We start from the raw sequence: 144,179 nt of genomic DNA, 5'->3' as shown, positions 1-144,179 counted from the left end.
AACAGCTTCATTGGATTATGATATTTTACCCAGAATTTCCATTGTATGGAACTCAAGGACAAAGACATTTTCTGCTTTCTATATATTGCTAAAAAAAAAAGAAGGAAGTGCGAGGTTTCTACCCGCTTTCTTCTGGAGAGTACAAGAACAGTATGAGGGCTGTCTTCTCCTGGCCTCAGCCCCGAGAACGGCCCTGCTAACCTCAGTGCAGCTGAGGAGGACACTACCTGCTGGCAACCAGCTGTGAGGAGGGCTTACTGGAAGGAGAAGGGACAAGTTTGAAGATGCTCTTGCCTATTAACTCTTCATGCTGGAAGACAGGGAACAGAGTTCCTGCTTGTTCGCTGTCAGGGACCATTACACTAATCACACACGTAGATGGTTGCTGGGTCCTTTCCTCCCCTGGCAAAATCCTTTAATTTCGCACCAGACCAGTGTGGAGGAAAGCCTTTGCACAGGTGCCAAGTTAAGTCTCTCCTTGTTCTCAAATATGCTGCCTGATGCAGCCGGCTGGCTTTCAGAGGGTACATCAAAACCATTTCAGGGATGCCTGCCAGATCTCCGGGCAAATTGGTACAAACCAGCTCATGTCCCTGCTGCCACTCCAGGGGGTGAGGACCTTGGAAGGAACTGTCTTCTCCTGCATGCTTTGGATGCTCCTTGGAGGAAATGGTTTGGTTTGTGCCAGCACTGAGCCCCGCAGCAAGCTACCAGCTATGCGTTGGCCCTGGAGACGCACAGGGTAGGTATAAAGCTGATGGAGCTGTCACTCCAGCTTTGCACTATACCAACTGCTTGAACCCGGCCCCTGTTACTGCTTCACAACCCCTGACAGAAGGGTTAGGCAGAGCTGTTTTTACTGGCAAGGATGAGATATGGTTGTAAGGGAACATTACTGATGTGCAAGGAAGAATAAGGATGGGCGGTTGCGCTAAAAATACAGCAGTCACCACACAACTGCTAATAACCTCGGTGAATACGATCATGTTTCCCTCAGACAGCCGGCCCCCAAGCACTCATCTCTTCCCCCTGGTGCTAGCGGCACATATCCTTGGGGATCAGCATGCCCCCTCTGAGCAGCCAGGAATATTTGCTTCAAAAACATTAGTTCGCTACCAGAGTAAATGATTTGTCAGGGTACTTGATCCCAGATCAAACTCACATCAGTTGGATGTGTTGGGCTGTCTTTGACCTGTGGCTCTGACTGTGGTGTCCCTTCAGCTCTCCAGGAAAGGCACAAGGAGAGGTAAACAGATGCCCTCCTTCTCCGCCTTGGGCTCCTCTGTGTGGCTGATGTTCCCACATCATTTCTAGTATTGAGTTCCCACATCTTTTTTAGTGCTGAGTTTTGGATCAAGGCCCCTAGTCTTCCTGCAGCTGTAACAACAGCAGCAATTTAGTGGTAACTTCTGTCAGAAGGATTATGAAATTCATTGACAAATGTTCCTGTGTAGTGTGTCAGATTTGAAGCATAACTGAATGGGAAAAGAGTCCTATTCCAAAAAGAGCTTTTAAAAAATGTGAAGTATGTTGCACAACTATTTGCTTTTTTTGTTGTTGCTCAAGGAATCAGTCTTGGTTATATTCACATTTCTTTTGTCATTGGTTTCTTGGTCTGGGTCTGGTGGTGGCTGATGGATCTATTTTTATGACATTGCCAAGAGAGTCCAGAGGTGTGAGGTAGGAGTTCTGGCACTGCAGTCTAATGAAAAGGGAGGAAAATGCATTCAAAAAAAATTAATGTAGAAGGACTAATAAGGTTTTGAGAGATGCAATGGGGGTACTTTCTTTTTTTTAACCCCTAACTCCCATTTATCATGGCCTTTGGGATGGCAAGCAGCCCTGGCCATGTGATTATATTGTTTCATTATCAAGACTGTGGTGTTTTGCTGTATTTGTGACCAGCAACACATATTAAAAAACACATATTAAAAAAAAAAAAGTCACTCTTTAATACATGGAATCTGGCTGTGCTTGCCATTAAAGTGGAGAGAAGGGATATAGGATATTTCTTTGTGCATAGGAAATACAGAAGCTTTCACAGTGTGCTGCCAAAGTGGAAGGACCTACAGAAACTATCAAGTTCCACAGCACATTCAAGAAACTATTTATTTTTGCCTATCCATTTTAAGGTTCAGAAAATTTTAGTGTGCTCAGATTTGGCCTAACTCTGATCCCACTGACTTCAAAAAGAACAGAAATAATCCACTGCTGAGTTCTTCTGGAAGCCTCATGCTTAATTCTCATGCAAGAAGGAAAAATGCAGCCTAGGAGAGCGATGGGTTGTGTAAAGGAGTTGAAACGGAGGATCTCAATGCTCCTAGTTTTTCATTTAGAAAGGACTCAGATGCAACAGGCCTTATAGCAGCAGAACCTGGTATTATGTATGTATTATAGATGCCAGCTAATTCTCTTCCAAGGCAAACTGGGAATAGCTAAGATTTCTTATTTGGGAAGGAGAGATCAAGGACTCAGGAGCAGGTCGTATTTCACAGAATGGAAGTACGCACTTCTGGGAGCTGGCTACCTTTTTGTTACTGCAGGCAGCCAAACAACAAAGCTAATATATATATATAGAAACAGGAGTGGCCAGCCTATGACTCCTGAAGCTCGTGTAGCTCACAAGCAGCTGAAAGACAGAGTGGAAGACTTAATAGCTAAGACAGACTGGAAGACTTAAACCCTGCAGTTATACGTTCTCCAATGCTTAGAAGAGAGGTCTGCTACAGTAGGACACTTCAACTGCTCTTCAACTGCAAGATAGACAGAGAAACTTGTGGAAGTGCTTGGAAGAAGCAATGTACACATTAGATATTTCAACCTTATTTTGACCATGTCTTACTGCCTCCCATCTCTGGTTCCTTACCTCTCAAACAAGTGTGGTCCAGATGAATAAAATTTGGAATAGATATTTGGACAAATAGGAAATGGCAGAGTCAAGCAGACTGTCTCAATTCTTGATATGCTGGAATATATTTTGCATCTATAATTATCTTAGTATGGTGTTACCAAACCATGCATTTTTTGGAAATAAACAACAAAGTGAACTACATAGGAATGTATGAAGAAAAGAACTGAAATCTATCTCCTTCAGAAAGGCATTCTTTTAGTAGTATGTTATCTTGTCATTGTGAACTGTCATTGAAATCAATAGGGCTTTTGTTGGAAGGAAGAGATGCTCATAGACCCTGAATGGAAGCCAATCCAATACATCAACACAGAGAACAGAATTTCATCTGGTCCTCAGTGTACCTGCTATATCTGGGGGCATTTCTTGGGATGTCCCCTGGCTCAGCTCCTTCTAAGTTTATTGCTTCCACACAGAAGGTGCATCAGAAATGGTAAAAGATTCCAAGTCACTTATTCATGAGACCTTTGGACCAAACTCCTGCTACTGTATGCTTCCTGCTTTACTTGTGAAGACCCCAAAAGAGAAATCAGAAGCACTTTGTCACCACCCCCAGGAGGAATATTCCCACCCCATCCCAGTCAGCTGCTGCTGACTCCAGCACCTACCCCCATGTACAATGGGTGCTTTTTATGAATGTTGTCCAAGTCATCTTTTGATACCTACAGCATTGCTTTGCCTACTGCAAATGCTTAAGTAAATATATTAACCTCAGATCTGTAACTTCACAAAGCCTCATTATAGTTTGTATGCTTCACTGAAACCTTACCCTGTAGTACTAAACATCTGTGATTCAGGGTGTCAAAGTGTTAATCGGCTGGCATGATCAAGATTAAACAAGTAGATTATTTTGATATTCTTCAGTAATATATTAAAAGTGAAACATGATCTGTTGGCCCTTGAGGTTCAGCCTCAGCACATGCAATTATACAAGGAGTTCCCTGTAAAAGTGATCTGGAGAGCTGAAAAAAGAGTCCTTCCCAGATGTGGTCTTAGCAGTGGTCCATAATACATGACTTCAATGAGTTAAACTAAGGAAACTAGCGAAGGCCAACATCTCGGTTTTAAGTTTCAGATGAGGTTTTTGCTTATGCCCACCTCAGGAAATGAATATTGCATTCATAAATTGTTTTTCTTATCCAGGAGATGAACCTTAACATTTTCATTCAGCCCCAGAGTATTAGATTTCTTTAACACTTTGCCACATTAGAATATGTTTTCCATCTGAATGTGATGATGCAATATCTGAAGAAAAAGTTGGCTGAGTGGCATTCCATAACAAGCAATAAAAGTTTATGATGCACACAGTATGATAATTGGCACAATATGAATTGAATGCTTCCTTATGGATAATATTTGATAAGATATAGCATGTGTAGCTATCATAACATTTCAATCAACCCACGATTGCTACTTTAAACTGTATTTATTTTATTGTCTCCATAATGGATTTTACAGTGCCAAAAATTGGTCTGACTTCACTAGAAAGATGAAAAATCAGTGTGTTGTTTTCCCTGGTGCATTTATTTCCCACTGAAATCCTTCTCTCTTATTTTCTTTCTTCTCCTTTTTTTCAACCCACCTCCTTTCCATGAGCTGTTGACATACGATTTGTTGAAAGTCGAAGCTAGTGGACACCGATGTTTTATTTTTTCCCCCCATCATGGCATTATTTTTGCATAGGGGCTTTTACAAGGTTAATTAAATCATAATGGGGAAATCATTCACGGACAATGTCCTTTCCCAGTTTCCAGATTTTATAAACCTCACACCTGTTTTTCTTAGGTTTTTGTGCTGCATCAGCTTATAAATCCTCCTGTATTTCCCAGTGTAGTTTCTTATGAAATAAAACTTTTTTCCCTCCATTTGCTCAACTGTTTTCAATACTTGCAGTCAAGTCTGAAGTTGTCAATCAAGGAACAGCTTATCAGTCTGAGCTTTTCCTTTTCAAGCTTATAGTCAGTGACTTTTGAAACCTGTCAACACCCAGTTGATTTTAGCCTTAACAATAAAGTCACACTCTATCTCCCACCTAGTAGCTTTAGATTAAATTCTGATGTCATATACGTCATATTTACATAGTTAAAACTCATAACAAAGCAACCCACAGGCAATAGGATGTAATAACCATGCAACAGAGCCATTTCCTGTCCCCTTTTTTCTCTCACACTATGTTTCGTGTAGTTTATTGGATGTGAATGTTTTGAAAATGAAAATCGTCTGGGAGAAAACTGCTAGCCAGGCGTGAGGTTTAGAAGAATTCAACTAAAAGAATATATAGAGTTGTAAATGCTTGGCCACCTCTGGTATTGTAAAATAGAAACTCTTTCAATATTTCTTTCATTTCCACAAGAAGAATAGATGGGAGGCCACAATTATGTGCTCCAACAGTCGATTTTTAATATCTTTAATTCTGCTCATATTAAAGGAAAACAATTAACTTGGAGTCAGAAAGCCTTAAACACCAAAAGTTTTACAGTTTTCATTTTAAAGCACAAAGGACCTACTTCAAATACAATGCAACGGGAACTTTAACCACGGGCTATGTTTAAAAGACAAATCCACCATGGTACTTTAAACAATCAATTAAGGCAAGTTTAACAATTTTTTTTTCAGCCTCACAAAATAGCCCCGTTAAACGAAAGAAAATAAAACCCGCTGTGTGCTTCTCTCTCCCACACACTCACACACGCACGCACACACAGAGTACCCTTTAACCATAGTCATATCAAGAGATTGTTTTATCTAAAAACAGCTGTGAGAAGAGTAAGCCTTAACCAGTGACCTTTATGTAAAGCAGTGCAGTACCTTCTGCAAACTGGTTTTGCAAATTGAGGACGACCAAAATCTTCTCATTGATTTAGCTATTACTAAGATTCTGAGTGAAAAGTAAAAAAATAAAAATTAAAAAAAAAAAAAATTGCCTCAAATTATTTATCAAGGTTTTTTGTTTGTTTGTTTGTTTGTTTTTTCACTAGTATTGGTTTAGTTTAAAATTTGAACCTAATGCCCAACTAAGAGAATATGAAGAGTGAGGGGAAAAGTCGTCAGTGTCTGCTGGAAGGCCAAAGTGCACCTTTCTGGTGGGCAGACCCTGCCTGCAACATTTCCCTTCTACCCTCACCATGCCTGTCTCCAGGATGTTCCAGCATGGAAATAAATGGTCCTTTAATGCTGAAGGGGCACTCCAGGGGATCCTCCAATTGCTAAAAGCTTACGAGTAGGCTGGGTTTAAACGCACATGTCTGTCTGCATTGAGCAGGGCTTGCATCATGGGCTGAGTGCAATGGGCTTGCCCAGATGTATGGCCAGCATCCAGTTCCTGCAAACCTCGCTGCTTCTGTTTTCCTTGCTGCCGTGGCTGCTACTATTGTTCCAGCAGCTTTCTTTTCTATGACGGCTGGGCCAGCAAAGGTTAAATCAAACTGGCCTTGGGGCCAGATGGCTCTCCATGGACTTGGGAGAACAGTTTTATTTGTACTGAGTTCTCCATTTCTTTGCTCAGTAAATAATGGTCCGTTTCAAAATGAACCATGTGTCAAAGCACTGGCTTTCTAGTTTGTCCTGAGAGTGCTTTATTCTTCAACAACCAGCAGTCTAAATTCCTCATGAGGAATTCCTCGTTACACAGCGGGACCATGGAAAAAGGGCCTGTGGGTGACCCTGGTTAAATGTCAGATGGGAGCTACCGGTGTTGCATGGGGAGCTGCAGGAAAGGTGAATGCTGGGGGTATAAACAGGAGTGATGTTCATGAGATATCCTATGACTTGCTTGGAGGTCCTCTGCTGAAGTACTGAGTCTGGTCTTGGATGCTGCACTGAAGAGAACTGCTGTGAAGGGAGGGACTCTCAGGGTCATACAGAAAGACAATGAGAATAAACAGAGATCGAGGAAACAAAGAAAGAAAAGAAGTCTTGTACGGTTTAGTCTAGAGAAAAAGATGGAGATAAGAAATGGTAATAGACTTCGAATTCTTTGAATGATATGTGCTGAAGGGGAAGGACCTCTTCTCATTCTTTTCACCTCCCTGTAGATGTGACAAGCAGTAATATGCTTGAGTCGGAGCATGGAAGAATAAAGTCAGCATTAGGAAAACACTCCAGCCATAAAGATAACTAAACACCATAAGGTGTTTTGAGGGAGGCTTTGCAATTTCTAGTACTGGCAGCCTTTGTAAGAAGAAATGCATCTGTCAGAAACAGTTTCAGCACAACAGGTCCTGTCCTGAGACAGGGGGATGGGTAATGACCTCCCATTGCTCCTCCTCGCACCCCTGTTGTCTCTAAGCCTGTGTTTGGCCTTCAGCTCTCTTCCTGACTGCCTCCACACTGACACCTGTCCCACCTCCTAAGCCATCCGACTCAACCCCATAGCCTCTCCTCAGGTGAAGTTAATCGTCAGGAGCCCATAGGACTCACTGGAAGCAGCTACCTCTACTCCCCCAGCACCTGGCAGTGTTTCCTGGCAAGGGCCTATAACTGCAGGAGGGGCAGGGAATGGATGCCACAGAGAAGCAAAGCCACCCAAGGTCAAGCTACCAGCGAGGGGCTCAGCAGTCTTCCTGGGCCTCCTCCCACAGCTTTGTGAATCCGGTGGACCACGCTACGTCTGTCAGTCAACCGGCCTTTAGTACCAGGGTTTGGCTATCTCTGCAAAAGGAAAAAATATATGGGTATAGTTAACATGTGTAACTCTAATGCATAACACATGTAGCCATGTATGTAGCCAGAAGGTGTTCATTGTGCTTGCTGGAGTGATGATTGCCTCAGCTTGCACCACATTTTTTGTGCCACTGCTGCATTTCCCCCATCAATTGCCTGCTTGGCCACAGAGCATGAGTGTTTTTTTCCTCCAGCATACTGAAACAACCAATCTCATGCCAGCCTCAAACCCACTGTGGACCTCCCTGTACCACAGGAGACTTCAGGACGTCACGCAGCCAGTCTGACATTCAGAGCTGCTGAGCTCTTGCTGAGCTCTTGCACCGTGTGCTGAAGTCAGCAAGAACAGCAGATGTTCAGCAACTTTGGAAATCAAGCCAAGAGCCTTTGCTGGGATTGGTGTGATGGCAGAAGGACCCTATTCTGTGTATGTGATATAAAACCCAAGCTGTGGGCTCCCTTCTCCTCAAATGAACGTGTCATGTACGGTGTAAAATTGTACTCTAAGTCTTCTGTCTACTTCATTCCATGGCAAGTTTATACGAAGCCCTCAGATAGCCTGCATAGTAAAAGTCTTGTTTGAGTGGACATAGACCGCTTAAGCCTGCAGCAGGCAAATTTTTAAGGGAGATGTGGCAGACTTGTTTTTTCTTTCCTAAATTAGAGATTATGTGTACCAGCAGAAGCAACATGAGAAGCCATGCATTAGAGAAGCAGGGTGCTGCTGAGTAGCATGTCTTTGGACTCCTTCTCTGGAGCAATGAAGGCAGGAGCCAGGAGCTGGTGCTCCCCATGGACACCCCTTTTACGATATTGTGGTTCCTGTCTTGCCTTGCTGCTTGTCAGTCACAACATGCTGGGTGCCAGCCTGGAGGTTACTGGCTCAGAGCTAACAGTGTCCCAGGTCTGCAAGGGCTGGTGTCCAGCAGCTGGGATGCTGGCCACATCTCTGTAGCCCAGGCTCTCAGCTCTCACAGGCCTTTCATACTGTCTTCTCTGTTTACTAGCAAAGCTTTGTCACGACTGTCCAGAGAAAGTATATGCTCCTTTTTCACCTTCCTTACCTTTTTGTTTATTTAATCAGAACATTTCCTGGTCTCATTTACCAAAGTTTTAATTTGTCTAGGATAGTGGTGCTTTCTTTTAACATCACTCACCCAGGCAGTGTCTGAGACAATGTGTCTCTGAACCACTACTATTCTCTAAATAATAATAGTTATGGTGATGATAAGAATAATAAATACTTAAGGCTTTCTAGCTCAGGGAAACATGAATTGGGAGCCACATGCTTGCAGGAAATGGTGGGAGAAGGAAGCTAGAGGTGGCTTGCTCAGTAAATGTATTCATACCTTTTCTTCTGCAGGTGTTGCATGATACATTAGGCTTTGTGATTCCTTGGTGAATGAAGCACGGTGTGTATAATATAGAAAGATGACATTGCACATGAGAGGTTTATGATGATTACAAAGGCAGAAGGCAGGGTGCAGTGTGAGTTTCCTTCGACTAGTCTTCTACCAGACAGTCTAACAGGGAGGAAATATTGGGGCAATAACGGGAGTCAGAGAAGTAACTGGATTTGTTGGAGGAATGAAGCAGGCTGACACTCAGGATAAACACTTTCAGCTTGCCCAGCTTGTCACTGTTAGCTGCGCAAGTGATAAAATAATCAGACCAACAGAATGGCCTCAGATACTGTGAACTGTTACACAAGTCAACTCTGTGTGTCACATTAATGAATATTTATGAAAATTAATATGAAACAATGGAAAAGTTCAGTCATTAAAATATGACCTGCCAACTGCTTCTACCATTGTTTTTGCTGCACCCCATGAAACAAAGAACATTTGGAGTCCAGGCCTCTGCTTCATTTTCAGCTTGTCCCAGGCTTGTGATTTGTAGTTGCAATTTTGTCAAGATGCAAGAAAACAGTGGCCGGTCCCACCACTAGCATCTTCCAGCGGCCTCTACAAGGATTTCACTACGCGGCAACTGCCACATTGAAATGAACTGTCTCTTCTCAAACTCCGCGTTGCGTTTTGTTTGTGGAGCTAAAGGCATTCTTCTGTCCCTAGTTATGCAGGGCAAATCCTGTTTTTTCCACTGGGAGCTGGGCCACAGGGCTGGGGCAGGCGCCCGTGTGATGAAATGGCAGAGCAGATGGTTGCAAGCCATTTCTGAATCACAGCTCAGGCACCACCTCTCTGCTGAAGCCCATCTGATCCAAGGACCTCACTTGGTATCATCGGTGTATCATCATAGATCTAGAATTAACACACAGGGATATCTGAAATTAACGTGGTTTTTCCTTACACTTTGGCTAGAAGATGTCTATAGTCGCAGTGAGGTAATGACTGGCAGACACTGATTTTCCAGTGACCTGTGAGGATGCTTGCTCTTGATCTCAATTCAGCACTCCTGATGGTATGTTTTCTTACCCTTTTTTAACTTACAGTCTTGGACTGACTCCCACACATTGAGTCTTTAACTCTCTCAAACTACACATAACAAATACAAGACCCTTTTTTCTAAATTACTTTCTATTCTTCTACATGCTTTATTCCACTTTTTGTCCACTTCCTTTCTTCCCTCCACAAATTATCTCCCCCCCCGCCCCCAAACTGGTGGGTCTCAACGCTCCATCCATCCTCCACCTCTGCCTTGGGCTTTCCACACTCGCCGTTGTCTGCCACCCTTGCCTTTAGCTCTGAGGCTCCTCTTGCCTTCGCCACATCTCAGCCAGCGCTCACACACTTGTGAGCCATGCGAGGAAATCTCCGAGCAGAGCCGACTGCTCCACACTGTCTATTTTGTCCTCTCACATCCTCACCCTTCCCCTTTTCAGAGCAAAGGATTGAAAAACAAAGTAAGAAATCATTTTCTTGACTGAGGGTTTATACACTGATCCTCTTTAGTTCTGGCACCTTCGATTCTCCTTTAATCTTATCTGGAGCTCCTCTGTATGCCATTTCAGAATCATATAAAATATGCAGCATATAATTTATCTTTCCCTTGCTTCCTGCTTTCACCAGCTTCCTTACTGTCAGAATCTGAAGTGGCAGAGATCTCTTTTCATGTCTGAATCTCGGTTTTCCAAGTTCCATTTTTGGCTTCACAATTTGTGAGTGTGCTGTCTCCTCTGTGTCTCAGTGCTGTGTCTTACAGATGCTGCCCACACCTCCAAGGATAAACCACCACCCAAAGTACAAATAAGAAACAAACAGCTGAGATAAACGAATACCTGGGCAACCATGATCAAGTGAGAAAATTGCTCATTTGAGAAAAACTATACCATACACTTTTAAAAACATTGGAAAAAAACAAACTGCTTTGCATTTTACATCCCTCTTCCTTCCAAAGACAGCTGCAAAAGACAGCTGCAAAGAGAGGGGAGTTTTTTGTTTGTTTCCCTGGCTCAAACTGTAGATTCATGAGGTAGCTTAAAAAAAAAAAAAAAAAGGATCATTTTGACTTTAGATACATTCAGTCTTTTCATACTGTTTTATCCAGTAACACAAGCACAGGTCTGAACACAGGTGGAGTTTGAACTTAAACCATACTGTGCCCAACAGCCCCAACAACATCTATCCCCCATCCTGAGGTCCCATTGGCATCCCCAGCACAGACAACGAATGGGCTTTAAACAAAACCAGGAGGGTTGGAGCCAGCCCTGGATATTTGAAGTACCTGCTCATATTGCCTTGTCCGAGCTCATTGTCTTTCATAATTGCCATCATATGTTACTACGTGCAATGTGACTGAAAGATAGTTTTATTTCCGCTTTGCTGTTTGCTTATTCTGCTCCACGGCATATACAGCAGGAGTCTCCCACAGTTGTACAAAAGTTGGGATCAAAGTGTCCATAAACGAGCACAATCAGTAGCCTGGACTCATTTTCACTAGGTAGAGGATATTTTAGTTATGCGTTCTTGTGATGGAAAGTAGCTAAAATCTGCTCTATTTCTAGTGATATTAAACACAGTTTTTTCCGTGCTGTAATTACACCTCTTTCTTTAACTGTAGCTTGGTTAAAGCAAAAGCTTTTTCTCAAAGATAGAAAGAATATTAATTTAATCTGGCAGAAAAATAACATTTTTTAATTCTTAAAAAGTTTAACATGAAATTCAGTCTATGTACATAATTTGTCTCAGATTGTTTCACAATTGGCTGCCAATACCACTTCGCCATTTTCACGTTTGTTCATTTTGTTTTTAACAATCCTTAATCCCAAAATTGCCATGAGGAAAATTTCACAGTTCTATGTACTCAAGGAAATTTGACAATGTTAATTCACCAAAGACATTTCTATTCGGAGGCTGAAATGGAGCAATTGTGAATGGATGCCAGGACTAAGTTATAAAATGAAAGACTGTTGCAAACTTCAAGGCACCATTGTAAATCGACATTTTTCAGTCTCTGAGTCATGTGATCACCATGTTTCCCTATTTCTAACAAATTAAGAATATTCATCAAACTAGAAATCCTTCCATTGATAGTGAGGATTGCCTACAGGCTGAGTAAATGTGTATCCAGAAATACAATAATATCAAAAAGATCCTGTGCATTAACAGAGATTAAAAGTATCCTACATAGTTTCATAATTTTACACAGCACCACGGAAGACTTACATAGCATAACTCACAGAAGAACAGTTCATTTAGCTGGGAGATTTAGAATTTCAGGTGCCACCAAAACGTTCACAGTGTCTGTGACCACACGCATGGTTAATTATCACTAGAGCACTCTGTTACGTAGAGATTTTCTCAGGTTAAACAATTCTGGTGGACTGGATCTGGGGGACTGGAGAAACGCATCCATGCAAATCTGCATCTGCCTCTCCTGGTCACCACCTTCTAGATTTCAGCAGAATTGTGTTTTCTTTCTGCATCAAACCATCAAAGGAGGCCAAACACAGAAAGGGAATCCATGAGAAACCTCAAACTTTGGTCCAACCTGCTAAATATTTATTGAATTTGGAAAAAATGTGAGACAAATTTAGACTGACCTTGGGCTGATTTATTGTGATTGGCGAAACATGCTTGTTTCGTATGATTATGACTGTCAAACCAGACAAAGCTAAGTGGTTTCATTTGAATGAAACCAAAGCTTAAATCAAAGTTGGAGAGGCATTACTGGAACAAAAGTTGTTGGGGTTTTTGTCTTTTTTTTTTTTTCCTCAGGAACAAAAGTTGTTTTGGTTTGGTTCTTTTTTCATCTCGAGCCAAACTCCATAAAATATTTTATCTGTGCCTTCAGTCTGCCTGCACATATACAAATAGAAAATCATGTTGATTTTCGGTACAATGTTCTTCCTGATCTTTATCTACCTATGTTTGCCAGAATGTAAGAAGTCTTCATAGTTTTCTAAAGTGGGTTTCTCCACATCAAGTAGATTCTTCCAGAATAAAGAACTCTTTTTGCCTAAAATATGCAGAGACTGAACCAGAAAGAAAGAGAAACTCTCATGATTTCATTGGAGAGGTTAGAACAAATTACTATTCCAAATGTTAAATTACAGGCAATAGGCAAGTGAAAGCAACAATAAAATATCAACATAAAAAAATGCAAGTCTAATTTTGCTATTCTGGCATTCCTGAGCATTGCAAAATTTATGGCACTTCCTTATATCATCATAATCATTGTTATTACTTGGAATCATCAAGTGGAGTGGTATTTTTTCTAGCCAGAAGAATTTTGGAGAATGTAAGTTGTAAACAGTTTCCTCATCATTTCATTGATATTTTTAAGTAGACTTATTTTTTACCTGTTGAAATAATCTATTTGAAAATATAATATTAATATATATCCTTATCTTGAAGCTAATGCAGATATATAGCCAACTTCTTTAAAAAAAAAAAAAAAAGCAAACATTAAATAGCAAGTTGAAAGAACTTGAAGAACTTGGGTAGGTAGTACTACATTTTTTTCTTATATGGTTATAAAAAAACCATTTCCTTTCAGGTTTGAATTATACAATTCACCAAAGCAACCAAAATTTTTGCTTTGAATTGCAGATGTCTTCCTTGACAGAACAATGTATTTAATTGAATTTGCAATGCAGTCAATACAGAAATAAACATAGTAACAGTTGTACTGCAATTTGTCTTAAAACAGAATTAAAATACATGCAATAGTTTCATTCCTGGAGGCTAAAGGAGAACATTTTGGTATCATTGTGGTCATGTAAAGGAGAATATGATGCAGCTATAAGTTCAGTTACACAGATAATCTGGCAACTGAAAGTAGAATCAGGGCCCGTACTTTTGGGTGTCATTCAAGGAACTCTGAAGAAGGCATTCAAACCTCAACAAAATGCAAAATGAGGGCACAGAATACATTAGCACAGGATATGAGTTAAGATAAGAAAGTAAGGTTTAACAATAAATCTTTTTTTTTTTTTTATATATATATATATAGATAGATAAGATTACTGAGAAGTGCAAAGGGTAACTCTTAGGAAAGATGTGGTAAGAAGCATGTACCTGGGAGCTTCATGTTGGGATGGTTTATCCTTCCAATGCTCAGTAAACAGAGCTCAGACCCTTGTAGGGCCATGCAAAAGCCAACAAAAAGAAAAACTCTGCAGCATTTCAGTGCAGCAGAAGTGAGCCACATTTCACAGCCTGGCCTTTTGGAGGGTTGCCCCCAATTCAGTGTTTGCAGAAAATTCACCAGAAAGGTAAAGCGAAATTGTTTATGTTCTTCCACAAGCACATCTAAAATAATACCCATTCCCACTGTGGCAGGAGGAAGAATCTAGCTTTCATTGAGCTGCTGAAGTATAGCAATTTCTTTCATTAAAAACAATTCTTTGCTTTAGCATGCAACACAAAACACCCACAGACCACAGGAAATCTCTGGACTAATTCTCCTGCCCTTTCACCTCTCACACATTCGAGCTTTCTGCTTTCTTCCTCCTGTCCATCTGCTTTAATCATTAGCAAAAGCCTTGTGCAACAGCTCTCACAAGTGAAGTCAGCTGTCATCGGAGCATATTTAAACTCTGACTGTTAGTTTCCACTAAATCAGCCCTATGCCCACAGGCCTCATTAAACACGGGGAAGAGCAGTGATGCAGGTCCCAGAGAGCTCGAGGGGGAGCCAGCCTTTCCCACATGAAATTGTGGTCAGAACAGTCCTCAGAGCAGGTTTATCCTTTCCTGAGTTTTCAGGTAGCTTTGAAATGGAAATGCGATAGGCACAGAAAGCTGTCACCGTGTGACCTGAGCACTGGGGGTGGATCTGAGAATGGAGGTTCTGCACCGTAGGCATTTGAGTGCCAAAATACACTACCACTGGGAGGGAAAAATAAGTGCAGCTCTTGACAGTGGTCTACATGGTGAGTGCGGAGAGGACTGCAGTGCAAGACCTGGAGAGGGTTTGATTTTGCTTAGGAAATGAGCTCCCCTTTCAAAACATACTTGCCTTCCCACAGAGCGATGGCTGGAGGAGGAGAATGAAGGCAATGTTGGGGGAAGTTCTTGATGGCCAGCCAGGAGAGGCTCATGGGCAAAGAGGCCTTGCAAAGTCACAGTCTTTGCCCCTGAAAGCAGCAAGGGCATTCACAACAGAGCAAACAAAGTGCAGATCCAGTCCTGAGTTGCAAAAAGCTTTACACTTGGATTACCTCTGCTGGAGAACAGCATATGAAATTCAGAGATGCAACTGAAACTAACAAGTTAAGCCAAAAAACAATTGGTAGCGGGTTACTCAGCTGTGCTCTTAAGTGTCTTTCATCGTTGTTGCCTTCATTGTTCATATACTATCTGCTTTGTATGTATGCTATCCACCAGAGTATTAAATCAATCATTAGGTAGGCCTAGAGACCAACACATCAGTGGAATAAAGTCAAGTGAAAAAATGAGGCTTTGGTCCCGCGTATTCATTTAAAATATACGGTTAAGTACACATATTTGGATGAGATCCCCAACTGCTGTGAATTTGTGTGCTAGAATTACAGAAAATACAGACTACCAGGACAATCATACATACACACAGCACCTCCCATTCACGAGGAAATTATTTAGGTTAAGTGTCCTCAGCTTGGAAAAGCAGCGGCATAATTGACAGTCCAGAACAATCAACAGTATTGTAAGTGGCATGGCAAAGATGAATAGGAAATCATTATTTACTGTTTGGGGGTGGATGCACTGTCTTTAGACCTGTGCCTGGTGTTGTCCACCCCATGAAATACAAGGATGCTTAAAATACCTGTATGAAAGAACATTTTCACACAGCATGCAGCTAGGTTTTGCAAGCCAAAGAGAATCAGACAGATTTATGGAAGGTAGCTCTATTTCAGGATATTAATCATGGCAGACGTCAGTGTAGGGCATCACTAAACCACCAATTTCTAGAGGCTGGGAAGATGAACAAAGCTCTACATGCCTTGCTCTAGTACTCTGTCACTACGTGTCTGCTATCAACCACTGTTAGCAACAAGCCACATGGTGTGAGTGATCTCCAGCTTTCCAAAATCACAACATGTTTATATTCTCCAGAGTGTAACAACTCACTGGACATCTTGCCAGGTATTTGGTTCAAATGTTAAAGTCACAGACTGAAACACTGCAAAGCAAACAAATCCATAAGCAGGGAAGACTCTTGTTTGCAACACAGCATTTCCAAATTATCACCTGGTATCTTGAACAGTGCTTTTAATCTGCATCGTACTTTACTTATTAGCTGGTGGAAAGGTGGCAAGCCTACAGAGGAAATGGCCCTGATCTTCAGAAAATAAGGTATGTTTCCCTTAGGGTAGCAACAGATTCAGGTTACCCTGAGTGTACAGTCTATGGATGGGTGTATATAATGAAGTAAGTTTGAATGTTTCAACAAAGCTGAATCACTCATGTTAATGCAAGCGCAATTAAAGTTATATCAGCACCTCTGCTTTGAAATTGCATCTCAGCAGGTCACTTTCAAAAGTGTATTTTGGACACAAGTTTCAGCAAGTGAAAAAATCTGTGCCAAGGATGGTACTAGCAAGGTATCTGCAGAGGCTGCAGCTACGCTCAGAGCACCTGATCCTGGGCTCCAGGCCCCTGCTCGCCCCCTCCCTCCAGAAGAGCCTGGAGCCCTTGGTGGTTAGAGAACAAGGGAGTGCCTTGGGCCAGCCCCCGAGCCAAGGCACCCTTCCACGTCTGCTGAAATGAATCTGGCTGTTTTCCACCTTCTTACACCTCTCTAAATGGCCACATTTTAAAATACACGCACACACAGCACACACGAGAACATTTCACATTTGGTTTTTGCAATGTAATGGTTTTGCTTGCTTTGTTATGGTTTCTTGCACCAGATGTAGGAATGCTGAGACATATGGAAGAGAAAATCAGCTAGCAAGAATGTGCTACCAGTCGCTATTGCAGGTTCCTCCTAGATAGGTGAATAATATTAAAGGTAACATCAACCAACTGCCAGAATGGCTTAGAGAACCACTGATGTTTCCACCTTCCTTATCAACACTCCCAGCCCAAAACAGTGTAATGCTGGGCCATGCTTGCTCCATTCTTCAAAGGATGCCATTCCAGAAAAATCCTATGATTATAGTAATTAAATATCCCATTGTGAATGCTGCAAGATGATAGCAATTAAAAAAGAAATTTAAGCTTCTCCACAACCTAGTTTGGGCCTGTTCACCAAACAATTATATTAAAATGGGGGCTCCTGGGAGCACTCCAGCCTTAGAGATGTTACACAGGACAAACATTACAGGAGAAAGATTTAGAATGTCTCCATACTAAGTGAAATCTTGGACATAGGACAGGCAGGCTGGTGAGGATCTGCTTACTCCTGGTTTACAACCCAGCACAGTCTCCTCCACTCTTCCCCAGCCTTGCTATGTGTCATCTGTTCCTCACCCTGCCTGTCTGCGAGTTTCAGTGGAGACAATGTGGACACACTTGAACTAGCTTAAATCTCACCAGCCTGCAGACCCACAGCTAGAGACCCACATGGGCAAAGTAATGCTTGGAGACAACCGTGTACAGTGCAGAAAATGCAGAGAGCAAGGTGTGCTGACTGCCTGCACCTGTAGCCAGCCTTTCTGCTGGGTCTCGCTGGCCTCCTCCCAGTACCTCAACCACCTTGTTTAAAACCTGTGCGTGTCTGCACCACACCATCCCGACTGCACCGCAGGCAATCCTGGGTCCAGAGACAACTCCTTGCCTGGGTGGCTGTGCACAGCAAAACCTGCTTTGCAAAAGCAACGCTTCAAACCGGCTTTGGGATCGCTTGCAGAAGCATACAGCATACTTTGTTTGAGTGCTCAATGGCCTGTTTGTGTGTTTACCAACCAGAGGGGGGGTTGTAGCACGCAATTTTGCCAAGGCAAAAAAGGTGTTCCAAGAAGAGCAGCAGCAGCTGTAAGCAAGCTCTGGGAATTAAATAATGGCATCTTATAAAACTTCACAAATTGAGCCAATAAGTATGCAGTAAGTCAGTTTTGAAATTACTGTCTTATATCAAGTTTCTCTAATAAAAGTCAAATTTGTGCTTAGAAAAGCTTAAAGTCCATATGTAGGAAAACTTTATAACTCTAATGGGAGCCATGATAGAGCAGCATGTTAGTAAATACATGTGTAAGCAGCACAGTACAAAGAGAAAAGTAGCAATATGTTAATTATCTCCCTTCTGTATTATTTTTGGTTGTCACTGTGGATGCAGTTGCAGTGAAACACATGCATGTTCCTGACAGCTGTTCTGCTCCACGAGGAATAAAACGGCAGGAAGACTGGCAATAGGAAAGAGAGAAAACAGAGGCTTTTCTTTTATAAAAACAAATTATATGTCCATCCAAAGATAGAAATAACATTTTTATGCTCTCAGTTACTGATTCAGAGGCAACTTTTCTAAAAGAGAGATATGGGTTGGAAAATAAAGTTGTCTGATGCTGGAGAGCTGTCTGTAGGGAAAGGCTCCTTATTAAGGTTTTCACTTACCTTGGAAGCATTGCAAACGACCATGCCAGCATTGACAGAGAGGTAGTTTCTCACATCCAGAAAGCCCGTATGGCCTCTGGCAGTTGCACCAAGCAAGCGTGAAGGCAGTCTGGAATCCAGTTCTCCACCAGACGAAAGGTGAGCAAGGCTGCTGCCACTCTGCAGGTGTGAGAGTTGGACACTGTGCAGAAGACACATCCCATCGCTGGAGAGCTTCCATGGGAGAGTGCCCACGGCATTGCAGTGTGCTGTGCATAGCACCACCGAGTAATGGCAAATCAACCAACAGCTAACAGCCTGATTTGTTGCATACGCCAACAGGGTTAACTTTCCATTACCCAAGACAAAAACGGACAAACCCTTTTTGCTTTCATTTGCCCTTAGCTGCAGTACAGAGCAGCACCATTCTATCCTGTCCAGATGAGGTAACCACTGCTCTGTTCTTTGAGGTATTAGTAATAAAGGCTCAGCTGAAATGAGCCAGATAAGATCTTCAAGGACATTGGTCATCTCATTAGAGTACTTTTTGTAAAGAAAAGCCTAGTAGAGCACCATAAATGAAGGCCACCACAGGCCTTTTTCCATTCTAAGAGCATACTTTTAAATAGAGTATGCTTAAATAAGAGTAAACATGATGGGTTTTTCCTTCAGGGACCACGGTTAATAAGCATGCATAAAGAACAAGCATGACTTAATAGCAATTACTTCTGAGGCAACTTATTGGATCAGCGATGGGAGCCAATCTCAGCTCTGTCACAAGAAGGGCAGTCAAATCTTCTCAGGCAGAGGAGAAAACTCAGCTGGAGATGTTGCATAAAAAGGGTGAAACAGTACCTAATTCCACAAGGGCATTCAAGACTTCAAGTCTCAATGTCCTCAAAATCCAGCATCAGTAATCTAAGTCACATGGTAGTGTGGGTCTCTAAAATATACTTGTCTCTTCACCATTTCTTTCAGCTTAGCTTATATGACTCCAGTTCAGCCCATTGGATTTTGTGGGTTTTATTCTCAGGCATTCAATACATGCACTGCACTGTACAAGCACCAACCCTAATATCTTTACTAGATAATGTCTAAAACTTGGGCATTACAATGCCTACTTCTTTTAATGGAGCTGCACTTGGGCTTAATGTAGTAAACCAGGTCACCTGTTTCAGGGGGAGAGGGGTTATTTTTTATTTTTTTATCATTTTGAGTTATTAGACAAAGTCACATCAAACAGTTTCCTTTGCCTTTGAGAAAAAAAATGTAGCTGCTATAACCTTTCCTTATCACCAAGTCTCCCTGAGACCTACTGTTCCTTAGATTGATGCATGCTGCGCTGTTAGAAATAGACAAATTATATCCTCTTCCTGTGATATGGTGACTAAAACTGTATAAACAAGTGTTTCAGATAGTGATGTGTAAACAATGAGCCAGGTCATCCCTGTGTGCAAGTATGACAGGAACACAAACGTTCCCGGACTACAGTGAGAGTGTGAGGAAGGTAACTCCCCAAATACGCTGTGGCTCTGGACTTAGAGGCTAGAAAATTTGTTTTACCTATTGTACTCCACATCATTTTGATCATCACAAGAGTATGCAAGTATGTAAGCCTCTTTTCTTAGCATGGTATCTTCTATATATGGCTGGTTGTCTGAACAAGTCATGCATGTTGCAGTGGTTTGCTTTGCTTGGATTTTTCCTTTTCTGTTTTGCTTTTTGGGTTAGCAGAGAGGGCATGTGTGTTGTAGAGGATGGGTCGTGGATGCATGTAATGCCCGTCTGAGAGTTGTGGATGGTCACAGACGATCCCTGTCTCTATCAGGGCCTTCATGGTGAAGCCAGGCAGCAATTAGTGGTCTTTACTTCCCGGATCTCTTAGCCAGTGCTTTAGAAAGCCTGAGCTCTGGCCATGGCTTGTCTTGAAAACAAGACTCAAGACCTTAATCTTGATTCATAATTCAGGGGAAATCCAGTTTTCTATCTGTAAGATTGAAGGGCTGCCTAGAACATCCTGGTCCATACTTCAGATAGCCCAATTCCACTCAAATCCCTGTGCTTAGGGTGTCCTGTGACTGGCTTGAGGCCTTCAGACATGCCTAGGGAATACAAAACACTAAACAAAGGGGTTTGGAGGGAAGTGAGGATGACTGAGCCTAGGCCCATAAGTTTTCACTTCTAGAGGTTCTGTTTTTTTTCCCACATTTTATTCTGCAGCATGCCCAAGATTGGCAGGAATTGTCCCAGTTATGAGAAACTACATGACAACCTACTGCAAACAGCCTGAACTAATGTCCCTGACTTTCAATAGGGCTTTAAGCTCCAGCACTCTGAATCCAGTTTCCAGTCTTCAATTCTGAGAGGAGAATGCAGATATACTTTTGTCAGATGTTCTAAGAAGGGCTAAGGTAACTAAACAGAAGCCACAAATCCAGTATATAAAATAGCAGATCTCAACTGCACATTCACAGAATTTTACCTCTGATATTGCAGAATATCATTCATCTTCTTGCTTTGTTGTGTATGTGCATGTATACTGCAAAAGGGGGAAAGTTCTGGAGCAAATAGTACAATACAGTTTCATATAATTATTCGGACAAATCCATAATGCTGTAGTAGAATTTAAGTAACATTCTGTTAGTATAATAAATACAGTGTTTTCAAAAATATTTGTGTTTTTCCATTAAAAGATTGCAATCTGTCCCTAGCTTATGAAGCTCTTTTGCTTTTGAGATAAGACTCTGCAAATGTATAACCAAAAGGTTTAGCCATTGTTTTTTCCCAGAATGTCACAACATGCTCTGCTCTTAAATTGGAAAATATTGCTGTCTCCATATTTCATGATATTCTGGGGAATACAAAGTGAGCTCTTTTATGGACTAGGACAGAGGGGCATTGGAACAGCATGTGCAGGAAGTCACAGTGCAACCACTGGGGATACAGAGAGATGCAAAAAAAAAATCACATTTCTACTTACAGTCCTATCTGGGAAGCAATTTCCCAATAATATAAGAAGATATATGGATAGTCTGACCTATTTTTCTTAGAGACTCACTGCAGCTGAGTATTTCCTGTACTGACCTGGATCCAATATCATAGAACCTAATAAATCAGTTAATATTTCAGGTAACTAAAATATTAAAAGATGCCTTAAAGATTTAAAATTTTTCCACACATCATACTCCAGTTTAACAAACAAAGGTAATGTGAAACATGTAAAAATTCTCCTCCTTTATTAATTTTTCATTCTCTTTTTTTTCTTTTTCCTTGAAAGCTATCCAGCTAAGAGAGGGGAAGCCATGACCTTAGAAAGCGCTTTTCTCTTTACCAGAGTGTTTGGAGACAATGTGTGTGGCACATTTAAGTGATACATAATCCCCAGTTCTTCCCCTCAGTCTCTGAGGAATACAGACAGAATCTCTTGTTGTGGGAAGAGCTATTCCCCAGAATGCAGACTTGATCTATTCGGTGCATCTAATGCTGTTCATTTATTCAGTAATTCTGTTGTGTTCTGATTTGTCCTCAAATATAGGATTTTCTTCTGTAATTTGACACAAGAATCCAAATCTTCATTTGTGTCACATAGGCCCCATGGCAATCACTCAGTTCTTTGACAAATGGAGATTCTGTATCACTATGCCAGCAATCATTATACTCAGAATAGACCCAACGCCTTTCATTTTGTTGGGCTCTGTTGACAGTGATGTAACTGCACAGGCACAATCTGCTTAGTCCAGGAGAATCTTCCTATAAAAAAAAAATGAAAGAAAGAAAAAAGAAGAAAGAAAAAAGAAAAAAGAAAAAAGAAAGAAAAAAGAAAAAAGAAAAAAGAAAGAAAAAAGAAAAAAGAAAAAAGAAAAAAGGGAAAGGGAAAGACGAAAGGGAAAGGGGAAGACGAAAGGGGAAGACGAAAGGGGAAGGGGAAGACGAAAGGGGAAGACGAAAGGGGAAGACGAAAGGGGAGGACGAAGGGGAAGGGGAAGACGAAAGGGGAAGACGAAAGGGGAAGACGAAAGAGAAGGGGAAGGGGAAGGGGAAGGGGAAGGGGAAGGGGAAGGGGAAGGGGAAGGGGAAGGGGAAGGGGAAGGGGAAGGGGAAGGGGAAGGGGAAGGGGAAGGGGAAGGGGAAGGGGAAGGGGAAGGGGAAGGGAAGGGCAGGGGGAGTGGGAGGGGGAGTGGGAGTGGGAGTGGGAGTGGGAGGGGAGGGGAGGGGAGGGGAGGGGAGGGGAGGGGAGGGGAGGGGAGGGGAGGGGAGGGGAGGGGAGGGGAGGGGAGGGAGGGGAGGGGAGGGGAGGGGAGGGGAGGGGAGGGGAGGGGAGGGGAGGGAAGGGAAGGGAAGGGAAGGGAAGGGAAGGGAAGGGAAGGGAAGGGAAGGGAAGGGAAGGGAAGGGAAGGGAAGGGAAGGGAAGGGAAGGGAAGGGAAGGGAAGGGAAGGGAAGGGAAGGGAGGGAAGGGAAGGGAAGGGAAGGGAAGGGAAGGGAGGGAAGGGAAGGAAGGGAAGGGAAGGGAAGGGAAGGGAAGGGAAGGGAAGGGAAGGGAAGGGAAGGGAAGGGAAGGGAAGGGAAGGGAAGGGAAGGGAAGGGAAGGGAAGGGAAGGGAAGGGAAGGGAAGGGAAGGGAAGGGAAGGGAAGGGAAGGGAAGGGAAGGGAAGGGAAGGGAAGGGAAGGGAAGGGAAGGGAAGGGAAGGGAAGGGAAGGGAAGGGAAGGGAAGGGAAGGGAAGGGAAAGGGAAGGGAAGGGAAGGAAAGGAAAGGAAAGGAAAGGAAAGGAAAGAAAGGAAAGGAAAGGAAAGGAAAGGAAAGGAAAGGAAAGGAAAGGAAAGGAAAGGAAAGGAAAGGAAAGGAAAGGAAAGGAAAGGAAAGGAAAGGAAAGGAAAGGAGAAAACTTAGTGTTTCTATTGTTTTCCTAAAACAAAAGGATTCCAGTTTCATAAAACCAAGGCTTTTATATTCATCAGAGAGTCTGTTGGTCTTTGCCAGCCACTACATTTCTTTGAAGCTTAAGGAGCTGAAACAGTTAATTTACCATGATCTCTTAGAGAGACTCTAGTAGCAGAAAAGGGTTTGCTGAAGGCATTTTCCTGTACTCAGGGTTTTAGTTAATTTTATACACAACAACTAGGATGACACGCTATTATGGAAAAGGTCATAATTCATTCCAGTCCATTTGCAAGCCAGGAATTCTAGGATTTGTATAAGTCTTTTGTAAAATGGCCAATTTCATGTAGAGGCATGCAAACACTCAGAATTGCAACTGTCAGGAGACAAAATTCACTAACAGCCGAGTGGAATTGAACTGAAAAATATTTGGGTTACTGTCTTCTATACTAGATAAACAGTAAATTTTACCAAAAAAGAAACGGTTGTGACACTGAAATAATATTTTGCCATCTATCCATAGGTATTAATTCAACCTAAAATGCATAAAACTCAAGGTTTTGCATTTTTCATGAATGTCTGATGCAGGCTTCTATGGTTTCCTAGCTATCCTGACTCTCCCAGGCCTATAGTGGAACACATGCACTGAAGGTCCTTGGCATACCCATAGTTAACAGCCTACATACTGATTTCAGTTGTTTTTCCTATTTGCATATATCCCATGAACAGTGTGTGATTTGACCTCTTATTTCTTGAATTTGATGTAGTTTCATAGCTGTGCTATGTAATTTCATAAAGTGCTTCAACTTACAGGCTGGACACACAGGATTCATTGAACGTATCCAGCAAAATCCATCTAAGATTTGGGCTAAAATTTCAGATTGTCAGTGATAAAGTAGTAGACAAAGACATATCTTTGTGTTTACATACTTAAATTTAACTACATAATGTCATTATGTTTATGTATATGGCTAATGCTAGAAGTTAAGTATATAGATAAGTTTGCTGCTGGATCAGGGACTTATTTCAGGAAGAACATTAAAGCTCTCTGTAGCATTTTTTTAAATTTAGAATAAAGAATAAAAGGGTTGATTTGCTTTTCTTCATTTGCTTGTTTGATTCTTTTTTTTAAGTGTAATTGTGGACCTGTAAACATCAACATAGTTTATGAATACATTTTGCTTTTAAGAAATTGATTATAGCTCGGAAAACATTAAAAAAAAAAGTTCACAGAAACATTTTATAATGAGTATTTTTTATTTTCCCTGTTAAAATAGGATTTTCACCCCAAATATCCTTCCTTTTGTTTAAAAAAAATGTAAAAGAAGTCCTCAGACCCATAGATGTCCCTAAACTTTTAGGATTTTAACTCTGCTATCCACCAGAAAAAAAAAGACTGTTTTATGCTTGGGTTACTTGATTTTTTTCCCCTTGGACTGCAAGTAAATCATCCACCCCAGAAGAGCTTAACAGAAAGACAAAACAGTCACAAACTTCAGCCTGGGAGCAGTGGCAAGACAAAGCAGTTTCATGCGTATTTGGTGAAAGTGGCCCTTAAGCAGCTCCCCTGAGCATGGGAAAGCAGGAGCTCAGTCCCTTTCATCTCTTTTTACATTGGTCTGGCAATGGCTAAGGCACAGATTGAAATTAGGTAGCAGAAGCCAAGTGCCAGCAAGCCATCCTGTCCCAACACCTCTCCTGCAACCAAAGCACCTATTCCACACCATCGTTGAAGTTTGACCATTGGTAACCCAGCCCAAAGCTCAGCGTGGACTGGGGCAGAAGCTGCCCACATGCCGGTGGTGGCTCCATCCCATAGGGAGGCAGCCCCATCGGCCGGCCAGAGCACACGGCTGCTGGCAGGAACCATCTCAGCCATCCGATATTAATCCTCTGCTGCATGTGAGCCAGAGCCCGAAGAGTCCCCGGGGCAGAATTGCCATTTAATAGCAACCTTTCTCAGTATGCTCTAAATTTGGCCAAGTCAAGCAGCTGCAGTCCTATGTTAGTCATTTGGCAGGCGGTTTGATCCTGCAATTTGTTGAGCACACATAGTAGTCCTTTAATGTAGTCCATTAAACAAGCCTCGGTGCATGCGAGTAGCCCTTGTGTTCAGTGGGAATACTTCAGCAACCGAGCGGTTTTGGTTTCAGGAGTCCCATCCTGTTGAGTACATGGGAATTTTGCCATTGAATTCCACAGGTGGGGGGTTCTCCGGGATCAGGAGGACTCTGTAGCAAAGTGGGGGAAAAAAACGCTTTTAGGCATCATGTGTGGTTAGCCTGGCATTGCTGTTCTGCTAAGGAAAAATTTTCCATGTGCAAAATCTGCATTTTCACTTTGCAGTGTTGCAACTACAGTCTTTCTAAGTGTCTGCTTCTTGACGGATGCAGACTGATATTGAAGGTACGAACGGCCCAGTGCTGTTTTGGCAGTGTAGCGATGAATAAGCAGTTCTTCCCCATCACTCTGTGACAAACCTGTGGGCACATGAGCTGCCATATGCCTTCACTGCCCTGACAATACTTTCAGAGCAAACCTAAAGTTGCTGTACATTAGGATCTGCTATGAAAGTGGCTCAATGGGGTAAAATGGGAGTGACTCGAGTTAAATGTGTTGCGTGCTTCCAAAGGCTTAAAATGCCTTTTTCTCCTAAGTCCACCCAAGACACATCCTCCTGGTTAATCCCGGGAAGCCGGGGAACAAAAAGCCACTTCACACAGTGTGGTTCATTTGGATAACAAAATATCCAGAGGAATTAGGTATGGGGAAATGCTCTGACTTGCAGTTGTTTGAAGGCCAGACAAGTTAATAGTGTCACTGCTGAAGATAATCCAAGGAATTTCAGAGATAAACAGAGGCCGAAATGTTCCCTGTTTAATGGATATCTGATGTTACACCTTGTTATTTCTTTTGAGAAGTCTGCACTTATAAAGACTGTCAACAGCAATGAATACGGTGGGCTTGAGGATCCTCATGTCCACCAGACAACTCCGTTTTTACCAAACTTCCACATATTCTTTGACTTGCAGCTACTTCTCCATCCACGCCACCACATGTCAGTGCTGACCTACCCCAGCCTGGGTGCACGTGGCTATTGCCGCTCACACGGCACCGATAGTGGGCTGGAGGCTGTGCAGCCGAGCAGAAGGAAAGGTCACCACAGAAATAGCTTTCAAGGGAGAAGTGCTGTCTGCAGCGGCAGATGCATGTTCTCACACACACTCCTGCATCCCCCCCCACCGAAGTCAGGGGGCTGCAGCAGGAGCAGACAGGTCTACCTGCAGGGAGCAGCAGAAAAAAGGTGCAGAAACACCCTGGATAGGAGAGGGGGTAGAGGGAAGAGGAAATAAAAGTGCAGCAGAATGAGCTTTGCTTATTATAAGGGTTTGGAAGATGGTTCAGAAGCCTTTTTTTTCCTCTGACCTGTAAATGCCTCTTTGAAAAGACATATAAGCCATTTAGGATAAGCGTATTTTAAGGATGTGGTTAAAAGAGAAGAATATGAAGGCAGAGGAGGCTGTATTTATCACAGTTGTTTTAATAGCAGAAAAGACATAACTATGTTGGTCAAGTAATTTCTTCCTGCTGAAGAAGGCAAAAATATTAATTGAACAACTTACTTGACAAAAAGCTTTGGCTATTATTTAGTCAGCTGTACTTACAGACGAATTTATGTCTGTTTCCCTCCTCATTGTTATGAGAGTATCCCTTGGGAGCTAACAGTGTGAGGTAGTATAAAAATGCTTTTATTTTACTTTATTTTATTACCTACACCCAAATGCTCGATAATGGTACCAGGTTTTCTCTACACAACAAGAGGAGGACATGCTGAGTGAGAACTGTAATAGCAAAAATTATTTAAGAAACAAAAACCTTGTTTTCCTCAACTCCCAACCTCGTGCACACCAGCATATAACTGAAGTTACCCAGAAAGAGGTATTTGTGATCCAGCCAGCACATGAACTGGCTTTAATGAGATGACAAAGAACCTAGTATTCAGCTTTCTAACACAAATCTTAAGGCCATTAAGGTGGGGTTACTTCCAAGCAATCAAACTTGTCTCGTACACACATGGCGGGCTCTAGGATCCACACTGCGGAGCATCCGTACAGCCCCCTCTTCACATGCACACGCCAGGCACACGCTCCGTTTTCACAATGACGGGAAAAACAATCTCAGTGTGAAACAAAAAATGCAGCAAAGCCAGCAGGTGTTTGGGGACACAGCGGCATTTCCTCCCTTTACTCTTTTGCTTTTTCCCTCTTCTTTCATCCTCCCTCTCCTCCCAGTGCTCCTACATTCATGGCTGCTCTTGGCCATGTCACCATCCGATCACAGCCCTCCTCCCACCCCTGCACACACTGGCAGTGCCAGCAAAGATTCATGGGCTGGTCGTGGCCTGCCCACCCAAAAGGAGAGTGAGTGACTGAAATATTCCCTCCAGGATTTGCAAACACCAGCTCTAAGAGCCCGGACTCTATGCTGTAGCCCAAACACAACTTAGTGTAATCCCTTGCTGCCTCCTGTGCTTATACAGTACAGATCTTCTTGAGTTACAAGACACTTTGAAGATCTCACCTTCTCCCATTACTCGTCTTTTACATAAAATGTCCACAGATGTGAGTCTGCTGGTGTGTCGGAGGACTGCGGTTAATAATTTATAAACCAATACTTCCTATTGGGCATATTGTGTAACGCACTGGGGTAAGGGAGTGGGCTGCCTTGCTGCAGGAGCACCCTCTGCTGACAGGCGGCAGCCCCGAGTTGGGGTGATGGCCACTCTGGAGGCTTGCAGGGGACCAGTCCCTGGCCACAGGGACACTGTGTCACAGCTTCTTCGGGGTGGTGGCTGGGTCATGACTATTAAACCCCTCGCTCGGCAGCAAACAGCTTCATGACCCCAGCAAAGCACAAATGAATGGGACTCTGGTGGAAATACCCCATGTGGGGTTCCTGGGAACCCCACGCAACGCAGCCCTGATTCGTGAAACATGGCTCTCAGGAAGCCCAGCGTTTCTGTGTGCATGCTCCAGCAATCACACTGAAAAGGCTCCTCTTGAGCCAAAGCCACAAGGAAATGGTCTAGACAGCTACACCTGAAAATAGGTCGTTGTGTGTGATGGCGTTTGCCCCATACTCCTAATTCAGCCCAGGTCTGAGTGGAGCACGGGAGAGGATGTGGGCAGATAGATTTGCAGTGCGGAAGATAATTCCCTGCAGGTGGGACTGATGCTCTGGATCAGCAGTGCCGGCCTGAGAAGAAGGGTCCTCCCTAGGGGCAAGCACTGGATGGATCTTCTTCAACTCCCTTCCCGTCTGTGACAGCTCTGGATCTTGAAATTCCAGTAACAATGGTGAGAACAGTCCTACAGCATTGTCCTGCAGGGATGCATGTACTGTGTCATCATAAATAAACAATTTGGCATAGCTAGCAATGGCTGCTCCATAAAGAACCATTGTGTAGCTCTAGAGCACTGACGGCAAGTGCTTGTTCTTCCTTCTCTTAGCACATCTGTCTTTATGAGCGCTACGTCTATTTACTTTTTCACTTTTTTTTTTGAATATTTTTAATGTTTATGAACACTTTTTAACCATTTAATTTATATATTTAAATACACTAAGCTCACCACTAATTGGTGACCTAACAGTTCTTCACATAATCAGAGATCCTCGAGAGATTTTAAATCAATTATTAATTTCAGATTCCCAAAATGCAGTAGGCAGTATAAAAGTTACAGAAAAGCTTTCCAGGGCACTGTGCAATTTCAGCTTGTTTTGAATTTTACTTATGCCTTTGGCCATTTTTCTTACCGGAAAAGTGATTACAAAACCAAAATGTTCATGGCTCTCTAGGCATACCTTTACTGACCTGAGGAAGAGTTTGTGTGCAGAAAGCTTGTCTGCTTTTTCAGACTGGTGTAATAAAAGATATTGCCTTCCCTAACAAACCTTGCCTCGTTGACTGATCAAAATGCTGCAAATGTTATTTCCAGCAGTGCTTTATTATTCTGATCAGAAGGGCAAGTTTAAAAACCTGTGGTAGAGGGATGTCCTCATATAGCTGGAAACCAAAGTGACACTCTTTTCCTTGAAGCTTTTGGCTGCTTATGTCCAGTCTGTGGCCGGTGAGTCCATTTTTGCACCAGCTGGAAACACGGACAGCTCTGCTCTAGACACCCTTCACGGCAGGATGGAAGCAGCTCCACATCCTTCCTCCTGCCCCAGCCGAGGCTCCAGCCATCCTCTTACCACATGTCAGTGGTGCTCGCTCCTCACTGTCACCCAAGCCCACGTTGATGCTTGTGAGCCCCAGACTGCCCTTTTCCTGCTTTCCTCACGAGGGTGGCTGCTGGTTGATGAATAGTAGGGGGCATCACTGGGCAGCCTGGACAAATGGTGGGATGCTGGAAGCTGCTGTGCTGAGAGTCGTGCATAGGAAGGGCCGTCAAGAGTCCTGCACATGCACAGCACATGTCCTTGCCTGAGCTAAGGACCACTCGTCCTCACAGGCTGCTCAGGAATGCCTCCAAGGACTGCCATTACTAAGTGTTATTATACTCTTCTTTCTCATCATACAACACAGAAACTATCTTGCAAATCTGCTGTTAACAGGGCAGGAATAAAAGCTGAGGTGATGTGTAACATGGCATAAGCTGACTGAGTTTTCGTTCACTCACCCAGGGGCAACAACCACCTCCACAGAGGGCAGACATGAACCACCGTGAGGACAGATGGCAAACCAAGACCAACTGCCATCAGAAATACCGCACATGTTATACTGTCTTGGAGAAGCAATTTGGTGATCCCTGTTTCTGTGAATCAAGCCATTTCATATTTTTAAAGGAGGTCAAAAAATACAGATAGCCTCCTTCTGCCAAAATGAACCTGTTAAGAGGCCTTGTGCTGTACTTAACTGGAACAATATCCTGATTGAACTGGCTTTTGGCTTGTACTTCCAGTACAGTAATATCAGTAATATGTGCACCATCTCTCTTCAACAGCCATGTAAGCATGTCAGTTTCCTCTCAGTGATCTCCTTTTGTCTCTTCTCCTTTTCATACCTGTATTTTCCTCTTCTTTTCAATAGGGAGGAGGAGTTTTCTCCAGGTAGTCATTCATAATGGAGTAAAGCTTGACTCTGCAAAGTGCCAGCATTAAGCTGGTGGCTCTAATGTCACAGGACGAAACACATTCCTATGAAACCACTGAGAGTTTGGGGATCTAGTCAAACCCTTGCTTCCATGTGACAACAGCAGAAAAAAAAAAGACCATCAGTAGCGATCCTGGGCATTTTGAATATTGCCCAGTTGCATGTGTCTGCACAAAGGGATTTCCAGTTCTTGGCTGCTTTCAACACCGACATGGGCCAAGGCAATCCTTGAAAAAATCACTAGAAAACAAGTGTTTCTTCCCGGGAAATGCCATGTGCTTCAACCACATATTGGGTTCAGTTTTGTCTTCTAGGTGTCTCCCATCTTAGGGGGTCATCTTCCATATTTTTACCAAATTTTAGATCAGCAACAACTTCTTGTTTTGTGTGTGCTTGATATTCACTGTCATTGTGGATAGTCAGTCATCAGGTATGGATAAAGTGCAGTTTTAATCACCTATTCATTTCCTAGTGCTTGTTACAAAGAAGCATTTAACAAACTCCTCAGCTCAGTGGGTCAAGCATCCACAGAGAATAAGGTGCGTGCTGCCAGATAGAGCAACCCTTACAACAAGAGTAAGAGGATATGTTCTTGAAGGTCTTTTATTTAGGAAGAGGAGCAAAATGTTAAGAAGTGCCAAGATTTTTCTTTTGTGTATAAATCCACTCACTTTTATTTCTGGGGTCATGCACCGCTGAGGTATGTGGTAAGGAAATAGCATCTTGAACTTGCCTTATATTGAAAAATGAAACAGATCTTCAATATTCCATTGAGAAGAGGGTGTGCATCGTTTCTTGAGAATAAGCCCTTTGTGTCTCTATTATTTTTACAATGCACTTTAATGACCTGAAAGCATGTGTGTGCCTTCTTAAATCATCACATACAAAACTACATTTTGACTGTAAAATATATTAAGAATCTTATAGAGGAAGTTATGCCATGTGTGTGTGTGTGTGTTTTTTTTTTATTTCTCTGCTTTCAAAGATAGGACTAGTTTTGCCTATATTATAAGGACAAGCTCCAAAAAATGAAAAAAATAAGGTGGGAAGGGGAAGGGTTTTTTTGAAAGAGAATAAATCCTAGCCCTAGACTTCAGTGTTAGAAAAGTCACCCTCACCAGATGGCTAATACAGACAAGGGAAAATAGCCAACTTGATTTCAAATGTGAGAGTGATTTTTAAAACGAATGATAGAAACTACTTCAGATTCATTATTTTAAGCAGGGAAACTCATGTGTTTAGCTTACAGGTCTGGTTTGAATAAAACTTTGTCTTTCTTGAATAGAAATCATATGTGATTCCAGGCAGTGGCCTGGACCATTTGCTAATACTAATTGTTGCTGGTTGAAAGTAGGGTAGAAGATTGTTAAAGTCTTCCCTGGCAGTAACTTGATCTGTGGAAATGTACTTTACAGGAACTGTGATGAGGTTTGCAGCTGGCAGACGCTTGTGATAGGATGGCCACATGACTTTACATCTTCCTTTTAATAACAGCATAAAAGCCTGTGTGACACAATTTTGGTAGGATGGCAGAGATTGTATGAACAGAAATAGGGTTATATATTTTTATAAACATTTCACATTTTGAATGATACTCGATGATGTGGCTATTTTGAAATAATATTATCACAATATGCTGAAGTAAATCTGGCAAGTTAGAAAACCACCAACTGAGGCCAGATGGACTGTTGACGTTCTCACATGAAGCATCAGTGGTAAATAAAAAAGTGTCAGGTTATAATCATACCAATTTACCCTCACTCAGTCTTAACAGAAACCTGGTCAATTGATAAATACTTCATTTGTCGATAAAAAAGAGCTCTAACCTTAGTTAATTAGATAAAATGTGATTTTGGGGGGGATAATTTACATGTTAGCACCAGTACCCTGGTAAATTTCAGAGTGAAACCTTATCTTCTGTTTCTGAAACACCAAGGCTACCCTATTTTCTACATTCAGCCATAACCTGCAGTACAGTGTTGCTGTCTGCATTCACATCCAAGCGGGCAGCATTTCCCTGGTGTGCGAAACACCCAGGGCATGATTCAGCTGCCTAAAAATAGGTCTCTGTGCCCTTCAGAATGCTCTGACGCGTCTGAGACATCCCCACGGGGCTGGCAGATGTGGTGCAAGACCCACCATACCCCATAACCTGACCTGTCTGGACATCCAAGCCCTCCAGAGTAGCATCCAGCTGCATGGGTGGACATCCCACAGCATCGCTAAGAGTGGAAAGCACCAGAGTTTGAAGCACTGAATTGAATTCCCTTTGTCTGCGGTATAAACCAGCTAAAACACTTTGGGATCAGGCTCTCCAGACTCCTGTAGTTGTGGCTGTGGAGCAGCTGTGGGTTTGATGCCACCTTTCTCCCAGGCTGGATGTCCATCTCTTCTTCCCCATATGGAGCCTTCCAGAGGTGTGAGGAAAGCTCAAATCCAGTTGAAGGGATGAATGGCATTTGGATGGCATTAATAAAGATGACATGTCACTTGCGAGCTCATCCAGAAGAATTTCAGCGTGCAGTTCCAGTCCGAGCATCACACATTTGTTTTCATTGTGCATCCAATCAGTATCAATGTGTTTTCTGAAGATTTGTCATGCTCAGCTAGATGGAAAGTATTCTTTTCACTAATATTTGCATTGTTTCACATCTGGTTCATAATATTTCTCATGCTATTGTCAGTGGAATTGTTCTGCCATTTCCTTTCATGATGTGCTTGATGGCTGTTCTGGAAAATAGTTTTTTTACAGGTTCAAGAAGATGCCGTTGGGTATATTTTCCATTTGGCAAACTACAAAAGTAACATTTACAGTTATAAACACCTGTATAGACTAACATATGTTGTATAGCTTTCTTCACAGAGAGGTATACAGCATAAATAACATGTAAACAGCTTTCTACAAGTTAAAATGAATGCAGAAAAAAAAATGAGATTCTTAGGAAAATAAAAAATAGAAAAAAGCAACTTTTAAAAAAACTTTTAAGTTCCATTCCTCCCCAGTCCCACATTTTATCCAATGACTCTCTTTTGAAAGTAGTGAATATTGTGTACTCATTTTACATTCTATTGAAAAATATAACAACTTCACAGCCACTGGCTCTTTTTATTTATGATTTTACTTCTCTACCCATTTGCGGAGTGGCAGCTGGCTGTGGAAATGGTCTGTGTTGTGTCCTATTCTGTGTGGTCCTGTAAGAAATTTTAATGTGATTTTCTCCAGGGAAACCTGAGCAATTTGGTTGGGTCACATTGGCAGCCAAGGCTGGCAGTACGTCCTTTCACCCCTTTCTGGTTCTCACCTGAGCATCCTCTGGCATTTTTAGGCAGCGCAATGTCCTTGCCTTAAGCCCTTGGCTCAGCTGGAGAGCAGACATCATTCTTAGCATTCATATTCTCAACACTAATATGTGGGCTTCAGTCATGCTGTTGTCCAGTCTAACTCCTGATTTTCTCTGACTGGAGATTTTTGGCAATCTCTTGTGAAAATGATGATAATCTTACAAGCATAACTCTAAAGCAAACTCTGCTAATTTCTTCACAGTTGACAGTTTAAAACAAAAGTAGTAGGGTAGGTTGTACAAGAAAGTGAACGTTTGCATTGTTGTGCCTTGTTCTAAGCAGTATGTTGCAGCATCAGGGATGCCTTTCATAGACGAGCAAACAGCTTTACCCATATAAATACTGTATTTGTATTTGCAACAGCCATTTGCATATAAAGACTGCAGCTTCCCTGACTATGGGGTTTCCAGAAGAGTGTAAAACATCTGGGAGAAAGTCCAGCTCTTGCACTCACAAACCTGATACTTCAGGCTTAAATCTCCCTCTTGTCTGCATCTCTCTCAAGAGAAATGGAGATGGCTGTGGGACAGACCTTTGCTTCTTCGATTCAGAGAGCAATGCACTTCTCACCCGCTTCCCTGGCACTCGTGTTCCTGAGGGAATGTGTGCTTTTTCTTCGTGCCTCCTGTTATGTCCTTCAGTTTTCTTCCAGTGGAGGACATGAAGGAAATGGACACAAAAGGTGCAATAAAACTCACTTAGTTGCTTTGAGGGTGTGCAGTCTTACGCTGTAGTCCTCATCTGCCACTGCTCCTGTGCACTTCTAGGAGGTGCAAAATGGTTCTGGTGGTGTGGGGAAGCAGATCAAAGTTGTTCATAGTTGTTCGATAACATTCAAGGCCATAGAAGGTAAAATGCAGAAAGGTATGAGAAACAACTGGCCTTCCCACTCCTGCTCAGACCTCGAGCAGGAGGAGCCAGAGAAACACCAAGCAACTCCAAAATCTTTAGGTGCACCCAGTGGAGACCGTTTCCTCACACAGCCTGGGGGCCATACTCCAAGCGGCCCCTCACGAACTCCGAGCAGTGGCGGGGTGTCTGTGGGGAGCACTGTGAACAAGACTGCAGCACGGACGCTGGGCAGGCTCTTGGAAAGGGTTGCTGTAACTTAACTGTGTCTCCATGGCTGCCAAGATTATGCAGAAGACCACAGAGACCACCAAAAAAAGAAGGAATGGGATAGATTAAAGCCACCTGAGACCCACACTTTCTAAGCTATGCCTCTTAGAGTTTCTGCACGTGTCAAGCCTTTCACAAGCAGTTTGGTGAAAACGCTGATCAAATGCTGGCCTTTGCCAGGAGCATGCTTTATAGAACTGTGTGGACAAAGGCTAAGAAAAGCTTTCACAAAAAGCATACAAAATAGGAATTACTGGAATCCCTTATCCAGCTGTAATTCACGTGTGTTTTAAATACTATTAACACAGACAAAAACAAATTCTCAGGTAGTTTCTGTTTTAGCAAAAGTGGCTGCCGTTATAACAGGTTACGATTCAATGTTTCATTTTCTTTCATGCATTATAACTTACATACAGCCATCTTTTAGCTGGCTCTGTCACCATGTTCTGGCTCCCTGTTGAAGCCTCAGTCTCCGACACTCATAACTAAAGCAATGAGACCAAGTCCTTAAACTTATCCACTAAATGTGTTGGCTCTGAGAGCTTTTTCCAGAATTATGTCAACTCTCCACTTATCACTTATCTTCCTGGCTCCTGCAAATGCCCTATTCACAACACTCTGTACATAGCCTCAGACTTTCAGAGGCCATCATGAAACATATTAAAACCATTCTAATCTGCTGCTTCACACATAACCCCTCAATCGCAGCTCGTACTGATTCCAACCACCAGGCTCATAATCTTTGTAGCACATTAGCCAAAAGGAAAAAAAAATCCATTTTCATTCTATCTTATCCATAACATGTGCAAATATTACCTCATCCATCCTTGAGCTGGCTCCAGAGATTAACCCAAAGCTGACATGATAGACGTCTAATTTAAAAAATAGTCCATTTCCTGGCAGTTGGTTTTATTGTCAGGTTTGTTTTAAACTTCGACTTTGGGTGTGATATTGCTACCAGAATTTCATATTTTTAAACACTATTTTGCCCTCAAAGGCTGTAGCCAGGGGTGATGTCATGTATTCTGGTAGCTTTACACATATCTGGAGCAGGAGCCTGAAGATTAAAAAGCAAGTTTTACTTGCTACAACAACAGAGCAGGACACACAGAAAAAAAAAAAAAAAAAAAAGGAAAAAAAAAAGATTTTTGTAAGAAACTGACACAACACTGCATTTAACCTTCTGATTAGGTAAAGCATTACGCGAATCTTTTTAATTGAGGGAACGTCGCTTAGGCAGTTTACTAGGCAGGAAGTGGCCGCCGATGCCTAAAGCAAGCAGCCTCCATAAGGTTTGAAGCAGTGCCCTTTGAAGTGAATGGGAAGAGTTTTACTGAACTCAGCGGAGGTACTCTGCATTTGTACTAATGCAATTCCGAGCACAATTTGACCCACGGGGATGAAGGGCACCGGCTAAATGAAAAAATAGCATGAATCCTTTGTTTATTTTACAGAAAAGCTCATATTGTATGCAATATTACTAAGAAATAAAATATCCTTTGCAGTGAAACAGTTTGTTCTTCCTAATCCAGTATTATTGTTACGCATGTGTTAAATCATAGGATACACATGGTTGTAAAAGCTGATTTATTAACTAACTAGAAATCAGAGGCATCCACCCAAGCGCCACCCAGCATCTGCTCAGACTAATGTCCCTCAAAAACGTCCCATATGTCAAAGGAGAGCATAGGCTCAGAAAAATACTAATCCCAGCTGGTCAAAAGGAGCAAAAGAAAAACAGGTTTTGCTTTATAGACTACAGTATTTTGTTTGTTTTCATTAAACACTCTTACTGATTTTAAACATCTGTATTTGTTAACTTGTTTAGTTCTTCCAAACTTAAGAGTACAAACAGTGCCATATGTGCTCACTGATGGCATTTCTGTTCCTCCTGCTAACATTTGCCCGCAGGGCCAGGCTTATCTCTGACAACTCAGTAAACATGGCTCGCTAGGAAACCTGAACCGCCTGAGGTAGGCCGCTGCCTACGGGACAGAGCAGGCAGCAGGGACACGTGAAAATCTCTCTTCTACAGCTTCCAACAGCCGACACAGCAATGCCAGCCCAGCTGAGGCAAAGCTGGCATATGGGGGAGCCACATGTGGCCAGCTATACTGTGCCTGGTCGTTCACTTTCTCATCTTTTGTGCTTGCTGGTGGGAGTCAGAACAAACAGGTGGGACTGCAAAGCCCAGCCACTCGCACATCCTGCTGTTAAATTATCCTAGGCGCTATTTTAAAATGCTGAACAGAAACAAGTAGCTTCTCATAGTTTTATGAAGCAAGCCTAACTCACTTCGAGTCACAACTGGTCAAAAAGAAAATTAAGAAGTGGTTTGGCTTCAGCCTGTTAGTGCTTCCACAGAGACAAAGTGGAGCGCACTCTGGGACTCTTTAATCTAGCAGGGGATGGTCTAACAAGTTGGAGGCTCAAGCCAAACACATTTAAGTAATGAATTAGATGGGCTTTTAACAAAAGGATTAATCATTATTACTAATGGGAACCAGTTACTAGGGGAAGCAATGTCTTTGTGGCTGCTTTCCTAGAAGGCAGGTCATAGTCAAACCAGTTCCCAGTCCCAGTGCCACAATACTTCTGATTGATGGGGGATGAGACAACACAACGTGTTGTTCCTCACCCTGCGTGCTCTGGGAACCCACAGACCCGTGGGTACACCACTCCCACTCCAGAGCAGCGCAGGAAGGTGATGGTGACGCTTGTTCCTCCACGACAGGACGCGAGGAGCTCCCACTCAGTTCTGTGAGGAGGAAGAGGAGCGCTTTCCCCGGCTGTTGAGTTACACGCTAGCACGAAACTTCAGCGCTTCCCTGGTGTAAGTGTGGTGGAAAAACCTCTGGAACACATTTGCAGAAGAGGCTGGTAGAAATGCTTCACTTCTACAGTTACAAGATGAAAAAAATCTTAAAGTCTGTTAATTTCTGACAATTTGAGTGGCTATGCTCTGAAAAACTAGACCCATTTAAGGCATTTCTGATTGAGTGAGCTAATTTTGAGTATTCTGACCACTTTTTACATACATTAATATAATTTCAAGCTGATACCTCTTTCAGAGTGCTTTGACTTCAACTTTTTTTGGTTTCTCCTATGTTCCATTTGACATGTCCAATTCCAGGTTCTAGCATATGCCCCCTTGGTAGGCATATGACCTTGGCAACTGGCCTGTAATCATCCAACCTAATTTTTGGCACCCAGGTTTCCTACAGAACAGTTAATAAAAGTGGGCACCTCTTAAACCATGATTCTTTGCTTCTGTTTCTCAAGTAGTCTGCCCCTTCACACAGAGAAGGCAGATACTGGCGTATAATGTTGGCTGGTATTTAGAATTACAGAAAAGTAAACTTCTTTTGTCCTCAAACCCACCCTCCCCAAGACCTATAGTTCATTCCCAGTCCTCTAAGGCTTTCCACCCAAACTGTGCTCCATGCTACAGAGCTACAACTCAGAGCTCGCCTCTCCAGGTCTTCTTTCCATGAGCCAGTAAAGACGGCTCTCAGGAAAGAGTTACTCCTTCAGACAGGGGTGCACCTGTACACGAGTTAATGTGACTGCTTGGATGTACAGTCATGCTCATACACTCACTTTTCAAATACACCAGCAGCTCTGCCTGCCTCTCTCCACCAGATAACATGGGAGATTCTGATACTATACAAAAGCTGGAGGAGTACAGGCAGGGAGATGGTGTGGTAGGTGCGTGTATTTCTTTACAGGAGAAGAGGAATGATTAATGGAACACATAAATATGTTCAAATGGGAAACGAGGGGGCAGAAGCAAGGGAATGGCACAGTTTATTTGTTAAAGGCTACAGGAGGCTCAGTGCATGGACAAGCTGGGTCTGTGGATGGTCTCATATAGGAGAACTGGGGACAGCTTCTGCTGTTTATGTGCAAGTGCATATACCCATTGGGGTGAGGGAGAATCATGTTGTGAATAGATGTAATCTTCTGATCCTCTCTGGGCACATCCTCTGTGAGCCTGACAGCAGCTGGATGAGACAACCAACAGAAGATGAGGTCAGGCAAGAACTACTATGCAGACTTGGTTCATTTAACACTTCCTGAAGGCTGGAGTTAGGAGAGTGTGCGTTAGTGTCTTTCAGAAATCTAGTAAACAATTTGTCAGAGCCACTGCATTTCCACTGCTTCCAGAGACTTTCTGAAGCTTCTCTCAGAAAGTTGCTCATGGTACAGTTCTTGGAATTTCACCAACAAAAGTATGAAATTGTCACTTCTGTCTTTGTACACTTCCCTACAGGAGGAACCAGCAATATGAGCTCTTCGGAGAGCACACAAGTTTCTAAATGTGTGGCTTATACCTTTTCTTGTACCTCCTTTCCCTGCAACATCACTTTCATTCCACTTAATTCTTTAATCTCTCTGTTTTTCAGATTATTAACAATTGACCTCCAGGAGAGCTAACTCTTAGCACATCAGTAAGAATGTGTATGTTAATCTAATTAGACTGAAAGTCCCCTGAAAAGGCAAAGAAGCATCTGAGGGGATTATCAAAAGCTTCCAGGCAATGAAATATCTTAAGAAATCTGGCTTTACTCTTCTGGGTGTGGACTGTGGTTTGTATACATTGCTGAAATCAGCGGCAGGTGTCTTGGAATGCTACTGCAAAGAAAATACACAGTGGGGTCTAGTTCATATCACTTCACATCCCCTCCTGAATTTGCACCTCTTTCCATGTTCAACCACTGGATGTTTTTTATGGCTTATTACATTTTGAACTCGACACTGCAAAGATCAAATAAGCAGCCAGTCATCAATTAACTTTCCAAAGAGAATACTTCAATATTCACAACACATATGCGTTGCAGGCATAAATGTTAGTGTGTGTGTGTGCACATGCAGAAGAAACCAGGGGAATGGACTGCTCATTTAACACACAAGTTTCCAAACATGTGAATTATGCACTCTTCTTGTACCTCTTTTCCCCACAACATCTCTTTCACTCCAGGCACACGCAGATACACATAAACACACATGCTCACCTTTGACATAAAATTGGGGCTGACTCTTGCTGTGAATGTGATTTTCTTCTGCTCAGTGGCTCTCGTACAATCCTCTGTAAGTGGTCCAAAGGGGCCACAAGGTAAGGAGAATTTTGGCCCACGATGTTTTAAACCTCATCACACATTAGGGCCAGGAGCAGCAATAGCTTCTCATTGTAAATTGTGCCTGTTATTGTAATTTATCAGGATCAAACAGTTGCTGGCAGCCCTTTCCATAAGATCCGGTTGCAGTGTCTATATCAACATCAAGCAAAATCAAACATGGCTTGCGAACAGAGGTTTAGCGACAAATAAATCACTCAGGGAGCTTTAGAGAAACAAGTCTTCACACACACCAATGTTATGGTACTTGTCTTTATTTCTCTTCCAGCTTTCTTTTCTTTTCTTTTCTTTCCTTTTTTTTTTTTTTTTTTTTTAATTTGATTCACAGTGTTCCTATGACATGTGTTTTGCCTTATTCAGCCATTTGGAATACAGGTGCATGACTGTGTTTTTGATGGAGTGTTGCTATTCTGGAGTGCTCCATCCAAAACACAATCCCACACATGTAATCCAAACTGCTGAAGATGAGTCAACCATCTTCCCGTTGCCATGATAATTAGACATATTTTCATTCAAAGTTGCATAGTCTTTATTATTAGTTGCAGATGCCAAGCTTAAACAGTATTGTTGAATCTTAAAAGGCTTTAGCACCGGGCTATTCCATCTCTCGGCATGGAGGAAATGAACAAAAAGCCCAAGCTTATCTAAACTTAAATTAAATCAAATCAAATATTATTACACTGCAAGAAAGCAGTGACACCTAAATACTTTTATTATACATGTAAAAATTGTAGCTTAATATGCTATTAAGTAAACATAGCCGCTGAACAGAGAGGGTTTGTCGTAATTAAGGGATTCACATAACAGCAGCTTCCAGTCTTACTAATCCATGCAGGCCACACATCTAAATTTCTTTACTTTGAAAACATTTCAGTTTCTTATCACATTAAGAAAATGACCACTTCCCAAAAGCCTGAAACAACAAAAAACTTCACTAGGTTTTAAATCCTTAAGCTAGGTATTACTTTCAAGACAAATGCTTGGAAAAGGCAGTTTTCACAGGTCTTAGTATACACTGTCTGAACCTTGGGGCTGCTAGTGTTTATTTCTGGTACCTTAGGAGCTAATAGGTGATTAGTGGGATAGATATGGAGAGGAAGAGAAGACATGGGAAGGCAGGTGTCATGGGCCTTTGAGGCTAAGCTTTAAGGCCTATTTTAGTAGATAGACAAGCTGATCTCTTGGTGGCATTTTTGGTACGAGGTGGGTGGCAGACAGACGTCAGATGTACAGCTGCTGAAAATCTCTAAGTAATGACAGGTCATATCCCTACCTAATGCCCTCTTTACAAAAAATAAAATAAAATACAATAAAAAATCTGCCTGACTGCATTTAAGAGCTTCAGGGTACCGAGGCTTTCCTTTCAGTAGAAACTATTTGTCTGGCTTCTGTTTTCTGTACACAGAAAACATACACGGAACATCAGTTTAGATTATTTTATTTCCAAGTATAGAAAAAAATAAACTGAAAAGGAGGGCAAATGCTGACTCCAGAGAGGTTTCTTGGATGGTGGAATGCCAGATCCCTCTGTAGAGCCCTTCCAGCACAGGACGACAGGAACAGCGGGCTCTATGTTTGCTGTAGGCGAGGTGTCTACCTCCAAACAAAACAACCCCAAGCAGTGCTGGGGATGCAACAGCAGTGGAGACGATCACAGGTCTCCTCGACTCCTCCATCCTTCGCATCTGTGCTTCACTACAAACAGCGTGGGGCCAGCGTGGGGTCGATGGCTTCATGCAAGAGGGGATGACTAGCGAGGCAGTTCCATTAAACTGACACGCACGCTCGCTCTGCACAGAGAACAGACTTGTAGCAGGCGCCCTTTTCCTCCCCGTAGATGCTGGTTAACATGTTGCAGGGTTTTTGCCATGTGAACCTAATTTCAGGGGGGGAAGGAGGTGTTACTCCTCCTGTGGCCAAAGGAAAAAGGGTTCTGGAAACGCTCATTGGCTTTTCCCATTCATCAGGGGCAAAGAGCTCCCTACACGTTTACTTTGTCTGCCCATGGACCAGGTGCTGGAGCAGAACTTTTTACTGGTAACGATTCCTTGCAAGGGTCTAACCTTGTCCCTTTAGCCTATAAGACCCGATACCAAATTCCCTGCGCAGGAATGGAAGACTGAGCCGCAGAGCACAGCCTAAAGGAAAACAAAAAGGTGCAGCAGATTAATTTAGGATGAAATTGTAATGAGAAAAAAGCTTGAGAAAGAAGATAATTGGAATAAATTTTACACTCCATCTCTCCTCTCCAAAAGTACACTATAACCACTTCTAGCCTGCTGAAAATACCACAGAAACACCACTAAAAATCTCTTTGATCTACAGGAATACTGTTTATAACAGACACAAAGTCAGGAAAACTGTGGAATGCATTATTGGTTAAAAAGTTAAAACAAACTTCTGGCAAATAAATTAACGTACATTCCAAATTTTCTTTCTGAAAATGTAGGCTAGTATACAGCAAAGCAAGTGATCCAATAACAAAGTCATGACCTTCCAAGACAGAAGAGAATCTTGTCCAGTAACTCACTGCTTAATGAAGTTATTCCCTCAGTAGCATAATTACAGCAAGCCTTTTGCCAGAAACCAAAGTCCCGTAGACCCACTAGATTCAATGGTAAATTCATCAGGCTGCAGTGCTTACAGTACAAAAGCCACGCAAGCGTGCTGAAATCCTCAGCCCAGTGGTGTGAAAGGCACTACGTATCCCGAGCTCTGATTACAGCAAAATTCAGCCCTTAAAATGAGACGTTTCCTTTGCAGTATTACGGGAATAGTAGAAAGAACAAAACTGATCCCACGGGCAATGCAACCATGGTGCCTGCTTTTTTGTAGCCAGGCACGGACCGGCTGCCATGCCATCAGAGCAGATTTGTCAGGGCAGAACCATCAGCATCAGATGAGCATTAATTGTTGTGCATATATGCACCTGCCACTATGCTCCACGTCTGTTTGGGAAAGACAGACCCGCAGTTATGGGAGACGTTTCAGGAAGCTAAAGGACAGGCAGGAGCGAGCATTCACAAAACACCATGTGCCCCGGTACAGGCATTGCTGGTGCTGGCACACGTAGCTGCTGGTTTCAAGTAGGAAACAGTCCCGGCCTCTAATAGAGACAAATCTTAATGTCATGGTTGCAAAAGGATTTCAAAAACGCTTTGAGTGATCTTCCTGAGAAGATGCACAAAGCTTTCTTTCTGCCTGTTCATTTCAGCAGACTCTGGCCTGAAATAACCATCCTGCATTGAAAGCAGGAAAAATAAGTTCCTTGGCCAAGTGGGTGTTCCAGGTTCCCACCACTCTAATAACAGATCATTTCTAAATCAACCCCCAAAAACCTGAAGACCTCCCAGTGACACTCAACACGACTGTTTGATCATTTTTCGGCCAGGAGGATAAAATATAATGTTATTGCTAGCCGTATGTTGGTGAGAAATCTACTCCAGTAGTCGTAAGGCTGCCTTACTTTCAAAGGAAAATTAAATTGCAAACCTTTCACTTAAGATTTCATCCTATTTCTGTACTGACAAATGTACTTGCACTTGCCATGCTGAGACTTTTTGGACACTTATTTGCAGAGAAATGATGTTCCCCTAAATAAGCTCTTTAACATAAACACATATGCATGTGCTGTTTATTATACTTTAAAAATACAAAAAAAAAAAGAAAAAAAAAAGTTGAGCTCAGACAAAACTTTTCAAACTGCATTTGGAGAGTGACCTAAGATGTGGGAAAGTTGTCTATTGCTTATGTTATTTTTTCACCCACTTTTGAGTGCTTTGAGGCTACATTTCCCCTGAGTTATGACAGATATTGCCACCCACCTTAGTTCTTCCTGCCTCTGCCCTAACAGAACCTCTTTGTTGTTTTATCTAATCAGATTCAGAGGCCCTGCTAGAGTTGGCTCTTTCAGACTGTTCAAAGCTGTTATATTTCTTATTTCCCAGGCTTCAGAAGAACTAAAAATAACCAAGTGAAAACCTGAAATGCAAAGCTAATATTCTTGCCAGTGTGAAGAAGATATGTTGGCAGGATTAACAAGAGATTCTACAGGTCTGAATAATTTTAATAAATGAGCACACTTAATTTTTCCTTGCTGAGTTTTTGGAGCTTAATCTTTGCTAAGCCACTAAGAATTTTTTGTAAAAATATTTATCTTAATTTTTTTCTGAACCAAAGATATGTGGTGTGTCTTCATGCAAAAAGAAAAATTTATTACAGCTTTCTGTATACAAAGCAGAATATTCAAGGCAGATGAGGGTTTGCAGTTCAAACAACTTTGGGGTGAAAGTTTTGTTTCCCCATCCCTGTGGAAAGTAAGTCTTAGATGGGCCAAGCACTGAGGACTCTCACTGGCAAAGAAGGACGTGCAAAAGGCATAGGATGGAATTGTTAAGCTTGTTCAAATGCATTAGGGTTGGTCAAATCTACCATGCTTGTATCTGTCTTTACACAGTAATGTTCCTAGGATCTGTCAAAAGTGAAAGCTCTTAATAGAAGGGATCTTGCTCCTTGGGCTGGATTACGTAGTGTAGCAACATTTCCCAAAAAGTTTAGAGAGGATCGGGAGATGTTAGAAAAAGCAGTGTTAGATGCTTAACTTCTAAGTTAAGAGAGTGAGAAGCAGCTGCAATTACTGAATGCAAACATTCATCCTCTTGAAGGCACTTTTAACTGCTTCTATTTGCTGGCAGTAGCACAGTTTTCTCCATGATGGAGAAAGGTTTACTCCTGCAGCTAGTTATTACAGGAACTTTGTGCTCCCCCTGTTGCAGAGGAACTGAGACGTTGGCAGCACAGGGTGCAGCATTAAGGCAATTTGACATTTACATAAATGAGGCAAAAGGAGGATTCATTTTCAAAAAATCTGAGAAACAGTGCTGTAGACCATGTCTGCAAACTTACAGAAACCTTGAAATGACCAGCAACGTGACAGCCTAGCTTCCAACTTGCAGCTCAGTTTGAGGGATGCACGTACAAAGCAGAAATAAGGTTAGTGAACGGTTTAAGCTGCTGGAGCAATTTAAAACAATACACAGTTTATTTCTCAGCTTGTAGAGAAACTGCATGACGGAAAAGACCTGGGGGATGAGATGCTAAGCTGAGTTCAGGCTAGCTACTGTAACACAGTCCACCGTAAATCTGGCCCTGGGGATTTGAGGACTATGGTTAATCAGCAATGGAGCAATGTCAGATCTGCAGTGACACAAAAGTGAAAGCATTAAAAATATCTTTTAATCTGAAATTATAGTTAGATGAACTATTTTCTAACTAATCCTAATTTAACATTTTTTATTCCTCACAAAGAAATACAGTTCCACATAGGAGAGCATAAGAACATAGAAGAACATAATTCTTCTGTTTTCTATGAAACTCTTACTTTTAAGGACGGCGCTTTTTTTATCTGATGCATATAGTGGAAAGATTTTTATTGCATAGTCGTGTAAGGAAGTATTATCACAGTGGGCATGAACAGAGAATGCAGTTTAAAGAAACTTCTTAATTCACCACTGTTTGTTTGCTTTTCATTCAGTATGAAACTGTTAACCTTTAAAAAAACATAACCAAGAATATGGCTAAATATTTATTATCATAATCTCATATTTCACATATTTGCAAGTTCAGTACTGAAATACTATCTAATGCAATGCCTCAGCCAAAGTGGATGTGGCAGACGTTTTGTTTCCTTTTTATTTGATGTCTTTTTCCTCATCGACATTTATGGACGATATGAATCTGAAATAAGACATGCAAAAACAAAAGTATGGATATTTTATCCCTTTTAATTTTACCATTAATAATTTGAAATCATTATACTACTATGCAAAGCCTTCTATTTTAGCAATCTGACGTAAAAATGTCTAAGTGTACACATGCCGCATTTAAAAGAGAAACCAGTGACTACAGTGGCAAAATCTGATTCCACACAAGTCAACAAAGGTCTCCCATCAATGTCAGTAGAGCCAGAATTTTACCTTGTAATTTGGGGCTCTATCCAGCAGGATCTATTTCAGAATTTGTGACCACACTTCAGCTTTATTAGCATCACCATGCTAATGGCCAAGTTCCTGGCTGAAATTCATGGCTATTCCTGCTCTCAGTTTTTTAAGCTTCACTGTTAAGAGCTCTACAGAAAACTGCTCCAACTGGATGGCATCAGAAGGAAATGAAAATCTTTTAAGTGGCTATTGTGCATGTCACTTGAATGCACTGGATGACATTTCAACACTAGGCAATGCCTCCTCTCCACAACAGTCATCAAGAGTGGTTTGGTTTTTTTTTCCCCCCCATATGGGCACTGAGGTTTCCAACAGCATTGATCCCTCTGCACATTTTTCTATACTTTGTACAAGCCTCTTTGAACATACTTCTGCAAACAGAAAGGCTTCAATGTGCAACAGTTTTTAAGCAGCTTGCAGGACGACTGAGCCCTTGATGTGATTATTTGATTATATATGAAGTAACTCTCATGATCGATGAATGATGTCGCGGCTATCACTTTGAAGTTAATAGCAAAATTTGCACTGGCTTAAATGTGAACAGGATCAAGGCGCGCAGCATCAGACTGACATATCTTAATTAATTTCCATATTTCTCTTTAAGTGCTCATGCCTCACTCCATGCCTCTTCATGACATATGAGAGAAAAGAGCAAATGCTGGAAACTGATGTTTTCACCAGCATTAGGCTGTCATGCCTAACAAATCGTTCCAGTGTATTAGTTTATATGGGCATCCTGTCCTTGATCAGCTCCCACATTTCCCATAGACAGCAGCAGAAGTTGCACACAAAGACAAAACAAATGACCCATACTTTGCAAATGGAAATACAATACTCCATCTGCAGACAAAAGGCCTGATTGAAAGAAGTGCTGCAGCACCTTCAGCAGAGTAATTTCTACTGACTTCAATGGAAAACGCACAGCCCATATTTCTTTGCTTCTTTGAATATAAACTATAATTTATACTTGGATAAAACAATCTGGGACATATAAAGGCCATATTGGAAGCACAGTCTTTATCTCTCAAACTAACAGGAAATGAGAGACAGTAATAGAATTTTAACTAGTTTCTCACTTGCGATGAGTACCCAATGCTGGCTGAAGAAAACTTCCTTTCAAAATGTTTTCATTCTAAGTCTGCTCAGCAGAGGATCCAAATGTGAGTGTGTGTGTGTGTGTGTGTGAACAACGTTCATTTGTATTCTTAAGTGAGCTTGCTTTATTTTGCCATTTACTAAATGCTGGCGTAAAAATTCCTGAAGCAACGTGACTCTCACAACAAACAAAACTGACAGACCCTGGCTGGAGAGCACATGCAGGCACAGACTGCAATTGTTCTGTGGTTATTTGAGAGACAGTGGTCAGGGGAACAGGGGTCATTAATTCCTCTGCATATTTTAAACATTTCCAGAGACGCGCTAAAACGCATTAGAAGCGCAGCAGCCAACATCTAAAGCAGAAACACGAGAAAAACTTCAGGAGGGGATTTTTGGGTAAGAACAAGGAGGGATGCTTTGGGTTTGACCTTTGCGTTAGGGAAAGCGATGTACTTTTAACTCATTTTGTCTTGCTTTGGTGAGGCTGAAGGGGTGCACCCTTCTGAACTTTCAGGGAATCAGTGAATATGCAGAGTTTGAAAGGATCTAGGAGGACCACCGAGTGCTAGTCCTGACCCCAAAGAGGGCACTGTAAGGATTACAGGACGCATTAAAGGGTGCCTCCAAGGGCATCCTCCAGACACCACCGGGCTGGGGGCACAGCTTCTGCTTGCCGGTGGCAACATTTGCCCCGAGCCCTTCTGCGAGCAGGCACGAAGCTGCTCCTCGCCAAGGACCCGCCATAGCTGCCACACGGAAAAAACGAATTCCGCTTTAATTTGTGCGGAGAAAAAAAGGGGAAACAAAGAAGGCACAGAAGGGACAGCGGGCTGCCGGGACTGGCGCAGGTGCGCGGGCAGCTCCTGCGCTATCCTGCCGTGACCCCTCATGGTGGAAGCGGTCAGCGCTGCCGCCGCCGCCAGCCGCGCCTTCCTCCCCTCCCTCCTCCTCCTCCTCCTCCTCCTCCCCGCCCCGCCCCGCCCCGCCGCGCGCCACGTGACCCTCGCCACGCCCGTAATGGCGGCCGGGTGCCACCTCCCCTCCTCTCCCCGCCCTCGCGCCCGGCGGGCCGGTACGGTGGCCGGCACGGTTGCCAAGGCAACCGCGGCCAAGCGCGGGCGGCCTAGGCCTAGGTCTCGGCCCCCGCCGCCCTCCCGAGCCTTCCCCACGCCCTGGTGCCCTGCTCCGCGTCCCAGCGCGTACCCCAGCCAGGGGCTGCCCCGGATTTTGTCTCAAAGTCCTTTGCCCGCCTCCAGTTTTAAAGGTATGACGGTAAAGTATATTCGCGAAGGGTTGCGGGCGCGTGTATTCCGTTGTGGAAATCGCCTGCCTTGTCCTTTTGAAAAATAAACTTGTACGTTGTTATCGTTCAGAGCCGCAGCTTTAAGGGAGACAGAAGTACAAACATACGGGAAGAATCGATTTGCTTCTCCAGCAAAACAAATTAATCGTTCTCCATTCGTTTAAGTACTTGGCATTAACAGTTTAACAGTAAACTGTTAACAGCATCCAGTGTTTGCAGTGCCCTTTGATGTAAAAATATAAAAGGATAATGGATTATGTGTGTCGTGAGAGGTTACATTCTTAATCTTCTTACCATCTTTTCAGAGATATTGTCCAAGTGCTTACATAAGGATATCTGATTTAATTCAAAGTCTGGGCAGCCTGCTATAACTGTTTTGTGTTTATTTTATTTTATTTTACTTTATTTCATTTTTATTTTATTTTATTTTATTTTTTAACCGCCAAAGCCGAAGTGTCGGGTGGTCTGCGGATGAATAAGGAGTGAAAGCAGGAAGCAGTTGTCACCACTCACCTGTCAAAACCCATTTACTAGGTAGGTAACAGTCCTGTGTACTGAGAGGGCTCCATTTGGGAGAAGTTTTATTTAATGGTAAAAGCATTTCTGTGAGTGTTGAGCCCTTTTATGTTTATGTAGCGCTTCTCAGCCTGGAGGATGCTAAAGTAGTTTAATACCGCAATGTGTATGCGGTTTTGAAGGTAGCCATATGTGTTGAGCATTGTGATATGCAAAAGCTTTGTAGCGTTTTGAGTGTGGGGCATATTTTATACCTGAGAAATCAACAAAGACTTTGGGGAATGGGAGGAGGGCAAGTGCTTTTGGTTTTGTGTTTCAGGGCAGATCAAACTGAATGTCATCCTCTAATCTTGAAGGTTTTTATGTATTTGTTATTTACCGAGCCGTGAACGCAGCAAAGACTGTGAAGAAAAACTTACAATGCCAGATGTCTCCATCTTTAGAGAAGAAACACAGAAAGGAATTAAAAGCCCTTAAAAGGGATGGGAAGTATTAATGCTGTGGATTCTTCAGTTATCGTAGACAGAATTCTTAATTGTAGGTAGCTAAGAGAGATGTCTTTTGAAGAAAAACGTAAAGGTGGTGAAGAGACTTGCAATTTCTTTATCCATCACAATGTAAATGCTGAAGCTGATGTTCTGGAAATTAGTATTTTTATTATATGGAGTCTGAGTAATGCAAATATGTTTGCACTGACTCTCTCATTCAGTTAATAATGTAGATTTGGGTTGGGAGGGGAGAAATTTGACATCTCTCTGGAGATTTTTTTTGCTTACAGCCCTGTGAAAGCAGCAAATCTCTAGGTTACCTCTAATTTTAGAATGCTTTTAATTAACTTTATTTTTATTGTTTAGAAGGTAACATCCAGTTGCAGATGATGGCTCATCGATTTTCAAAAGAAGAACTAGATGAGCAGTTTGAAGAGTTTCTGAAAGAGGTATGTCTCAGAGCAAGGTCACATCCATTTTCTCCATTAAAACACAGAAGAAAAATTGAGTATGAAATAGAAGGTGCAGCTGTGCTTCTGTCATATGATTCATGTAGCTGTCTTATGAGTGGGTCCTTGCAACGTCATAACTCCATTGCTAAACTGAATTCATACTACTCTGCTGTACTGAAATCAAGAGAGGAGTTTTGAGATTAAATATGAGCATTTTGTCACTGCTAGGTTATACATTTAGAAAGAGCTGTTGGTTCTTGCTTTTGTTTCGATATAATTGTGTGTGTGCGTGTGTTATTCTATTCCAAATTGATATTTAACTGAGTAGAGATAATCAGATCAAAATCTTCTATATGTAGCTGCAAGGTGCATTTTAAGAATGTCCTTATTTTTCTGTGTAATACCTAATTTCACTGAATTTTCTTTAAACACTCTTGTTTTAATTGTAACAAAATTAAATATGTTGTAGTGACTGGAAAATTTTAATTTGAATCTTTTAATTGCTCATGGTTCTTGATGTTTCTGCGTATAAGCAAAATCACGCACATCAGTGGATTATGACTTTAGCTAGCAATTATCAGACATGGTCAAAATGTTGTAACTTGGTGTATTTTTCATTGGATAGAGCTTTGCAATTGCAGAGTTTGCTTTCTGGTATATCAGACACACTGTGGTAAGCCTAAGATACAAATACCACACATGTAAGGCCTTTACTGGATGCTACGACAGTATGTAAGTGTAGCTAGCGATTGCAGATATTTTTCTTGGGGTCTTTGTTGTAAGCAACGAATGGTTAAACTGTGGATTTTGTACAATGTAATTACTTGTGAGAAGTTTTATGGAAGCTAGCACCTAAACTTTCACTTCTTACTGTGTAGTGGAGAACTGTAGTAATAGGAGGCTTCTTTTCCATGGAGATTTCAGCTTTTCCAAGTCCCTACTTCTGCCTTGACCATCATGCGGCTGCTTTTACAAACACAATGTAGATGTTACTTAATTGGGCAATACAAAATTGAGAGAATAGAGAACCAATATGCCATCCGAATATTAAGATTCACAAAGATCTTAAAGGTAAATTTTGGCCTTTAATTTCATGATGTAATTGACTTTCTTGAATTCGCTGGAGTTATTAATCTAAGTAAAAATAGAAAAGTAGGATTTGTTTTTCTGTCAAAAATGCTTCTTCTATTGTTATGAAGGCAGTTGCTCTGGGGAGGATAAGATTTATTTTTTTTATTTATTTTGCGCATCTGACAAAAGCCTGTATATGACCACTTCTCATATTTTATTCTTCATTTACATGTTCTTCTTGCTCGTCGGTTATTGTCCACATTGAGAACAGTTGAGTTAAAATAATTCAATACAGCTATTTTGTTGGTTTTTTTTTTTTTTCTAAGTGGCATTTGGCATGTTTCAGAGAAAGCAACTTTTAACAGCTCATATCTTAAACTTATTTTATCGTTTCAAACTAAAACTGTTTTTAAGCAAGCTTAAACACTTTACACATATATACTGTCAACCTAGTCATTACAAATGTTTTATTTTATGTTTTGCTAGCTAGATACAGACCCAAATAATGACATTATTTATGCTGTTACTTTATATTCATACATCTTCCACTCTGTTCTTCCCTTTGGTATTGTTCTTTTCATAAGAAGTAAGCAGCTTTTTAATGTTAGAAAGATGAGAAACTGATGTGCTCCATTGTTTGAAACGCCTGGCTGTGTAGGTGATGTTTTTTTTGTTGAGAGCACTAAGCAGGAGGCAGTAGCGGGGGCTTTGGGGTTGGAAAGTTTCTTATTAGTTGAAGGAAGACTTGCTGTTGTTTAAGCAAATGTTTCAGGGAAGAAAGGGAGCAGGCCATTTTTTCCTTTTAAGTAACTCTTGCTTGCAGTTTGTGAAACTACTTTTATTTGGGGAGGATTGTATGCGTGTCTGAGATAAAAACACAAAGTTGAAAGATCGTGGATACAATTGGATGATGCAGGTTTAGTATGTGGATTATACTGAAGAAATCTTTTGATCTATGCAGTGAACTTCAGAAACTGCCAGTGACGTGGATTTTCTAGGCTTCTGTCATTACACAGAAGGAAAGAGAATTACTTCATACAGAATTGGCCTTTTAATAATTCTTCTGCATGATAATACTTACTCCAAACTACTTGTTTATACATACATAGACAACGAAGGCAGAAGAGAAGAATTATGGATGGCAAGAGCTTGTTGTGATCCTTCCACTCGACTTCCACCAGCTTCAGTGTACTTCCCCTACTGTCAATTTAATTTCCTTTAAGTATCGCCTGTCATATTGGTGTAGCTCGTGAGTTTTGCGTGTTGGCTGTGCAGTTCCCATGGGACATGCTATGGAAGTTCTTACACCCAGAGCTTTCATTTATTTGCATTTTTTTGATGATACTTCAAGCAAAACAAAGTTAGAAAAAAGCTGTTACCTGCTTCTAGACTTCTAGGTTGTTTTCTGTTCTACATAATATTCATTTACAACTGAGAAGGAAGACTGGAAAGGCTATGTCATCTTAATTAGGAAATCTGTAGAGTAACACAGAATAGTAATATTTCACGTTAAACCATGTGAAATGTTTTGAAAAAACATTTTGAATTCTTTATTAAAAGATCAAATATATTAAGATATTATAATTTGGAGTAGTCTTATTTTCTTGAAAAAAAAAGACTTATTTCACGAAATAATTAGGGCAGCTGTTCATGAAAGTGTTCTGGATCCAATCCTGTATTTGCTTATCTACTTTCTTAAATTCCTTCTCCTCTATAGGAGATGGTAAGCTGATTATGTGACATAGTGGTCCTAGGTCTTAAAAATGACTTTGCTTTGATTTAAATTGAGATTAAACAACTTTTTTTTTTTTTTGTTACTGTCTCTGTAACTGAAAGGCTGAGAGACTCTTTTGTAGGGGTTAGGAAGAAATTGGTACCACTTACTGGTACTGAGAATCCATTACCAGTCCAAAAATTTGATATATTTTTTTTTTCTTTTAGCAAACAAACAAGAAAAATCTAAGTTTCACTGTTGAGGCTGTTGACCTGTTGGAAAAACACTAGCATTTTTGTGTCAGTATTTCATCTCCCAGCTGCTGCAACTTTACTGTCTGCAGTTGACAAGATGGCTGGACATAGAAAGTTTCCAGAACTTGAGAGCAACATCTGGGAGTTTCAGTTTCTTTAGTTACAATGCTCTAAGGAGTACGAGCATCACTGAAGCACTCTGTTTGCAGAGTAGACGATGCTGTTAGTCATAAAAGAAGCAGCAAGTGAGAACAGAGCTTGCATCAAGCACCTGTCAGTACTTGGAGACAGACCTTTGGGGACAATGGCACTAGTACTTTGGTAGTGACTAGTGTAAGGAAGTTGTTATTTATAGGGCATTTATTAAAAATGTAAGACACTTTTGTTCTATGTCACTGAGCCAACATAAAGAAATTGCAGTACATCCTGTTGTCTAACAGTTCCATAATTTGCAAAAATTGTTTTTATTAAACTGCAAGACTTGGGGTACTTAAACTGTGACAGGCATTTAGTTTTTTAAGGTGAAATTTTAAACTCTGAAGATGTTATTGTTCAGAGATATTAATAAGATTTTTTTTTTCTTAAATGGTGCTTTGTGATGATTGGTGTTTTATGAATATTCTGTTAGGCACATATAAATTGAAGCATTGGATATCAAGTAAAAGTAGCCTTTTATGGCAATGCTTTTTATGCAATAGGAGTCGGGCAGTGGACTACGGAGGAACGTTTTAATAAAACATCCTGTTGCATTTTACATACTCAGCATGCACAATCCTGTTGCTTCTAGTATTCTGTTTGTACTGTCACGTTTTCTTATTTGTGACAAGTATAAAACTGAAGCTTTTGAAATCTTCCTGTATGATGATGATGTATTCCATATGTGAATTCTTTGCATCCTATGTTTCACGGCTTTTGCTACCTCTATTACTGTATTCTTTAAGTCTCTTCAAGACAATTGATTTCAAAAGCTAGGGCTAAAATAAATACATAAATAAAAATAAACAGTATGCCAAACCGCTTAACCCTGTGCTTACTGAATTTAAGCACAGGGACTTTGTAACACGTAAGCTTGCAGTGCACTTGCTTGATTCTTTTAATCAAAGAGGGAGCCTCTTTGGTGGTGGTAGTGTAGGTAGAGAACATGGGATTCTGCCAAGGAAGGAGAAAGGCTGGAAATGTCATGTTTCCTGTGTAGTTCTTAATTGTTCTTAAGTTATATTTCCTACACAAATATATTTCCTTGTTCAGTGTCTGGACAGCTAGCTAACTGGGGCTCTGATACCACTATAAGCCACAGAGAGCTATACTAAAAGAGATTTTCTTTAACAAGTTGTATCGCTTAAGAAAAGTGCTGTTGTCTTATGAAGGGTTTGTAGGTCTTTTCCCGTTACTGTTTTGTAACTAAATTCCTAGCCTTTCTTCTCCATATCATAGCCTTTTCTTCTCCACTGAATTAAGCCATCAGTCAAATCAGTATAGGTAACTAAAAAAATACATAGCAAAGCTTAATACATTGAGTCAGGTAGAAAGGGATTTGGTGTTTCCATTCATTTCCATGAATACATAATACAAAGTGAGCTTCTGAAATCTGTTTCTGGATTGTTTCTGGATGTTTCTGGGAGCTAGAAAGTTGCTTGTGAAGGTTCACTTTTAGAATATAAATAATGTTGCTTGTATAAAAAGCCTGGCCAAGCAAAACAGCTTGTATGCTAGTTTATTTTTTCTTTAATCTTTAGGGATGTAGGCAGGATTTTGTCTGGTTGTTATATGTTGTAACTAATTGAAAAAGGAGGTGATTATACTGTTCTTTCGAACATAAACTCCACAAAGCAGATAACTTTTAACACTTTAAATTCTGGCAGTGGTGTTACACTATAATCTCCAGTATTGCTCCACATGAATATAGTTACTGTCTGTTACTCATTCTTTTCATGCATATACAAAAAAAGCAGATGGGAGGAGTAAAGACAGACATCTGAACCCACAAGTTCAAGAACTGAGTGGCTGAAATACAATTAAACAATGTTAAACGGTTAATGAGAAAAAGTAAAAGCTAACTTTAATCTAGTATGTGATTTGATTCAGTCTCTTTCAGATGATTCACTTGGAAATTCAAAAAAAAAGTCCAGCATTCTTGAGACGTTGGGACAGCCTAGGAAAAAAGAAATGAAGAAAAAGGATTCAGTGCCGTGGTGGATATCTGAGGAAGATTCAGATGATGGTGGTAAATAATGTTGTTCTGCAGTTTTTTGGCCACAGGGTGTCAGGCTAGTTCTTTCCCTTCACGCAGGCTTGGTTTCAGATGATGTCAGTGCAACTCAAATACTGTAGAACATTACAGTGCAAGTTTGCAAAGGATAAAACTCAAATGTAATTGTATTTTTTAAGAGAGATCATATTCAAGCTGTGAGCAAGCCTTCTGCTGTTTTTTTTTTTTTTTGTGTAGCTTTCAGGTTACTAAAACTTGTAAAGAGTAAATACAGAGAGTAAGGTAATTAGAAAATGTAACTTATGAATTCTACTGAAATATTTGTAGTTATGTTTCGTAACCAACCTGTTCTTATACTGATGGTTTAACAAGAGCAGCTGATTCAAAAACGTCTGCTGTCAGTATTTCCCTTACCATAAACATGGCTCAAGGAGAAAAGGGCTGTGATAACACAGTCACTAGTTCAGTATTTACTAAGTCATGTAGTTAGGGAGGGAAATGTATTATATGCAAGCTTTCCACCTCTGAATTTCCATTCCTTCATTGTTTTCCTATTTGGTAGCAGACCCTAGGGGTAGTTAGTTTCCACAGGGCGATTGTCTCTTCTTCTTGTAATAATCACTGTCCTCTTATTTTCATGATTTGTGTAGCTTGTAACGGAGCTTAACAGAAAATCCCAGAAATCAGGTTTTCATATGACGAAGCTAAGGTACTACTGGTAGTCTCTGATTTTAAGAATATCTCTGTCCTGTTAGTGTTGTTATAGTTCATGTCAAATCTTAGTCAGAAATTGTGCCATTTAGGCACAACCATTAATGGATGTTGTCTGGACTCATGTGTCCTTGGCTTTTAAGATGTTGCTGGAGATCTCCAATGGACATGAGAAAACTCCTATCAGGCAGTGCAGGTAGTTATGAAATATTATGATTTCCTTACTGCTTTTCAAAAAAATCCTGAAGAACAGTGTGGGCATAGCACGAGAATTAAGCAGTTAGCATGACCTCATTTCTCAATGTTTTTTCAGTGAAAATTTTCAGGGGTCTTCAGAAGTTCATCATTCTTCCATGATTTTTTCTGAGATGCTTGAGTCAACCCATAAAGCGCTTTGATGCTTCTCCTGCTACTTCAACCAGAAATACTGGAATAGGTACCTAAAGGGCAGCCTAATTAGAATTTTTGGAGAACAGTTCTTATATGGGTTAAGTGCAAAGTAGAACCAGAAGTAATGTGATGATATCAGGTGGTTCCTGTCCAGACCAATTCAATGGTTTTTATTTTTTAAGCTAAGAATATCTTTTCAGCCCTGCAGTTTAACTAGAGGAAAAGCAACTAGAACTGAAACGTGCTTGATCTTCATTTATTGACATATGAAATATAAATAAATTTCTAGTAAACTTGTTAAGGTCTTGTATTGGGTTTACGTGGCAAGGTTTTGGTAGCAGGGGGGTGTAGGGGTGGCCTCTGTGAGCAGAGCCCAGCAGCTGCCCCATGTCAGATCAGAGCCAGCTCCAGCCACCTGCAAAAGGGACTTGCTGCTGGCCACAGCCGAGACAAGGAGCAATGTTCATTGGGTCTCTGGCAGATTTAAGGAAGGGAAAAAACCTGCTGTATGACAGCAGCTGGGAGTGAGGAGTGAGAACCAACCCTGCAGACCTCAGGGTCAGTGCAGCAGGAAGGCAGGAGGTGCTCCAGGCGCACAGCAGCAGTTCCCCTGCAGCCTGTGGAGAGGCCCCTGGTGGAGCAGGCTGTCCCCCTGCAGCCCATGGGTCCCACATGGAGCAGATCTCCACGCTGCAGCCCGTGGAGGAGCCCCCGGTGGAGCAGGTGGATGTGGCCTGGAGGAGGCTGCGGCCCATGGAGAGCCCCCGCAGGAGCAGGCCCCGGGCCGGAGCTGCAGCCCGTGGAGAGGAGCCCACGCAGGAGCAGGGGGCCTGGGGGGAGCTGCCGCCCGTGGGGGACCCGTGCTGGAGCAGTTTGCTCCTGGGGGATGGACCCCGTGGTACGGAGCCGTGTGGGAGCAGTTGTTGAAGAGCTGCTGCCTGTGGGCAGCCCCCACAGGCTCAGTTCGGGCAGGACGGCATCCCGTGGGAGGGACCCCGCATGGAGCAGGGGACAAGAGGGACTGTGAAGGAGAGGTGGAGAAGAAGCGTCGGGGACTGACTGCAGCCTCCATTCCCTGCTGCTCTGGGGGCGGGAGGTGGAAGAGGGTGGATGGGGAGAAGGTGTTTTTAGTTTGTTTGTAGTTTCTCACTGCTCTAGCTTGTTAGTAGTAGGTAATAATAAATTATATTAATCTTCCTATGCTGAGTCTGTTTTGCCCGTGACAATAGTTGCTGAATGATCTCACTGTCCTTATCTCAACCCTTGAGCCTTTTCCATCATACTTTCTCCCACTTTTCCTTGGAGGAGGGGGAGTGAGAGTGGTTGTGGTGGAGCTTAGTTGACCATCAGGGTAAAAGCATCACAGATATCTTAAAACAAACTTATCTTTTAATGTGAAAATATGTAGAAGGTAAATCTACCCGGTTCTGCAAGCATGGATTCAATTTACCCATGAAAGAAGTGAGATTGTTCATATTCATACTCTTCCTGAGGGACTGATATGCTTCTAGAACTGCTCCTTTTTTTCCTTTCTCTGTCTCTCTTTGTGTTGCACGCTTCTGTGCTTCCATCAAATACAATTTTGCTAGGTCTAATATTCTTCAGTAGATGTGTGTTATGAATTATGTTCCTCTCGTGTATTAATAATGGATGAAGGCACAGCAGCATTGCAACATAAGTTACTGCAAGGGATGAAATGAGGAGAAGAAGGTGATCTAGTTTTGTAGCTTTTTGTAAGGTTATTAAATGTGCCGTCAATAGCAAAATAATTGTCCTGCTGAAGAAATAGTAATATTGCTCTGATGACAACAAATATGGAAGTAAGCTGAGTTTAACTTCTCAGAAGTGTAAATTTAGCGTTTTTCAAAACTTTGTGCAGTTCCTTGTGAATTCTCATAAGCTTGAACCTCCATGTTGTTTTGCAGATAAGACTCTTATTAACAGGCTGTCAGGTAGTATAATTATTATTCTCTAAGTGTTTTGTTATCGTGAATTAACATTATGTAAATGTATGAATCTCACCTCCACCCCCAGTGCAGCATTACAAATACGTGAGCTAGCTCCATATGAGTTGATGTGTTTGAATGGCACCATGGAGAGAGATTGTGATATTAATGAAGTGCAAAGTCTAGCTAATTAGCTTGAGCTATGCACCACGGTGATAAACGGTTTCCAGTTTGGGGTTTTCATTTTGAGCTGCTTTAGCATCTATACCATGCTTTCCTGAAAGACATGAGACAGGTGACTGGAGGACTATATATTTCTGCAAGTATTTGTTGTCTGAATGTTTTTTCCAAGGTGTCTCATTGCCAAAGTGTTGGGAAATAGGTAGCAATTTGCACTAATGACCTCTTTTCACTTGGTTTTGTAGGCTAATGGTAAACAGTGTAAACTACTTCCGTTCTTTTGGCTAAGCTATTTTAAAATAACTCTGCTTATTATTCTAGGCACGTTTGAACTCTGTTCTTCAGCTTTAAGCTGAAATGTGTAAATTATGATTCAAGATACGGTCTTCCATATTTGACAGGTTAAAGACATATCTCTAACTCATATGATGTCTACTTGTTTTTGCCATTTAAATGATAAAGAGAAATTGGGTTATAATAACTCCTGTCCTGTCTTGCTTGCCTGTCTATTCTTGCTGTTTGTCTTACTTTTGAAGATTTTCAAACAAGATTTGTTAAAGTGAGAAAAGAGAAGAAAAGGATGGAAAGCCATGCTGAAGTAGTGGAAAACAATGAAAAACAGATTCCACATTCAGATTTCCAGTCTGGTATTTGATTAAATATGTTTTGTTCAGTTTATTCAATGTCAGCCTTATATTACTAGTACATTTCCTGTAGAAAATCCTTTGTAAATAGTCCTTTTGACCTAGTTTTCTCATGAAAGCAAGCTGCCACTTAATTTGTTTGTCATTTCCCAAAGAAACTAACAAGTGTGTGAATTTTTGTTTAATTGTTGTTACATCATTGATCACTGTACCTAGCAATGTAGGTAGGCAGTCAGTATTGAATGTAGGCAAATGCGGGAGGAAAATAACCTTGAAAGTCATAACAAAGATCAGTATAGTTAATAAACAGAAAATATCTTTTCTGTATTTCCTACTCAAGAAATATTAATATTCAGTGTTCTATTTGTTGAAGCTGAAAAACTCCAGTCAGGTAAGTATTAATATTATTTTCCCTCTGCTGTGCATGCTGCCTCTGAAATGGAAACAGTTCAGTTGGTATCGTAATGACAAATTAGGTTATTTAATCTGAGGGATTATTTTAGTCAACGTAATTTCAGATTCAGCCGTCTATATGAAGTAACTATTAATGCTATCTGAGAAGAAACTCCAATAATAATTAAGAACTATAATTGTTGCTCTATGAAACACTTTTGTGTATAGTAGCAATTAACTTGATATATATATATATATACACACTACGTTAAATGTAGCTTTGATGTTGAATTCAAACAGATTCAATAATATTTTGGAGAGCCATGACAAAGAAATATTTGGCAGTTGATCCTGTTTGTGACTACGAAGTCTATAGATCATTTTCCTTATGGTAGATTTCTAGAGTGTATGTCCTGTTTTCATAAGCCTCCTTTGTGCAAAATAGCTATAAAGCATCTCGGTCTGGGATAAAAACATTAAAATTGACTGTCTCAAATTAAGCTTAACATTTGAAATGTGAGCAATAGAAGAAGTTTGACAGTTATGTCAAATTACCATTTTAAAAGGCACAGGTGTTTGCATTATTTACAACTGAAGGCATGCTGTCAACATTTTTGGTGTTTCTGTAGATGTGGGAGAATGAAGGTAGAGAAGTGATGCCTCATTAGTGGTCTTGGCCATCAGTCAGGGGAATAAAGGACCCATATATTGTATCTGCAAGGGTTTTAGAGCTTTTTCTTTTGACTTTAGCCTGCATCTGTCATACGTTTATCTTCCTTTAATCATCTTGCATATTTCTGAGTTCTACGAGCTTCTGGTCAGATCTCCTCATAGTCCTCCTGTTTGTAGACAACAAGAGTGCTTGACCAGATCCCCTAGGCAGCCTTTGCTCTCTCATGTGTCAAGGTAAATTTGAACAATCTGTAACTAAGAATTTTCTCTGAATTAGCCAGTTTAGGAGCACCCTACCGCCCCTACAAAGCACATACAGAAACACACATGCTTGATGGTTTGGACAAGTCTCATGCAGTGCATCTGTCTAGTCTAGGGTAATATAAAGTGTATAGTTTGACTATCATCTAAGTGTCATGAGAGAGCACAGTTTTCAGCAATGGTACTGTTATCTAAAATTTAAATAGCGGTAAAGTGAATAGGTGTTTGATTTTATTGGCCACTAAGCAAGTCCTCACAGGGGTTTAAATAGGCAATATGCAGTTCTTGTAACTGCCAGTGATAAAGGCAGTAGTAATTCACATCTTGCCTATGTTTTTCTGCTTTTCTTTGAACTGATCTAGATGCTTTCTTTCAAAACCTATAGTACAAAACTTCTTTTATTGTTGAATTAGTTTTCTTAGTTTTCTTTTTCTATGTTTTCAGTTAGTATATACATTGAGCAACAATAGAACAATGTATTTGAATGCAAGGTGTATATGGAGTAAGAACTAATTAGTAATTTTTCTTTTAAAAATTAAAGGAAAAAAATTAGTTTCAGCATTCTTAAATGCATAACTTGTTAGTTTTTATTTATAGCTGCAAAATTTTAGATAATTCAACAAGAAAATGAATTACATTATTTTTTCGGAATTGGCAATCAGAATACTCACACCCTATTTTTCTCTTTATTCCCTGTCCATTGTATATTAAAATTCGTAAATGTTTGTGTACACCTAAAAGTAGTTCCCCCTAAACCTTCTTCCAGTGCATCTCGGAGCAAGGCTTTGTCTAAATTCCAAATGCTGGAAAAATTTCATAAGGACAAGAAAGATTCATATTTAAACAAAGAAGAAGAAAGCATCGCTTCTGACAGTCCAGACAATTTGGAGGGTAACAAAATTACTGTGTTTTATATGATATCAAAAAGAAAATTGCTCAATTCTGTAAGTCATGGTCAAATTACAAATAACAGAAGTAAGTGTTTGTCATCATATCTAGGTTTAAGCCCTGCGTATTTATGTTCTTAAAGTTTTTTCTGCAGGTGTGATAAAATATTTTTCTAAGTGAAATTCAGGTTCTTACTTTAATTTATTGTAAGGGGCAGTATACCATGTATCATGAGTCTTGCAAAATATTGCAAGAATTAACAGTGTAAGGCTATGACTAGTAAAATGAAACTGCTGCTCTAGAAATCATTTTCACAAGAAATAAAAATGCCCCCCCATCACCCTTGCAAGTCCCTCAGAAATCGATAAGACTATTCAAACAGTCAAAAAACACAGTGAAAATATAAACTTTGAAAACCATCCAAGTTGGTGTTGTTTTTTTCCAAGTTCAATAGGTTTCTCAGAGTTCAGATTCTGTAGGGCTAGTAAAAAGATGTTCTTGCCTTCAGCAGCAACAGTAGCATCCCCTTGTAATCTGGTGCACGTATCTGGGAATTGGGAGTGGCTGAGTTATAAACCTCAGTGGCTGTAAAACAGCATTTGATTTTCAGATTATAGTTGGAAAGTGCTTTTTAAAAAGCTCAGGTCAAATTTGAACGGGAAAATTACTTGAATATTATCAGTTAAAAAAAATTGTGAAAACTTCAAGAGCAGTGCAAGTCTGTCAGTTTATTGAGCTTGAGATAATTAAAATAAAATTAAGGAAAATGTTTTGTTTTTTATTATTTTGTTTCATTAAAAGTTGAGATTGCAGTTAATCTAAAGCTGTGCAAAAAATTTGTGATCCAGCTGAAAACAGACTCCCATTTGCTGTCTTGATAGCTAGAACAAAGTGCCCATCTGGGTAAATCACTTTAAATTACTGCATTTAGCTATCAGAGAAATGGACTATTCATGTTTTTTTTTTTAGCTTCTGTACAGCACAATGAGTTTTTCATTTCCTAGTTTTCAATGTAGTAGCAAATAGGTTTTGTTTAGGTAGTAACTGTATAGAGGTGGAGCTTGGCCTTAAGTTAGTCTCCAACATCTATTTGTAGCATGCAAGGTAAGTCAGAGCTCTGTATCAGGGAGGGAACCAAAGTTAGGTACAGGAATGGAAGTCATTTGCAAGATGTAAAATCACATGTATTTAGCCTCCCAGTAAAGCATGTAAGGGGACTTTGTCATTGCAACTCAAGGAAAAATACTGTACTACTACTTAACAAGAAGGCTCTTAAAATCAGAATGCACGTGCTAAGGGCTGGCCATTAGGGAAGGAAAAGATGTTCAGACTTCTTTTCCCCCCCCTTTTTCTCCCCTTCCTCCCCTCTTTGCCTCACTCTGGTACATTTTCAGTATTGAAGGGAGGGGGTTCTCCATTGTCATTATATAGGCAAGTATGGCATTTGTTTAAAGGAACTTAGTTGGACTTGTATATTACAAGGACAGAATAACAGCCTAGAGCTGATGGACTTGATCAGCACATGGGAGACAGGTTTAGTGTTCTTGATGTGCAGGGTTATTGAGGTATGCCTCTCCTGCAGTCCCCTGCCAACAGGAAATGAGCTTTTGTCAGTGTCTTCACCCCTCCTGGTACATTCAGTACAAGTACACAGCTACAGTCTAAACATCCTTTGGAAAGACAGAATAAATTCTGAGTTTATTTTTGCTGACTGGAGATTCATTTTGGAAAAGACAGACGTGGTAACAATCCAAGCCTAAAAGTGGATGTTGCAGGGGGAGGCAGAAGGGACTTAGTACAGCTTATTTAAGTAGTAATTTACTGCAATATTTGGCTTTTGGTTTTTGGTAAGGAAGTAGGTACAGCAGCATTCTGTTTGAGAGCAGAATTCGCACATAAAGTTAGTGAACTGCCTTCGCAATAATTAAGTTACAGTAAGGAGAGCAACTGCATATTGCAGTTACAAAAGCACACAGAATGGAAGAACTATGTGTTTGTCAGCAACCTCTAAGTTTGGTTACTTTTTTTTTCCCCCCTAAAGCGCTTAATTTGCAACAAATGAAATGTAGCTGTTCAGCCAATGGCTACAAATTTTAGAAGTCTGGTGCTTTCTCAGGGATAATTAATCAAACATAATTAATAGATTTTCAACAAGGAAGTGTTAGTTTCTCTGTTCTTTTAACAACAACAACAACAAAAAGTTAATTGTTCTCCATGAGTAGTGTTACAGGAAGTCGATAACAGTTGTTACATTTATCTCATGCTGAACTTTAGGCTTGGGCCTAAATATGTAGGATGGGAAGAAAATGTTTATAATAGGCCAGTTAACTCTAAACAAGGTTTTACATATCATAACAGAAACAGAAGTTAGAAGAACACAATTTGTAAGATTGTACATCTTTGCAGTTGCAACAAGATCAAAAAAGGTGGTTCTGGAACACGACTGAAGTGTCGTACAAACAGTTTCTAGGTAGTAGTAATATTGCAGCTTCCTTCCTAGGAATGCTTGGATCAAGTGGAAGCATTGTCAAGATACAGAACGCTTTGCAGCTGATGGGAGGAACTGATGAGAATATGCACACAGAAAAGATGCCTCTTCAGACAAGTAATGGGATCGCTATCTCCTTAAGTAGAGACAGCCTGGAGACAAATGGTGAGAACTGAGAGTGCAACCACTTCAGGAAGTTAGCTAGATCTAAACCTAAATTATTATTACAAAATGTCCTCTAATTTATTGCAAGTTGAGATTCTTCACTTCTCAGCTGAAGCTTATGGATTGAAAGTTCCTTATGTTAATTTGTGATAATTTGATACCGTTAATAGTTTGTAAGTCTGTCTATAGTTGTAGTTAACTGTTATGACTATTATGTGTAGTCATAGAGTGCCAACACAGTTAGTTTATTCTGTTTTCTCAAATTTAGATTCAGTGGTAGCTTCTGGGCCTAATCAAAGTATCACAGGAGTTGGATTGGATACCCTGGAAGAACAAGAAGAAAAAGAGGTCTTTTTTGCCAAACTCGAACAGGAAGCTTCATCAACTATTGATTATTCAAGATTAAATAAAGAGCTGGATTCCAATGATTCTGTAATACTAGCACCATTTGTTCGGTAATTTAGAGGGAAGAAAAGTTGCAGACTATACTAGTGGGCACATATGACCTGGGCGTCTGAATACCACATTTGGGTATCCATGAGACAAGATCCTGTATGTTTTTCTGGGTGTGGATGGGTTTTGTTTTTGTTGTTGGTTTGCTTTTTTTTTTTTTAAAGACAAAGAAAGTGGGTTTAATAAATAAAGAAGTAAGGCAAGAGCGTGGCTAGGTGATGAATGAACATAGCTACATCATGTTTGTACAACACAATAGTTACAAGTTGATTTAATGTTCTTAACTGTAAGGTGTAGCTAAATGACAAGAGATAACAACTGATAGTAACTAGGTAGTAGACCAAAAAATATTCTGTTTCCCCCTTGGATGAATATGGAGGAAAGACAGGCTAGGGAAATCCATTTATAATCAGTAATGTGAAAACAAGTTCAAATATCTGTGAGAATAATGGAGGAACGGGCAGTTCAGTCTGCATTCATTAAAAATATTAAGTGTAAACATCCAATGTGAGAACAGCTGGAGAGTCAGAGTTCTGGAGAGTTTTAAGCAAGAAAGGGGAAAGAGATGATTTTTTTGTGTTGCTAATGCAGAATGAAAAGGTCAGAACAGGAAGCAAGCCTGATGATAAATGTTTGTGTGAGAATCTGGTGTAGATGTTGGAGAGAATGCAGAAAGGAGGTGATTTTAAGAGTTAGATTGAGAATTTGAAGTATGGAGATATACAATATGATGGAAATGGAAATAAATATGATAAAAATACATGTTTATTTTAACAACTACTGACATTTACCTGACTTTCTTACCTATGATTTGATATGATGGAGAAATTCAGGTTTCTGGTACTTCTTAAAATTAGCAATAAATGTGAAATTTTATGAGTTAAAAAATGTATTTATTTACTCTCCAAGAAGAGACAGTAAATTTTTTATTTTGTTTCTCAGAAATGAAGAAAGTAAAAAAGGAGAAGAGGAAGCTGCACATGAAGAGAAATCTGGTAATATTATCTTAAGCTGTTCATTTGAAGATTTTTTTTTTTTAAAGTGCATGTGCTATGAATTGCAATAACCTCATTAAGCAATAACAGAAATAAATTTGTGGATTAGTGCTCCTGTTCAGATGCAAAGTCTTCAGAAGACTTCATAGCAGGGCATCAGAGGATGCCTTGTGCTTTTTATTTTGATTTGGATTTTTAATCTATTGCGACCAAAACGTATGAGACGGGAGGGGGGAAAAAAAAAAAAAAACAGAGAAAAAGGAAGAGAAAAAAGGGGGAAAAGAGATCTGCCTATCAAAAACTGATTTAAAAAAAAAAAAGACCCTGATCTTGAAATACCCCTTAACATTTGAGTTACTCCAGTGTTTCAAGTGTCATCTTCTGTATTTTTGTTCTGTCTTTTCCTGCCTGAGCTTGATCTCTGTAATTTGCAGTATTACTCTTACCTGATCTTTTTTTTCCAAGTTTCCATGCTATACTCCTTCCATACTACTTGTCTTTCTGTATTCGTATTTCATTTGCCTTCTTTATTTCACTCTTCATTCCTAATATATGATAAAGATTTAGCTGAAGTTTTGAGGGATACTGAGCTTGAATTTCCCAAATATAGAGAGGCCATATTTGTAAATCACAGGAAATCTCTTCAGAAATATGATTGATCAATAGATCGCAGATCATGGTAGGTGTCGCAGAAATACTATAGCAACTTTGTAGCTTTGCATCATTTCACCCTAAAGTGAGAGAAAATGATTGAATAAAAACGGTCAATTCAAGTAGGTCACAAGGTGACAGAGTTAATTTATATCTGTCATACAACAAACTTCATTTGTATTTGGAGATATTATGTGTGACTTTTACTGTAGTTTTTCTACTATACACAGTATCAAAAACTTTCTGTTTTTGTGTAACAAGTAATAGTGGTAGTAGCTGTTCTTAGCTGAGAGATTGGGACAGAGGAAATAGCTTTTCCCATACTGCTTTATCTTTCCTGAATATTGCATTTGTTTGATGTTTATTTTACTCTTCAGGCAGCTACAGTGAAGATTTTGAAGAAGAAACAGATGCTAATCCTGGCTTTAAGGCTGAAGGAAATCAGGTAAATCAAAATATGATGTCAGGAGTGAAAGTGTTTAAGACAAATATAACTTTGCAAATGTTTATATTCCTTTCATGAACTGTAAAATCTCTCCAATGTATAACTGTGAATATACTAAACCCTTGTATTATATGTACTGTCTGAAAGAATATAATGATCCTAGGACTATATTGTTTTATTGAGGATATACACTTCCCTGTAATGTATCACTAAGCATTAAGTTCTTCACAGGGTTGCCTACCTATTCCTCCTCTGAATTAAGAGGAGCTCTGCTTAGAGCCTCAGCCTCAGGACGGACAGTGATTAATTTCTCCCGTGGAGCTATTAAAGTGGTGTCTATGCTAGCAAGTGACTGAGACCAAAAGAAGCAGATCTGTATGGAGAAGCAGTTCGGACAGAGAACGCAAAATCTACACGGCTTTGGGAATACTGCTATCAACCTGCTTCGTCAGGTCTTTTGAGATGGAGCATGTGTGGCTGGACCACACCAGGTGCATTCCTGGAGCATGCCTTCTGGTTTCGATTTTTAGGAAAGGAGTCTATAGAGCACTGTGTTCATCTATAGTAGATAATTTGTAGTTCTTTTTAAGTTTATTGGAGTAATATTTCTAAGAAATGTTTGAAAACAAATAGAATGGAACTGTAATATACTTACTGCTACATTATTTTATATTCTGAAATTACAGTAGAAGACAACCAGGAAGGTGTAAATATCTTATTTCATTTATGCAGAGTATCATTTAGTTCCCAGTCACTTACAAGAGGGTTTTTAGAGTACAGGGTGTTGAAAGAGGAGAGCTTTAGAAAAGTGCACATGCTTGGAACATGAAGAACTGCTTTAGTTCTTAGGTTTTGGGCCAGCTTTTAAAGTTTGTCCAGATTTTTTTCATGAAATTCCAAACGTAATATTTTCATTTGTTTATTCTTCACAGGAACCAAACACTGGCATGCTGGCTAAAGGTAAAATACAAAATTTCATCAGTAGAAGAATATTAAATGTACCTTTTTGATACTTTTTCATCTGATTGTATTACTTGGATTTTTTATTTTTTTTTTTTTACTTAATTTGGTTGTGTTCTACTGGAAGTCTGTTGGACTGAAATGATTAAAAATAAATCTACGTGTTAGCACTTCAAAGTAATTACTAATTTATTTTTTTATTTTACTAGACAGTATTTTTGATGCTTATATTTAGAGTTACTAATATTAATGGCATTATAATAATCTATATGGCTGCTTTTTTGGCACATTTAGAGCATCAAGATAAGCTTTGGTGTACTCCTAATTCCAGCGTAGATGGACTATGAATAAGAGAACTGTGTTTTCTTTAACGCTTATCTTCTTCGTTTTAGTTGTGTTACTTGATTCACAAGATTCAACTACAGAACTTCGAAAGACTGTTGAAACATCAGATGTAGCACTAGGTGAACATTATCTGCCTCAAGAAGTTAGTGGAATTGAAATGAAAGAAACAGGTAAAGATTTTTATTTATTTTAAGCAAACAGATAGTTATGGAGTCTTCATTTGTTCTTAAGTTGCCAGTGAACATGATGCCCTTGGCTTTTATTAACGTATCTTGAGAAGAGAAGGAATTATCTCAGTAAAAAGGTGTCTTTTTAGCATAAACACACCTTTTTACCCTTGGTTACTGTAAAGTTGCTGTTGACATTGCAGTCTGATTTAAATACAATCTCTTTTAGTTATTCACCATAGCTAAAATTCTGCTTTGAGAGTGTTCAACAATAAAATACACTGTTGTACAAAGCTCTGTAAGAGATTGTACCTAGCTGATAACCAGAGTATGGCTCTGATGACATCTGTTAAAATTGTTTCACATACACTGTTAGCTTTAGTAATGAGACAATAGTGGGGGTAGGGCTGGGAAAGGTATGCAAACTGTAGATAAGGCTATTTAGCTCATACTAATTAACTTGGTAACTGTTTATTTTTGTAGCAGAAATGAGACTTCTTTAGTTTTTCCGTACTTGAAAACACTGTTCTCTCCTGATAATAGTCCAGGCTTGTAACTGAAACATGGGTTCTGGTGGTATGTTTCCCACGCAGAAAGTCCTGTAGTAGCTCTTAAGGGCTTGCATTTTTCACAGGCACTTCCTATGGACAAACTACCAGTGACATCGAAGCATTACGCCAGGCATATCATCACATTGATCAGTCTTTGGAAGACACTGATGAGCAAAAAATACATGATTCTGCAATGGCAATCTCAAAGTGCTTATTGGAAAGTGTTACACAAAATAATGATATCTATTCAAAAAATGTGTCAACCACTGAATCAGGTAAATACCTTAAAGGAAGGTGTGCATTGTGCAAGCATGTGAGTGAACTGGTAATATCTTTAATATTCAATTTATGAAACATTTTTAAATGTTGTCCTTTTTACAAATACATTTTCTAATCTTTTAAAAATATTTTTATTACTTTGCGCTAATTAGACCTACCTACTGTGGAAGAACTGATGAGACCTATTAAAGGAGACTCATATAATGCCAGAAGATTTGATTTGGAACCTGAAAGGTATTTTTTTCAGAACGTGTTTTAAGAATTGTAATAAGTCCATTAACTATTTGTGAAAAACAGCTTACAAATGACTCATCTGTCTTTTTCACATTTTTCACTAAGACTGAAATTTTACCGTTTTGCGTTGGCATTATGGCATGTTGCTGTGAATTGTACAATGGTTATACAGTTAGTTGCTTTAGACCAGGATGCCCAAACTTTGTTTAGGTGTTAAGCAGCAACATTTGCCACGTCATTTGGATGAGCCTTCCTCGTGCTGACAACTACTACAAATAGGATCTCTGCTTTTTGGGACTTCTGCTCATCGTTCCCCTCCCCTGTCCATGGCTTTCAGCCCACATCCTATCCTAGTTCTCCGATCTCCACAGTCTGGAAAGAGATCACATCTTCTTACACTGCTTATTACTCTCGTAATTCCTACTAACCTATGCTCCATACCTGCTTTTGTTCTACTCCAACTGTTATGCAGAGAAGAAAGCACAGCCATCAGAAATAGGTTTTGCTTAACAAATTATTTTGGGGAGCTTAACACTTTGCAGAAATTATCATTTGTAGTTTTATTAACGCTGACTGCATGCTTGCGGGTGTTCATCTTATAGCCCAGTTTGGTGCCTTCACAAAAGCAGTTACTGCTGGGAAATGTCTCTTGTTTCACAGTGTGAGAGTGAATCTTCAGCCTAGATTCTTTTTTTTAATATATAACTAAATCTGCAAGATTGTTCTTAAAAAGAGCCTAGTGACTCTTTCAAGTTCAAGCAGTCTTTACAGATGTTATATAAAGAGAAAATGGCCCACTTTTTTGAGAGTCGCAGAAAGGCAAAGGGCAAAAATCTTACTATATAGTGAGTAATTTATTATTTATTTATTATTTATTCCTTTTTCTTGTAGTCCTGTGAAACAGACAGGCAGCACAGGAAATGAACTAGTCAATCACTTGCCCTTTAAAGAGCACCAGAATAATACAGTTTGGGAGACAAACTTACTTGAAAAATCTAACAAAGACGAGAGCATCTTTCTGCAGATGGGTGCAAATAAAAGTAACCTTCAGAGGGTGACTGAAAAAGAAATTCAGACCAGTGAAGTTCAGCCTGATGTACTAAATGAAAAGATGGTAGAAGACTGTCTGCTTTCACAAGGCCGCAAAACTAACCAGGTAAGTGGTATCAAATAGATTTTTATTATGTGAAAATACATTCAAAATGTATATGTCTTTAGACTGCCTGTTATTTGATTATGCTCTGATGTCTAGAAATTAAGCTTGTTGCTGTTTTTTCTCGAAACCTTCATGTTATGATTACTATTGTTAGAGATATCCACATCCAGTGGACTTTGGGACTGGCAGGACAGGAAGAATCTTAGCCCAATACATGCGAGGCTGTTGCAGTTCCGTATCCCCACCTCAAGCTAGCAGTGAGTCTGAGCATGTATTCCCATTGAGGGGACTGTGTGAACACACACAAGGCTCAGAATGGAGAGTGTACCCACAGAGTGGATAGTTAGAAATACAGCTCATTAAGAGCATAGATTAGACTGATCAGATGTAGGGCTTTTAATCAGGCTAGCGTGGTGACTAGCAAACCAGTCAGCTTCTCTAATCTTGTTTTCTATTTCCCACACTTGTTTCTACCTAATCCATGTGAATCCTTCCTTTCACCTAATTTGCCATTTGTTTAGTTGATTCATTCTGGTGGGCTTCACACAGGGCCAGTAAGCTAATCTTTCCCATTTGCTGTTCCTGAGAGTCAAGGGCTCTGTTTTTAATGATGAGGTTTAGGAGGTTTCTCTACCTGCCTCTGTTTCTATTCCTTGCTTGTTTTCTTTGTTCACTGTGATTTAGCCTTTAGTCAACCTGATAGCTACACGTCTCGGTAAACTGAAGATCCTGTAATATAATAAAACTTCCCAGAACAATGAAACAGAACCAGTGCAAATACTTGTTTTATATAAACTTCTGAAGTAGGAAAGCATAATAAATTCTGCAGTATGTCATGCTACTCACTTGGCTAAAATTAAATCTTAAAACTAATTCACTTGTTTTTTTCTTCCCCTCCCACTCAGTAGTCTTATTGCTGTGTAATTCTGGTAACTGATTCTATGTTTTTCTGGTAGCAAAAGTTGCCTTCAGATCACACTAAACCCTAAATCCTGTTTTTAAATAAGTGTGCTCTGTCATAGGCTCTTCAGTCGCATTCCACGAAGAATGAAAGATCAGAGTCAATGACAACTAAGCAAATGTTGTACAAGAATAACAGAAGTGCAGCACCTTTACATAAAAAGAAGTCTTCGTATGGTCCTCAAGGAGTGGTTAGAAGTTCTGGGTATGGGAAATCCACTTCACACTCAAAACAGTCTTTTCCAGCTACTGAAAGGAAAATGCCAAAAGAAACTTTCAAGAAAAACACTGTGAAAGCCAGAAGTCCTTCAGACAGAGCCAAATCAAAAGGTAATTCTATCTTAAGAGGTCTGAATTTTACCTTTTAGAGCCAGAGAGCTTTGCTGTTCATGCTTCACATCCTCTTTCTCCCCTGGGTTCCACGCGCCGCCCCCCCCCCCCCCCCCAAAGTAACGTTTCAAAATGGTGTAGAAGAATCCAAAGCTAAATGTGATTAAGTAATTATTTTTTTTCTATATTTTTCTGTATATATATCACCACTATATTACTATATTTAGGATTTAGCTATTGTTCACCAGTAAGTCCAAAACAGCTGCTATTCAAAAATGAATCTCTATACGTTACATTTTTAATTACACTAAATGCAAAGATTTGCTAATAGACTAGCTTCTGCACATGATACTGAATTTATATTCTTAGCTTCTTTTTTCATCTTTGTTTTTCTAGAAAACAAAACACTCTAAAATAAATAAATGAATGTCCTCTTTCCTGTTCATGTCTCCTGTTGTAGCACTAAGGAATGAACAATACCTATGTAGTCCTGTAAATGCTGAGCTGCAAGTAGAGGACTTTATTTATTTATTTTTGATGACTGACCTCTTGCTGGAAGGGTTTTCTGAGATAATTCAGCTGGCCATCTTTCACCAGGCCACATTTGCAGTCTCAGAGGCATGGGAAGATAACTTTTTGGATGCCGAGGTTTTAGCACACTTCTACCATGTAATGCTTTTGAAAACCCTGCAAGTAGTGTTGGGAAAACCAGTTGAAGATTAAGTTGCCTGCCTTAAAGAGATGCTTCAGTGACAGCTGTCAGACTAAGAGACCTTGTTCCTTACAGCATTGCTGTAGAGCTGGAGATGGTGCAAGTGTACAGGCAGACAGATGTGATGGAAGTGAGAGACAAGTCCTAAGAAAATGAGGACACTAGCCTCACTCAAACATGCTTTTCTCTCTCTGTCTAAACAATTCTCCCACAGCAATTTCAGGTGCATTCAGAAGTTACTTTCAAGAGAATGCATTCTGCCTCTGTAGCTAAGAAGAGAAAGGCGTTGAAGCAAACAGTTCCCTAATCATCAGTGCTGAGGGAGCACCTTTGTGAGAGGAGAGTGTGCAAAAAATGGAAAAAGTATTAAATTTGGAAAATGATAATTGCCTGTTTGTTTTTAGGTATGATATTCCTAAGGAGAGCTCTTAGTTTAAATCATTAAAGGCAGAAATGAAGTGGCAGTTGTAGTTAGTACTTGTTTTCCAGAAGACTAAGTTGTGCATAGTTCCATGTATGGTAGTTACTTTCTAGGGGGAGCTTCCTTGGTTTTTACTTTGTGGTCAGGTTGCTACTTGATGCAATAAATAGATATTGCATCTCTTTGTGTGCTACCTGCACTCCAAATTTTGAAAATAACTGTGTCTTACCTTCACCATAGCTTTCAATATGTTTTATTTCTGTATACATAAATAACTGGTCCCTTCCCGAACAGAGAACTGAGGTGAATCTTGTTTCATAAAGGATTTATTATCCAGCTATTTATCCCAGTTGATCATGTGTTGGTTTGTTTTATTGTTTGTTTGTTTTTTACCTTAAGTACAGAACTGATGCCTGCTACATTTTCTGTAGTGTCTCATTGCTCTGAAGCTTCTATATTTAATTCAAAATACAGGTTGTAGAATGCTTCAATTGCCTGTTAAGGGTTGGATCACGTGAATAGATTTTTTTTTTCAAGGACTTTAAATTCTAAGTTTTAATTTTGTTCTGTTTTCCTTTCTGCCTGATGAAGAAGTCTTATTTGCTACAAGGATAATAAGATCTGCAACAAATGAACCAGCTTCTAAGGAGGCTATTAACAGAGTTATGTCTGGACAATCAGCTGTTCATAATCTTGGGCACCAGGTTGTGGATTCTTGCAGAGAGTATCAGCATGTAAGTAGTAATTAATGATGCTCCTAATTATAGCATGTACAGCTTGGTTTGCAAACCTATTTTGTCAAAACTTTAATAATATTCACAAGATATTGAATAAAAACTTTTTAGTCAAATGCTTGGTTTTGCTTTTAAAATCTGTAAGAATAATACTGATTTTCAGTTGCTTGGATAATTTGGTTGCTTTAGTAATTCAAGGTACTTCAAGTTTTAAAGCTTATTAATTTCTTTTAAAAATATGCTGTAGAATTGGGCATAGTTTAAAATAATTTTGTTTTCTTTCTTAAAAATGTTCTGCTAAGGATCTTAAACAGTACTTGTATTTGTTTTTCTACCTGAGTTACACTGAATATTTAATAGTATGTTTTGACTCCTCTAAGATGACTGAACCTGCAGTACCATGTTGGATTTTCCTTCTTCCTTACAAATTGTATGAAAATGTACTGAATGCCTAAATCATTATTGCTTTTCAAAAAAATGTATAATGGAATACAGTGGCTGTGTAGTGGCTCTCGTATGAGAGGTGTTTGTTTCTAGCTGTTCTTTGTTTTGTTTTCCCCATGCATTTTTAGGAAATAAGAAAATAGCTCATTAAAGGAAAAATTTGCGGGATGTTTTGATACTAGAATGGTGTTTTATTTTCCCTTCAAGTATCCTATGTGGTTTCCAAGAGCCAGATAAGCCAGTTAAATAAAATTGATGAGAGTAATTTTCTGTAAACAATCAACTCAGTTTAATGGTTCCCTGAATTTCTCTCTTCACTAGCATTTGCCATTTTCTCCTGTCAAAAGTTGTGAGAGAGAACTATATTTGCTAAGACGAGCACAAGTTGCTGAGGAGGACCTGAACAGAGCTCGTGATTTGATTCAACAGCTAACCAACACAGTTTCACAAAAGGAGAAAGAAATGGAGACAAAGATACAAGAGTTGAAAACACAGCATGAAAAAGAGCTTTCTCAGTGGGGTCAGGAAAACTATGTTCTTCAGAGCAAGGTACTTTATCACTTTGTATCCTGCTAATATAGAAAATGAGAAACATTACTTCTGAAAGTTGTTATTCTGAAAGCATGTTATTTTAGATGAGTTGTTAATGAGCAGAAAATCCACACATACAAAGCAGTAGTGTATGTGTTCAAATGTTTACCCAGTGCTTCATTTATTACCTATAGGACATGATCTTTTTCTCTATAAACTGTCTTGTCCTGAATTCACTTATTTTGCTATTTTGAGATTTCTGCAGCATTTTTGTTTGTTTGTTTTTCAAAGATTTAACTTGGTCTTATGTGTTTAAAAAATGGGTAAGGGTAATAGATACCACTTGTTGAAAAAGCAGAAAAGTATGATATGTTGAGATACTGTTTGTTTATTTGATGCACATTTCAATGTTGTGTTTTATCTATAAGGCATATTTGCAGGGTTATTTCACTATAACTTCCAGTCTAAGTAAATAAGAATAGAAAAGGGAGGGTATAATTAAAAATAATAAAAATTAAGAATTACCAAAATTTTTATACTTTGTTGCTGTTTTGTATTGCTTCTGTTAAACTCCAATGATAGCATTGGCTCATTGATCTACTTTTATATCTCAATGTGTAGTAACCTATGTATAATATAAAGTGTAGCATTGTAGAGGATTTCATATGACTAACAAATATGCATCAAATCATTTCTATTTCTTTCTGAAAGTTGAGAAGCATGGAAGAGCTGACTAAAGAAAAGAGGTGGATCCATCATACAGCAACAGTTCCTGTCACTGAAGAAAAATTGTCACAAATACAAAAAGAAATTGAAGATCAAGAGGTCATTATTCAAGGTTATCAGCAGGTATACCACACAGCATATCATGTTGTGTTCTGGCCAATTTCAGAAAGAAAACTATTTAATGGTTACTACTGTTCTGTTGAAAATAGTTACCTTTCTATCTAAAAAGTGAATGAAATTTAGATGTGAAGGGCACAGATAAATTGCACGTTAAGTGTTTTCTACATGTCTAGTTTGAACTAACCTTTTTGCCCCAAATGTAGTAGAAAACGTATACTTACAAGTAATATTGGAAGTCTGTAAGATTCTGTTTTAAGATGTTTTTCACAGAATATGAACAGCTGATTACAAGGAAACCTTGTAAGTGTGCCTGATTTATTACTTAGTCAAGCATAGAAATAGATGAAGCAAGCTTAATGATCCCTTTGAATACTTGCAGCTGTAAAATAAGTTAGTTTAACCAGCTTCCAGCTGGTGCTCAGCAGCATTTCTTAGTATGTTTTGCGTGCAATGTCATCCCATTGTGGCTGTAGGTATGGCAAATCAGTAACTAGTTTTGTTTACAGAGCTGGAGCATGGGCAGGTTGAACTTTGATCTATCATCACTCATCCATGTATGTGCTTTCAGGATATAGTTGGGATAGATTTGCAGAGGAGCTAACCCAGGAGGACTGGTACTCCAGAGTGAGCAGATACTTGGGCAAGATTTTAGAGGTCACTAGATACGACTTCAGCGTAAAGATAATGAAAGTAAATAGCCTTTTTGGAAATTTGGTAATAAACATTTGCTGTTTGCTTCTGTTTCAGTGTTTCAGGAGGGAAACTTGTTTTTGAACTAGGTAGAACAGTAATTTATGAACATTCTTTATCAATTAACATTAGCTTTGTCTGTTTCATCTTAGGAAAATGAGAAGTTATACAAACAAATGAAAGAGCTGCAAATCCAAAACAAAAAAAATGAAGAACAAATGTTTAAGGAAAATCAGTGTTTAATGTCTGAGTTAATAGCCCTAAGGTAAGCTTAATTAAACATCTGACCTAAAGTCTCTAGATTTCTCAGGTGACTTTATTATTTTTGTTTATGAAGAATCACTGCAAAGTCTGTCAGATGCATGTTTTGTGGTGTTTCTTGGATTTGTGATTTTTTTTTTTTTTCTTTTGAGAAAATTTAGATTTATACTGATTATGGGCATTTAATTCTTGGTATTTTTGCTGATCTTGCAGACCTATGGGAAGACTAGAGGCTTCATTTGAGGAATATTTCAATTGTAAAATTCAAATATTGTTATTCAAATCAGAATGTTTAACACATATACTGCACTTGTTCTGGTATTTCAGCTCTGCTCAAATCTGAATATGTTTTGATATTGTTGTAAGATAGACAGTAGATCAGGAGCCACAAGGGATCCTGGTAGTGGAGGAAACATTAGATTCACAGCACTGTAGGCCCTGTAAGATTCATGTCCTATGTAAGTAACGAGGAGGAAAAAAAAAACTGTCAACTGTGTATATTCCTAATCTATAAATCTTTGCCTGGGAGAGGCCCATAGATGAGTTTCATTGATGAAAATACGTTTTCTTTCCTCCTCTCATGTAGCAGATTTCCCCCATACAGGTAAATTTTTTTTGGTATAAGGATGCACTGTGTGGTTGCTTTTTTTTTTTTTTTTTGAGCCTGCATGAATTGACATTTTATAGTACCATTTGGAGGGTTCTGTGTTTTGCTTTCAGTATGCCAAGTCATCACATCGCAAAATTGGCCTTTTTTTTTTTTTTTTTTTTAGAGAAAAGATAGAAAAAATTAATATCCAGTCACGAATTGTGCAGGATTCTGAACCACCCAGGAATCAAAGTTTCACGGAATTGATTTCAGAACTTCGAGCAGCACAGGTAGGTATATGCCAAGCCTGTTTGTCACATGGGGGGGAAAAAAATCAATATTGTAGGCTAACAATATAAATGAAGAAGGTAGTTGAGCATGCTTCTCTTTTACACTGCTAATTATTTGCCATGCTTCTGAGAATTCGTTTGATACATTTGTAATATACAAGTAATCCCTTTCTCATAAACGCACTCTCACAAGTAGTCCCTTAAAACACAGATTGACTGAAAGTGTGGTGCTTGTGTTTACTGACAGTCCTGAAATACCTTGTGTGAGATGTTGCAGAAAGTAGCAACACTTCTGTAGATTTCACCTGAGACAAATCCGGAGTACTGTTTATCACTGCTCTCTACCAAGAAGGTTTTAGAAAAGAACGTTGGAGAGAAAATGATCTGTTATAATTTGCTCATCTCACTCTTCTAGTACTCCAGATGCTTCTGTTTTTGAGGGAGAATGTTTTGTACACTTCACATTAAAATGAAAGGCTTCCAAGAGCTTTGGTTGCTCTGCGTACTGCAAGAGGAGGGACTGTTATAGTACATACTTGCTCTGATGATCAGGCCAGAAACTAAAAGGAATTTTGTTTTGTTGTTGTTTTGTTATAAAATGGTTAAGTCAATGATAAGGGAAGCTGGATCTAAAGAGTTTCATAACCAGTGGAATTGTTCCTGGTCCGATACAGCTGACGTTGAGCTCTAGAGACTCTAAGGGCTCCTCTAGTTTCAATACAGCCGTAGTGATTTAATCATTTTATGGTGAAAAACATGTTCATATTGATGTGTATTTAGTTTTCGTGTCTTACCATTTTCTCTAAAACTCAGAAGGAAGAAAATAAATTACAAGAAGAGATAAAACGTCTTAAACAAGATAAACAAGCTCTTGAGGTAGACTTGGGGCAAGCAAAGAAAGAGAGAGATTTAGCAAAAGTCCAAATTGCATCTACATCAGGTAAAGCACCTGCGTTTTATTGAGTAATTGTGCTTATTCTTTGCATGACTACACAAATATACAACTAAAACTTGCTTCTCCATATAGTATGACTTTGGAAATGATCTGGATACATTTGATTAATATTGTCTAAACTTGCAATAGAAGTATACAGCGAAGGAGAGACAACTGTACCTTTGGCATTCTATTAGAAAGCCTTTTATTGTATCCAGCCAAACTCTTTATTGCATATTAAGCTTGATTTCTTGCCTATCTCTCAGTGGACATGGAAATCATACAATTCCACTTTTATGACAACTCTGTTCATAAGAAAAGATTGACTATGTTGCCTTATTCTAGTAGGTAGCGTAGAAGAGTAGATCCCACTGGGATTCTGTTTTCAATACATTCTATAGCAAACTGTGAACTATTGACTACTACAATATATGAAATAATTATTATTATATGGTTTGTTTGTTTTTTTAAAAAATTGTTGCATTTAAAGTCCTAATTTGCATCTGATTTTAAAACTTTACTGCAGTGACAGGATTGTCAAAATAGTAAATGTATGAAATGTGCTGAGAAGAATAGTATTGACTGTCCAACACATTCAAATACATTGAATTACATATTCTTCAACACATAATTACTAATAAAACAATAATAATGGTGTTTTATTCTTGTAGGTGAGAAGTCTTACGAATTTAAAGTTATGGAAGAATCATACAAACAGGAAATTCTTCATTTAAAAAGGAGACTTCAATGGTATGCAGAAAATCAGGATCTTCTAGATAAAGATGCAGCCCGTCTTAAAGATGCAAGAGAAGAAATTGAGAAACTAAAACTAGAGGTGATAAATATTTAACTTTATTTAAAGTGCTGAAACTTAAAATGATTTCTACTGATGCGTATAATGTAACTTTGTCCTTCATAACGCTCCCACCTTTTTGAAGAAAAACCACATGAAACCTTCATAACCTTTAAATCAAATGTGGATATCTTTATAATCAAAATATGAATTACTGCATATGCAGTCAGAATTGCAAGTGCATATTGCTTAAAACTGTTTTTGCTTGTGTTTGACACACTAATGATACTCCTGGAAACAAAAGTAACGTGACTTAAGACTTGCAAATTTCTTGGCTAAGAAAAACTGACCCTGAATTCATGTACTATAATGTAGTACGTTATATTATTTCATATTAACCAAGCCTGCATACTGGGAGAATGGGAGGAAAGGAAGCAAGTTTACTGGTTTGCAGTCAAGAATTGTTCCCGAGTGAAAGTTTTCTTCTAGATTTCTGTGCCTAGTTTCAGTTTTAGCCCCATGGATCTTAATTGTCTTCAAGAAGCTGTAACTTAATTTAAAAACATAAAGAAACGATTAGTGTAGAAATAACTATTACCAGTTCTTAAGTTGTAGAATATTTCTATGATTGTTTTTATTTGAAATGCTTACTTTTGTACTACAGGAAAACTTCTCTGAATGTATATTTCAGTTTTTCTCATAAATTGGATAGGTTGAGAAGCTCAGAGCTGAAGCTGGAGACCAGTGTGTGCAACAGAAGAAACGTTTGAAAGACAGAGCAGCAGATGCTAAAAGAATTCAGGACCTTGAGCGACAAGTATGCCATAATATAACTGTGTTTCACTTAACCTTTATTTTAGATAAGGTCACTTACAAGGCTTACTAGCCCTTTCATAAGGGTAAAGCACTGAATGAAGCCCTGTGACAAAGTAATTTTTATACTGTAGAACACTCAACGCAAAAAGCTGCAATTATTTAGTTACAAAGGGCTCTCCTGCTACTGTGTTCTAATAAGCCATTTACCGACAACCCGTTTAAAATCCTTTAATGTTAAATTACTGTTCAGATTTTTTTGGAAAAGAGCAAGAGGTCAAAAGCACATGCAAGCTTCCTGTTTCTTTTCTGAGACTCCCTCTGAATTTAGTAAATCCTTAATATTTTAACCAAGTTGTTTCAAGAGAAGACATTGAAATTCCATTGAGTTCCTACAAAAGCCATGAAAACTGGGAAAATAGAGAACTTAAAATCCATGTTTCTACTGAGGAAAAAGTCAGGAAGAACTGCACCTTCCTCAGTTTTTGGAGGCGGCGGTTGGTTAGCATTTCACTCCAAAATCGTTCAATTTGCTGTGCTGGGGGAGAAGCAGGGATGTAGGAAAAATAGGAAAGAGCCTCTGCAGTATTCTAATGCAAAGAATGCAGAAACCATCTTACCATAGTTTTAAAAAAAATAAATAAATAAAACTTTTTATTAGTCTTGCACACAAGGTTTTAATTTATTTTGGAGTTTGCAATGAAATAAAAAATGACATTTAATCTGTTACTGAGAGAATTTCAATGCTGTTATGAAATCTCTCTGTAGCAGCTAGAAAAGTAGAGTTGAACGTGAAATTGTGAATGGGAAATCCAAAAGAAAAGTAACTATTTGAACGGCATTAAGAGCCTTATACAACTTAAGTGCTAAGAAAATAAATAAAAGGTATTTGACGTAAGACCATCTGATGACCAAATCTATTCTGTTTAAATCTGTGATGTTGTATAAGAAGTCAGTTACTAAGAGATGTTTACAGACAAGCAAGACTCATCAGTAACAAATGTAAACAATGCAAAAAAAATCATAACAAAAATTCTCAAAACACATCTCGTTCTTATCACAGCTTAAATGGATCTTGTTTGTCAATGTTCTGTCACTTATTTCAGTTCATTTTTCACTAGAACTTTCTTCTTTTTGACTTCTGACTTAATTTTCTTCTGGTAGATCAGAGAAATGGAAGGCATTCTAAAAAGAAGGTATCCAAATTCTTTGCCTGCTTTGATGTTCGCTGCTGCTGCTGCTGAGAAAACTAACGATCTTTCAGCTAAAACAAACACAATTGATTTTTTGGAGAGAAGAATAAAAAAGTTAGAAACAGAACTTGAGGGTAAAGATGATGAAGCTAAAAAAAGTCTCCGTGCCATGGAACAACAGTTTCAAAAAATAAAGGTAAAAGATGGATGCTTGTTGAGTAGTCTGCTCCACAAGTAACAGTCATAAGGCTATTGGGGTCTGCCACAGACCAGTGGTGAAAACTGAAGGCCAAGAACACAGTGAAAAAAATATTAAAAGAATTTATTGCTAGAACTTCAGCAATTTGGGCATCTAAAATGTAAAGAGCATTTAAAATTGTTAGGGTACTATCAAAACTGAGAGGACAAGTTCCTGGGGCATAATAACTTAGTTCTTACAACTATGTGGATATCATCCTGTGGGTCAGAGCTGCTGCTTACCTACTTCCTTGCTGCACGCACAGCAGGTTGTGGTTTCCTTCTGCAGGGAACACTAAACGTTCTGTCCAAAATCTATATGATAGCAACTCTTTAAGATTTGTGTTACGAAACACCGAAATTTGGCATTTTACTTCACAGAAAGGTAAGCTTCACAGGTTTTTAATTAGCAGGAAAATTGTACTTCACATCTTAAAAATTATGTTTGCAAGCATGGCAAACAATGGTAGATTTTAACAAAAATAAAAATTTCTTGACATATTATGATATTATTTGTCCAAGTTGTTTACACCTGAACAGAACAAAATTCCATGAAAAATGGTTTCTTGTCCATTTAATTTTCTTTCCAATAGCAACTCTGTTCACTGTGAGTAGATGAATTTGTCGTAAATGTCTTGAGTAATTCTGTTCTACATCAGACTTAGCTTTGCTTCACATTTTTTCATTAATTTCTGAACTGTTTGAGTAGTGTTGTTAGTAACTGTGTATCCTGTCTTAAAAATCTTGCGTCAGACACGCAAGAACTTTAAAGAGTAATAGAAAGAGGTATTCATAAATGTACAGTTAAAGAAACTACTCCCCCCCACACCTTCTCCCACCCCTGCTCCAGATACAGTATGAGCAAAGACTTGCAGAGCTTGAGCAGCTGCTTGCCTACAAATTCATGAGTGAATTGCCAAAACCGAATGTTGATAAAGCCAATTCTACCAAACTTGAAGAGGAGCTTCAGAATCTGAAGAAGAGCCATCAGATCACCGTTAAAAACCTCGAGACAGAAATTGAAAACCTCAAGAGTCAAAATTCCGAATTAAAACTCAGAAGTAAAAAGGATAACAAAGACTTAAAATTAACAGATTCTCAAATGAAAGAAGGTAACACAAAAGACAGACTGTTAAAACTAAATCAAGAACTGGTCACAAAAAATAAAGAAATAAGAGACCTTACAAAGACTGTAGAGAAACTTCAAAAAGAAAGGATGATGATGTTGTCTGATAATAATTTGAGAAATAAAACTGATAATAAGGAAAATTCTCAAGAGATCTTGAAAAAGAATACCTTAGCAACAGATAAAAGGAATTCCAGCAACAGTGAACCCTTTCTGGGCATTTTTCATGATGACAGAATATACCAACCTCATACCTTTTCTGATCCTAATATCTCGGAAGTTCTGCAAGAAAATGCACAGTTGAAAGAGGAGCTAGAAAAATTGTCTCTAGAAATGAACCAGCAGAGGGTGAAGTCTCAAGCAACGCTGGCTTATTCTGAAAATAATATACGAAGGTAAATGCTCAACATGTTCCTTTAAAAACCTTGTTAATGATGCGTGATGCAGGATCAAAATGACACGTCAGCCACGTGTGAAGCCAGGTTATACTTGACCATCATTCTCTGTAAATTTCATTTTTGCTGTTTGATTTTTCACAGCAGTGTACAGACACAATTATTCCTGCAGGAAAACCTATCTCAATCCTTTTTCAGTACTACAGTTTGTCATGGTTCTGAGTACAAAAGATCTCAGTATAAATCATTGTATCATAAATGCTTTGTGTTGCATAGTATTAATGTTTGGTACATATTTTGGTACTTTGCTTCAAACTGAGGCATGCTTTCAGTGGGAGTCACTTGGCCAACAGTAGAAACTTTACACTTCACATAGTTTCCCTTAGCTCCCTTCATACCTCAAGGTAGAGGAAATAAGCACGTTTAGGTAGCAACCCATTTTATTCTAAAATGAATACCTGAAATAGCACAGCTAAATTGTGATTTAACAGCATCTATTTTCTCTCCCTTGATTTTTATAAGAGGAGCCTAAAAAGGTGATTGGCTGTGTTTTCAGTATTCTAGCTGCCTCTAGTTAAACGAAACACATAGCCAACATTGTAGGTTTCCCACCCTCTCATCTCTCCAAAGTGGTGGAAGTACTGGTGGTGGTGCCTCTTGCAAAGTATTATGAAATATCTAAGATGTGCTACCTTTAACATTTTTTTCGTATTTTGTGTTCAAATGAGAAAATTCACTGCATTTTTGAAGAACTGTCTAGCTGCTTTACTACATGTTTTGTTCTTCTCTTGCCCAGGATACAGGAAGACACAGCAGAATACATTGCATCTCTGAAAGCTTCCCATCAGAGAGAAGTAGAGAACATCCTTTGTCAGTACGCAAAGGAGCATTCTGCTTCCAAAGTAGCTGAACTTAACAGCAGAATTTCAACACAAGAGGTAAGATACAGTAGATACATTCATTACACATAGCAATCTAGAAACAAATAATTTCAACAGGTATCTGTAACTTTTATTTTCCTTTTAAGTAGGATGTATTGTTTCAGAAATGGGCCTGTGCCACTGTATTCACAGAATCACAATGGGTGAGGCTGGAAGGGACTTCTGGAAGTCATCTGGTCCAACCACCTGCTCAAGCAGGGACACCCAGGGCAGGTTGCCCAGGGCCATGTCCAGGTGACTTTTGAAGATCTCCAAGGATGGAGATTCCACCACCTCTCTGAGCATCCTGTGCCAGTGCTCAGTCACCTGCACACTAAAGAAGCCTTTCTTGACACTTAAAGGGAACCTCCTGTCTTTGAGGTTGTGGCCCCTGCTTCTTGTCCTGCCACTGTGCACTGCTGTGCCAGAGCCTGGCTGTCTCTTCTGCACACCTTCCCTTCAGGTGTTTATGTACATTGATAAGATGCCCTGAGCCTCCTCTTCTCCAGGCTGAACAGTCTCAGCTCTCAGCCTTTCCTTATTACAGAGATGCTGCAGTCCCTTCATCATCTTTAGTTGCCCTTTGCAGGACTCTCTCCAATCTGTCCAGGTCTCTTGCACTGGGGAGCCCACAGCTGGATACAGCATTCCAGGTGTGGCTTTACCACTGCTGAGCAGAGGGGAAAGGATCACCTCCATTGACCTGTTGGCAACACTCCTTCTAATGCCCTCCAGGACACCATTAGTATTTTATTTAACTTGGTGTCTACCAGGACCCCCAGATCATTTTTTGCAAAGCTGCTTTCCAGCTGACCGGCCCCCAACATGTACTGGTGCTTGGGGTTGTTCCTCTCCTGTAGACAGGACTGCGTAAGTCCCTTCATGGAGGGTCCTCTTGGCCCATTTCTCCAGCCTGTCCAGGTCACTCAATGACAGCGTAGCCATCAGCCACTCCCAGTTCTATATCCCATCAGAAAACCGGTGGACAATACACTCTGTTCCACCATCCAGGTCACTGATGAAGATGTTGAGCAGGACTGGACCCACTATTTATCCCAGGGGTACACCTTAGTTACCGGTCTCCAACTAGTCTTCACTGCACTAATTACTGCCCTCTGGGCCTAGCCATTCAGTCAGTTTTCAATCTCCCTAGCTGTCTGCTCATCCAGCCCTTACTTCATCAGCTTTTCTATGACAGTCTTGTAGGAGACAGTGTTGAAAGCCATACTGAAGTCAAGGTAGACAATATCCACAGTTCTCCCCTCAAGCTAGTTGTTTCATCATAGAGCATTATCGGGTTGGTCAAGCATGGCTTCCCATTTTTGAGTCCATGCTCACTACTAGCAATCACTTTCTTGTTTTTCATGTGCTTGCAAATGGTTTACAGGATTAGTTGCTCTGTCACCTCCCCAGGGATCAAGTTGTGAGGCCAACTGGCCTGTAGTTCCCTGGGTCTTCCGTCTTGTTCTTTTAAAGGAAGAAGTGACGCTTGCACTCAGCACTCACGGTAGCACCCCATCAGGGTCCATGGGTTTCTGTATGTCCAGTTTGCGTAATTATTCTCTAACCTGATCCTCTTCCACCAAGCGTACATCTTCCTTGCTCCAGACTTGCCCCCTAGTCTCTGGAGCCTTGCATTCCCGGAGGCTAGTCTAGCTAGGAAAGACAAAGGCAAGGAAGTCACTCAGTACCTCAGCCTTTTCCTGTTCTGTATCACTAGGGTGCCTGACCCACTCAGCAGCAGGACCACATATTCCCTAGCCTTCTGTTTGCCACTTACATACTTACCGAAGCTCTTTGCCTTTGTTAGTCCCACCAGTTTCAATTCCAAGTGGGCTTAGGCTTCCTTATTCACATCTCTGCATATTTGGATAGTGTCTCCATATTCCTCCAAAGTTACCAGTCCCTGCTTCCACCTCCTGTATGCTTCCTTTTTGCATTGAGTTAGGCAAGGAGCTACTTGTTTGTCCATGCAGACCTGCTGGTATTTGACTTGCTGCTTGTTGGGGTGGACTATCCTCAAGCTTGGAGGAGGATCCTTGGCTATCAACCAGTTTTCTTGGGCCCCCCTTCCCTACAGGGCCCAATCCTTTAGACTCATCCGAAAACATCCCTTCAGAGGCCAAGGCCCGCTCTCGTGAAGTCCAGGATTGTTACCTTGCTTTTTGCCATTCCCTGGTGGATCCTGAATTCCACCATCTCGTGGCCCTTGCGGCCAAGGTTGTATTTGGCCTTCGCATCCCCAGTGAGTCCTTCCTTGTTTGTGAGTTTGATGCCCAGCAGAGGATTTCTTCTAATTAGGTCCTCTCTCACCCGGGTCAGGAAGTTGTCACTGATGCTCTCCAGGCACCTTCTGGGTCACTTATGCTGTGAAGCCGATATTGGGGTGAGTGTTGTCCAAGAGGATCTAGGTCTCCAATTATATTTGTGCAATAAGATTTAGGGAGAAAATGCCTACGGTATGAAGGTAGGAAGCATTAATGGATTCAGATTCTCTCTCAATATTTTTTTTAACTGAGGGAAGTAAACTGAAGAATGAAACTTGTTTTTGCATACTGTATATGTACATGTGTGCTGTGTAACAGTTCAGGTAATTTTAGAGTCAACAGTAGTTTTTAATATATGCATTGCTTGTAACTGCAGTACTACAACGCTGTGATTATATTTCTGGTGTATTTTTCCTGTATAGGTTTTCATATGTTGTCATGAGAATTTGTTAGTGATAACGATACTTGATCTTTTTTTTTTTGTAGATATTAATAAAACATCTCCAAGAACAAATCAGCGAACACCAGAGACATCAGGAAGCCCTTCTAGTTTCACAAATGCGAGAGGAACTCCTACAAAAAGAGGTATATTTAAATTTGGATTCAGGGTACATTACAAAATTGTTTTCTTTTTCATCCTTGTAATGAAATACCTCAATTAATATATAGTAAAATGAGCCTTAGAAACAGTATCTTTAACAGTATCTCCTACACCAATTATATCTGAGAATGCAATTTATTTATTTTTTGAAGAGGGTTAGTGCTCAGATATTGGATAAGGGGACCTAAGGGTTATGATAAAAGACTGTATAACGCTTTCACTTTAGTTTACTCATACACATTAAGAAAGTGAACAAAAAACCTTAGTATGTTAAAAGAAAAAATATCAAGTTGAAATAGGAAAAGAATAAGAATAAAGCAATAGAGCTTTATAAGAAAACATACCTAAATTTCTGGAGGCTTTGGAAAATCAATTGCAAGTCATCGGCTGAGCTGATTTGACCTGCCGGTTATTAGACCAAAGGGGTTTGATCGTGTGCGTTAGCAGCATGTTTTTTCTTAATTTATTCCTTAGAAATGAGTTTCACTGATGCATTTTATATTTGATCTTTATCCAGTGTGTATGAGGAGAAGAGAGTGTGAGAAAGTTTTAATCATATTATCTAGTAATTTTTTAGTATGTTTAGAAGTATAAAAATTGACTGTGAATAATCATGACTCATTACAAACAGGATTGGATTTATCAAAAAAGGACTAGACTTTCTTATCTTTAGGCCACTTCATACAAATGAAAGATAAAGTCCCTGAGCCCCTGTTTAAGCTTTCAAATAAAGGAGATATTTCTCTTTTAAGTCTTCCCTTCTACAGCTTTTGAATAGAGTCATTAAACAACACAAATACACTTTGAAAGGCATCTGTTGTTATCACAGTGTTAAATACTGTATAAAATCTTCATCAATTATCTGAAATTTTAGGTGGCAAAATTGTTGGAAGAACTGAGAGAGGCAAAGGAGAGCCAGAGTCCCGAAATGAAGCATTTCTTGTGTCTGGAAAAGAAAATCAAGCATATAGAGACCAGACATGCAGAAAGGGAGCAAGAACTTCAAAAGGTACACCACAGCATATTCTGCATTTACTGCTCGAGGGCAATTTATTGTTTGAACTGTAACTTTATGGTATGTGCACGGGCTCATATACCCCATATTGGAGATGGGGGCAACTATTTTTTGATACAGCCGTGGTTTGGTCTGCCGATGCAATTAATGTGGTGATAGTCAGCAATTCTTTTCTTCAATTACACCATGAAAGCTGGCCATTGAAAATGTGACAAGAGTTTGTAATTTAGTTTATTAAGCTGTGATACATTCCTCAACTAAACTCTTAATTTTACTTTCTAGTCCTAGAAGTCCCCTTCAGGAAAGCTGCATATAAAAGTAGAGAAACATCCTGCAGCTGTTCTTTACATTTACAACCCTAAACAACAACAACAAAAAAACCTTTATCATTTACGCATTAAAAATTCTGGGTAATTGTCTAATGTTTGTTTGACAGTTAGATCTTTTGACACAGTTCCTTGTGTCTGACACTCGTATCACCTGCATGGGCAAAACAGTTATGCTTTTTGTTGTTTTGTTTTTCAATTTTATGTCATAGCCTCCAACCTGATCTCTCTATCTGGGGGGAGCTGCTATCAGCTGGAGACTGTTTTCTAGTCCATGTAAATTTCTCAACACTTCCATCATTTCAATGTTTGAGTGTCTTTCATTATTGTTTTAACTTTGGTTTTACTTAATTACATGAAGTCAAAGGCCAGTTGGATTAGAAGACAATCAAAACTGTAGCAGTTCATAGCTTGTGGAGTTTGTTCTACAGTTTTGAACCAGATCTCAAGGAATTCCCAGTTACGTACAGAATTGTTCATGGTAGAAGATTTTTTTTCTCACACATTTCTACAACAGATCTTTAATTCCAAAAAAGAACTGTGCATAAAACAAGCCTGTAGATCAAGAACAAACTCTACGACCCCTGATGACTTTTTGTTTGCATTCTGTCCTACTAAGGCAACTGTAATGCAGTTACTTTTTTTACACTATTCATTTGCTTTTGTATACTGTGATAACTTCCTACCATTTCTGTAAAATACCATCTGCTGTCTAGTCTGTGATCCATCCCTTCTGAAATCCTTACGATCCATACTGTTTACTTTTTTTAATGTATTATTTAAAAAACAACAACAGAAACACAGAAATGATACTATGTAATACAACTACTACTAGGTAATTTCATCTTTTCTGCTGTTATTAGCCTTGCTATGCATGAAGCTTTAGGTTTTATTTGCTCTAGTTTTGTACCCTTAATCACATGCAGTGGGGGAACCAAACAGGCCTCAGAACAAATGATAACAAACCTGAACTGAACAATGTATGGAAAAACTAATTGCTGAACAATGCAGTAACAGGTTGTCCTTAGTATCAAACTACAAATGGCCTTTAAGTGATAGAGATTTAAGAATCTATTAGAGTTTAATAGTGGTGGGTAGTTTCTGATTTCCTGTGACACTTTGTTGGGTAATTCAATAGGATCATGCCATGGATTCATGTGAAAATTAATTCAACCTTGTATCTGCAACAGCTTCAGACTTAGTCACTGATATTTTCTGGTAATTCATACAACTGGTGGCTTTTAAAAGCACAGCAGTAGCACAGAATATGTAATTCAGATTTTGTTTGTTTCTGCTGCAGTGTTCTTTAATTAACACATTTAAATGGCAATTCAAAAAGCTCATTTTGATTACAAAGGGCTCTATGTTATGTGATCAATTTTGTCTAATGTATTCAAACTTTTAATTGCTGCTTTGGAGAGGCTAAGTCAAATTCTCCTGAGGCTCATTAGTCAGTGATGGCTTCTACCCTTCTGTCATCAGTGCAAATATCTAAAGGCATTATATTGCCATGAGAACAATTTTTTGTAATGCTTGGAACAACTTGTTCCCACTTAACATCAGCACTGGGCTTTGAGACTGAGCATCAAATAAAATGAAGTGGTATATTTTTGCAAAGGAGCAGTGGTGACTGAATATTTGACTAGAAAATCCCAATGCTGACTTGCTTGTGATTTGCAGGCAACACAACTAACACAACATATTACTGAAGCAAGGCAAACCCATGAAGCTGAGAAGTGGAGAAAACTTGCACAGCGGAAGAATCAAGAACTGGAGAAATTTCGAGTGGAATTGGATTCAATTTTAGATGTTTTACGAGAACTGCAGAAACAAGGCGTTGTTATTCCAGCACCTAATTCCAGCGGATTCAGCGTAACAGAGAACTGTTGGAAGACATGATCAGATAAAATGCTGCTTGTGTAATCAACTTACAATGTTCAGTTACATATAGGAAATGTTATGGGAAATCAGTGATGTAATGCTCGTGCATTGAATTACATGGATCTTTTCTGAAATCTTGCTGCTTCAAAGGGAGAGCTTTGAATTAAGCTACACTGCAAAGTGTATGTCATATTTTGTTAGTAATAAAGTTCATGCATTATTTTTTTATAATATGAGGAACTTTGAGGTTATTCTATTGAAAAATTCCATGCGACCTTTTCAGATGCTATAGAACATTCCTGAATATTCTTAATGCCTGTATTTTTAGTGTATAGTGTTACCAATAGTTTTCATCCATGGAATTTTCTTCTACAGTTTTGCTTCTCCCCCTCTAACTTATAAAACTTTCCAGTTTCTTTAAGATCCCTTTCAAGTTCTTAAATGCTTGAAGTGTTGCAGCAGAGTAGTCATTTTCCATTGCCATTCTGCTGAAGTGGTAGACAACATAGCAGGTAAGAAGGTGAATGTTAGAGATACCACCACACCTTCTATCCTGCTGGTGTGCACACACCTAAGTGTACTTACTGCCTGTAAAATAGGGGCTAATGTAGGAGGCCTTCCTGCCGTATCACTAGTGTGTAACACGGGCTCTCCTGCTCCAGCAGGAAACGGGGAAGGGAGGAAAAGAACAGCTGTTACAGTTATTGTCTGAAAAAAACAACAAAACTCTATCTTGATAAGAGGGTAGAAAAAGTAGAAGAAAATGAAAATACAGTAAAGAAAATTGAAGGTAGATATTTAGTGGCTGGAAGAATGGGGTTTTGAACAATAAAATCAGTAAATTACTAGTTTGATAATGTGAGTACTGAAACTCCTTAAGAATTACACAGGACCTAATCTAAGGCTCTAGCTCAATCAATGATACTTATTTAGAGCAAAGACAAGCTAAAAGCTAGAATGTACACCTGAGGTCCTCTCCTGTAATTGCATTCATTCTACACTGTATTTTGTGTCATTGATTTTACCTTATGAAGCTAAGCTTCAAATCAAAAGTGAAATTGTTCAGACCTGTATGTATTTATATGTCACACTTCATTAGGGACCAGTGGTAAGCATGCAGTTTGGCTTATACAAGCATGTGACAATGCATAAAGCACAAAATAGTACCACTTGCACCGTATAGGCACAGGCAGCTATTTACAAGTCACAATTAACAGTGCAAGATTTTTGAGTACACACAAATCTAAAATGTGTGTACGTATATATTTAAAAAAAGTCAAGGATGAATATAAAACAACCGTAGTTAGTATACTAAGCTTTTTTCAGTATGAGTTTTTTCCCCAAATAATGAAGTATTGGCCTATATTCATAAGATGTGTAAATACAGCACTATTTATATATAAAATATCAGCTGTATATATAAATATGCTGCCTTTCCTTGATTTGGGACCGTTTTGCAAATAGGTAAAAGTGAAATAATTTTAACTCAGCCCTTAATAGTGTTACATGTACAGCAAATAAAGTGTAAACTGAAGTGAGATTTTCAAATCATAGCAATTCTTGGGTTCCCAAAGAGGCAGAGTACTGGAGGTAGGTATGGCTAAGGCAGGGGCTAGGAGAGGTAGGTCTAGGGAAACATTTCTAGTTGCTGGAAACTCACCCTTCCAAATTGTTGCTTCCAATAATTTCTCAGAAGTATAATCTCCAGGTTGTCAAGTGTTTGTGCAGTTCGTTCATGTACCTTTTAAAATTCTTATATTCAATTCTCAGCAAGTGCTGGTGTCTCTCTTATAATGTGAAATTCAGTTCAAACAGTAAGTTCTCTTTCCATTTTTACCTTTACTGTAAGACAGAATATGATTTATACTATGTTCTCATAGGTGTTTATGTAGTTGTGCATTCACTGAAGCTTGTTTTTTAATTTGTAAGGCATTTACCATGAGGAAATCAAGCAGGCTTTGGTGACTCAGTGACCTGGATTATAGATAAGACAGCTGCTTTGATAAAGGAGAACAGCATGTGCAGAAGAGTCATAGCAGAGGTGGCAGACACACAAGCACTGTTCTCTTTCACATTCTCTGAAACACACCAAAATTACTCATGTAACAAATTAAATAGGTTATTGTCATGGATAAAGACTTTATTTGATAGTACATAATACATTTTCAACTCTGCCCCTCTCTCATCTTTAACCTATTCTGGAAAAAGAATGAAAACCAGACTCCTATTACCACTAAATATTCAAATTTTGCTTTACTCCAGTTGTGCCTGGACTCTTTGAACAGTTGTCTGTCCAGTGTGAATTGTAATGTTTAGCTTTACATACTGTTAACTATATTCCTATTGTCCAAAAAAATCAGAAAGCACAGGCCTCCAACTCTTGCTGGAATAATGCATGGTGAAAGGCTCTGTGCTGTCCTTGCCTGTCAGTACCTGAGGCTATAGCATGACTTCAGGTGAGATCACCATGGCTCCAGGTGACCTGGCTTTATCATCTGTCATTGCCAGAAGGACAGGATTGAGTAGAAGAAGAGCACAGTTTAATACCTCCTTTGCCACGGGCTTGTGAAGGGTTGTATGGGGTTCTTTTCCTCACAGAATGACAAAAATGTCAGTATTAAAGAATTCAGGAGCTGCAGCTCAGATGTATAAATGTTAAATAGAATACCATTCACATCACTTACTTTGCCTTTTAGCCTCATAGACAGTACATCATTAGGTTTCAGTAGACACAATTCATGGTTTTACTTTTCCCTTTCTTTTCTCTGTCAGCAGATGTCTCCTGATTTCACTTTTAGTTAGGTACCCTTAAAAAAATCAAACTTGTTTATACACAAAAACAAATATTCACCTTTGAAAACTGGAATACGTAACTTGCCCTAGTAAGAGTTGTTACACAATACAATGCATACTTAAGCAAACAAACATACACAATTTTCCCCGTGAAGTTAAATCTACCACAGGTGCTGTACTTACAGTAAATTTTGAGAATAGGCTATAAAATGGACAGCCCAAGCGGTTAGAAAGCTTTCAATAATTCCATTTTCAGACATGAAGATGGGAACACCATTAAGTTCCAAGTATTCCTTTCGAACAATTACCCTGGTCAAAACACTTTTCATTTACTTTGCCTGATGCTGGCTTTCTGGGGAAGAATGCGCTTTTCTTAAAAAAAATATACCATACAAAGCTGATTATTATACCAGTCCCTTTTCTCATGAGAAAAAATCATGTCTATTAGTTCTTAAGAAGGAAAAAGAAAATAAGAACAGATTTAAAATAATTGCTTTTGAAGACCACAAAGTTTGTATTTGTTTTTGACTGTTCTAATGCACAAGCAGAGCACAAGCCTGAATCAGAGTGCATGGTTGCCACAGTGCTTCTCAAGTCACATCAGAGCTGTGCAGAGTGCAGACTGCCAGGTTGTTTACCTGTAAAAAGGACCTTGAAGGACATTGTAAAAACAGAAAGGAGGTACGATGAAGAAGTAGAACAGAAGCAGGATCTGAATGTTTAATTACTCTTACAGGATTAACACATGCTTCAAAAGGACACTAAGAATGCAATTCAAATGTGTAGCATGTCCAGCTGGTATTAACCCTCGGTCATTTTATTAAATGCCTTTCATCAAGGCATTAAGTGTCACCATCTTCCATATACATGAACACTTTTCCCTTCTCCCCAAAAGCAGCAATTATGCTCCAAAAAAAGGGCTTGAGGATTTAAGGTGGGGGAAGAAAAGCTTAGACCACAGTGAATAGCAATCTTTTCTTTTTCTAGAGCCCAGCCTGCATGACTGATACCCAGCTTTCAAAATAAGCTTCATTTCCCAATAGCAAAAGAGATGGGTAATTTCTTTTGCACAGGTTTTCCCTGTGCAAAAAAATTGCTTTAAGCAGCAATTTGTTTTCAAGATTGGCAAAGGGGGGAAGAAAAGACAAATTTCACTGCAAGCAGCTCACTCCTCCGGAAAAAGGTTATAAAAGCCACATTTAGAAGCAGCAGAGTTTGCTAGCAAGACCACTATTCTATCACATTTGAGCTTGAGTTCAGACAAAAGCTCATCCATTAGACAGGTGAGATGCTTGAGCTCCCTCAGCAGGAAGCAGCTACCACATTCAGAGCACAGCCCTTTTCCACTCACCTTGAACAGTTGAGCGAAGAAGAATTACACTCTGGAACCACCTAGGGTTTTTCTGCAGAGAAAGACAGTTGATTGCCCTAGCTAAGGTGATTTTGGCAAGGCACGTTTACACATATACAGGCTACAATGAAAGTTTTGGTCTATTCCAAAACTGCATTTTAAAACATTTGGGATTGAAAGAACTATACTCTGCAAACTTTCTGACTTCATTGGAGAACACATTTAAGAACAGCTGTGTGAGACAGCTGTATAGATTTTTGTCTATTTGTCAATAGATATATTGACAGGACAGAGACACTTCCAGTGCTCTGGTGCTTTGGGGACATATGCAGTACCAATGCTAAGGAAAGGGACAGGAACTAATCTGGGAAGAAAAAAAGAAATGGAAGCCCACAAAAGCTACAGCCTCTGTACTCATGGTTAAGTACTTACAGCGAAAGGAGGCCTTTTCTGCACTGTAAGATACAAGACACCTCTGTTGCAATCTGTGCAGCTGTGCTCATTTAATACAGACTTCGCTTCAGGCTTTTCTTGGGAAGTATTTTCACCGATAATCTGCCAGTTTTAAATAGCCCATGCTTTTAACCCCTACTTAACGTGCAAAGAAACAATGCAAGAAATTACATTTGAAATCAGGAAGCGTAGGTGTCAGTGGTTTGTAATAAAGGCAAGGGAGATGGAAAAAAAGAGGCTTCCCCCACTACCTATATTCTTTAAATGCACAACCCATTCATTGCTTTTTTCCCCTAGCTGTCATTTGAAAGGAAAGAATGAATTCATCAGAATTTGCATCTCAGAAGAGTGTATCAGCAGGCCACTGCTACATTTTCACTTGGACAAAACCATGTTGTATACAAAGTAGATTACTTTCAAAAGAAAAAAGAATCCAGTTAGGCTGGGATCTTGAGCCCCCTAGTTTGATACACATTAAGAGCTTCCTGCAAAGCACTGTTACTCCAAATCCAGCAAACCCGGTTCTTCTGCCCTCCAAGTGCTTGCTCTAAAACCATTGAGCCTCTAGCTAACCATCTCTTCAAGAAAGCTGACAGTAAAAATGGCTAAGGTTCAGAACCTTATTTCTTCTCTAAAAAAGAAACAAAGATTGAAATTACACCTATTTGTTTTCTTAACAATCCCTTACCTGGGAAATAGCTGCAGTTGCAACACCATCCCAACCGAGTACAGACAGATGTAGCAAGTACAGCTCAGCTATGCTTCTGGAGCTGGTCCCCCAAAGCCTCCTAGCCCTTCACTAGCTATCTGGTCAAAAAAATGCAGTTTCTAGAGCCAAAAAGCATAGGAAGGTTCAGCTGATAAGCAAAGCATGAATTACATACAAGTAGTGGTGGTATGTTAACTCTGTTGGCAAAAGAAGACTATTTTTCATCTAATTTCCTGTGATCTAGCTACTGAATTCTGCGTTACCCAACTGGCAGTTCACGTCAACAACAAAAATCAAATTAATGCGTGTTGGATACTAATTCCAGGGCATCACCGTGCACCTGACAGAATGTCACTCTGAAGTACCGTAACTACAGGCACCAATTTGCTTTTACCAGGCAGCAGGTGGTGGTAGCAGTTTGTAAACACAGTAACTGAACTATTTAATATACAAGGTATTCCCTCTGGAAGCTTGTAAACCGGGTCTCACCTGCACCTAAAAGCATTTAGGCATTAGAAGTACAAATTAATGCCACGCAGGTATCCATCGTGCTGCTGTTTCAGACGTCCTTTTGGGGAGCAGCAGAAGCTGCAGAATCTCCCCAGCAGCTGCCTGCTTACTCCTTGCTTCAGCTGTAGTTTGAGTTCACACTTCTCTTGGCGGAGGAGTTCTCATACACCTCCCAAAGCCAGGCTCTGGCCTTCACAGTCCCCACAAGTCATGATATCTTCAGAAGCTGGACATAAACAGTTATTTAAAACCAAACTGAACAAAAACCAAACAAAAACAACAGGGAGCAAACCCAATACTGGACAAAAGGCTTAGATGACAGAAGGCATTGGAATAAGGCATTCAATGTTTTACTTCTCATCTAAACTGTTCTGTCAGCACAGCCATTCTTACATACAAATTAAAGAAAAAAAAAAGAGGGTCTGAAATACCTTCTCCCAAAACAACCAGAAGGCTTCCAACTGGACAACATCAGGATTATTTTTTTTTTTTTTTACCTTAAAGTAAAAATTTTCAGTCAAGGATCCGATGAGAAGATTGCATGACTGATTTGCTTTCTAAAATGATAGGTGGCTCTGAGATAAGGAGATCATCCTCACCTAGTGAAGAGTTCTGCTCAGTGTTCACAAAGTTCGGAATATTAAATTTTGTAAGACAACTCAGGTCCTCCTCAAACGTTCCACTGCTCCTGGGAACTTCCTGGAAGCGGATATTACTTTCCAGACCTGGACCTTTCTGACTTGGTTTTGCTTTGTCTAAGTGTTCCACTTCATTAATGCAGAAATGGAAAAGTGATCGGGATTCTTCAGCTATTTGACGAGAAAAGACTCTCTCAGACTCTAACGGTCTTCCAAAATCTGCCACAAAGCTATTCATCCGGAATCTTTTTTCAGAAGGTTCTGTATTGCTAGAGAAAAGACAAAAAAAAGTGAGAGCATGAAAGTAGAATTATTGGTATTCTTACCATCAAATCAAGTTTCAGCAGCCATTACGATCAGGAAGAAAGGAAACCCTACAGCTTATCTACAAGGGACTTAAAAAGCCAGCACTATTTATTTTCTGCTGAAGCTATTTTAAGTCTTGATTTGTAGTGGTAATTTTCCATGGGAGTAAGTTATCAATACCCGTACTCTTTAATGGCACTTCTAGCAAGCAGTATACTTTAATAACCAGCTCAGCTCACTGAATGAGCCTACAGAATTTCCTCTTAGGTAGCTAACAAGCAGTAGCAAGTTCAAGAAAAAAAGTTCCATAGAATGCTTTGAGAAAAATCTTTAATAGTGAAAACCTTTGAGAGACATTAGGTAACTCTGCTGTCACTAAAGGAGTGATGGGGTGGTTGGTTGTCCAGACATCAAACCATCTTTTGCACTGACCTTGGTCAATGTCATTCAGACTTCCAAATTTAAACAGATTACTATAAAGACTGGAAGGCTTAAAGAGTCAGAAACATAGTCCAGGAAGGAAAGACATCTTGACATTTCTCTTGGAGTTTTCTGTAAGTGTTAGCTCAGAACAACTCCAGTCTACACAGATTTGTGCACGAGCCACAAACAGCTGAAGGTAAGAAAAGCTCAACCCAGACAAGAGTTAATCCTAGAAATCCCCGCTTTCCAAGTGCTAGTTTACTTTTATGACATTACACAAGAATTAGAGCCTAACAAAGTCAGTTACGCTGGCCTTCAAATCAAACCAGTCCTCTAGTTTGTCAAAACAATATTGGCTCATTCTGCATTTCAAAGTGAAGCACGCAGAAGCAGCTTAATGTTTAAACTGATGCAGGACACAGGATTAGCTAAATAATAATCTACTGGATGCACAGCAGGAGGCACCCAGTCACCAGATATCGTGGGTCAGAAGGGACCCGCAAGGATCATCGATTGAAACAGACTGGAATAATGCCACAGTAACCTTCAGAACAGGTAACTGACATTAACATATTTGTAATGCAACTGAAAGCACCACTGAGCTGCATATATGGTTTTGCAGAAAAGGAGTTCTTCTATGGTTTTGTGGCACAGAGTAGAGCTAGCAAGCACATTAAGAATAAACATTGTAAGCCTAGGAAGAAAGTTTTAAAATGTATCCACTCGAGAAGCAAAGTTAGCTTATAGGTGCAGAAAGTCCTTTATAACACAGCCAGGTATGAAGTAGCAAAGGCTTCCTGCACAGAAGGGCACCCAGGACTGGCAACAGCAACCTGCTCTAAATGGAGGAATAGAAGATGCAGAGAAATTTTACAACGGCCAAGTTTTTGAGGACTTATTATAGAGAATGATCCTGTGCTGAACAGGGAGCACATGATCTAGTAGTATACAGTCATACTGTCAGATTCTGAAATTCACCAACACTATCTTGCTGTATTTTGGGGAAGACTTTTAAACTAGACTAAAAACTTTTATAGTCTTGCCCACTACAGTATCCAAGTATACCTCAGTGTACATCTTTCCAGAAGACTGATAAAACAAGAGAAGCAGTTTCAGAAATCCCAGTTCTGTATTTGGAGAGCCGTGGCAGAGAACAACCTACTTCTATTGCAGTATTTGGGCCAAGAGGATTCCGAGTCCCAGAAGCTGCCATTAAGAGCGGGATGGTGAACACCAGACACCTCGAGCATCACACTTCAGGAAAACCACTCAAACAAGCAGTCACCAGTGAACTAATGCAGGAGAACTAAGCTCCCTTCTGGGAATTTTCTGGCCTGTGATGCTGGGTTCTGGTTGCAGCACTGAGCTCCGGCCTCTGCCCAACGAACTCAAGTGTACCGTCAGGGTACAGTTTGTAGTATACCCTTCTACTGACTTGGGACTGTCACTTCAGATTCCTCTGTAGCTTAAGCAACACTTCTCCCAGCACCATGGAAAGGAATAAATAGCCAATCCTCCAAAACAAGCAGGGTTGGGCAGCCTGAAGGGACCTTGTGGGATCTAAGCAGCTCCTTAGTACCAATCTAGAAACACTGCCCTGAACCTGAGAATCTTCCCTACGTTTTTCAGCAAATGTACAAAAACATCTATAGGTGTTTTTGGTTCAGTGAATCAGTATTTCTGAGTGGATTCCCCCCCAAGAATCCTTGCCCCAAACCAATTCTTTTCTTGGGAAACAAAAAAAGTCATTTCACCTTTACTGCAACTAATTGTACAGCCTGCCTCAATACCTACATGAAGCCTTGTAATCGTAAGGCAGAAATTTCAGAAAATTTCAGGCAGAAATACAGAAAATAGATCAATCTCTTTTTGGACAAGCTAATGTTCTACACCTACTAATACAAGTGAACAAAAGAAAAGTGCAACAGGTATCATTTCCGTTACTAATTACATTTCTGCCTCCTCATCCGTGTCCTGAATCTCCTTCTCTTGGGCTGAGGATGTACCCAAACCTGAACATTTTGTACAGTTTTAAAAAGAACATGCTATCATACCCCTTTATATTGAGCCAAGAAAAGCATATTACTAGAAAAATCAGAGCATTCTACTTTGGATCCATCCATCTGAACCCAGTTACACTTCTCTCTCACATTAATGGTACTTTAAAGAACAGCCAGAATGACTTCCTGAAGTCAGAGACACGTCCATCAACCAGGATGGCTTTCTCCCAAGACCTAGGGATCCCATTAACATCTATTTCTAAAGGACAGCTGCAAGACAGCCCACTAATGAAACTATGAGTCATGAAGAATCCAGTGAGCTGTAAAGACAAAATGCAGGCAAAATAAATCCACAGTCTACACTGTTTTTGCAAGTAGGTATTTACGTTCTCCAGTTTTTATATATATGCAGCAAAAAAGATAAATCAATAGTATTCGCTGCCCTTAGTGTATTTCTGGATGGTCTTTTTCCAGTACTGTACACAGTAAGTTATCAGACGTCAAAAAAAAAGCTTAGATTTGTTAAAGGCACCAACTCAGCATATGAAATAAGTGGACAAATATTCAAGCACACAGCTCTCAAAGCTGCCAAGGAATTTTAAAGTAAGTACAGAAAAGAAATGTCTAGGCTGTGTTCAACAACTGAAGAAAAAATATATTAAGATTTAGGATGGACGGGACCCCTGGAGGTCCCTAGTCCAATGCCCTGATCAAGGTAAGACCAACTGTGAATTCAGGTCAGGTTCCTTGACGTCTTATTTGGACACAGAAGTTGACCAAAGTCGGAGGTTTCACAAACTCTCTAGACAGCCTGTTCCAAGAATATTGATGAAGAAAGCAGAAACACATTGAGATATATTAAGCAGCCCTCTGCTACTTCAATGTACACTTTTACAAGCGCACAAACATTTTGACAAATATCCACGTAAAATTCTCATTGTCGTGTACTTGACACACCATCACTTCATCCCCCACATATGTAAAGACTTGGATGTTAAGCAAAGAAAAAAAAAAGATCCCCAAGGAAAAGAGACAGCACACCAGTATTTACAAAGCCTTTAAATACATTTGGGAGCAGAGCATGGCTTTTTTGTTTGTTTTGACAATACAGAAGGGAGGCAAAAATCCCAGCTATGAAATCAAGTCAGTTGCGGGAAGCTGAATTCTTCTGCCTGCTTCCTTCTCACAGGAGCAAAAATGCAGGAGCAGAACCAGGAGCTCACCGTACCCGCAGGTCCTCCCTAACACGCGCCTGCCTCTAGAGATAAGCTATTACAAACCGTCAGAGGCAGCCTTCATACGAGTAACCAGCACAGGGCCCTCAGGAGGCAGAGACAGGCCGGCTGCGTCAGGAAGCGATAACGGCAGACAACTGCCTTTCACAATCAGCTTCTCATCACTGCTACCTGCCTGCGAGCCTTCTCACCCTCCGGAGAGCCTTGATTTCTTCTTGATGACAAGCAAACCTAGGAGGAGATGTGGGCTCAGGCTTTCTCAGAGGGACACTGATAGCCTGCGTGCTGCACAACTGCTTTAAGTATCAGAATTGCAGATAAATGCTTAAGCCAAGGCATGGTCTGCATATACAGATCAACCAGAAGGAGGTGGAGAAAGGCTCCGTTTGTGACTAAAAGGACGCTAGTGCAAAGAAGTAAGGAGCTGATCGGGACTTCCCCATCTACTGCAATTTTTCAGCAGAAACTAAGATGCTTGGAGTCTCGGTGAACTACAGGGTTAAGGAAAGATCTTGCAAGTATTACTGACATCTACGTTTTGGACTTGAATACAAACATGCAAAACCCTTCAGACTTCAACATTCTTAAGTCAGTATCTGCATTGTATTTAATTTGTATCTACCCTGTCAATACTCGCGTCTTTTTCAAACGCTTAGAACAAAAGAAATATTTTAAAGGCACGCAACAGCCTTTCCTAAGAATGGAGTACAAAAAAAAAGTGCTGAGCCAGTGCAACATCAGCACTGCCACTGGTCGTTCGTGGGCTGCAGGGCACCACATGGGACACCGAGGCTGCACTTGTTATTCCAGTTTTTGGACTCACTCTTGATGTGGCGCTCCAGTCTTCGTCAGCAGAGTCAGGACAAAGAACATGAAGATGACAAAGACTGCAAGACCAACCCAAAATCCAATCACAATAGAGTCTGGTGAAAAAGAGAAAACAATACGATCAGTATTTTACCTGCACTTGCAGGAAGTTCCCTTCCACACACAGTATGGGACTACGGATCCCCAAAAACTTGGCATCTTATTCCTGATTGGCAAAATGGGAAGAATAAGATTTATTTTTATTTTTGAATGGAAAGCTGACACTGAACCTCTCGTTTCTAGCCCAAATTTTACTCACATCCAGACAAACCAGAAACATGCTGAAAACAGGAAGGGACTGAATTCTCTGCTATTAAACTAAAAGCAGCTCCCTTTGTTATGCCTGGCCCACGTCCAAGCACTGCTTTGGAAACAATTCAATACCAGAACTCGGATAACAGGATTGTTTGATTTTCTGCAAAAACCTCTGTCCCTATATAGCACAGAACTCCTGCTATTTTTGAATGATTTCTGCCTGACACCACTGGGGTTCCAGGTTTTGACAGATCTCTTTGGCACAACAGGCTTAGGAAGATTTAGCTGTCTTTCAGTGGTACAAGTGGGGCAAACAGTTCCAAGCAATCAATTGGTAACCACAGCCCAGAGTTACAGAGCACCAAGACAAAACATGACTTGGTCTGGGACCTGCAGTCTACAGGTGGTTTTTCACCTGTCCTTTCAGTTGGTTATTTTTAGTTTATGCAAATAGTCAAAGCGTGCACTGTAAAAGTTTAATAAATTAACATATAGACAAGCCAGAGGAAAGTCTCAGGCAGGACAAGCTCTCATCACACAGCCACCACTGAACCTCAACAATCCCCAGTGAACGTAGAGCTCCTCGACGAGCTGTCTGAGCCCGTGCAGCAGGCAGAGCACCGAACGTTTACCAGTACCTCGAACACTCAGTCCCCTACAGGACTGACTAAAGACACCAGAAAACAAGGAACCGGCCCTCCTGCCTGGTACTTGGCCCCAGTGATTAATCACACTCCCACTGTGAAGCATCTTCCACATAAAAGGCAGATCTGGAAACTAGAAATCAATTGAAACCATTTGCTCTTTCTGTGCGTAGAAAAAATGCCTGCTGCAACTCGACATTTTCTCCCTGTAAAAATACTCCATCATAATCAAGTCACTCCTTAATCCCATTTTCTGGTAAACTAAGGAGGTTAAGTTTCAAGTCTCTCACTGCAAGTTTTTTTCCATCTCTCCTCAACATCCTTTAAAGTAACTGGAGGTAGCTCAAGTATAGGTCTTCGTGATGAGTAGAAAATGGGGGGGGGGGGGGGGGAAAATCACCCCATACTGACACTGTACTCTTTCCAAAGTCTGGAGTATTTCTTCTAGCTTCAAGCATACTGGTGAGAGTTTATTTCTGCAATTCTGTGCGTTGTGAGCCCTAAGTTATTTTCAGAATCATTCTGTATGTATAGCCTGTACTCGGTGTTTCAAGATCCATCGTGCATTTCACCTTATTAATACAAGATAGTTCATGGTTATTTATCATCTTATTAGGCTTTGCAGTACCTGCAAATTTGATCTGAAAAGAAATATTCCCATTAAGCAATTTACTACTTAACCAATTGCATTGGTAAGCAGAACAAAATACGATCAAATAGGATGCCTTAGAAACACATACATAGATCATATTGATCAAGTTGAAAAAATGAATCAGATAATCTTGATTTTTCTTAATTGACAAATCACTACTTCCCACAAAAATCACATCTGCTGGCACTGTGTGCTCCCATAATTCATGATTAGCAAGCCTTCCTCAGGGTTTGTTTGGTGTTTTGCCCCCTGGAAGAGAACTCCTGCGCTTACTGAGCATAAAGCTACATCTTGCTTGCTTCGCTGTGGCTGTTGACACTTCTAACGCTCTGCTGTACCAATAACGTTCTTTGGGTTTCTTTAAAATTAAAGCAGCAGGCCAGAAATCTCTTCAGTATTTCATGTAGGTCTCACTAAGTGAGAATTATCCAAACCTATTAATTTCTAAACATTTATTCAAAATAAATGACACGTCAAACTACTCGTATTCAAAATAAATGCTAAGACTACATTTATAATACCAGCCAAGTTCCAAAAAGATTAGGAAAGCATCCCATCACCTTTCTAACTTTTAGTATCAGCCTTCCTAACACAAATTCATAATCCTCTGATCACTCCTACCTACTTTACCTCTCTGATGTTACCAAGGCTTCTTCTGTTCCAAACGCACAAAAAATTGTTTGCATCTCTATCAGTCACAGATAACTCCTGGTTATCTTTGTCTATTTACTTTATAAAGTTTTAATTTATAAAACATCTGATGCCTACATTTCTGGATTTTCTGATTTCCAGTTTCTGCCTTCACTTCTGCTCAGGCAGAATGTGCTTTCAGCTTTTGAAACAGATTTTTTTCATATTTGAAAGGTCATTTGGAATTTAAACAGCCCTTCTTCTCACCAACCCCTTTTTTAATTATGATTTTATTAATATGTTCTCTGTGTATTAGATTGTTTTGTCAGCTTTTCTCTCTACAAATCACTTTACATAACTTTTTCTCTGCTTTCAGAAAGCAGGCTTCTGAATTGCTTTTTATGTACGCTGAATTAGTAGGAACCTCCATTTGCCTGTAACTAAGTCAGCATTAATCCCAAAGAAGCCTCCAACTTTCTCTTGCAGAATTCATCTTAGCTTACGGTTCACCACAGTGCTTTCTCACGTTGGGTGAAAAAACTTGGTATATCAAAAAGTCAAAGAAATCACACACCTCTAAGTTTAAGAGGGGACAGTGATGTTTTACAGCTGGCAGTGTGCCACTGCCAGCCTGCATCACCTGAACTGGAGTCCACCCCTAAGTTTTTAACGTAAGTTACAGACATAGATGCCCTCTCCAGTTGGACTGGCTTCTTTTCCTGTGGACTCATTTCTGGACTTTGGTGGAATTTACCTTCACACATCTACCAGCATTCAAGGACTGTTGTACCATAAAGGTCCTTCCTGTTCTCAGTGCAGAGTAATAAGAAGGGCCCTTCTCAGCCACTTCTGATTTTCAGTGCTCCAACCAGACAAGCAGGTGTTTTCCACATGGAGTGGCACCACAGACATTTTCTCCTTGCAGCACACACCTCCCCATCAACAGTTCAAGCCATTTATTCCTTTGCTTTCATTACAGCTCCCTGTACAACATGCAGATAAGCCCAGAGCACCATTTTAACTTTACGCTGTAAACCAGATCACCAAAGCAGAGCCTCATTGCTTTCACATTGGTTCTTTTATCACTGATTTTGATTCTACCTTTACTGCAAAAATCTTAGAATAGCACGGTTGAGGAAGATGGAGTATTTCCAAGTGGGAATACGTCCACAAAGCCCCAACCTCACCATTTATGATGCTTGCCTCTACAGAAATTTAAAATTCTTTGTTAGCAAAAGCCGAATATCAGTCTGAATGCAGCTGTGCAAAAAAAAAAAGAAAAATTAGATTTAAGATTTCTTATGTGGCTAAAAAAAAAGAAGAAAGAGCCAGCAAATAAAAAAGTGAGGACTTGTCAGTATTTAAAGTCTCCATGACAATGTAGCCCTAACATAATCTCCTCTCACACGTCCAGATTTCAGTGAGACTAAGTGTCTGACCACGTTGCTTCCACAATACTCAACAGGCCCAACTCAGCCAGAATTACCTAGAACAAGGAATTTATTGAAATATCATTGCATACGCAACAAAGATAGACTGTTCATTTACTCACACACCTTTACTAGATTAAAATCAACCTGTTGAGAATGCAGTAACACCAAGGTAAACAGAGGCCACTCCAATCTATCAGTTAAAAAAAAGTGGAAAGAAACACAAAAACAGAAGGGACTTCCTAAGCAACTGATTCAATACTGCTATTAGCCCCTCTCTTTCACAAAGATATCAAGCTCCACCTGAAAAGGTGATGTTTCTTCTGTCCCATTCTCTAACAAGTGTTGTCCAGAGCCCTCCTGCTCTACGAACAGCACAGCCAGACAGCAAAGCCGAGCTGCCATACCCAGCACGGCAAGCAGCTCAATGGCAATCCGAGATTCGTTTTGCCACTAAACCTCCAGCAGTTCAGAGGTAAGTATCATTTATATTTGTTCTCCCATCACACTGACACACAGAGCTAAGAAGATGGTGAGTACACACATGGCAGCTCATCTCTGTAATCAGTGATCTCTGTAATCAGGTTTGGTCTCTGATTAAGTGGAGGGAAGGAATATAAATCGGAAACATGATAAAAACTAACCTACATTTTTCAAGTACCTAACATTTGTAAAAACAGAGAATAATCAGCAGACTTCTATAAAAAATTAAAGGTGAAGTATAATTCAGGCCAAACAGTAGCTTCTGGTCTAGCTCTTGTCTTTTAGAAGTTGTAAGAACTTCTGTGAGTTCTTCTGAATCTCCCAGTGCCTCCCCAAAGCCTCCCGACTGTGCAGAAGCAAGGCAGATCAACCTTTCCGAGCTACTGATAGCCACGGCAAGCACTCCTCCTTCCCAGTCTGAATCCCCACCACATTTAAAGAGGCAGGAAGCATGGATCCCACCCTGGACCAGCACCCCAGTACTGGATGGTGGGGACCCTGCCCCGCTACTTCAAAGACTAGCGCTCAAACATTTGCACAGTGAGAAACAGTGGGACAAGATGGTTTGCTTCTCTTTAGCAAAGTGCTTGCAAGACACATCCCAGAGTTTTGAGTTAGTTGGTTCCTTTTTTTTTTTTAAAAAAAAAAAAAAACTTCACCTTCCCCCCCTCCCCCCCACATAAATTTTCTAGAAGTCCAAGTTATTGTCACCAAGTTTATTGTAAAATAAATATCGGCCTGGTTTCACTAGCTTGTCCTAGCTAAATTTCCTCTTGGTTCCTACTAATAATTTTCATCTCTCTGATCTCTATCCTCCACTTTCTACTTGTACTGTAATTAAACAGCTCCAGCACTAGTACAATGCTAAATTAACACAAGCATTCTAGGCAGAAAATTCTAATGATAATAGTTTCTTCAGAATAAGAAAATTCTTCTTTCAAGTCTCTTGAAAGCTTTATACTTATTTTTTATAAAGGAAAAACAAAAGCAGTAAGGCTGCCCACCAATGTCCTTTTCACATTACTGGGAACAAGAACAGAACATGGATTGCAGCAAGTAGGCACCAGAAGCAGCAGGGGCTGCACTTGCTGTTACAAACAGTTCTTAGTAGTCTGCTATTCTTTAGTACTGAGAAATTCCTACTAGACTCAGGAAACCCATGGTGCTCCTATATAAAAGGAAAGCAGTCAACAAAAAGACAGAAGAAGAAACAATTATAATAATCCAATAAAGAGGCTAATAACTAATTGTTGAGAAATCAGAAGGTTCAGAGAGATTTTTGTACAATAATCAGTTACAAGTGAGGAGCAGTGAATAAGATGGGGAAGCTCAGCTGAAATAAAATATGTCTGTACTGAACTTACATTTATGAGCCTTCAGGCCTTCAAACGACACCGGTCCGTACTCATAGTACTCGTACTCCCAGGTGTAATCAGAGTTAGACAAGGCCTGCTGGGAGGTTCTGTTAGAAATCAACCTCAGGGCAGACATCTTGCACTACAATAAATATGACCCTGTGGATACAAAACGTGTTAGTACAGAATACATTTTTCTAACACATCTTTTGATTTCACCCAGCACCTTTTCTTACTTACAGGATTCTCTCTTGCCACTGTTCCCAAGATGAACCGCTCATGCTTACAAAGATGCTCACACCATTAAATCCAGTATCACTGCCCATCAGGCAAGGCCATCACAAGCCCTCTCTCCCTTTCCTCAGTCTTCGCTGGCCAACCACCAGCCAGCACAGCTTCTCTTTAATGGATAGAGAGAAGCTACGCTCACCTCCACAGAGATGCTTGTAAGTATAAAAAGCATCAAAACCAGGCTCCTCAGAACATAGCTTTCATAGCTGAAAAAAAATAGTAAATACCAAAGACCTCAGCAGCTTAGGATGACTGCTGCCATGAAAACCTGGGCACAGAACTAGCTAGAATGCCAGGCTCAAAGGGTTACATCACTCGAAGTCCAGCAGGCAGCTCGTTACCAGTGGTTACCAGTCCCTTTAGGTACTGATGCTGGGCTAATACTGTTTTAAATCTTTCTTAAAGATCTGGATGATGAGACAGAGTGCACTGGCAGCAAGTTCACAGATTAATGGGGGGGGACAGTCCAAAGACTGGAAGGCAGACTGCTATTCAGGACCCAGACAAGCTGAAGAAATCAAGTGATGGGAACCCAGCTGACTGCTGGGGAGCAGCTCTGCAGGAAAGGACCTGCGGGTCCCCCCAACAACAAGCTGAACACGAGTCCCCAGCATGCCCCTGTGGTAAAGAAAGCCAACCATTTAGTAGCCTGAATTAACAAGAGCGTAGCTAGCACATCAGGAGAAGCATTTCTTCTCTATTCAGTGCTGGTGAGATGGTATCTGCGGTACCACATCTGGGTTTGGTGTCCTCGCGAGAGGCTGAGGGAACTGGGTTTGTTCAGCCTGCAGAAGAGAAGGCCCAGAGGTGACTGCAGATGGCTCTGAGGTCTAAGTTACAAGACGGCATAGAGAAAACTGAGCCAGACCCTTCTCAGAGGTGGACAACAACAGGACAATAGGCAACAGACACAAGTTGAGACGCAGAAAATTTCAGTTAGATAGGACAAAAAAGACTTACCTGATCTAGCTGAACATGTTTTGAGCAAGAGGTTAGACCAGATGACCACCAGAGGTCCCTTCCAACCTATATTTTTCTGTGCTAAAAGAGTTTCAATATGCCACTGCAGAAGGAAAATAAGACAGGAGTGATTTTCCCCACAGATCAACAAGACCTGTAGGGCAGCATTACTGATTATTAAAGTTAGCCTGATAGATATTCTGTCATTCCAACACTGCACCAGGGATTTGCATTTTGCAGAATAATTTTTCAGTATTAGACGATTCTACACACACCAAAAGAGAACACATCTCTGCGCAAAACATCTGCTGCAGCAACTGGAATCAGAACATCTACCCCGAGGTTTATTACAAAACAGCATTCCATAAGAAACTGTTCAGTGCTTTTCAAAAAGTAAATTGAGCTTGGGTAATTTTGCATTCAATTCAAACCCAGCAGGGTGAAGACTTCATGTGGTTTGTAAAACTATTGCAATTAGCTGTTCTGTGGACATTGAAACTTCTTAAGAGTACAAAATCAAATCCAGGTAAAACTTCTTGGGGGAAAAAAAAAGGACCCTAAGTACCCATGTCACTCAAATTAGCTGAAACTTCAGTCTTCTGTTAGATTCAATAAGACCATATGCAAGTAACAGGCATTGCTCAAATGCTAGGATGGCCACGCATAAAGACCAGGAAATCAGGCAAAGTGAGAAACAAATTCACCCCAGAAGTATGAGCAGCCTTTCAAGTTCATAAAAAAATCAAAGTTATCTTTCTGCAAAAAGTGATAAACCATTTAAAACAAGAAACTGATCTATTTTTCAAACTCCAACCAGCTTAATTTTCAGGATTAGCCATTCACCCATGTGGGGAGGTTAGAGGGGAGGACACTTGCTTGAGGAAGGATCAGGTGCTTCGTTACCCTCACCTTTCTTCAGCCACTCACAAAGCTCCCAACTAGACTAAACAGCCTAAAGCACAGAAGGTGAGGAAAAATATGCTTTAGTGGCTGCAATGTACAATCCAGTTCACAGCTCAGGATGTTTCCCATCCTCTACTTCCTTAAGGGTCTGGAGGAACATGACAGAAAAAGGTTAAGTAATTTCAAGTGCTTGTGTTAAAGTTCCTCCTTTGCTTTCTCAGTGACTTGAAAACTTTCCTTATTTCCTGGAATAAGAGAGAATGTCTAATTAAGCTTTAGGCAGAGTTTTTCATGTTTTCTAAAATCAACTAAGGTAACTGCTGCCTTCTGGAAAAAGCAAATGGCACAGAGGAAAAACTATGATTCTTGTCCTAGTTTGCTCCCAGCACAGCTCTATCAGCTGTCTCCTACAAGCTTCTGCATTTCATTTTTGTGACTGACCCCTGAGGGTTCCCATCATCTTTTTCCCTTCTCCTCAGTGCTTTCTTGATGATGCATCTCCTGTCAGATTTTATCAGCACGTTCCTGTCTAAGCCTGCTTTTCTCTTTTGCAGCCCTCTAGAGGAGTCTCTTATTTAGGTATTTCTCATACGGCTTCAGCATTCATTGTCATCGCCTCTCTTTTAGCATAATTATAAATCCACAGGCAGAAAACTTCCGAGTAGGATATATGAACAGTCCAAAAAAATGTTTCTTCATCTACCTCAAATGCAAGGAGATAGAATCATAGAATATCCTGAGTTGGAAGGAACCCACAAGGATCATTGAGTCCAACTCCCAGTTCCGCACAGGACCACATAAAAAAATTTAAAAAAATAAATAAAGCCATTTCTGAGAGCATTGTCCACAGGCTCAGGGCTGTGACCACTGCCCTGGGGACCCTGTCCCAGTGCCCAACCATGCTCTCGGTGAAGAACCTTTTCCTAACAGCCAGCCTGACCCTCCCCTCTTTCAGATCCACGCTGTTAACTGGGTGTCATGCAGATCCCTCCCCGCAGCCTAGTCACTAGTGTCTACTTATGACCTACGAGGAGAAGAGTCACAAAAGAATTTGTCCTGGTTTAGCTGTAGGTTCAAACTCTAAATTCCAGCATATCACCACTGGCTACAGGCATTTCTACACTTACTTCAGGTGTGGATCAGCCACTATCAGAGGCACAGGTGCTTACTGGAACTTTGGCCCCCCAGCTCCCTGCCTAATCTGTTACTCAGGTTTTGCAGGACATAAAGCATGCCTTTAAATGACCCAGTAGAGCTAAGCATAAGCATTGTCCCAACCTAGCGTGCACCTCACTTGTAAGCTTTGTCTGTCCAAATGTCTCTAAAACCTTGGCCTGAAACACATTAAAACAAACCTTCTATTCTACATGCCTATCTGTTGACTCTGATGTATACGGCTCACACTGGCTCTTTTTCTTTCAGAAACAAGTAAATGAGCAGTAAAAGTTTTATTTTGCTCATTCAAGAAAACCCACAGCAGGGCTGTGCTCAGTGCTACCAACCAGGAGGTCCAGGCAGGTTAGTCACCTGTCAACTAAAAAGGACAAGCCCTCACGGCTTTCTTCTGGAGCACTGGCTTGGTGTCTCTGAAGCCTAAAGGTTGCCAACAGGCAGCAAGACACTCCCCATGGAGACTCAGCTGCGACTCCTGGAATTGAGTTATACCTTCATGAGAACACGTTCATAAACTTTGTGAAAGTCTGTAAGGTCACAGCTGCTTGCCAGTGGTACCCGTGCAAGGTAGTTTGACTCTGCAGCGCTGAGTCTGCACAAAATCCACATCTCTGAATTGCAGCAATGGGGTGCAGACACCACTAAGGTTCGACTATTTGAACATCCAGAGTGTTTATCAGCACATTTGCTCTGCACAGCCACTTACCTTTCAAACTGACACCCAGTCGCTCTAAGGGCAAAGCTGGGCACACGCCATATCTGAAGCACAGCTTTGTGGTTCACACTGCCACTGGGGCCACAAAGGCAAATCCGTTTTTGTGTGCATCTGGAACTGGTCTTAGATGTCACCTGCAACAGCCACCTCCAACTCCGACCTGCATGCAGAAGAGTAAATCCATGCGGACTGGTCAAAGTAGTGTTCATTTCTGGAGCAAGATAAACTACCAATATGGTAGACACAAGCAAGGAGGTAAGTTTTCAATCAAAAACCACATTAATTTTCCACTTTTCCATTCTGCTTACTTCTGTAGAGATCGAACACTTTACAGACTTCATAGACTAAACAAATTGTTGGTCCCTTGCAAATGGTGAAGATCCCATAATCCATGCAGGAACAGAAATCAGTAGCATTTCAAACTGATAAATCTGAGAAAGCTTAGCACTGCATCCCAATGCATCAGCTCCATTGTCTAGGCAGTACAATTAAACCAGAAGTGCTGGCTACAAGAAAGCAGCCAACTCAGGCTGTTCCTGTGCCCCCTCAGTCCCCATACTACCAACAATATTCTGCTTGCTGGGGGCAAGGGAAGCAGCCATCACACCACTGCATTGCTTTTTGCTCCATCCCAAGGCAAAGTCACAGAGCAAGAATTGAATGAGGAAAGCAAGCACAAATCTGTTTACTCTGCACTGCAGGAGCTAAAACATAATAGAGATCTCATCTTTCTACAACCGTACCACACAGCTATTGCTTCAAACAAGCTGTGCCACTTCTGAGTACTGATGAGAAAGGAGTCTGCAGCACACACTTGGCCAAATGGTCCTTGCTTCTTTCCAGTTCTCAAGATCCTAGATGTACGGGGTTTGAGATCCAGTTTGAGGTCTTCTACAGGGTATACCCAATCTTCTCACCTGCAATAAGAGAGGAAAGCAAGCAATACAAAAGCAAAATTTAGCAGGAAAAATAGCATGATAATTGAAAACTGACTGTACAATTAAAATCAATCATACACGCTAACTTTGAGTACATAGCACCTGGGACTCTTCTTGGAAAGAAGAGAAAGTACCCATATTAACAACTCAGAACAGCATCATCTGCATGAGCTATTGCACTACAACAGCAAGAATAAATTCAGATTCATCACAAAAGGGCTTTATAACAATGGTACGGAAAAACACTAAATTAGTCTAGGGGAACTAAGGACAAGAAATGAAAAATCACAGGCAGCTGTGCTGCATGTATTGCTGCATGTATTACACATCACATAACATACATTTTAATATCCTTGCAAATGTAAACTAGACTCCAGCACCTGCTTATCCAACATGCATATGAATTCTCACGAAAACGTCTTATTTTCCACGAACTAGCACTTAATGTCTTATGCTGTTCTGCTGCAGTGTAGAAGGTCTCCACACCATTATGTACAATTTGCATGCTAATTGTATGGCTACTGTTTGTGCCTAGTTTAAAAGAAATGACTTCATGAATTTAAAGTCAAAATTAACAAATAAAAGATGAAAACAGTTTGCCAAGTACTCTCCTAAGACGTCAATCATACATGCAAACATTAATGCCTGCTTAGTAGTTCAACTCAGTCGGGGCCACCTGAAGCTTGGCAGAAACTAATATGAAATCACATTGTGCTATGAGTTCACAGACAACTACATGGGTTTGAAAAAAGACAAAGAAACACTACGTATGCTCGCTTTTAAGTCTTGTCTGGGAAGAAAGCTGAATTATACCTAATGGGACATCACAAAAGCTATATATTCCTTCTATTCTGAAAAAGTTTCAAACCTGAGCTGACAATAAAGGGACAGGGAACTGTCAGTTAGTACAGAGCTACTGGAACTTGCTCCCAAACCACATACTGAAGCAACAAGCTTAGTTCAACTCCAGTATCAAAAGCCTTTAAAATTACAGGCAGAATATACAGCCCTAAGACAGTATTAACTACAAACAATAGAGAGATATTAGCCATAATTCCATTTGTTCTCTGCAGCTACGACAGAATTACACAATCAATCAGAGCTCAACTTTGAATCCTGAAAACAGATCAGATTTCAGCATCCCAAACGTCCAAAAGGAGTATTATGAGCACACACACTTCCACTCAAATAATATGTCTCTACAAAAAACACAATTTGACAGTTGATGTAGTCATTGGAGAAAACAAGGCCAAACCTCCTCCTAAGCAAAGAGGAAACAAATAGAGAAAAACATATTTGAAGAACAGGTTCTCATCTCTGAGCAGCTTTAAAAGGAAAAAAATAAAAAGGGTAGCTTTTGCTCTTTACTAGATATTTTTTACTAGCTCCGTTGCCACAAAAAGCTCAGTGCTGAAATGGAGATCTTCTGGATTCCTTGCTAACCCTGAAACCTGTTAATCCAATGCCTTATTCTGAGCAGAGAGAAAGGAAAGATTCCCCCCTTTCCATACTCTTACTGATCAGCCCACCCCAGGTCAACTGCAAGGAGCTAGCTACAAGAGTTGTTTTTAAAATGCCTTCTCTATGTGTTATTACGTAAGAACTGATAATAATAAATGATGATAAGAAGGCAACTTCAGTAGCAGGGCTAGAACAAGTGTTTTATTTTTTATAACCCAAAGATGATATTATATTTGATAGGAAAAAAAATCTCTGTGAAGAGAATTTCTGTCAATGCATATAACTCTATTCATAGGGTTACTAGACTACAGATTTACTCTAACAGGCTAGTTTGCAAATCTCAAGGAAACTGCAAACTTGATGCTGAGTATGGCCAAAAGAGCAACTGAATCCAAGAACAGGGGCATCAGGGAGAATTTCAAACAACCACATCTACGCTGACTGTTCATAGCAGGGGTGAGGCTTAAAGAAGGAACTGTTCTCGCATCACTGCATCAGGGAACTCGGCGCTAATTAAGGGACTCGGCCCCTTTGCCGAGATGCAGCACTGCTGCCTGTAGGGCTGCATATCTGAGGAAACAGAGAATTGTGCTCACCCTTCATTTCACAGCTCTCTGTCAGCTTTCCAGCAGTGAAAAAGCCAGGATACCGCAGCTGAAAAGCAGAGTGGAAACTGAGGCCACCTCCCCTCCTCTGTAACAAGATGAGCCCCTGACCTTCACACAGCACCCATCGGGTGTGAAGCACAGCCATGCACTTCACTGCTCAGCAATTCTGTCCACAGAAACACATTTCCCTTGCACAGCTCCTGTCTGCCTTCAAGGCAGCAGAAGATAAACTGGCAGAGCCAAACAAAACAGGTATGATAAACCACTCGCTCAGAGTTGCATCCACTCTTGGATATCTCACAGCTGTGGCTTGGCCGTGCTGAGGTGGAAAAACGTCTACAGGTTAAGATCACACCCACAGGGTCTGTAAAGTCATAATCTTTCAGATGCGAAGCAATGCTTGAGCTTTTCAGTTTGAAGAGTCAGCTGTATATTATGTTTTCTCAGGAACAAAATAAAAAATACAGCTTTTCCTGAAAATTTCCACACTGCACAGATGTTTTCTGAACTTTTGCAAGTCACTTACAATACAATCAGTTCAGCAAAAACTTTGAATAGCTACTGAAATAGATCTTTACTAAAAGGCAAACTGGTTTGGGACTTTTCCAAAACAGAACTGATTTTTTTTTCTCCTGCCTTTAGATTTAGTTCTTGTCTCTACTGCCGTGGAAGAAGCAAACAATTTATTTCAAATTTCTTCCCAGCAATACACTACTCATAAACACACATCTGAACACTCTCATCCTTAATCCCTACCATGTCTCTGTGCTACACGAGGCAATAAACAGGCAACAAGGGACCAAGGAAACAGTATTAACAACAGCACAACCGAGGCCCATTGGAGTGAGCACGCAGAATAACGCTTCACAGGTACTAAAATTTTGCTCACACTATTGGCTTAAAGATTGGAAATTTGATTTAAACTGTTTAACAAGCTGCAAGAGCATCATCTGAGCTTCACCTTATAACCTCTTCCACCACAATGTGTACGCAAACAGTGAAAGAATAAGCACAGCAATAAACAATTTTGACAGCTCTTAACACTCTGGATTTTATTTCTTCAGAAAATTAATTCTCTGGCAATAGCTTGACTTTAAACATTTTTTCTCATGATTGATGCGGCCAGAATGTTTCATTATTTTAGGCAAGAAGGGAGCCAGACTGCCCTCAGTCAACGGGGAGTTACCATCTGACTGGCATCTTGCCAGGTATTTACTCCTGTGGCAAGAATTTACCTTAACTCTCTGATTAAGAACCTGAATAGGAAATCACAAGGGGACCAGAAAAACAAGCAGCATTTGAGACAATTACCTGATTATCTGAGAGCGGAAGCCAAAACATCTATTTATTTCCACACCGGTTACATAAATCTGCATCTCTGAGGAGCTCAAAGGAGGAAAACCAGAAAACAACAGAGGCAACGGCTCTGAAACAGAGCGGCAGGTTGGAGAACACAACTGGCAACAGAAGCGCCCTAATGTTGTGCCAAACAAGCCCTGCCCAGCCAAGCCCTGCCCAGCCAAGCCCTGCCTTGCTGGGGCAGCATAAGCCAGCATCGCCACTGCTGTCCCATCCCTGTACAAGCCCTGCCCAACACAGGAGCACTGGCAAACTGTCGGTGTGTACCCACGCACCCAGTCACCACCCGGCATTGCAAGCACCTACCAATGCGGACACGTCAGGACGAGCAAGGCAACCATGGGGGAACGGAGGGAAGCTCTGCCAGCTGGTCTCGGAGGGGATGAGCTCCAGCAAAGGGAAGGGCAGGCAGCTGAGGACAGGGACCTGGTCCTGCCACCGCCAACAGCCGCTGCTCACCAGAGGGACCACTGCGGGATGGTGGAAGAAAGCACCAGGCTCCCCTGGGAAAGGAGGAGGGCAAGGCTGAGAATGGGTAAAGCCATCCACGGCAGAGAGCCACACGCCACCTGGACAAAAAAAGAACAACAACAACAAATTTATTCTGCCTTTTTTTTTTTTTTCCCCTTGCAAAGGTTTTTAGGTTGGATTTTAAAGTTCGCTCGAATGCACTGCAGTCAGGGCAGAGCCAAACATACAACCCCGGGGAGGGAATAAAAAGTTTTAACGCCTTCTAGACGAGCCACAGCAGGGGTTTAAGGGCTGGCTGGGTTGCTCTGGAAGACGTGTGCTCCGGAGCACCAGAAGGAACCCTCCAATTAAATACCGAGGCAAGACGCAAGCCCCTCTTGCGGGCAACACCTCCCCAGCACCTCAACAAGCCCCGCAGCCCCCCTGTTTATTAACAGCCCACAGAAGCCCCGCAAGCACCCAGCCCGCCCCCTCACAGCTCCGTCCCCCGCCCGCAGCCGCCACCGCCACCGCCCTCACCTGGCCGGGCACCGCCCCGCCCGCCGAGCGGAGCCCCGCGCCGGCACAGCCAATGAATCAGCAGCAGCATGGCACAGCCACCGGCACGTGACGCCGCCGCCCGGGCCAATGGGCGGCGCGGGCGGGAGCGGCGGCGCCTGGTGGTGCTGGTGTTACTGCTGCTGCTGCTGCTGCTGCTGCTGCTGCTGCCGCCGGGGAGGCTCCGGCGGCGCGTGGGCGGCCGCGGGCAACGGCCTCGGCGGGCGCTGAGGGGGCGGCGGCCATTTGCCGTTAGCCCAAGGGGGGGAGCGTGGGGCTGGAGAGACCTCTGAGAAATCAGTGTGAAATCGATGCTGCGCTCAGCTGCTTGCAGTTATCGGAGCATGGGGAATGACAGAGTCGTAGGGCTCCTGGAGGCTGGCTAGTCCTCGGCTAGAGCACGTTGCTCAGGACATACGCTGTGGTTTCAGTACCTCCGTGGGTGAAGGATCCATAGGTTCTCTGTGGAAGCTGTTCTGGTCTTTGACCACCCTCACTGCAAGAATTTTTCTTCTGCTTAATGGAAGTCCTCCCTTTCAGTTTGTGCCCTTTCCCTCATGTCACAGAATCACAGAATCATCTATGTTGGAAGAGACCTCCAAGATCACCTAGTCCAACCTCTGACCTAACACTAACAAGTCCTCCACTAAACCGTATCAATAAGCTCTACATCTAGACATCTTTTGAAGACCTTGTCAGTAGATACCACTGAGGAGAATTAGCTCCTTAATTCCTCTACCAGGTGTTTATACACATGGGTGAGAAGACTCTGAGTCTTCTCCAGGCTAAGCAGCCTCAGCCTCTCCTCATACAACAGGTGCTCCAGTTCCTTCTCCATCTTTGTGGCTTTTATTCATCGTCAGGGCAATTGGGCAGTGTCCTTGAGCTGCCTCACACACCGATCCAACAAAGCCATTGGCCTGCTGTGCTACCCGCCCTCAAGTGTTATGTTTACCCTTTAGCATCACCTTTGCCATATGGTTCACGTCCATTTGTCTTCTTCCACTTGAATACAGGTCATGTGCAAGTAAGGGCATCAGTGAAACCACTCTATTTCATCTGTCTCTCTTCAGCCCTCGGACAGGGCTGTCTCTTTCTATAAACAGTCATAAAAGCTCTCAATGTTGTCATCTTCATCTCAAAAGTATTAAACTGATGCTTATGTATCATCATAATCAGAAAACTGAATAAACAAAATGGAAAGTCAGGAACCTGCCTTCTCCTACTAATTCCATTGATGTTGAAAAGGCAGCGTGACTCAAACTTTTTGTTTGTATTTCTTAGGTTTAAATAAAATTTAGTGCTCAAATTCCCTCTTAAAGAAGGAAACCTCGTGTAGCTTCCACCTCATCTCCTGTGCTTTCGTCCTTTAAGGAAAGATTAGAGCTGTCTTTGATACCGTATGCAGCAGAGACCAAACAAAACCAAATCACAGCTAGACTAGTGAATCAGAATTGTATTTTCTCAAGACTCTTAATGTCAGTTTCTAACACTTATTGGTGAAAATGCAGAATTGGTGATTATGTAGTGCTCTTTCCAGATAAGCTGTGGATCTCTGCAGGTGCACAAACTCCCAGTGAAGATAAAGATATTTAATTATTTATTATTTTTTTTTAAAGGATCTTTTCCCCATTGCTCCTGTCATTTCATTCTGTCTCTTCGTCCAAATCGTTAGTGTGTCTTCCTGCTTACAGAGCCAGTGGTGGGAACTTGCAAAAGGCAAAGGAATTCAGCTGAGGGAAGTGGTGAGCAGCGTGCATTCGCATTGCAGCTGACCAGAATGAGGATGGAGCTTCATCTGCAGCATCTGCTCTCTTCTGGCTCAGCAGCTGTGGTGTCAGCCCAGAATTTAGTGAAACACAGCTAGAGACTACATTTACAATTAAAGCACAAATTCTGCAGAGAGTCATTCTACCTGTACTTCTTACTTGCCAGATCTTTAAATTCATGTAGGCAGTAGCTGCCTGGGTTTTAGCAGCCAAATCAAAGCAACTGCAAACAAAAAAACCTCTTCACTGTAGCTCAGTCATAATAGACCACACTCTCACACATCCCAAAAAAAATACAGTTTTGAAAAGGAATATTATTACAGAGTTAAGAACCTTGCAGTTCTTACATATCTCAGGTGGTTTAAATGGAAGGCAACAGAGGGACTTGCCTATACCACTTAAGACAAGTAGAACTATGTTGCAAGAATAAAGTTGTTGGGTTGCACTTGTACCTTAGTAAAAATGTTATAAAGAAACAAACTTTGAACATATTTACCATTTTTCTGTACTACATTCTCACACTTCTCAAAGTTGCAGATCTGTAAAAAGGCTGCCCTAGTGAGCTTTCCAGTGCTGTTGATGGCTAAATGTACTAACAAATTCAGCATTCAATGTCACTAAAAAATAATTTTGATTTTTCTCTCAAACAATGCTGAGCTCCACAAACTGTCATGTTTTAAAATAAATGGTATTATAGGGGAAAACACATTTTATCCACCTTACAACATATAACTAAAGTAAAAGGTAAAACTTAAACATTCAGGAATAGATTGAAGTTTTAACATAAGCCACCCATGCATGTTTGATTTCATTCACATTAGTAGAAATTAGATGTAAATCTACAGATAAATGTAACAATAGAAAAGCGGTTGAGTAATGAACTATATTTGTATCTTTTAAAAAAATATACCACTTTCTTAAGTGATTTTTTTTAATGAAATTAGTATTAAGTTGAGGTTGCAGGAAACTATTGGGAAGCCTTGTACTATGCAAGTGGAATAGCTTTCTGAGATACACTTCGTGTCCACAGTAGCATTAGGAGAATTCACTTCTTCCATTGTACCACGTCAGCACCCTTCTGCTCACCTGTTACTGAAAACGCTGTCTCCCTTCCAGTTTGAGTTTGAAGCTCTTAGTACCATTCCTCTGTTAGAATAAATAAATTAATAAATTTCATGGTATATTCTATTACAGTTGTGTATTTACAATTAACATTCTTTGGATAAGTTTCATTGTCTTGAACATTGCATCTGTTAGTGATGTTTTCTTTTGGTAAAGTAAATTTCCCTCCTATTATAGGTAGATCAGAATTTAAGCATTATTCTATCATCAGCGACATAAAAGTTAAATGTCAAGTATCAGCTGATCCTGAGTATTTCCCATTTAAGGAAGGCATAGAGCTGATAAAGTTCTTTCATAACATCAGTTATGTCCTTTACTGATAGTTTTGCCCTATAAAATTTATTCAAAATGACAAATTTCTAGCATATAGTCCTTTTTTCTTTGTGTGACCTTCATTCTGTGTTCCTCTCTCAAAAGCCTGAATGTTCTGAATTACCATTTAATAATTAAAAAATAAATAAATCAAGAAAGATCATGCCTATGCCAGTTTACCACCCGTAGCTGTTTAAAATCTGAACCAGCTCAGACCCCATCTAAATGCTTATTGGCTTTTTAACGTGAGTAATTTTCTTACCTGAACACAGTGTAGATGCTACATGTAACTTGCAGTTATTTTTATTCACCAAACTTATAATCTAATTCTAAAAATTCTTTACAGTTGTTAGACATGCCCTAATTCCCTTAAAAATACATTGTGATATTTAAGTTTGGAATAAACTAATGCCTTTTTTTTTTTTTTTTCCTGTCAGTGGTTAAAATGTACAGCTCTCTTTGTCAGCCAGTAAATATCCGTAATCAAATTCTTGAACAGTTGTCCCGCCTCCAACACTTGCAGTTACCTCTCAGTCAATTTTAAATTCTGAAAAGAATAAATTGCTTCCAATACTTAGAGTCTGTCCTTTAATTTGGTACCAGATTAATCTTGTGACAGCCTTTATGGTCTTTTGCACAGCTGTGGCAAGCTACCTAGCCTAGATTTTCTCATCTTGTCCTCTTGCTAATGTGTTAGCACAGCATTGCTCTTCCTTGGTGTGTTGATCACAGAATAAAATCTTTACATCTGGCATGTTTCACCCTAATTTATGGAGCACCTTCCCTTGTTCCCAGCACAGTTCCTGTTTCCCAAAGGAACAGAGTTGCAGAGTTAAAAAAACAACAACAAAACAAAACAAAACACTCAAAAGATTTGCAGTTTGTTATTCTATGCAAAACAAGGAGGGGAGGGACAAGAAGACTTCGCTCTAAGAAATTCTGGGTACTGTATTCTAAGCATGTTAGTTATGAGGCATCTTTATTCCAGCAAAACTATTCGTAAATCACAGGCATTATATCCTAGTTTATTCTACAGATTACGATTCTATCATTTTTAGCAAAATACTCTGCAGCACTTGCATAGCACAGCATCTCTAAGTAACAACACAGAAATGTGCTCCATGTCACTGAAATTTGATAAGCTACAGCATGTAGTTCAAAGCTTATCAGAACGTCATGTTCATCCCCTATACTTGATATGCCACAGCAACTGCTAGAAATCACAAGTATGACTAACTGCCCTAAGCAATAGCTCTTCCAGGTTATGTATTGTTTATTTTACAGACTAAGAAACAGATAAACATAGATATAATTTACTCTGACTGCACTGAATCTGCTGTGCTGTGCAGAGGACCAGTGTAGTTGAATTTGAGGCAGTTGTATCTTTCTGGGAACTCCATACTGAAAAGGAACCAGGGACCCTAACTTCAATTCTCCCTTTGGATATCTGCTCAGGCTCACAAGTGCTCACAGACCCTGCCACTGAAATTCAAGTGTCCCTGAAGTTGTCTGTAAGGAACTGACTGTGGTGAAGCTGGAGGAAAGGAAATCTTTCCACTGGAGGCATCACCACACATCCAAGTGCAGTTCTTTCTGCACCTCTCTGTTCTCCCTTCATATATATTCTTCACTTTGATGGGAAGAGCTGCCTAGCGTATTAATACTCGAATGCCTTGCAGGTATTAACACAGATAGTCTTTACTTCACCCAATTCCCTGTTCAGTCCATGTTCTGCCTCTTTGAACTGAAGTCATAGTTCAAGCAGGCCTGAAAGTGGTGCATTCTCTTCTGAGAGGATAAATGGGAATGCGCTCAGACATGTGGATCACTGCAAAGACAGGAGATGAAAATAATTCTTCACTCTCAGACATTGCAGAGATGATGTTCAGTCATTCATTTGTTGGTCTTATTAAAAAGCTGTCATATTCTGATTGCTCCTTACTTAGAGTAGGTTGTAAAGCTTCAGTCAAGCCCAGAATCTGTAGTATTACCTGTTGGCTATTCCTTTTGGCTTCTCCTTAGTAGTGGAAAATACATAACCTACAGCATATATCACTCTCTGCCAGAAACATGTTTGCTCATAGAAGATTCACAATAACATGATCACCGCTGTACAGAGGATCTTTACTAACCAGGGCTGTGCCTCCTGAGAAATAGCATCATTTAACTACTACACAGTTCACCATACAAAATTATTACAATACTTTCTGTGAGGCATCTTAAGCTGCGTGAGAATTTCTTTTGTTAGATAAGCAGATATAATCAGAACAGGCAACCTAACGTGCACAGAGCATTTCTTCTGGTCTGAAATAGATAGAAGCTACATCAAATCTAACTACAAGCTGAATGAGATTTTACCTTGATTGATGTTAATCAGTTAAATGGTTTGGAAGAAAAGGTGACTGATACCTGTGAAGTAGAGATGGATACTACAAAGAGATAAGGTTGCAAGGTTAGTAGTTCTAAAAAAAAAAAAAATATATATACATATATATAGTATTTACTCTCTGGTAGATCTATAAGGGATAAGACAGGGGTGGGAGGTAGGCAGAAACAGTATATACCACAAAACCAATGTTCTTTTGAGTCAGTGGTTTTCAGCGTTCAGTAGAGTTATGAACTACACTCGCCAGACTCATTTGGTTAAGGTAGATAACTTGAAGGTCATGAAAGAGGTGAAGGGAGCACTTCTTTGTGAAAATATTGACAAGATGAAAATATTGTTCTGTACTGATTGCACAGTAGCAATTTGGTCCCTTTAAATTTCATACACAAACACAACCACTTCTATAAAAACAGCAACTGGCCAACATAACCAGTACAAAACAGTCATTGTAAAGACAACATTAATGTAAGAAGGAAATGCATCACATTTTGGGGGAGTCCCTTAAATACAGCTTTATTTAAATACAGCTATACTGCAAAAACAGACCCTGTTTATAATACCTGTGCAATTGTCATCTAGAACTCCACTGGCAGGTGCATGGAAAATGATGCATTCAGAAGTGAATCACCATCTCTAGTGAAAGAAAAGATCCTTGAGGGGAAGAAATCGCCTCCCTACCTCCAGGTGATTCATAGGGACTCCTAAAATGTTAAGGGTTTCCATTTGTTTTAGACACTTAAAGTACCAAACATAACTTTAGAACTCATATCTCATTTAACCTCCAATGAAAATGTTGCTTTTTAACAGGTTTGCTGGTTTTTTTTAATAAATAAATAAATAAATAAATAAATCCCCAGTTGGTATAATACCACAGCACACTGAATTCTGAATGTAACATTTTGGCTTTTAGCCACCTTCAGCTTTGAAGAAGTTTTCTTTGATAGAACTTCAGATATACTTCCACAACGATACTTTTTTTAGCCTTTAATCCTTGTGAGTCATGTCTCTTCAAAGAAATAATCTTTCAGTTTGGACTACGATGGTTCTCAGAAATAGCTTTTAATACTTAAGTAAGTGCTATTTGAATAGCCAAGTACCTTTCATTTGAAAACTCAAACTTTCGGCCAGCTTCAAATCTGACTTTTGATTTCAGCAAAGTGTTTTTAAGCTGCTTACCATGCCAGAGAGAAGACCACACTGTTTTATCTTCTGCATGATGAGAACCAGAGTACCCCAGAGGCCAAACAATTTCAGCAGATGGAGAGCATGAAGAATAGGTATGATCAATGTAGGAAAACTGCTGGCCAGTAGAAGGGCAGAAAGTCAGAACATTTTACCAGTAACTAAGTGATAAGTATTCATTCTTGCTCCTTCAAAAAAGGCTGCTCCCATCATAGAGGGCTTGTTTCTAAATTGGAAATGCTGAATGTGCTAACCTGCAGGCCTTTCTCCACTGAGGATTTGGCACTGGGATCATGCAACCGTACAAATATGATGTATGGGAAAGTTCTGCCCTGCAGCATTGAAAACGTTGCTGTGCAACAGGTAGCATGAAGCCTTATTTCAGTTAAAGTATCTTTTTGCTTAGAGATTCTGCAAGTACAGAATTTAAAAGTCAGTATTCAATAAAAAGATTTTGTGTCTATCCAAGACCTTTCTTTGGTAGGGAAAGAAAGCTCATTTTGGTCAGTCCACTGACTTTGCCGGAGCTAATAAAAGCAACACCTTTGTGTTTCCAAGTCAGTAGTGTTTCTGCAGTGCTCACTGGCCACTTGTTCTAAACTGGAACTTAATGGAGCAGAAGAGAATGGACAGAGAGGGATGCCGCAAGGTTCAAGAACAATTCAGCCCTCTGTGTATTCCAGACAAACACATCCATAACCCTTCCCAAGAAAGAGTAAAACAAAAACCACCACCACCACAGGAACATACTATGGTCAAATGTACGGTTTAGAAAACTAAGCTAAAATGTGAATACCAGATATGTTTAAACTGTTAAATATTTAAAAGCCCTCCTGTGACAATAGGCGTGATATGCTAATTCTCATGCTGGGTTGGTCTGCAAGAAGGGAGTGAAGTTCAAACTGTTCCAATAATATAAATAACAGGAAGCTTTATGGAATCATACCATACACCCTATTAATCAAAAGAAAATCAGGTTTTAGTACTTAAAAAGACATTATTGTCCTAAATTGGCATCAACTTGACAGGGATACAATTGTGAAACAATTCACAGTGCTGGTTTTATGATTAGTGTGGGTGGAAATGATACGCCTGAAGTCTCCTTGTGAGAGACACGATTAATGTTGAGGTGCTTCTCACCAGCAAGACCTTATTATTAGCTTCTTCTCCCTTTTGCTTATCTTCAGGAAGAATAGTTTTTGAATTACACGAGAGGAATTGAAAACAAAACTGTTAACAGCCCTAAGTCATTCTTACAACTCAAGTTCCTGGCATATGTAAAAAGGTAATAAGTAATTACCTTTTTAATAAGTCTGTTATGACGATAATCGAAAGTGGTGGATGTCCTCTGAGCTTGTAGAATACAACGTTCAGGAAAAAGCTTGACATCCAAGAAGAGAAAGCCAAGGAACTCCAAAAAAAAAGTTGAAGAACTTCTGTTCCTTTTTTGTGTTGTTGTTGTTTGGTTTTCTGTTTGTTTATTTGTTTTGTTTTTAACATAAGCCTTGGCAGTAGTTCCAGATTTTGAAGTTTCATTGTGTGAACATACTACGAGTCCAAACAATGGGGCAGACCCTGTCCTGAAGTACACAGAGATTAAATGGGGCAGGGGAAAAGTTATAGCATGATGCCCAAATAGAGAATGAGAAGGCCAAAGTTGAAAAATATAGTCGCATTTTGTGTTCAGGGAAAGACAGACAGACACCCCAGCTATAAATCACAAAGGAGAAGTATGAAACTGTACTAGAAAGTCTCTACCTAAATCTTACCTTGTGAGTATGATTAAGCCTTCCATCATTAGCAGTGAGAAAATAAATTGATGATAGATGTATCCTGTCAAGGATTAGTTTAATTTGGTATCAAGTATTTTTCTGACTTTCCAGGAGGAAAAGCAAGTCCAATATAGAAATACAATATTTAAACTTAATTTTCTTACCATCTTTACAGAAGTAACACGGGCACAAAAGCATGATATGCTGGGAGAGCAGAAAACTGAAGATACCAGCACAATCCCATGGCTAAGAACACCTCCCAGATTTTTTTAAGGGCAGATAGACTATCCTTTCTTTCTCTCTCATCTAAACTATGATATAGCTGCCTTTGCTGCAAGCCAAGCCTGATGTTGAGGAAGCCTAACTACCTCAAACCTGTGGTCACAGACATTTACACCCCAAGTCTGAAGCATCGCTTCAAGCTCACTTAAGAGTCTCTGCACTACGAAAACTTTGGCTAATCTGTAAAATGCTGACTTGAAATTTCACTGCCAACATTACTGGATTGAAATGGCAGCTTCCACTTCAAATCAAGCTGTGTGAGTTTCTGAAGCACTGGCTGTACATGCCAGGTAAGTGAAACAACTAGAAAGAAAACAGAAGCTAACAATGTTGATCCCAAGTTACAAGCTCTCCACCACTATGCTTACATTGTTCATAATAAGCATATTTCAGCTAGCAAAACCTGATCTGGTAAGTACACACAGCACTAGTTTCTATCCCCAAAGTTGTGTCTGTGTGGCATTGAAGCTGATTCATTAGCCTTGTCTCTTATGTGGCTCATTATTCCTAACACAGAGCCATACCAGCATGGCTGCAACATTTTACTGTCACAGAGGTAACTCATTCCACACATACCTGTCAATATTCTCTGCAACATCTGATGGTATACTAATCCCTAGCATGTATAAATAGTGTAGCAAATCATAAAACCTGCCAATAACTCATATAGGATTGGATCTTACCAGTACAAAGATGGTACAAAGCATCTGTCTTCAATAAAAATCATGGAGCTCATGAAAATAAACAGGCATGGCCGCATATGCAGAGGTTTGGGTTCTAACCACAGCCGTGAACAGTGACTCTCAAAGCCCTGGTCTTCAAGTGCTAGCTGCTTTGGGATGACCAGTCTAGGGATGCCAACATGTAGGTCAGAGTCATGCAGGAAAGAACGTTTTCAAGTACTGTCTGTTTTTGGTTTCTGGCTTAGCCATGGACTACTTGGGCAAAGCACTTCAAATCTGCGCCTCAGTGGGAGAGCTCCACAGCGAGGCTTAATATCAGGCTCAAATAACTTTACAGACTGTAACTACAAATCATTTTCTTCTGTGCTTTGAAGATGACTTGCCCAAATTGCATGCTGAATGAGGGAGGAGAGTGAGATCTCTATCTTTTTTCCCAAGTCCAATGATAAATTTTCCCCCTATGGTTTCATTTTTAAATTAAGGCAATTTTAATCCATCAATTTTCCTCTTTCTATTTCATTTCCAGCCTCTTGGCATTTTCCTTTCATCCTTTTTCTATCTTCTTCCAAATTTGTTATGGTTTTTACTGTCTGATTAAATTTATTTAGGGCTCCACCTATCACTTGTTTATTGTCTGACTCACTTGCTCTCTTCACTCTCCTATTATTTGATGCTTAGTACACATTGTACTTCCCAGCTTCAACAATCTTTTCTCCATCTTTCCTGGCTATTGTCCAGTATTTTGCATATGAATTGTTTTCATTCCATAAATTTTCCCAGTGTCATCCATTAGTGTTGGAAACCTTTCGGTATGCTAAACTGGATAGGAAAACTGAAGAGTCATCATAGGATGGCTGATAAGATTCTCAGCCAAGAAACAGGCTTTGTACAAACACTCCCCCAACTTTCAGTATGCCAGTTCAGCCACTACATTTGATTCTTTTCTGATACCAAACGCAAGATTTGAAAAGACTTATCCCAAATATATATATACGTATCTCAAAAGATGCAGGGAAAATGGGAATAAGTTCAAATCAGGTCTCAGTGCAAGAGAATTTTAGTGGATTATATAACTGGCTGTATCCTTGCGTGGTGGTTTTACCCAGCTGGGGAGCTGAGCTCCACCACAACCACTCTCTCACTCCCCCTCCTCAAAGGGAAAAGGGGACAAAATATCCCCTTGGACTGGGAGCTCAAGGGTTGAGATAAGGACAGCGAAATCACTCAGCAGTAATCATCACAGGCAAAACAGACTCAGCATAGGAAGATTAATATAATTTATTACCTACTACTAACAAGTTAGAGAAGTGAGAAACTAAAAACAAAAAACACTTTCCTCCCATCAACCCTCTTCCACCTCCTCACGCCAAGCGGCACAGGGCAATGGGGAATGGGGGCTGCGGTCAGTCCCTGATGCTTCATCCCTGCTGCTCCCTCACGGTCCCTCTCTGCCCCTGCTCCACGCGGGGTCCCTCCCACGGGATGCCGTCCTGCCCGAACTGAGCCTGCGGGGGCTGCCCACAGGCAGCAGCTCTCCAAGAACTGCTCCCACACGGCTCCGTACCACGGGGTCCATCCCCCAGGAGCAAACTGCTCCAGCACGGGTCCCCCGCGGGCGGCAGCTCCCCCCAGACCCCCTGCTCCTGCGTGGGCTCCTCTCCACGGGCTGCAGCTCCGGCCCGGGGCCTGCTCCTGCGGGGGCTCTCCATGGGCCGCAGCCTCCTCCAGGCCACATCCACCTGCTCCAGCGGGGGCTCCTCCACAGGCTGCAGCGTGGAGATCTGCTCCGTGTGGGACCCGTGGGCTGCAGGGGGACAGCCTGCTCCACCAGGGGCCTCTCCACAGGCCGCAGGGGAACTGCTGCTGCCTGCCTGGAGCACCTCCTGCCCTCCTGCTGCAGTGACCTGGGGGGCTGCAGGGCTGCTTCTCTCCCATTTTCTCACTTCTTTTTCCCAGCTGCTGTCACACATCAGTGTTTTACCTTCTGCTCTCCCAGAGGCCCATCCAGTGTCACTCCATGGCTCAGCTCTGGCCAGCGGTGGGTCCCATTTGGAGCCAGCTGGAGCTGGCTCTGCTCTGACATGGGGCAGTTGCTGGGTGCTTCTCACGCAGGCCACCTCTGCAGCCCCCCTGCTACCAAAACCCTGCCATGCAAACCCAATACACCTTACTGAATACAGGTGTCTTGAGAACTATGAGAAGTGGTTTCCTCTGCAGGGAAAGGGGAGGGAAACGTGGGATTTAGTGCCTAGTGGAGATGTGTCTGTCTGCAATTGGGTGAAACATGATCCGCAGGCACCATTTCCCATCCGTTGTCCTTTGACTCTAAGCCATGATTACCTGAACACCCTGGAATTGGTTTCTGAATAGTTAAGGAAGATGAATCATGCCTCTCACCTTTCTGTCACCCCAGCTACCTCTGAAGATGGAATACCTTTCCATTCCTTGGTGATTTACTTTGAAGGCAGAGCAACAATGGCAATCTACTGAAAAAAAAAACAGATGCATGGGTGTGGGGAAATTCCCTTTCCTACATTGCTTAACTATGGGCATAGTCCCAGTTTTGGGGCACTCTTAATTAGAATCTGAGTAAAAAATTCAGGCTTACAAACCATGTGATAGCAAGCAGACTACATTGCTATGCAACAGATGAAGTGTTTCAGTTCAAACTTTCCTTATAATTTTTCTTACCCAGAAGGGAAGAGTAGTATTAAATTTACTTCTGGATGAGGTGGGATTTTTTGGTTTGGTTGGTTGGCTTTTCCCCTTGCTGTTAGGGATATTATAACACTCATAAAGGAACAGGGAATGTTGTACAGCTTACAGTTTTCCCCTCCCAGTGTGAGGGAAAAAAAAAATCTTAAGTTGAGATGTAAGCAAAAAGAAGCTGCAGTTCTGTTAAATTATTGCTTTGTTAACAGCAAGAGCATCCTTTTTGCCTACCTACTGATGCCAAGTTTAACTCACAGATACTTAAAGTTTACACTCTGGGCTTTTCAGCTACTAGACTCATACACAAAGATATTCTGTCTAATTTAACAACAAATAGCTGTCGTCCACTCATCTGCTTGGTGAATATGGTTATTTATCAGCCAGGTTGATGGATACTGGTGTAACCCAAGTGTCTGAGTACTGACTAACATATAGCAATGGCAGATTTGTGTTAGTTTTTAGAAATAACTACAGCATACAATTTATAATAGATCAGAAAAGTCTTAAAGTCAAAATAACCTGATGAAAAGGTTGTGTGTGTGTCCTGGTGCTCAGCACATTTTCACTATTTCAGCCTTTCCTTGCCATCACCCCATCTCTTTGTCCAGACTCCTTTGCTGTGTCTGCTTTGTCCAGACTCCTTTGCTGTGACCCTTTTCAGTCTGGAGAAGGTTGTTTCAATTACAAATGGGAAGGGAACATAGAAATCAAAATTGATAGCAGTAAGTCCCAGGAAAACGCTGACAGCTGCATATCTACCCCAAACTAAGGGTCACCTCATCACTGAAGGCTCTTTGGGGAACAGTATTCAAGAACATTTGGCTCCAGTTTGGCAAGACTTTATAAACACAATTTCAATAGTCTGCACTACAGGAAATGATCACTTTGGAAAAAATATCTCATCTTGAAAGAGGACAGCTAAAAGGAAAACTTCCTGCAGATCTCTTCAGTGGCAACCTACCACAGTTTGATTTACAGGAGTATCACACACTGCACAGCAGATGATAGCGATTTAAATATAAATATCAAGCTGGTGTTTCCTGAACAGCAATAATAGCAATTCCAGCCAAGCAGTTTTATTTACCAGATGTTTCAGAAAGTGTCTTGCACACCTAAGGAATAAAACCTACTATCAGACAGTGAGAAGAGGTGCATAGTATCAGTGATAAAGCTGTGACAGTAGGTTATGGAAGCAAAGAGCAACAATAAGCAGAGTCTTGACACATTTGATCTGTTAAGTACCTTACTGAGAGAGAGTAACAAAACAGAGTCATGTAGAGCAGTGGGAATAAATATAATACAGCTTTCTGGGAGGTATGACTGTACCTCAGAAGGAAGACATTTGGAATCTAGCCTCTTGCAGAGGCACGGAGGCTATTAAATGAGAAAAGGAACAACTGTAGGTGGACACGTTGTACAAGATACACACCTTAAACTTCCGGGCCTTTTAATAGATCAGAGCTTCTTGACAGCCAGTATAAAACAGAATGTTGAAGAATAGATGTAAAGGTAAAGTAGAACCATACTACAGGAAGAAATCTTTCACCTCTCAGCCCAAGCATGCCTTACCACTGGCTGTGGCTCTAGGTTGCTTACTGTCTCTTCTCCAGCTGAACATAGTTTAATATGATCTCAGTGCAATAGCAGAGACTTCGTTTTAGAAGACGATATACATAGAAACTGCTTTCTGCAGGTACTGTATATACAGCTCAGATTCTTGCACCTACCTGCACCAAAGCTGAAACAAAGGTCCCACACCCACTGCTCCCTGGGGTTCATGCAGATGGTTGTGTGTATGCTTGGAAATGCTCCTTGGGGTGAGAGAATTCACTTGCCACCAAAGAGCTGAATTCATTTTAAGAAGTCTGTGCTTCCTAGGTAATGGGAATGCTTTTAATCATTTCTTCCTTTTCTTCCATGAGAAAAAGGACTTAAATTATACCTTTCAAAGAGCATCTGTGGTAATTATACTTCTGCAATACAGAACAGATTATTTTTAATAAAAACTACCTTGTCTGTGAAAACAGTTCTAATGTTTGTCTTCAAGAACAACCTAGACTTGAAAAAAATGCCACTCTTAAAGAAGAAACAAGGAAGATTTCAAACAAATTAGTAATTTGATTAAATTCTTTCATGCCAAAAATCTTTTTCCCCAATGGCAAAAGGGGAGGAAGAAGACATGCATTTATTGCTTAGGTTCATCAAAACAGTCCTTTGCAGGCCCAGATGACAGCAAGAGAATGTGCATTCAGGGCCTGACCTCAGGATTATAGAAGCTGAAGGAGAAAAGAAAGAGCTAACATTTATCACCTTGGCATCACCCCTGGATCTGTGCAGGCACATTACAGGATTACATGCCAATTTATTAATCATTTATTAATCATTTTATTTTAAAAGCACTTCTTAGGGCATCACATTCATATCTTTAAACATCCTTGTGAACATGTCAGCGAAATAACACCCACTGGTCAAAACATTTGCATTCATTTCAGCTCTTTTCTCTGGTTATCAAGCTTGGCATTTTTTCCAAGAAATGCTCCGAGGTTCTGATTTCTGTTTTCAGACAGATACTGAAGAGCCTTAGTCAACTTCAGGTAAGTGCACTGCAGCTCTCTTTGTTGTATCGGGCTAGTTTTAACTACCAGCCAGCCTGCTAAGTACATTCAGTGCCAGCACAGACATACAGTCGATAGTGTTTCTTCAAAAAGGATTCACCAAGATCAGTGTGCTCAGCAGGAAATGAGCTAGCTGATAATGCTATAGATGCACACGAAACTGAGCCCTCTCAAAAGGCACTACATGAGGGAACACCATGTACCCTGAGAGTCACAGCCATGATACTTCACCTGAATTTAGTTCTCCGTGTCTATGCCAGCACAGTCCCAGGACAGAAGCCCTACTTGCACTGCCTTAAGCTCATGGGCTAGTCACTGCTGCTCTACAGCTCAGTGGTCACAAATGCTTTGAGAAACAGGATATTCCAACCCTGCTGCTACACAAGCAGAAGAGACTGAAGGATGAAGCATTTAAGAATGATGCCCTACTCACTAGTGGCTAATAGGTTTCTTACCCCATAGGAGTAGCATTTTCAGACTGAGCAGTGTCACAAGTACTAGGACAGACACTAGCACAGGGCCAGCCAGAAGTAGTTTTCACCAGTGCCTAGGAGTCGACACTCTAGTTGCCTGTGTTGCTACAACCATTTTCACTGTCTTGCCTCACACAAACCCGGGTTAGAAAGAAGAGTTCTCTCACTGAACCTTACAGTCAGGAGCATCCTTTTCAGTTTTGAAGGGATGGATGACTAGTGGACATAGAAGTAGGCTAAGGCAGTTATCACTCAGTTTGTTCTTCCAAAAGTCTGAAACCAAAGCATCTGCTGAGGCACAAGAAACATAGGTTGCATTCTTATTTGGTCAGGATAAACCCTTTCTGAAAACACTTCCAAACCTCAAGCACACAATTGTAAAGGAGAAACCCCTGTGCCTGAGTGATGGGTTTATTCTTCATGAGCCATGCTCACCTATCAAGCAGCACATGTTAAGAGATACTCCCAGATAGCCCTTCTTTTCTGGGTCTAGTTCTGTCAGCCCTTTCTTGTAGTGTTCAGGTTGTGCTCATGTCCCTGTGCACAATTCACAAGTATTGCTGCCGTGCTTAGAATTAGATTAGCTCTTAATGGCTTTTCCAAGAGGAGATTGCACTACACTCAAATACGTATACAATCATTAGTTATTGATTAAAATTTCACTCTGTGGGTTTCACTGTACACAGCTTAGAAGAATAAAACTTCTGAATTTACCTTTCATGCATACTCCCTTGAGTAAATAAAATTTATTTGCACACACCACCGCAATACCAGCCTACATGGAAGAGAAAACAAAAGCAAACATGCTTTTACTTAGGAAGCTGCTTGGACTGCCAAGAACACTGCATGTCATTAGCAATACAACTATGCCCAGAATACAGACAAAAATTGCACTATGTGCCTCTTTCTGTAGGAGTCTGCCCACCTGAGACATACTCTGGTCTTGGCAGTGTCCTGTTCAACTGAGCACAACACGCTTCTTTTGACTTTATTCCCAGCAAGAAGTATCTAAAATACGCGTTGTTCTGGGTGGCAAACAAACCATTCCTGGCACGTTCCAGCTATGTTCTCTCTTAAGGTGCCTTAAGACACCTTAAAACCAAAAAACTCTGGTTTGTACAGTCTGTCAGATCAGGACACCTCACTGCCATGCCCTGACACGCTGTTTGGCTTTCTAATAGATCAACCTGTTTTAGTATGATCAAACCTGCCCCGCTGCCTCAGATTATGGCTTCCAGCGTAAAAACTGCAGCTCAGTGACACCAGGAAGCCAACGACTGTGACGCAGCACAGACAAAACCAGGAGCATTAAATCTGCTGCCCAGTTTTGGTGGAGGACGTGTTGGACTGTCAAAGCAGAGTTCATCTTAAGTTCTCTCAATGCGAGCTGATGGGCCGATGGATCTCAACAGGGCTTTGTAGTAGTCAGTATTCATCAAAAGCTTAATAACTGATGGAAATTTGAGTATTTCAAGCAGTTCAGTTATTTTTAATAGTCCTTACCTAGCAGTATAAAAAAATCACTTTTTTTCATCCGACTTGAAGAATGAACAAAATTAGATTTTCTAATTGAAAAACAAGCAGTTATGCACAGGATTCATGGGCTTTATTCACTTCCAACAAAGAATGAAAAGGGAAAGGGGACACACTCAATTCCTTGCAGTTAATCTGAACTATTCATAATAACAATGAGACTACATAAAAATTTGGTCTCTTGCAAGTTTTGCTATCAAATCTTCATTAGTTATGAAAGCCTAAGTCATTTTTGAAAGAAACAACATAGTACTGAGAAAACTCCTCTGTAGCCATAGATACACACTGACATTTTATTACAATATTTTTCTTATTTAACTGAGAGAATGCTACATAGATTTAAGTGCTTACCAAGATGTTTTATTTTCAGTACAAGGTGTTATCAAGATAGAGATTGCCAAATGTCTTCCTTATACAGAGAAGACACCCCATTCTTATCTTCTCAACATGCAACAAAGGGTTGTTGTTTTTTGTTGCTGTTTTGTTTGCCTCTTTTTTTTTTTTTTTAAATCTTAACAAGACATGGTTTGCTGGAAGAGTGCAGATGTTTGACGTTTTCTTCCACTACTGACCACCTTTCAGTAAACACGAGAGGAGGTGCAAACATTTGGCAGGGTCCATCTTTATTGTATTCACCAAGACCAAAGGCGGGTAGGTACCACTGCCATAGCACCAGCATCCCTCACACTGAGAGCTTGAACAGAGCCAAAGCAACCCCCACAAAGCTGCATGGTTTCCAGAATGCAAGACTGGGACGGCTGACAAAATCCCTGGCTGTTACTGAAGAAGAGGACACAGCACTAGTTTGCCAAATACTGTTTTTAACATGTAAACTCTGAAGCACTCATGGCAAGGTTTCTACAGCTTGTGAAAAGAACAACAGGGAAGATACTAAATTATTAAGCTTGTTTCACTGGTTTCAAAATATGTAGAGGAATTTCTGCATATAAGTCCTACTACCCAGGAAATCTATTATTCAGGACTTCAGTATTCAATATTCTCTACAGGAAAATAATTTCCTAGGACTGTCTGCACAGAAAAAGAACGCTGTTCATTTAGCAAGTGTACTGGAGACATCCTATTAATAGACGTATTTGTTGTAGGATTGTAGATGGATTTAAAATGTTATTTTAAAACTTTTTTTTTTTTTGAAATTTTCTACTTTAACGTGGTACCTTATAGGATCTATTCTGCTTTTACTCATTCATCTTGCTGAAGAGCCAAAGGTGGTGGGTAGGGAAAGACCACCTTACATAAAACTGCTGGAGGTTGTGGCATTTAGGAGCAAACCCCTCTCCTCCAAACAGTCTGAGATACCACAGGCATTAGCTGCACTTCTGTCAAGTAGTTCAGCCTGCTATAGATGTAGGACATAGCTGTTCCTTTAGGCACAAATGGCAATTATTCAAGCTGGTGGGCACTGAGATGGGCACAGCTGCTCCTTGTGCCTCATAGAGTTAGCTTTTATGCCCTCCATACTCAGGCATCTACCTTCAGGTTCCTAATTTTTAGAAATCTTGACCCAAAAACGTAAAGCACAGTTACACTTTAAGTATCATTCTGTCCTACCAGTGATCTAAGGGCATCTGTGGAGTCCTTTAATTATTTACATCATTAAAAAATTGCATGAAGTGTTCAGTATAAAGGCTTTTTTTCCTTTTCATCTCCCCAACATTTTACATTTACAGCAGTTACTCTTATATCCCTCGTTGCCAACTTGGAGCATGCATCTGAGCAGCCCTGTCTTGGCTTTTCCTCGCAGCGGTCACCATTCGGGGTGTAATTATCACAACTTGAACTGAAGCAGATGACTCCTTTCTAAAGCGTTCCGTCTCCGGTTCATCTTTCTTGGAGCTGATGCTTGAAGTTGCACTCTGTGTTCTCGCGTACTGCCCTGCAAGTCACGATGAACAGAGTTAAAAGCAGGGGAAGCAGGACTGCTCCCTTCCTTCTGCCAGCCGTGAGCCGTGCAGTCAGCTTAGCAACTTTCTTGCCTCTTTAGAAGGAACGAGGCAGGCATTTCTTCTGACTCTATGAGGAAAATGCTTTCATCATGCTGTGCTCACAAAAATGTACCTGGTTTTAAATATACATTACCAAAAGCTTCTCTTGCATGACTAAGAGTCCAGTCACTTTGCACAGCATGCAGCTATTCCTCTGCTACAATCTAGACTGTCATTCCCCTCCCTCCTCCTTGCCTTTTCTCCCAGGTGTATATATACATATACATCTCTCTGTATTTTCCCACAACCGAGTCAATCTTCTAATTTTACTTGCTTTTAAATTCACTATGACTCTCAGCGCATTTTATATGGGTTCTTTACTTCAGGGAGGAGAAAGCACCTCCAAAAGGACCTGGTTTTCTCCCTGCAGATACGGATAGGATTGCCAGCACATATTTCAGTTAGAAACAGTTACAAGTTGACTTCAAAAAAATGAAATAAAAATAAATCAAAATAAAATATCCTCTTTAACTTCTACAAGCCCAATCATCAATAACAGAATCAAGAGATCTACTGAGAAGTTAGTTACAAAAGAGGACAGACATGTGCTCTTCATGGTTAAAAGCATAAGGATATGAAGCTGGGGCTTGGAGGAATATTTGTCCATTTTAAGGGTGAATACCCTTAAAATCTGTGTCCCAGGGAACTCTTCACTCCCTTCTGGGGCATCTGGCACTGGCTCCCATCAGATGCAAGGTGTCAACTTCCCAGCCGCGCCAGCTCGGCACTTTTCTGCACCTAACAGAAATTCTTACCCGTGTTTCCACAGCAACCCAGCATGCCCGATTTGTTTGGAGACAGTAATCTGTTTCCATAGGAACAAAGCATCCAGGCCTGCCTTGAAACTTCAGCTTAAAACATGAAATTCTGCTAATAAAAGGAAAACCAGAGAAAAAACTCCAAGGAGATGCATCCAGACTACAACTGCACTAGCAAACATCTCTGCTTCAGTTCACACACTTCTAATCAGATATTTTTATTTTACATTACTAGTGATCAAAGACCTAAATAATAAGACAGGAGTTTTGATGATGTTGGAAATTTCATTTCCACACAAGGAGGATGGCCGTACATCCAATTGTTTGCAGGTTCGGCAACAGCTTATGGATATTTTTGAAAAATTTTTCTGTCAATGATAACAAAATACGGTGGGGAAGCTGGTAGTTCATCTCGTCTCAAACAGAACGGGGCTGCCACATCCCTCCCTCACTAATGCTTAATCCTATTCAAACTAAGAGCAAAACCAAACCAAACCAAACCCCCAAAAGCCAACCCACAACACAGGACCCACAACCCAGGACTGCTCATGTTAGCCTAAAAACTATGGAATTAAGGGTTGGTTATCTCAGAAACATGAGTAGCTCAGATTAGCAATCCAGTTATTCACAAATCCTGCATCACTGCATTACTATACCGATCAATCTCTGGTAACTGCATTCCCATACAGAAGGGCTTTTATACACATGTAGAGGAAAATAAAAGAGTTCTGAGGCAGCCAACTGTGCTTCAGATGTGTAGAAAACATTGTCTGACAAGCATGACCTGAAGAAAAAAGAAAAAAAAAAAAAGATCACAAAGCTTCCACTCCTCCAGCAAAAGCATCATGTATTAGATTAATGCTTAGGCTGGCAGCGCAACTGTTTGACACTGAGGCAGCTCCAGAATAAGCCACCAACATTTGGGTGTCTACAATCCCACCAGCATCCACGGAGCAACCCAGCTGATTCTGAAGATGATCCCTGCACAGCACAGATGATGCTCAGTACCTTTGCAGGCACCTGAAATACACTCTGGCCTCCAGCAACCACCCCGGCAGGGTGGAGGCCTTCCAGCTGCCCTGCGAGGTATTTGTCAGTCCTGTATGCAGAGCTGGGGCACCACACAGCATCCCAAGTGGCACTGGGGCCTCCGATCTCAAACTCAACAGCTACTGCTCTGAAATGCAGAGACTGTATTGATTTAAGCTCCACTTGCTTCAGAGGCAGTTCAGAAACTTTGCTCAACTGCAGACGCCTCCGTTTAGGCATCTCAGTTTCAAGCTAAATCTTGCCCTGTGGTAATTCTTAAAATACACAGCCAAAACCTCTGAACCATACGGGATGTAATTTTTTAATGATTTTTTTTTTCTGCCACCCCCAATTTTCCATGTAAATATTTAACATATTGTAATGTGTAGGAATAAAAGAATGGGAAAATACCTAACCTGGACAAAAACCAGCTATGGTACTTTCAATAACAACCTAAAAAAAAAAAAAAAAAAGAATTGTTCCAACTTAATGCTTATATGAGCCAAGGTGATTGCTTTGTGTGTAAAACATGGATATTCATCTAACTGCAGAACACGTCACACACAACTTTCATCAACTGGAGCACAAATAAGAGGCAGAACATGTGTTGCTTTTGTCTTCCTGCTGCTACTTTTCTTGCTGCCTATTAAACTGCCTGGGCTCATGCTGGATCAGCCAGAATTTGACTGCAGAACCTGTGGCTGGAAAGGCCTCAGATGAGCTGGGCATCTTGCCTAAAAATCAGCTTGCAAGATAAAAGGTTCAATGTGAGCATAGGGTGGCAAGAGCTACAAAGCTTCAGTTCTGAGTTGTAAGCATGAAAATCAAGTTCACTTTTAGTTAAGAGTTGTGGCACAGCAGGGCCGTACCTAGGTGCACGCCCAGCATGCTAGGACTCTGTAATTGAACCTTCACAATTAACTAATTGCCATAGCAGCTCAGCAGCTGGGAATTTGGGACAGGTTTTGAAATTCTCCCAAGCGGCTCCCACTGTATTTCATCCAATTTGTGCTCTTAAAGGTGTTAACATCCAGGGTGGACCCTGCTACAGAAGTGATCGAATTGTACATAGGTAAGATTTTGTCAATGGCTAATAGAAATTCTTCCTGCAGGAACAGTGACATAAGACCAAGGAATAGTATTTTCTGCATAGGCAGAATATATAGGAGGTGTTTTGTATGTATGGAAAATATTCGGTAGCAATGCACTGTGCATGTTGTAGAGCATTCACACAGCACCGGGGGCCAGCTGGACTACCAGAACGGAGCAGAGCCACTTTCCAGGGTCTCACCTGGTCCAGCAGACACCAGGACTGCAAAGCTCACTGCAATGCAGGCTCCTGTCACCACCCAGTCGGCGACTGACTGTCCCGGTCAGGAGATCTGATGCCACATGCAAGCATTACTGTGGGCCGAGATGCCACTGTCCAGGAGCATCTGAGCAATCCCAGCTTTTCCTTTGCATCAGCCCTAGTATTCAGCTCACTCCTCCTGGCAAGTTGCATTAACTCAAACTGACGGAGGACTTACCTAGCTCGAGAAACAGATGAAAAAGCATGTATTTGAGGAGACAAATGACCTCCTGAAGGTGCAGAGCAGCATACCACATTTTCCAGGAGAAGGCACAGGGGACAGCACCTCCCGTTTCCACAGCACCCAGCTCAGCCGCTTGACTAAACAGGGGCAGTTCAGCTGTTGTAGCTAATTGCCATGGGTTCCTGCTAATGATCATCTTTGGTTTGACCTACTCATTATATATGCAGACAATTTACCCTTCACTGCTTTATCAGAGGAAAACTGTTGATTCCTGTGCCGTCACTAACGTGACTTTTCCCCCCTTATTTGGAATACATGCATACAGTTTCATGCAAAGTAAGACATTTCTTTCCAGCTATATTATGTTTACTATTGGCTCTGTAGCTTTCCTCTGTAATCTCTAATCACACAGTTCTAGTCTACTTGGATTTCCTTTTATAAACCCTTTCAGCAGTGTTTTGCCATTTTCATGTATTCATAGCCAGGACCTACATTCTATGACTTTCAACATAGAGAAAAATGCATACATGGTGAATTAAAAAAAAAAAAAAAAAAGGCATCACTGAAGAATACTTCACTTTCTATTAGCTTTTCATTCAAAACATGATGGGCAGGTTACTATAATCTTTAACAACAGAATCTGCATGAAAGTGAAATACAGATTAACGGGAATTGTTACCAAGGAAAAAGTAAGGTTCTGGAAACATTCACAGAATTAAAGATTGGTTTAGGTGTGAAGCAACCTGAGGCAGTCTCTGTCCAACCTGCTGCTAATAGCAGCATCAACTGAGATCAGCCCAGGCTGCTCAGAGCTGTATGCAGCCAGGTCTTGAAAGCCCCCAGGAGTATAGACTGCATGACGGGCTCTCCCATCCAAGGTATTGGCAAAATCCTAGTCAAGAGCAGTGCTTGAAACATTCACCTGAAGACAAGTGCTTTAGTTCTCCAGCATCTTTTCTAAAAGTCACAGAAGCCACTTGGCAATATGCTTAATAAACATGAGCTCGCACAGTAAAGGGGGACAGTTGCAGGAACGTGCCTGTTGGATCATATAACCAGCAATAAAGAAGTTTGATTACAGCAGCAAACCAGACTTAGGCAGCTCCATTTTAACAGCCACGTAAGGCTGTGATGCTACCTAGATACGAACAGGCAGACCATGAGCATCTCTACCTCACAAAAAGAAAAAGAAAAAAACATTTTCATTTGTTAAGACAAATTAATCTTGATTTTAGACATTCAGACCAATGTTCATCACTTCAGAAAGTTATAAAATTTATAATCTGCAACAACCTCTTCAGGTATTTGAACGACAAAAGTAAAACTTCAGCCACTTTCAGCACTATATCATGCCTAGATTAGAAAGCTGAGATAATGTCAAATTGCCAAGTGTTGCTAAGCTACTCTGTGCAAAACACATTGTGAGTAATGTGAGCTCTATTCAGAACTACAAAGGAAATCAGAAGATTTTAGAAGTATGACGATTCTTCCTAAATTACATCTTAAAAATCCTTACAGTGCCTGAAGTCTTGAGTGCCCACCTTGGGTGAAACAAGCAACTCTGCTTATCTGACCGGGAAGTCCACTTGCAAATGAATGTCCTTCCACTTAACTCCAGTAAAGATAATAGATTATGACTGCTCTAAACTGTATGCTAGGTTGTAATCTGGATTTCAATTGTTGCAAAAAGATGTTTAAATAGTTATTTTCCTAATTGGAAATTCAGATTGCCATGCTTAAAGACGCCCTCTTGATGAGGCCCTCCTAGAAGGGCTACCATCACAGTAGGGATATTATCCTTGACAAGATCAGAGCAATGAAGACTGTAGGTGAAACTGAAACATTTGCAGATTGCTCTCCTTTTTGCAAACCACCCAGCTCAAAGGACCACACATTACAGACCCACCTACAAGAAAAGCACGAGAGTAGAAAATTGCATTCTTCTACAGCACTATTTTATGAAGTAGTGGGTTCGTAAAGAAAAGTTTCTGAAAATTCCCATTCAAATTCTGATTTAGTGTGCAGCCTTTATGCCTGTACGTTCCACAAATTATTATTTTGTTGTTGTTTTTTAAAAACTACAAAACCAGAATATAGTATTCTGATGTAAAGGGCAGATATATTTCCAGGATACTGGTAACATGCCTTCTAGTGCAGGACAAACTGTTTAATTTAGAAAAAACTGTTCATTTTAACATCTTGTAATGTGAGCCACTGATGTTAAAAGGTCACTGATACAAAATATAAAATGTGTGTCTATCTTAAAATAAGGCAATTGCTGCACAATTTTATAATGCAGGAATTTTTCAAGAAAAGCAGCTAAGGGTTATTATGACAAAAGGTATACTTACATGGAGGCTTCTGTGGCTCCTCCAAAAAAAATCAATTTTGCTCAGAAAAAAATGCATGAGAGGAGAACACAGAGCAAATTTTTCTGCCTTACCAGAACCTCCTCCAGAACAGTAGGAACTACCGATGCTCTGAAATAAGCAAAACATTGTGTTTGTGCAGAATGTGCTTTTTTGTTGTTGTTAATGAAGACCTACTGAATGATTGCATTCTTCATATCCCTTATATTTTACTAGGTGTTTTTTAAAAGATTTTTTTTTTTTATAAACACTTCTCTCCTAATGAACATACAAACATTTCTTCGAGCAGCACCACAGAAATAATCAACTATGCCACTTCATATTGGTTCTTCTGAACCTGCTTTAATCAGCCTTAGAATATGGAAGTATTCCAGAACTAGAACTGATTTATGTGCAAATCAGGTTTTCCTATAAAAACTAAACAATGGTCTTCCTCACATGTACTACATGCAACAAAAGCCAAGCAGCTGAGTTTTTAAAATACAACTCACAAACAAATTATCGTTACAGTTTGTCATTCCTTTTCACTATCAACGGTAAACAGCAACTAACTATGAAACACTAGTATTAATGGATTAAAATGTATAATTGGAATTTCAATTGGAATATCTTCAACAACAAAATATGATGTAAACTTCTTACACACCTTCTTACATACCTTCTAGGGGGAGGTGTCCCTGCCCATTGCAGGGCTGTTGGAATTAGTTGATCTTTAAGGTTTCTTCCAACACAAACCATTCTATGATTCTATATTGTATAATATTAACTATTTTATTTTTCATGTGCAGATGAACAAGTATTTTAAGAATAGTCTCTTGGCAGATTATTATTATTAATATATTACACTAGAGTATTTATTTCTTCAAGCTACTATTCTAATTAGGAAAAACATATTTACACCTGTACATGCAACAAGAATTACATGAAGTCTATCCAAGAACATGTTCCAAACAAAGAGCTGAGAGACTGCAGAGGTCCCTTTTTCCCCATAAAAGATTTTCCACAGAAGTTCCTTGTTTGAGACTGACAACATAGAGATTAAGTCCCTGCCTTTTGATAAACGTTTCAAAGTTCCTTTTGGTAAACTAAAACAGGTTTGTTTCTTGGTGAACTACCATCCAGAGATGGCACTGAGCAACACTGATTTCAGAGGCTGTTTCTCTGACATTAACCAGGTCATTGATATAAAAACAGTATAGGATAATACTTTTCTGATGTCACCTTCCATTTCTAGTCTTGTTTCCTAGGAAAATGGAGCTCTTCTCATCAATCTCTGCACAGCACACGAGAGCCTCTTCCCTCTCTCCTTTTCCCATCCAGTAATTCTGAATCTGCAGGTCAGCTTCAATAGAAACTGGGTAGTGTTATCATTTTGCTGAGCACAAACTTACTGTAAAAGTCAATTTAACCAACTGAAAGCTTAAAGTCCATTCTATGTCATGGCAAGTCATTTAAATCATGCAAAAGGACTGAAAGTCATATCAGTGTTGGACATACCAAAAAAAAATCCACCTTTCAGGAAATAAACCTGTTGCAGTCCCAGAGATGCACAAATTCTTAAAATTATGTCATAAGGTGATGATCCAACTAAGGAAATATCAGTTACAAATACTGTATTTATTTTATGTGCTTTGATAATATATTTTTTTTAAGCTTACAGAAAATATCAAAGTATTGATCTCTTCCTCTGTAACAATCAGCCACAGAACACAACCATCTGAAGTTGCAAGATGGCACTTCAGGTGCTTTTTGAGAACTAGATGCCACTATAACACAACTGTAGTGTAGATGTTTGAAAAACAAAAAACAACACTTCAAACAGATGAGAATAAATTAAGTTACCCACAATAATTCAGTGACTGTAACTTGCAACAATTGAAATGCCAAAGTATGAAACTTTGCATAAGAATACTAGTTTCGTATTACTTAAAACAAGTCATTTGACAGGTCTATTCATTCATCCCAAAAGAAAGCAGAAACACTCTCACTATTTGATGTTCAACATGTCACACCTTGTAGGATCATCAGCTTTTTTCTCTTCTGCAGTGGAATGCGATCCCCACAGTGCATTTGTCCAAACAGTAAAACTGGTAATTTGATATTTATTCATGGATGACCTCACGCAGGAATCTCCAGCCTCTCCCCTTCACTAGACCAGCTTTTGATATTCCATTCTTACCACGAACAGAAACACTTCTGAATTTGGTGCTTGATAGTGACTGCCAATGAATGAACTATAAACTAACTACTGAAGGCAACTGTTCAAATGTTTTCCAAGGTAACAAGTTTGCATATTGAAACCTCCAAGGACGTCACAATATTTTTTTGCTCCTCATTAGTAACATCAGCATCTCAATATTACTCAGCTTTGATGAACGATATTTCCAGGAAAAATACACTCTCAACAAGCCCTAGAATTAGACTGGTCTTTTTCATGTGGACAGAAGCAGCCCAAGATCCGGGAAGTTTACTCCAGCCCCATGATCTGGAAGAACCACCACAGCATAGTACTTCTGCACTCAACCACTTGTTGGATATGCAAGGGCAGCTACCCATTTGGTTCCTTTTCCTGCTTAATTATTACTGCAGCATTCAGATCCTATAAGCCAAGGGTAAAGACATGATAGCTCATTTCTTCTCATACAGCTGCTAGAGGTGTGCAACAGCCCTCAGCAACAAGTATACTTTACGCTTGCAAAGAAACCAGTTCTAGACAGCTTCCTATCACGCACTGTACTAGGGCACTAGTTACTAGTACTAGTAACACTGGGACCTGCATGTTCCCAAAGCCTCTTTAGAAACTTCCATATTCTAGCAGTGACCTCTTCAGAGTCTACTTCCTCATCCTTTCTGACAGCCCTGAAGTCTCCAAGAGCACGACTTCCTTCAAGAGGCAACTGTAAACAGCAATTCCCAGTAGTACACCAGACTGGAAACAAGCTTTCAGAAACCACATACAGTAACTGCAGACTTCCCAAGCTTCTAGACCTGTTCTGAAGTAGTTCCACGTCTGTGAACACTAGATGGACTGCACAAAGCCTTTGGGAAGTCATAGCCTGAATACAGCCTAGGTCCTAAGTCAAAGGATAAAAATCACTGAAGCACCAAGTCACGGCAGCTACTTATTCAAAATATTTTGCCCTTTTGGATTAACGTGGATGCAGACAGTGAGAGCAGAAAAGGCATCTTTTTGGCAAAGTAACCTGTTACAACCAGAAAGCCCAACAGGGAGGGAATTAATGAAGTCCTTTTACACAGGTAACAGAAAAGCTTCCTTTAGCACAGCGATCCCATCAGATCTTGAGCGATGGGAAATTAGGAATCCTCAGTATGCTATGGAAGATGTAAACTTTAGTCATTAACACCAAAATGTAATTTTTGAAGTCACCACACTAATCTTGCATCTGTGACAGAAGAAAAAAAAAAACTATAAAATTTAATGTTATAAGCATTTTGTTTTTCCAATGTAACACTGATGTTTCTGCTCAGAGGAAAAGAAACCTGTTCAGAGCACCTGGGCTTTGTAATACAAATCTCCACAACTGCAAAACTGTAACTGAAAACTTTTAGATCCTTCTAGATGACAAAACAATGACTCTACTACTGAAATACGCTGTGACCCATGGGCAATGACTGACAGCCATATCCTTTTCTAACTTCAAGTCTAACACATGAGAGGGCACTAAAGAGATGATAGCTCAGTTTAGGATAGTCAGTCACTGTCAGATAGCAATTTAACCTTTCAAAAAGGCATTATTAAGATATTTCCCATGAAAGCCAAATTATAGATCCCACAATCACAAGTCTGCTTTCTTAGGAATAAACACCCATTCAACACATAAAAGGAGGATGCAAACAGAAATAGTGAATGAATGTGTACAGATGTTACTGACACATCTAGAATGGTGGTAGCTGTTTTACTACTTTTTTTGTCCAAGCTGTTATTTGACAGCAAATTACAGGCTCATGACGTACTTTCAATAGTGGTATTA

The 144,179-nt window shown here is 40.3% G+C and overlaps 2 protein-coding genes across 14 annotated transcripts; one reads left to right on the top strand and one right to left on the bottom strand.

The window, feature by feature from the left end:
• The first annotated feature begins 48,213 nt into the window (after positions 1-48,213).
• Positions 48,214-89,853, top strand: CEP162 (centrosomal protein 162). Of its 6 annotated transcripts, none has more exons than XM_083830604.1 (29): positions 48,214-48,476; positions 48,964-49,049; positions 49,889-49,968; positions 55,096-55,234; positions 63,805-63,957; positions 64,226-64,412; positions 65,353-65,405; positions 66,434-66,501; positions 67,434-67,461; positions 67,854-67,976; positions 68,608-68,799; positions 68,956-69,037; positions 69,929-70,193; positions 71,216-71,483; positions 73,208-73,350; positions 74,116-74,343; positions 75,037-75,174; positions 76,014-76,126; positions 76,896-77,001; positions 77,815-77,941; positions 78,607-78,770; positions 79,441-79,545; positions 80,706-80,930; positions 81,822-82,492; positions 83,289-83,432; positions 85,732-85,798; positions 86,166-86,264; positions 87,155-87,289; positions 89,302-89,853. In XM_083830604.1, the coding sequence occupies exons 3-29, from the start codon at positions 49,906-49,908 to the stop codon at positions 89,518-89,520; spliced, it is 4,305 nt and encodes a 1,434-aa protein (XP_083686730.1). In that variant the 5' UTR covers positions 48,214-48,476; positions 48,964-49,049; positions 49,889-49,905; the 3' UTR covers positions 89,521-89,853. The 6 variants fall into 6 exon arrangements, with proteins under 6 accessions (XP_083686730.1, XP_083686729.1, XP_083686731.1 ...); XM_083830603.1 differs by having other exon boundaries at positions 49,886-49,968; XM_083830605.1 differs by lacking the exon at positions 85,732-85,798 and having other exon boundaries at positions 49,886-49,968; positions 83,289-83,430.
• Positions 89,854-91,621: 1,768 nt separating this feature from the next.
• Positions 91,622-115,779, bottom strand: MRAP2 (melanocortin 2 receptor accessory protein 2). Of its 8 annotated transcripts, none has more exons than XM_083830611.1 (8): positions 115,635-115,779; positions 114,951-115,213; positions 111,093-111,195; positions 110,270-110,438; positions 107,488-107,590; positions 106,246-106,395; positions 100,744-100,843; positions 91,622-96,225 (listed from the first exon to the last, which is right to left on the bottom strand). In XM_083830611.1, the coding sequence occupies exons 6-8, from the start codon at positions 106,370-106,372 to the stop codon at positions 95,832-95,834; spliced, it is 621 nt and encodes a 206-aa protein (XP_083686737.1). In that variant the 5' UTR covers positions 106,373-106,395; positions 107,488-107,590; positions 110,270-110,438; positions 111,093-111,195; positions 114,951-115,213; positions 115,635-115,779; the 3' UTR covers positions 91,622-95,831. The 8 variants fall into 8 exon arrangements, with proteins under 8 accessions (XP_083686737.1, XP_083686738.1, XP_083686735.1 ...); XM_083830612.1 differs by lacking the exon at positions 115,635-115,779 and adding an exon at positions 115,592-115,610; XM_083830609.1 differs by lacking the exon at positions 115,635-115,779 and adding an exon at positions 115,471-115,566.
• Between the last annotated feature and the right edge of the window lie 28,400 nt (positions 115,780-144,179).

This window comes from Anser anser, assembly GCF_964211835.1.
Source record: "Anser anser genome assembly, chromosome: 3".
NCBI lineage: Eukaryota > Metazoa > Chordata > Aves > Anseriformes > Anatidae > Anser > Anser anser.
This window is presented reverse-complemented; position numbering and strand designations above follow the sequence as displayed.

Bases quoted from the DNA above. Each gene is read 5' to 3' on its own strand.
- MRAP2 (XM_083830611.1), bottom strand. From the start codon at position 106,372: ATGTCTGCCCTGAGGTTGATTTCTAACAGAACCTCCCAGCAGGCCTTG. The intron at 100,844-106,245 runs GTAAGTTCAGTA...CTTTTTCACCAG, and splicing joins AGGCCTGAAGGCTCATAAAT to ACTCTATTGTGATTGGATTT. The intron at 96,226-100,743 runs GTGAGTCCAAAA...TCTTTTCTCTAG, and splicing joins ACTGGAGCGCCACATCAAGA to CAATACAGAACCTTCTGAAA.
- CEP162 (XM_083830604.1), top strand. From the start codon at position 49,906: ATGATGGCTCATCGATTTTCAAAAGAAGAACTAGATGAGCAGTTTGAA. The intron at 64,413-65,352 runs GTAATTTAGAGG...TTTGTTTCTCAG, and splicing joins ATACTAGCACCATTTGTTCG to AAATGAAGAAAGTAAAAAAG. The intron at 66,502-67,433 runs GTAAATCAAAAT...TATTCTTCACAG, and splicing joins TTAAGGCTGAAGGAAATCAG to GAACCAAACACTGGCATGCT.